The sequence below is a fragment of the Centropristis striata genome, chromosome 3, assembly GCF_030273125.1.
Source record: "Centropristis striata isolate RG_2023a ecotype Rhode Island chromosome 3, C.striata_1.0, whole genome shotgun sequence".
NCBI classification, from domain to species: Eukaryota; Metazoa; Chordata; class Actinopteri; order Perciformes; family Serranidae; genus Centropristis; species Centropristis striata.
In genome coordinates, this window is record NC_081519.1 from 20,466,672 (window position 1) to 20,610,850 (window position 144,179).

General features: G+C 40.9%; 1 protein-coding gene across 3 annotated transcripts; it reads right to left on the bottom strand.

The window, feature by feature from the left end:
• Window positions 1-842: 842 nt before the first annotated feature.
• Window positions 843-114,661, bottom strand: pdzrn3b (PDZ domain containing RING finger 3b). Of its 3 annotated transcripts, XM_059330151.1 has the most exons (10): window positions 113,540-114,661; window positions 106,679-106,765; window positions 104,316-104,423; window positions 9,246-9,499; window positions 6,869-6,953; window positions 4,759-4,857; window positions 4,489-4,551; window positions 3,615-3,716; window positions 3,288-3,404; window positions 843-2,904 (listed from the first exon to the last, which is right to left on the bottom strand). In XM_059330151.1, the coding sequence occupies exons 1-10, from the start codon at window positions 114,251-114,253 to the stop codon at window positions 1,402-1,404; spliced, it is 3,132 nt and encodes a 1,043-aa protein (XP_059186134.1). In that variant the 5' UTR covers window positions 114,254-114,661; the 3' UTR covers window positions 843-1,401. The 3 variants fall into 3 exon arrangements, with proteins under 3 accessions (XP_059186134.1, XP_059186135.1, XP_059186136.1); XM_059330152.1 differs by lacking the exon at window positions 106,679-106,765; XM_059330153.1 differs by lacking the exons at window positions 104,316-104,423; window positions 106,679-106,765; window positions 113,540-114,661 and adding an exon at window positions 23,004-23,214.
• Between the last annotated feature and the right edge of the window lie 29,518 nt (window positions 114,662-144,179).

Sequence of the window (144,179 nt, forward strand, 5' to 3'; positions counted from 1 at the left end):
AATAAATGGTTGCCCATTAAGTTGGAATAATTTTGTTTTCAGACCCAATCCTCTGTTAATTATGGTTTCATTTTCATTGTGATATGTTTGGAAGAGATTGATTAATAACGTTTTGAACAGATATACAATTTATCTGTTAAGAATAAATCACATTGTCAAAATAATTTAATGGAAAGAGGAAAAAAAGATTATATTCCAACTTTATGGGCGACGGTGTATATTGATATGATGTGGAGAATACGTGTAGCTTTTGTAAGCAACCACCTGCTGGTTCTTTTTGAAGACCTTACACAGACGGGTGTGGTAATTCTATCAAAGTTAGTCAATATAGGTGAAAACATCTGCACCGGGTGTTTCTCTTGGGCAAAAATCATTTCAGACTCCCGTAATATACTAATATAACTAATGTCTATATAGGTTATACTTTGTGACATTATGTGCAGGGTTTTCCCTTCTTTTGTGGTCTTATTTCAGTGACCCAACAACTCTTACAAAAGACAAATTCCAACAACATTTGACAGCTCGTCATATATAAAACAATAATTTATTATTTCTCTCATTTTACAAGACATCAAATTGTGTGGCTAACTAAGGATTTGTTAAGCTGTTATTCTGTCCAATACATGAAACCCTAAGAAAGCAAAAGCGACTACAATGTGTGCTTCAACAAACACAGACATTTCAATTTCAATGTGAGAAACATGTTTCTCTAAAGATACGTCCATACACAATGATATCACGTTATGATGATGTCCTCTACATTATGTGACAGACGCTGGTGGTATTTTGTAACTTTGGGAAATCAGCACCATTAGAGAGAAATTTAAAACTAAAAACGTGGATTTGTTACAAAAATTGTATTTTTTTAATTTACAAAAGTCCTTTTGAAAAGGATTATGTGTTCTACCTTGCAGGAAAATAGCATTGTTTCCATAAAAGCATTAAGTATGCATAACAGTAAAATACTGATAGGAGATATATAGTACGAACAAAATAATGTAAAATAGTGTAAATGCTGGCTGTTTATGTATGGCACACGTTCTTTACACACTTTCAAAACCTTCCAAAAAGTCACATATTGTGTTTTTGTTTCCAAAATTATTCAAAAGAGCAAGCACAAAGGTAGAAAAGGTTATTGAAAGAATTTGAAAAAGAGTTTCCAAAATCATCCTCATGTCCCATCCATGTCCAGTCCAACCATCATTATAAAGACCTTCTCTTCACCACAGTGGTGGAAAAAGTTTGTCCCCGAAAGGCTTTCCTTATTTCCTATGTACAAAATGTTGCCACATTGAACGAGGCAGGAATCTCTACCCCAACTGGTAGTGTCCTATGTACAGTCCATTACACTCAGTACAGTCCGTCCTCTGGCTCACCCGCCACCTCAACTCAGAGCAGGACTTAGACTGTGGTCACAGACAGGAGCGAGTTGTAAACCCTTGTGCCGTCTGGTGACTTGGTACCGTGGGTCAGAAGTTCCTGGATGGTCATCCAGTTGTCAAAAATTTTCTTATTCCTCTTTTTCATCATCTTTTTGTGGCTGAGTTCGATGATGTTGGGCTCCTTTTTGTCCTCGGGGCCGGACTGCTCCTTCATACAGTCGGCTCGGCTCTGTTTCATGAACTCGCGGCGCTGCCTCTGCTCTTTGGCGCGGACTGCGTGCTGCTTCCTCTCCTCCTTGCTCCAGTAGCGGCCCATCTTTAGCTCGCTTATGGCGTCATCATCCGTGGTCATGCCGCTGCGCTCCTCGTGAATGCGCAGGGCGCGCTCCCTCAGCAGCTTGTCCCGGACAGGCCGCTTGGTGATGTAGCGTGTGCCGTCGCTGCGGATCTTCACCTTCCACTCCATCTTAGGCTCCAGGTCGTTGGGGCTGATGGGGTCCCGGCACATGCTGACTAGACTCATCTGGCTCTGGGCGTACTCCACGGCAGATTTCTGCTGGATCAGCTGCATGTAGCTCTGGTAGTGCTGGGCATGGGCGGGGATGTGGGCATGCTTGTATGGTGAATGTGGCTGGGAGAAGTTGCGCCCGGACTTACTGGACTCGTTCCTCTCTTTGCTCTCAGCCTGCAGGGCTCCGTCTGTATCCTTGGAGGAGCCTCTGCTCCGGCTTGGGCCACAGACTTCCTGGACGGGGGACAGGAGAGGTTTGAGGACCCTGCCGTTAGCACTGGCCGAGCCGGAAGCCCCAGCTGGATTCTCTGCTCCTCGACGGAGTGAGTTGTCTGGAGACAGCTCCAATGTGAGAGGGGTGCTGCGGCAGCTCTCGCCAGTGTTGTAGGCACTGGAGCTGTCTTTGTCTGATTTCTCTGGCAGCTCTGTGATGTCAGAGAGCTCATGGCGGCGTGCATCGATGCTGGTGTTATAATTGCGGAAGCCGCTGTTGTGGAGCATCCAGGACTCGCGGCACTGCTCCCTCAGCTGCTGCATCTTGTGAGCCCGGACGATATTCAAGCACTCCAGCTCGATGGTGCGCAGCTCCTCGTTGAGCATCTCCAGCTCTTTGTCCACGCCCTCTTGGTCCTGGCCTCCTGCTCCTTGGTAGTACAGACCCTGTGCCCCGCTGTTCCTCATCTGGCACTTGAGCTCCAGGAGTTCTCTGAAGCGCTCGCACTCATCGGCCGGGATGCCCAGAAAGTCGGTGTCGGCGTAGTCCGCAGAGATGAAGGATTCGCTGCTGAAGGGCAGGTCGCTGCTGCCGAGGGTGTCCTGGCTGAAGGTGAGCTTTCTGCAGCTGCTCAGCGTGTTGGAGGCCGTGGTGTGGTCGTCGCCAAGGTTCTCCTGCTCAGAGCTCTCGTCGTTTCGCGTGCTCTCGTCTGTGCGACCGACGCCGCTGTCCTTCTCGTGGTGGTTGGACAACAGTGTGGCTGTATCTGTGGTGCCTCCATCCTCCTCGTGCTTCTTCTGTAAAATCACACAACAGAACCATTAAGAAATAGTGCTGCAAGCGTGTATAAAAATACAAATATTGACAACCTTGAATTACAAAAACCTTATATACCAAACATAAAAACTTGCACAAATATGCTACTTTATGTGTATCTCAGGAAAACCATTTAATATAAAATGCATTGAAAACAACGGCTTTACATAGATTTTGTCACTGAGCCTTTCCATAACTGTCTATGATTCACAAGGAGAAAAAAGCTGTACCAAAAACAACTGAACAGCTGTTACCCAGGGCAGAATTGGCTCAGCCAAAATAAACTATATATGAACATATGTGCAGATTGATTGTGCTAGTTTGCCTCTACATGCTGTGCATGTGTGTGTGTGTGTGTGTCTACCTGCTGCAGCATGCTGGCAGTGAACTGCATGGCCTGATGGTGCTGCTGCTCCAGCATGTCCATGTGGAGGTCATCCAGGAAGTCGTTCCTGTCATCATCCATCCAGCCCTCGTCCAGCTGAGACGCAGTCAGAGAGAAGAGACGCCTCATTAGATCCAAATATTTCACTGCAAAGCTTGACTCTAAGAAGTGAACATCTACTATGAAACATCTGCTGTTGTTTTGCTACTTAAAGAATGCCATATTTGCTTCCAAAAGTTTACCATGAATTGCCTTGTTGTCATTAGCGTTAACTGAGTTCCAACCATAATGACCTATCCTAATTACCTGGATCTCTGGTCTGGCCACCAGCAGAGAGATGTTCTGGTTCCCCTCACTGGTCAGCAGAGCTACAGCATCCTCCCGGTTCTGGATCTCAACACCATTGATCTGAGGGGAGAGAAGGAATATTGCAATACTTTTCAAAACAAAATTGTAGTTTGTAGCTTGTAACTCTTGTGCCACAGTAGGAACATTTTTAAATGTGAGTAAAGTTCAACCTCAGCAGCTCAGTCTATAATAAACTGTGTTTCCAAAACACAGACACAGAACTTAAGGATAAAAATGTTGCCACTGAAACCCATAAAAGAACACAATTTCGACCCCACTGACATTACAGCATAAAAGCATGCCTCTATTATATCAAGCTTTCAACCAGAGCCCTGGTTACAAAACTGTATTTTTTTTTTACTATTTTTAACCAGATTGAGCCATTTCCTCATGTTGCCCTATGAGACAAAAACGTGTTATTTTCCTGGTTTCCACTGGGGTTACCAAAGCTGTAATATGGAGTTCTTGCATCATCAAAACCAGTGCTGTTGCTAATCACTGACACATCCCAGACTTTGAAAAAACATAAAATTGGTTAAAAAAATGTCCAATCAATGTACTTTTTAATAAAAAGTTCAATTTATCCAATGTATTATTTTTCTCCTAAATAATTTAACCAAAGGAAAGACAGTGAAGTTAGAAAATAACATTAATACATGATTTTATGGCATTTTTTTGGACATTAGGGGAACCTTTTCAAGTGAGCGACAGAGGTTTAACTCTAACCACCACTATTAAAGTTCTTAATGTAAGTTAAATATATTTTTGAATATAAAGCAAGCAATTGTGTATGTACATAAAGTGAGTACTGCTGAGATATCAGTGATCTTACCTGAATGATTTTGTCTCCTTCTCTGATTCTGCCGTCCTTTGCAGCGATGCTGTTTGGATCAATCTGCAGAAAAGAAAAGAAAGAGTAAGAGATTAATGTTTCTGCTGAGTTACGTCCACTCACATCACCCTTTCTGTGATTTACCTCTACATTTCTGGACATATTTTTTCCATTTGTGAGTTAAAGTGAACATCATTACTGCTGACAGTCCCAGCAGCCACTATTTACTAACTGTTAAGGTAGATTTAAGAGCCATCCCGTACCACATACCTCACTAATGTAAATCCCAGCTTCATCCTCATCATCAGTCCTGTAACAGATCGTCAGGCCGAGCTTATCTTGGATATTGGCTCGGTACAAATCCACCTCCTGGTGACACACATGCACAAGTTAATATCCCATACATCTGAAATATCAGCTTTTTTTTTTTTTTACCCAAGATTGAATAGAAAACGGTTGTATATATCTGCTTGTGTTTTCCTGGACGGACTGAATATACCGACTACGAAATGGGATCATGGAGCAACATTGATCCATCAATCACTGTAATGAATGTTTCAGCTGGACGCAGGGAAGCCATTGGCTTACTTAGAGGCCTGATGACAGAATGAGAGATGATGCAGTGGACTGCAGACAGGCAGAGTGCCGTTTTTCACTTGTCAACACCTGTAATCTCACAGATACAGATAAAGATACGAGCAGTGCCGTTCTTTGAGGGCAGAGGACGGGCTCTTCCAGGGTTAACCCCCCAAAAACACAGTCACGGCTGAAAACTTAGAACAACTAATCTTCAATGTCTTTGTTTAGTTTCACATTATAACCAAGTGGAAACATCTGAATACTGAAGCCAATGCCTTAACCGTGCATTCGCTTCTAAAGGCCAGCAGCAGGCTACTCCACTAGTTTGATTGTATAGATTCAATGAGAAAATGAGCCTACTTTTACTTTATTTATTACCTCAGTAAACATTTTCATAATGAGTTTATGGTCTCAATCACTAGTTATAAGTCTTCTTTATTACAACATGATGTTCATTTGGTTAATTGTGGTTCTATTTAGACAGACAGACAGTAAAGCAGCGTATGTTTTAGGGGGTGTGGTTAACTTAACACGTTGACAGTGTTTTCGTCTTAGAACACAACAAGACTCAGTTGTATTAAAGAGCCGCTACAACATGCCTGACAAGGAAGCAAAAAAAGTGAAATCTCAAAATTAAGCTGCTGAAAAATATATTTCAATGAATTACGCAGAAACACAAAAGATTTTTAATATGATCTCGCTGTTGTCATTGTTACTTGTTACTTTATACACCAGTTATTAATTAATAACTAAATATTATTAGCATTACCCGCAAAGCCACCCAGGCAGTTTACAAAACAATTTAGATTAAAGATAGCTTTACAAAATATTTATCAAACAATTTATTATATTATAATCACCAGTTGCAGCTTTACAATTGCCTCCAAATAATGTTTTTAGGTGGCTTACAAATAATTTTGTAATCATAAACAAACAGTATGTAAAAGGGTGTAAGGTGTGCAACTATAAACTGTAAATAACATAAATGACATAATTTATCATTATTTAACTGTTTAACACTGTTTAAAGGTTAACTATCCATATTTTTTTAATCAATTAATGGTTATAATAAAGTGTTACTAAGGATATAAATGACAAAATATAGATATGGGGCTTCCACTCGACAGTGAAATCCTATTAGTTCTAATCTATTCTTGTGCGAATTAGAACCATTATTATATATACTTAGCATGTGATGAAACAGCAGAGCATCACTGGATCCTTTGTCAGCCATTCTGTTCTCAGACTGAGTGATTCTGTGAGGACACTCTGCTGTGCATCTGCCCTTAGAACTCCACCTTTCTGGTCTCATAGCTCCTTCACGGATATTATTAATATCAAGCAGTCGGTGGCTGGGGTTTAATGGGAGGGGGCGTCAGGGTCAGCGGAGGTCACAGGAGGAGCACAACAGACGCTTAATCGTGTCCTCATCATGGCCTCATCCTGGCATTGTTAGTGTGCATCATCAGATTCATCACTGCAAACCTATTATCTGTGCCATCTAATTATCCACCGGCAGAAGAAGACTTATTAGGCCCTGTCACTAATAAGTAATGATGTCACCGTTGTGCATCTGCTGGAACAAACCAGCAACTCGATTCCTGTCTGGCCGACATCTCAGTGCGTGTATGTATTGAGAGTGCACCATCAATAACGGGGATATATCAGGAGTTGTGGTCTCTAGAAAGGCTATTGGACTGGAGACACAGAGGCGACCTGGGGTCTGCTTATGTAGCAATGATGCACTGCTGTCTGAATGTTTAGAGCTGAGTGGAGAAGAAGGACGGGAGATGATGTTTACCTCATATTCTAGCTCCTCACGCTCTATGTCCTGCTGGATGACCTCCAGGAAGTCATTGGGGTCAAAGTATGCATGAGGAGGATGCCTGAGGAGGAGAAAGAGAGAGTAAGATAAACTGGAAAAAGAGTTAAACTTAACACATTAGAAAAAAAAGAGAAAAATAAATCCTTTGCTAACACTTTTGTCAATCTGGATTTAATTTCACTCCAGAGTTTGCAAATTAAATTACAAGGGGAGAGGAAGTAATAAGAAGTCAATGTAGAAATCTCTCTTGAATCAGATATATTGAAGCTATATCCGCAGGGTAATCACAAGTTATCATGCCAGGATATTAATTTGACTCAGAATTCAATTAAAAGGAATCACAATCATTCATTAAAGGGCAACTGCTGCAGCCACGGGGTGGAAAATGTCGTCAGACTATCTGAGCTCCAGGGCCTGAGACACACACGCACACACACAGAGAAAAAATGTATGCAATTTGGGTAATATGCAAATACGCAGGGAGTAAACCATGATTTGAATGCGGCTGTGTGCCCCGGAGGAGCTGTCACCCCCAGTAAGTGACAGGGACATTTTCTTTTCAAACTTGGGACACATCCTGTGTGATCGCAGCTGAGTGGTCTGGAGAAGAAGATAAGGTGTAGCTCTCTTAATTAACAGTTAAGGTGAAAAGTCTGACTGTGTCTCTCACAGTGAAGTGACCTTTATAACATTGCTGAGCTGTGACACCACAGAATACCTCTATCTTCTTATTTAAAGTGGATTTTATGCTTTATTAAACTTTTTGTTTCCGCAGCGACAATGCAACGAAAAACAGTGTCAGTTTCAGGTCAATCAGACTCTTGTAGACTTCTCTTTTCCTCGATAGCATATAAAACTTTGAGTGAACTAATGACTGGGCTGATTTAGGCTCATAATCAGATTCAATATTTCTTGCAGTCGCACTAATACTCTGTCCAGCCTGAGGTGGAATTAAGGAGGAATTCAGACTGAAAAAATGCAAAGGGCTGTCTTGCTTCATGTACCAATAACGCTAAGTTTACACTACACAGCTTTCAAAGTTGTCAGATCAATGTACTGTTCTCACTATAAACTCGCTGTCTTGTCATCAGGAGTCTTGAAGTCATTGTGGATTTCACAACACCTGACTGAGTGGCGACAATACACTACAAGATATGTCTCCAGGAAGAATCCCACATGAGTATATTTGCTCTCCAAACAGCATATTTTTTGCCATGCAAACACACAGGAAATGATGTAATATTCTGCAAAAAATGCTGTATTTCAATACACATATTACCATACTATTTAGTATGCATTAAAAAAAGATTAGATATGGCTCAATACATAGTATGTGAAATGCAGTAAGTCAGATCATGTAAAAAAAACAACAGCTGCATTGTGTTTTTAGCCAAAGTTGAGCCAGGTTGAACTGTGGATCCTCTGCATCAGCACCTCCTCAAGGTCACATTCACATGAACGAGGAGGCTGTCTTAGTCATGCAGTGCCGCTGTTTGTCTGAATGCAGCTTTATGCTTCATTCAGCCCCAGTCTGAGTCCAGCAACCCAGGTTAGTCAGATTTAGGCCACTGTGGAGCCAATACATTTTGGTTACTGGGGCAATCATGGATTTCTATTGTGATAAAAAAAACAAGTGCTGTGAGCTACTGATACAGCAGGGCCAGCTCTGGCAACTCGAAATAAAATTCCCTGTCGACTTGTGTATTATGTGTGTGTACATGGGTATGTAAGCATTCAAGAAGAGGCATGAATGCATTTTAAGACTGTGTGTTCATTGTATGCATTGTGTGGACAATAAAGACTATGTTTACAGTATAATCTAGTGGTTCATGCTAAGTCAAGCTTACTTAAGTAGAAGTAGCTTTACAACCAGTAAAAATCCTGCATTCAAGTATCATAATAATACAAAGGTATTAGCATCAATATATACTTAACGTAAGTACTCATTCTGCAAAACGGCTTATTTCAGATTCATAAATGTTATATTCCTAGATTACAAGATGTAATGCATCAATGTGTACATTAATGCTGCAGCTATTAAATGGGGAGATAATTTGAATGACTTTACATCAGTTTAACACATCATAATGTATTGAAATAAATGTGACAGTATTAGTATTATTATTATTTTATTTTTTATTAGTAATCTACATCTGAAAAGTAACTAAAGCTGTCAAAAAATGTAGAGGAGACAAAAGTGAAGTATTTCCCTATTGGGATGTAGTGAAGTGGAAGTGTAAAGTAGCATAAAGTGGAAATACTCAAGTACAAGTACCTCAAGGGCTGGAGTAAATGTACTTAGTTACATTCTACCACTGCTGTCTGGTTCTTCATGAACTGAGTTGGTACTTACTCCTCTGGCAGCAGATACTCCTCCAGCTCCGTCATGGGGGGTGAAGATGGAGACAGGTTTGTGAGTGCCATGATGTGCTGGAGGGTGATGTCGGTCTGGGTGCTGATGTCTGAGACCTGGGTGTCAGCGGCAGGGCTGACCGCTTTGGGATGCGGGGCTCGGCGCAGAACCTGGACCATGATTGGCTCCTTGGCGGTGCGGAAGGCCTCCACTGCCTGGTCGTGGGTGGCCTTGGAGAGGTCCTTGCCATTGACCTGGACGGAGAGAAATGAAGAGAGAAATTAATCAGCAACTTTTCTTCAGGAATTTGAGGAAACAGGAAGGAAAACACAAGGATTCAAAAGGCGTAACTGGTGTTGTGATCTCCGTGACCGAAGAGGATATTCATTATTCCACACTGATGTAATTATTATCTCTGATGATTAAGGCCTCACATGAAGCACTGTGCCCACGCAAACTCAGCAGCGATATTCTGTCGGAGAAATGACTCATTACTGCCTCAGCTTGTTTTACAGGGTCACAGTCAGACCAAGTGGAATAAGACCTTAATTAGGATGAGTCTCTCTTTAATTAATCAAGGTCATTAGCTGAGGCTGCATGGAGGAGCTCTCATTTAGCTAAGTAATTTCTCAGCAGAGGATAAATTTGACCTCCCGTCAGAGACAGTGGAGTGGGTGCCGTGCGTTAACCTGAGATTAATTTGAGCAAAGGCTGCGGCGTGTCGTGCAGAAGAGGCTAATTAAGTTTGGTTGAGCCACTTAAGGCTTCTGTGTGTTGATGGGAGATGAGCGCAGACACTCTGAAGTTCCCGCTCTCAATGCACTGTGTCAGCAGATCCAGTGAGACTTAACATTAAATAAAGACGACCTAAGTCTGCACAGATCCATGCTGTCCAAAATGTCAGGCCGAGCATGGAGATTAAATTTTGATTTTGCTTTGGCCCAAATGCCACATTAAGTTCAGCAAAGCATCAACTGTGGTCACAAAACCCAAAACAAGCATTAACCCGGTGAACTTTACAGTCGTCTGCAGCTGCCTGCATGTATCCTGGGTAGGGCTGGGTATTGTTAGGATTTTAACGATTCCGATTTTGCTCATTGATTCTTTTTCTTAATGGTTCTGTTATTAAGTAACATGATTTAATATTAATCTGTTCATTTTGTTTTATTCACTGCACCATAACTGTTACACTGGACCCAGCCACAGTGCCACAGATTCCAACTTACATCGGGTCCAAAAAGGTAGAAGGGTCGAACTGCAGTCTATCAGCTTTCACGACATTAAATAAAAGACATGCCTACTTAACTAAAAGACACACCCACTTTACAACAATACATGCCTACTTAACTAAAAGAGACACCAAATTTACTACACGGTATGCCCACGTTACTGAAAGGAACACCCACTTTACTACCCTATGACTTGATTACTTCATTAATAAAATAGCCGTCAATTTAAACAACATACAAGGTTAAAGTGCAAAAGAAAATACATTACATCTTGGAGAAAACATACAACTGGGAGAATGATGACTGGTGTTACATGAGTATAGAGATCATTGTGTACTGTGTGAATTGTGTGCAGTAATTGTATGAGAGAGAGACAAACGGTGAAGTTGATGAAAACCTGCAATTCATTACAGATGACCATGTGCTTGCAACTCTCAACACCGAAGTCAGATTTTTAAAATTGGTGTAAAAAGTCGCTGTGTAAAATGTAAAAAAATGCAAAGATCAATTTCAGATCAAATTCAGAATGAGTGGTTATATTTACAAAGAAATTGGTAGTTTCCCAGGTGGAGCATTAGCCAACTTGTCTTTGTACTGAGTTCAAAGTCCAAAGGATTCACGAAAGATTGAATTATTTTTTTTATTAAGTTCGTCACACCGTCCCACCTCATTTAGAATCAGGGTTGTATTAATCTTCTCATTGCCCCGAGAAAACGGTTGCGCCACGTAGTTTAGTCCAGGATGAGAGCCAACCTGTAGTTGTTTAGGAACCGATAAGCCCAACCGAAATTCTTTCCTTTTTTAACAGGTACATGGTTTTTGGCATTTCGTTATCGGTCCTGAATTGAAACCGAGTTTCGGTTCCCAACCTTAATCCTGGGTCAACACACTGGTCCTCTGATCTTATCAAGGTGTACACCAAGCTGCTGTTCCACTTTCAATCACTGCATCATTCACAATTTGTTGGTTTGTGATTCCTGGATGTGTCGACAGCTTTGATAGGATCTCAGCCTGGGGCTCTTCTCATTTCACAGACTCAACCCTCCCTCCTCCTGCCTCTCCAGACCCGAAACCTGATTTCAAGCTTTCTTGCAAGCTTTTTTGCAATCAGTCACTTTCTAGTATGTAGAGTTGCAGGTCACTGGGCGTGTCATAAATCTTTAGCGTCCCTCTCTCACTCCTCATGACATCCAACATACATGTAAGTCCATGTTTGAGGATTAATTTTCTGATAAACATGTGGCTGGCTGGTGCTCCTGCCTCCGGCTATGGTTGTCTCATTCGAATTCATGGCACACTTTGCAGACTTAACTGTGGCAGCAGCAATATTAAATCTCCGGGGAATGAACGCTGTATATATACATAACCTGACTTTGACCCAGACAATGTACAAGCTGCGCACATAGTTCTATAAAGGAGTGCATATAGAAACTAAAGGCAGAGGGCTCGTGTGGAGAAGAAGGACGAAAAACTTAATGCAGAAGTGAGAAGAGGCGATGTGCCCACTAATAACCAGAGCAGATTAATGCTAATCCTGGGCCCGCAGGATAATTGGATCATCTCAGCAGACTTAAACTTCTACTTCTTCTACATCAAAAATTAATAGCTCATCTATTTGCAGTTTGCTCTTAATAATTCGACATTGAGAAAAGTTATCATATCTTAGAATACTAATATGAGAAATCCTACTGAGGAAAAAACACAACAACCTTGAGATTTAAGACCACTGCTCTCTCCTGCAAAGAGAAACTGGCCTTGACTGTGAGCTGAAACAAGCTCAACATAAGAGAAGACATCTAAATTCCTATCTGCTGCTGGTACAAAAAAACACACAGGACCTCACATCCTCAACCATCTTTGTTTCCCACAGCGAGCCGTGATGTTGTACATCAGCTGAGGAATACAAGCGCCTTTGTGCTTTCTCCTCTCTGCATGCAGGCTCCAACAGTCAAACCTGGTTGCCAGGAATCCCGGGGCTACTTGAAGGCAGTGAACCAGAGACAAAGCCTTTAGCCCCCGTCTTGTTGAGCCCGGAGCATTCTGCCTCAGTGCTCTCAATGGTGGTGGCGGGGGGAGTCTCCTCCCAGCTGTGGAGGGGGTCCCACGACCTCCATTCACATCGATCACCTCTGACACAGAGCGGCCCTTTGCAGCACACTGGGAAAAAACACACAACACTCCCCTGACACAATACACAATGCTTCACCACCACTGAGCTCTCTAACTCTGCTGTGTTAACCCTGAGCCTCAACTCTGCCGAACTCTGATGCAGCCAAAGAAACTGTAATCTAAAGCCAGATTTACCTTTGCTAATACCAAACACTCGAGCTGTTGTTCACGTTGACATGATGCAAAGATGAGTGACACGCAGAAATTACTGTGCTGCATCCTCAGGGAGGGGTCTGTTAAATCCATTTTAATGACAAGAGGGCAGCCAGGTCCTACTTAAAGGAATACTAATTAGGTCTAAATCACACGTCTGCTGCATCGGTGTTTGGTGAGGAATTTACACAGCTGTGGCTTTGTTATTCACCGCCTTTTTTCTTTGATCAAAATATCACATTTGACCTCTAAAGCAACAGTGGAATCGGGGACCTGTATCCCTGCACAGGATTTGGTTTGGCAAAGTGGGATTTCGTGAGATATCTATACCAGTCTTCAGCCTTCTGGGTGATAATTAGGGGCAGCTGGGTTGAGCTGTGCCGCGGGCCCCGGCGCCGTATTTTCCGTGGAACACAAATCAAGCTGGATTGAGATGCTGGTGTGGGAATCTATGCGTGTGTGTGTGTGTGTGTGTGTGTGTGTGTGTGTGTATGTGTGTTTGTAATCAGTGATTGCTAACCTGCTGCAGAAGATGCTTATCTGCCAGGAAGCGAGCTCTGTCTCTTTCATTATTATCTGTATTATGGGAGATGAGGTGAGGCTGCCTCAGATTTTCATTTATTCTTTATTCAATCAGGTCGTCTCGATGAAATTGAGCTTCTTATTCATGAGAGCCGTGATATCAAAAAAGTTACAAATACAATAATCAGGCAGAGTTTAAATAAAATTGAATGTTCATCAAGCTTGTCCCCCTTAGTAACTGTTGCTATGCCTGTCTTGCTTTCTGTTATTACGTGCCACATGTGCTGTTTATAATGATGGCAGATTTACATTTTTGGAAACTACAGTCTCTTGATCTTAGACAAAGGTAGTCAAAAGCTGGTTACAAAGATGGATGTATAAAGAAAACTATGTTTAGTGTTGGAGGCTGGCCCCCATTCATTCCTATGAAAGTTGCTCAGTGGCACATAAAGCCAGAAAGTTCAACTTCCATGCATTGAATTACAGGCCTTGCTGAGCCATGAGGAAGTGTTAAGCGAACAGGCAATTATAACTGTACCATTATGACAATAAATGAAATATGAGGAAATAACAAAAGAGATTTGCATGGAAATTTGAATGCAAAACTGTAACAGTGTGCTAAAAAAAATGACGAGGACAAAACTACTATTAACAGCCCTTCATTTGAATCATTATCATACAGAAAAGGCTTTGCAGGATATTCAGTCAATTCACTGACTGTGTTGTGTAACATTAGTCTTTGATACAGCCATTCAATCAGCACCTAATCCTTTAATAAAGAGGAGAAGAACATCATTAAAGAGCCAGTGTTTCTGTTCCTTGAGGAAACGCAGTGAGGTGAACAGAGTGGAAACTCTGCCAGGCAGAGCCGGGCAGAGGGAACCCTGGGAACTTCACTCTATAGACAAGCATTTTAAAGAGTCCTGAGAGCCGGGGCGCTTGCCTCTTCTTTCTGCTTCGATACACTTCTAAGTCGAATTCTTCAAAGTCTGTATTTGGGAACAGAGAGGAGCGCTGACGTGATAGAGAGCATGAAGACTTGAAGGGTTGTTTTCAGGGGGTGCTGTATAATATTTGATTGGCAGTCTGAATGTGGGTCATTCTCCTTGAAAAACACAGTTAATCCCTCCTTTTATTTCACTTTTACCATTTTCATAAGAAAAGAAATAAAATTCAAGCACCAGCCAGTGATTTGCCAGTGTGTGTGTGTGTGTGTGTGTGTGTGGATGCGCACACTTCCAAGTGCGTCTTGAAATTCTTTAAACTGATTGCAAAGAAAGTTCTGTAAGGTGTGAGGCCTGAAAAACACAGCAGTCTTTATTTGCCACAGTGTGCAAGCTTACTGAGGATTACAGAACAAACAGCTGAAAACTTAATGCTGACTGAAAGAGACACCACTGTTTACTGCTAATCTGATTTAACCATGGGACATTGTGTTATCCACACTCGATCAATTAAGAACCAAAATCACTTCCAGTATGCTTTCTGCTTCCTCTCTCTCGTCTCGTGAGCTGAACTGAAGGTGTGAAGTGTGTCTCACGGAGCTGCTGAACTTTCCTTGACTTGGAACATTTTCATTGACTGTTAAGCCCCTTAGCGATCACCTGTTTCATCCATTGTGCTTTTGAATAAGCTCAGAGAAAAATAAATGGATGAGTTTCTCTCTCAGAGGGATTTATTAGTAAAACACAGCAGCAGCAACCTGCTATCATTCGTACAATAACAGTGACTCAGACTCCACACTAATCTGTGAAAACCTGAAAGCAGACAGGACTTCAAAGTTTCATTTTGGAATTTTCAATGCAAACTCTCGAATGAAAATTCAACATACAAAAGGTGCTATGTGTGACATTTGAACACCAACAACATTTGTCTGAGTCATCAGTGTAATGTACTAACGGTTACAACAATTTTCAGCCAGTTTGATACACCAAACCAATGATCAACCGCTCATCAGTGAGCATTTTTGGTGCAGCTCATCTGTGAGAGAAATCATTCTGGCTGTTCAGTTTAAGCAAATGAGTGCACAAGTAGAGTAATAGAAGAGAGGAAAGCAAGAAAACAACTAAATCCAAGAGTGCACACAAAAGAGGCACTTCTCATATTTCTCTTCATCATGTCTGATCATTTCAGTAAGCAAATATATCCACAACGACATAGCAACCAAAAACCAACTGATATATATATATAAGAAATGTATGTAAGAAAACATTTACACAATGAGAATTTTGATAATTAATCATTAATAATGTGGGCATCATGACCTCATGTACAACAGCTAGAACAGTATGATGAGTTCAGGAAATGACACAACTTTGCTGTAATACAACCTTTAAAACCAGGAATAGATAACACACAATATTATGGTAAATCAGAGATGATATATAGTCTCTTAAGGTTACCAAGGCAACAGACTTGTAGCATTTAAAGTCAACCAAAAGGAGGCTGGAGGAGTTTACCTGACCAGAGCACAGCTGGAGCACATCATCCTCTGCCCCATATTAGAACAGTATACTGTTTAATTAAGGGTGGAGTTCATGGTGAATCAGCAAATAGGCTGAAACCCAGGGTTGTGTTGTGCTTCATTAGCACCGTTATCTCACAGCACTACCCCAGACATCACCTCTCTGTCTCCACACACACATACGCGCCCACGCCCACACACACACACACACACACACACACACACACCAATTTCCTGTGAGGAATCACACCGAGATCTATGCTGGGGCTGAGTCTGTTTGTTCAAGTCAGCAAAGTCAAGTTTGCTTGAACAGCAATCAAACAGAGATATGGTCCACTGGAAGGAGGGGAGGAGAGTAAGCACATACAAGAAAAACAACACAAAAAGTCCACAGACGGATCACAGCTCCTTCTGTGCAGGTGAGTCTAAATCCCACTGTTACTGACACATAATGCCTCCTGAATGACTCCTGGTGAACACACTGCTGAGAGTGTCTCCCTTTCACAGGCTGATAATGGGACATCATAATCATCCTTAATCAGTCAAATGTGACTGCTCAGAGGCCACACATGTTTTATTCATCATGGGGGTTTACAACACACAAATAAAGCACTAACAAGGTGCATGTTAATGCTAATTTTATAATCAGCAAGCTCTTAGTCACAGTGACAATCAAGTTAATGCACTGCTGCTCTTGTAAAACAAAAGATAATTGATGCAAATTAGATTGACTGTACGACAGGAAACAAGCCTCGTATTTGAGAAAAATCTGACAAAGACTAATTAAATCGAGGTCACCCGCTATCTCTTGATGCATCTGTACAAAACTGAAATAATCCCACATGACAAACTAACATCTGTGACACCAATATGGATGCAGAGTTGGGCTAAATTAGTTTGCCATCAACAACAAAATCAGATCAGGGTTCCTGCTCTTTAGGAAATACATTTCCAGGACCTTTTCCAGGAGTTCATGATAAAGTGTCTCAACATGTGACAGCTGCACTCACCACTGCTAAATGTACAACAAGTCTGACCTTCTCCACATTTATCCAAGTTACACCTTTGTCCAGTTTTAAATAGCCATATATACATCTGTATGTATAAAGTAGGGTTGACCCAGAATAGTCCAATATTCAAGGTTACGTTCTAAGCTGTCTGATTTAAATGTCAATCTCACAATTGAATTGTTGTGGTGGGGAAGATGTGGCTATAAAACAGCAAATAATTCCTTTCAGGCAATAAGAAGGTAAGGTTAATGTCTGATTTCACTAAATGAAAGAATACAGTTATTGATCAATTGATCAGAGCACCCAAGATAACATAGAAAACACTAGCAGAGTGATGATTTATGATTGATTTTATGTTAAAGAAAACAGATGATGGCCGCAAATGCACTATGAACTCAAATTTGTGCTAGCAGCTAGCTGATATTAGCTGTTTTCAACCAAACATTAGTGTTAGTTTCCTTACAAGACTTGTGTAGCAACGATTGCTGGAACTCCAGTCTCTAAATTTCCAGTTTTCAAGCACAAGCCGTAAACCCTGTGAATGTTATAATCTGTGTCACTAAGTGTTTCTTTGCTTGTTGCTAGAGGCCCTGAGAGTTTTATCATTCAGGTGTTAATAAGGAGCTTTACTTTGCAATATAGGACTCATGGGACTTGATAATGATGATTGACATCCATGAGTATAGTGACAACGAGCCATTTGTTATTATCTGTCCATGACATCCAAATCTAAAAGTGGTGTGGTGGGTGAAATGGACAATCTCCTATCATTCTTATGCGCTACATCAATGGTATGTTTGATTTGCACCAAATAACTGCCGTCTTTCCCACTCTTGTCCGTCTGTATTGTCAGGATGTTGTTATATCTCTGTTGAGACTCTGATCCCTCTTTGTAATTTGCTCTGGACGGACGGTAAGCACACAGGCTCCTGTGAGTGCTCCCCTGTGGCAGCCAGCCACCTGCTCCAGTGTTTAACAGATGTGACGGCACACCAGGGCTGATCTTAGCCGTTATTAAAAACACACAGTGTCAGGCTCCGGTGGCCGGCGCTCCGAGCCGCTGATCCCCTGCTTTGTCTCTGTATGCTGTCGGTGTCAAGCCTCATTACAGGGGCCGGGGCCGAATGGGGCCGAGCTGCATCTTTGCAAGTTTCTGGTAACTGCTTTGATGACAGGAGGGGGGCAGAGGACTGGAGGGATGACGGGCTGTCTTATACAAATATTTCCATCTAATTTCTGTCTGTCTGGTCCAGAAGATGTCACACTGAGACCATCTGGCGCTGTGACAACTTGGCTTCTTGAAATGAGCTTGACATCTTTTGCAGCCTTCAATCAGAAATATGGCTAATTAGGTGGCGGAAATGTTCCAGCGGGCTCATTTGTAATCTGCAGATCTATCGCTTTTTGGTTTCAGATGAGAACAGAGAGTGAAATAGACAGATATACGGAGAGACCATAGAAAGAAAACGGACTTAGCAGTCAAACAATAGTCCAGATCAGTTCAGCATGGATCTAAGCCCTTATAGCCAGCTTGTGCTGAGGCTCTAATTAAGCTCTGGGTCTTGTATGAGCCGCAGCACGGCGCCACAGCCATTACAGAGTGCTTCTGGAGAGATTAAGAGCCCCGGGACTGTCAAACAGAGTTTCCAAGGCTTCTACCTTAAAGTCCCTGACAAAAGCAGCTGAGCTTACATCTCCACATGGCTCTTACCTTTAGCTTTGAAGAAAGGACCGAGGGGTTCACTGCTGTCAGAGGGGTCAAGTTTAAAAGGGAGCGCTGAGCTCACCGCAGCTCAAGCCTTTAATGATCATAACAAAAAGGAGAAAACGCTTATCTAAAACGCCACGTCGGCTGCATTTAATAGACCTTAAAGTTGTTTGATCTCCAGTACGGCTCTATTGACACTCGGTGCTGTAAACACGCATTTTCATGAGTGAAACTCCTTGAAGAAAATAATGTATGCAGATACCGATAACTCATTCTATCCAAACAGACTGCTAAAGTTACCAAGTCAAGTGTTTCTAATCCTGCCAGGATAAAATGCCTTCAGGTAAAAAAAAGCAGTCTGTTGACTTTTATAAAACAGTGTTAAAGCATATTTTTCATGCCTCCGACATGGGAGTTGGAGCTAAGGTGTTTAATGAACTGGAAAGATTTCAAGTGTTCATGGATTATTAAGTCCTCAGAGAGACCAAGGAGAGAGCGGAATGGGCGCCGCGCCAGGCTCACTGAACAAGAGGATCTGTCTGTATTATCAGGAAGGAGAAATAAGACCTCCCAGAATCCCCCCAGAGGTACAAGCTCGGGATGTGCTCACACAGATCTCATTCACCACCACCTACTGTACCATGGAAAGGCATATTTAGTCCTGTGAAAGCCCAGCATCCAAAAAGCTTCATGATGCTCTCATCAAGACCCAGTGCTGATGTATGATGGAACTGAGACTCAAGCTACAGGTCCCTGAGGGTACGTCTGAGTCCAGTCTTGACCATGACCATTACTACAATATCGCCAACTGGTTTAGCTGCCTTGAACATTTTCCTTTCAAAGTGTTTTACATGCACAGCTGAGACCAATCGCTTCAATGCAGTTTATAATGCCTACAGAAAATACCAACCACACAGAACTGCTTTAAAAAGCTTTACGATAACCTGCATGGTGAATTCAGCCATGACCCGCCGGCCATCATTAACCATTGCTAGTAGTTGTACATTATGGATGCACCTTCTAGTTGGACCTATGTAATGATTAGACATACATAATGTGTCAGAGGGCAAGGCTGGCTGTGTCTGCTCTGTAATGAGTGCTGTACTAGATTGATCATTGCAGTATAATTGACCAAAGGCCATGGAAAACTCAATACTTCACATAATTCTCGGTGAATAAACTAACAAAAAAATCCACTTGCATGCTTCTTTTTAAAAAATATTTTTACTGTATATAGTTGCCCCATACATCTTTTTTATAGACCTTCTTTACTTTAGTATAGTAGAGTGTCTTTCCAGTCACAGCTCAACTAAACAACCCCTTAGCTTCCATAAGGTCAGGCAAAAATGTAGAGGATATGTGGTGATTTGCATAAATCTGACAGAAATCATACCATAGTTATTGATATTCAAGTGTGACTTGTCACTGATGGAGACCAAAAAAAGTTATTTTAGTCATGTTTGAACAGATGTAGTTTCCGTTGTGTCTTATGCTAAACAGGAATCTTTTCAGAAAACTAGAAAATGCATCCTTTTAAATGAGGCCCTGAGATTTTGGTACAAGAAGCATTCTGGATTTCATTTGCAGCCCGTTTATAGTCCGAGTACACAGTCCACGTGGAGAGCACACAAGGCATTGGCCAGAAATGAAATCTCAGGAAATCAAGCTATTGTCTGATGAGGATTTAGCTTTTATTAGCATTTTAAAAATGTCAGATATCTGTTTCTTTTTCTCTAAAAGAAAAAATGTCATCTCAAACAACATTTTCCTCTCTCGAGTTGCTAACCACTGTATACAATGACCAGAAACACCAGAAACCCCAAAATATTGCCCCAGAGACTAAACCGTTATAGTGCTGACAGTCTAGATGGGTTGAGCCCTAAAGAAAAGGTTTTACAAGCTGCCACTATTGAAAAACGACCTTGCAAGTTTGAAAGAGTGTATGATTTGGGTGGAGTGACAAATTCCTCCCATGATTCTCCCAACAGCATCACTGCCATTAACCTTTTGAAAATAGAATATCCACTCACAGTGCATCACAAACTCTCTGTGCTATCTCTGCTGTCATGTGGGGGACGGCTGCTTGGCCGGGCTGAGGGCAGCAAAATGACAAATGACTTGTCATGTTAAACGCAGCACACTGACTTTCTCTACAGAGCCTCTGCGGCAGACGGAGTCACTGACAAAAGTAAAGACTGCTGTGAGACAGACACAAGAGGGTGAACGGCCTGCCAATCCATGATAACTGACAGGCCCTGTGACCGAAGAGACAGCAGAACAAAAGAAGTGACAGCCTGCCTCCAAACATCATGTTTTTGCTGTTATTAGTGATCTGTTGGGGGTGGATGACTGCGGGGCTTTCTGACCCCTATATCAGCACCCATAATCCATTTATTATGCCCCTGCACATCAGCCGTCTTTTCTTTCGAGACAAGCAAAAACCTTTTAGTGTTGTTTTTTTTTTGCATGATCAGACCTGATCAAAGCGGAACTATTTGCAAGCACAGTGTCAGACTCCCCCTGTTCTCTTCCCCTGATGGGAGGAAGAATAAATAATGAACCAGATCCACACAGAGCTTCATCCTCACGTTCATTTAAAGCAGCCACAAGCCACACGGCACCCTGTGTAGTAAATGGAGATGTAATTTGGGGTGATTGGAGGATAACACTTGGCTAGGGTCCATTATGGATGAAAAGAATAAGGGGGAAATAACAGATCTGAGCATGGTACAGACAGCAGCCTGTCAGAGTGGTACAGTGGCTGCTGTTAGATGTTCTCACTCATTAGACCGGACTGCCACTTGAATCTAAACACTCCTGAATAAACCAGCCTGAGTGAGACATCTCAATTAAAGTTGACGACGCAGCAAAGCCTTCCAAAGAACAGAGGGTGGCTACATGCTGTAGGTTTTGTTCTGGTGAAACCATGCGCCAGTCACACAGAACAATGATATGCCCACAATTTCACAGTTGAAGGAATATATAACAACCCAGTCAGCTAAGTTTCATTATGACTACAATATCAGACATCTTTCTTTTCATGCTACAATCAAGTGATTTTGAAAAACTGGGTTCATGTTCAGTTCACCTGACGGCAGAGAAGATTCAGACTGAAAGGTTTCATCGCTTTCAAAATTCTGAACATCGTCTGGGGAAATTACAGATTTTTTTTTAATCTGATCATATTCAACACGAGTCCATGGACAGAAAAACTCAATCAGTGTTTACTTATCTTTTGCAAATAAATCCAACATGTTTCAAATGAAAATATCCCAAACCAAGAATGAATTTAGAATTTTAGAACTATTATTATTTTCACCATCCATTTATCTGTCAGTTATTCCACAGTTTGTTCAGTTTTAAGAGTAAAACTAAAGCCTTTTCAAAGAACCCAACCATATTCCTAACCTTGAAAACATAATGATTATAACTGTCAAGACTTTGTACTAAATAGTGCCAGACATATAACAATATATCAACTGACTATGAAAGCTTTTTTTGTTGTTTTTTTATTTACACAATATACATTTAGCTATTTATTTTATTTGTACTTTTGCTTGTATTTTCCTTTCTCACTTATCATTTCTAGAGTTGACTGACAATGTAATTAATTCTATGTATAATAATAAATAATAAATATTCTTTAATAAAGATTTATTTTTATTTTTTTTAGAAAGCAGCTTTGCATAGTCTCATTGGTGCACAATCTGCATAGAAGAGGTCTATTTTTATTCAAGCTCAAAAATTCATTTTAATATTACTTTAATCACAAAAATCCCATGTCAGTGAGGCTCTAGCAGGAACCCTGTTATTAAAAAAAAGAGATTCTATTTTTGTCTGATCAACATTCTAAAATTCAAGATATTTCATTAACACAAAACAAAGACAAGGACTAAATCTTCACATTTGAGAACATGAAAATGCCATTTTTGCTGGATAAATGTCGATTAATCAACTAATCAATTAACTGTTTCAGCACTAAACAGCACGAAAGTAAAAAAAAAAAAAAAAGAAAGATCATGTGCTGTTAATGCTCTTGTGAGAACATTCTCCCTCTGTGTTAATGGTGCATCTATAACACGCCTGCTCTATTTTCTTTGGTGAAAAAAAAATGTGCAAAACAAGCACTGCGGTGTTAAATATAAACTTTGGTGAAAGTCAAACAGGGGTTAAAGCCGGAAAGCTCCGAGTCAGCATTCAGTTGACAATGAGGAGGTGGGCAGTGATCGGCACACACTAGCAGACACATTGAGAGAGCTGTCACCTCTTCATCACCCCCTCCTTTAAGCACCAGCGCGCCACCTCCCGCTGACCCCTGCGGCCAGAGTTCAGGCTGCTCAGCTGCAGGAGCCCCGGCCGCCAACAACTCCACTCCACTGCACTCCCACTCAGCCACTGACCCCGAGACAATACAATACTAAAAACTGTTGCCGAAATAGTCAAAACTACAACAAAACAACCGTAAAACTCTGGGTGAGGTTTGAAGAGGCTTGGTCACAGTACCTGGCAGACTTCATAGAGTAGTTTATATTGTTCCCGAGGCTTCTGCAGGGTACAGAGGCTGCATCCCATGGTGGAGGAGATCACACCATCCAGTCTCCCTGCAGCCACTCACACAGAGTGGAATCTTCTTTTTCTTCTCCTCCTCTCTGAACTCGCTGTCCGCTCACAGCCACACAACCACTTTGGCTGACAGGATTGACTTCCCCCTTTAGCTTGTGGTGGCTGTATCTCTCCGCTCAGCCCCCCCCTCCTCGCCTCACATGCTCCCTCCCTCTCCAATGCTCTGCAGCCTTCTGCTGAGCTTACTGGGCGCTGGGACCAGCTCCACAGCTCCAATATATACACCCCCTCATGTTTATTAAGCAGCCACTCATTGATTATTCATGAGGGGGGCTAACTCATGGATGGGGTTTACCAAAGAGGCTGATCTGAGATGAAGTCTCCTTAATGAATAAGTCATTAGATCTATTGTGAAGAAATGTGATGAGTGACAACACTAATATGTTTCTGATTCTCTCCAGTGGCCCCCAAATCTTGTTTGTTAACTGTTCCAGACTTTTAATCTGAAGAAGTCATTCATCCCTGATATTAGTTAGCCCTCTACTGCAGGGTGTCACCCTACGGCAACAATTATTTTATCTCAATTTTTCTGAAAGGCAGTTATAGAAAATCCATGTTTTACTGTAGATGTGTCATACTTTTACATGACAAATAACTGATCCCATACTGTGCCCTTTTCCATGGACATGGGACACTGAGAGGGTCATGATAAGAAGTTGAATAATTGTTCCATATTGAGACCATTGATTTTAAAATAGTCTCAGGGGTAAGTAATCTTTAATTTTTTTTACTATCAAAACCAGTTTAGATGTGATTTTTTTTTAGTAAAATGGTCAATTGAGTCTTCAGTATTTTTTATTAATTTTTCATTTCAGGCATTCCCTAACTTTTAATATTATCTGGATTATAAAATTCCACCACTGGAAATCTGAAGATTTTGCGATGCCTACCCAAATTATATTTCAGTGCACTTTTGTGTACATTTCTTTTGAAAAAAGTCTAGTCAAGAGACCTCCTACTTCTGCTGGGATAAAAGGTGAAATTGGGTGAGAATGGATTATGTATTATCCATTTCATTCAAAAACAATTTGATGAACACTAAATGGGACAAATGATATTGAATTAATATTATGAAACTGAATAATTTCCACAGCGATATTGTAACAATTTACCAACTACCCACCTTTAAAATGCAATAGAGGGTTAAATATTTGTGACTTATGAATCCAAAGCTGTGCTCTGCAGCTTTGTTAGAGTTTACCCTTTCCGTGTCCCAGTTAAATTAGCACTTGGTGACCTCTGGTATACTAATCCAACGCAAAGAGACACTGAGCATTTTTTCCTCATGTATATCTCTCCAAACCCACAGGCCCAAAGCCCGGGACAACAAATAAACCAGATACATATTTTTGCTGGCCAGACAAGCCCTCACCCAGCGGAGCATCTTATGCATGGTGCCATACCGTACAGTACAGCTCCCTGGGTCCTTCTTGCTACGTAGTGTGCAGACAGTGAGTATGTCTCCATAAGCAAGAGCTGGCATCTGTCCTGCTGTCTCCACTGAACCAAAGATACATGTCCGTTATGGGCAAGAAGGGCAACAAATGCTGTCCCTGGGTACAATTACAATCTGTTGGTTTGTAATGGTCAGAGATCACAAACTTTACAGTTCTGCAGGCAGAAGATGTGATACAGAGTCAATGCAGTCAGAGCAATGTCCTTATTCACCCCTTCATTTGATCCCACTCTCATTGTGAAATACAAAGGATTGGTTCAATTAAGTCCATGTTACTAAGCCTCATACCTGGATAGATTTCATTACAGGAGGGGGGTGGTCATGTGGGAGAGACCCTGACTGCTGCTGATAGTGGTATTTCCTTCTGCCAGATGTGTCCACTGATCCCTATCTATCAGCACTTCCACACTTCCTGCGCTTCTCCAAGACAGACGCAATATTAGCGAGGCTCAAAGGTTTTTCCAGTCAAATGTCAAGCAAATTTTATGTTAATCTTTTCAAATGCCACAGAAAGCATAATGTGAAGCCGGAATGTGGACTAAAACTACATCACAAACGTAAAGCAAAATGAAAGATGTTCTATGATGTCGACTAATTTGGCCATATTTCATACAGCCCAAGGATGAAAACCAAAAAAACTGTGCCATTATCAAAGATCTGAATGAAAATGGGTTCTATGGGTGCCCACAAGTCTCCTATGTATTGGCATGCCTACTTTATGCTAATCCTATACAGTCTGGGGCAGAAAGCATGCAGTTTTTCTCATGCAGGACAAATGTATTATTCCCGCCAATTGTCCTGAATATTCCTGCATACTCGGGTCTGGAATGCATAAATTGGGTGTGACTGGAAAGCTGAGATTCATCCATTGTGGATTCAAAGAGGCCAGTTTTGTTCACGTGTGGTGATATTTCGTCCTCATTTAATTGCAGTGAGAGCATTTTTTGAAACTTGACCTCACTGTATAAAATGATCTGGAGTGACCTATTGGATAATCACAGCCTCATGAAAGTTTACAACAACAACATGGAAATCAGAGCATTCAGATTCAGGTGATAGCTTTTCCTCGGCATACTAACAATACAACAACTGCTCACCATCCAATCATTAAAAAAAGGCAATTTTTGCAGACATCTCCATATCACAGCATCAATTTTTCTCTAGTGTTCCTCAAAGTCTTTGTGTCTTAACGTAGTATTTCAGAGGGATTTTTGACAATTTATTCATGATGTTCTTAGCCCTGTAACTCTAAACTTTCAGCATTTGAATGAAGGTGTCTAACCCAAACAATGTATTTTACAGATTTGTGACTAGAACAACTTGAGACCTAGTCCTGTCCCTGTCCCCCCTAAAAAAAGAGGACAATAGGTCTATGTGGGTCTCTGAGGGTTATATGCACTACCGTAGGTCATTATGGCATAATTGATGTACTGGCAAAGAAACACTCCTGCCTCTAGCAATGGTTTTTTCAATTTATTTGATCAGAATCTCTATTCAGCTTCCCAAATTGCTAATTTACATAAAACACTTGGATGGGAATTCAGCTAATGAGATTTCACTTTTCCATTTAATCTCTAAATTTTTGTTCTGTCCAACAGCTATTAACCAAATGCTGCCTTCCAATAAATTCTCATCTTTTTCCCACAACCATAAACACACAGAATACTGGACTATCTAAAAAAAGAAGAAGGATCCTTGAGGCTGAAGAAGCAATGGTGACAAAGAGTTGCCTCGGGGCAAACTGTGAAGGTATCTGTGTGAATTTAACAATCATTCATAATTACTGCAGGCTCTGCTTGTCTGGGTGCTAGGCTCAAACTTTCATCCAGAGCTGCATGAAAAACTAATTCTACGCTCACATTAGCTGTACTGTTGTGCCTGGGGCTGGGATCAGTGGAGAGTTTTAGCCGGCGCTCTCGCCCGGCTAATCTTTCTTTCACACTGAGATTATCCCATTCACAAAGTCAAAACGGAGACAGCGCTCTGATATGAACAACTGCACGAAAGGTTATGGCAGCTGTTGGCGAAAAAATTTGCGTATTAATGAACAATCAGCAGCAGTAAAATATGGAGCAGAAAAGTCAACTGAGGAGCTGTTCAAGCTGAGTGTCTGTACACAGGCCGCCATTGTGTTCAGAGATTTAATTTGGCTGCTGCTGATTAAATTTCTTGCCGTCACTGGTGACAAAACCTTTCTCCTCCGTTGCTGTGCTGTGGTTTGATCTGTGGGCTCTGCACAGGGACACACACACTTCAGCTTTTATTCATTACTGGTCTAGACGGTGACACAGTGTCGGAGGGCCCTATCTCAGCGGGAGCGAGACCAAACGATAATAATGTCGTGCGGTTTGTTATAATAAACATCAACATTTTTTTTCTTTTATAGAGACAAGAGGTCCCAAGGTTACCGCATCCCCTCCCAATTAGCGATGTGGTGCTTGGATCCCGTGCATTTGATCTATGCTTGGTTGGATCATTCATATTCATGGAGGCTGCCTGGTGTTGTTTCGGCGTCCCACTGGGCCCAGTTTAAGAGTCATGGCTTTAACTAGAGCCACAGTGGGATCAGGTGGCGATCGCTGCAGCGTACGCCTTCCCTGTGTGGTTAAAACTCTCTAACACATCATCCTCCCATCCTCTGAGCTCTTTATGCCCCTTACATACTCATAAAATGAGCAATTTCTCCTAAAAAATATGGCTTCTACAAAACAAATTGTGCAATTACATGGGCTGCAAATGATTATTCTATACTGATACAATACTGTATATAGAAAAGCTGTAAATCCTCACATTTCAGAAGCTGTAATCAGTCTCTGAAATTGAAGATTGACTTAATGTCGTCAACTCTGCATGGACGCCAGCATCAAAGGTGGGCTCAGTTTTAACGCTACAGGGATGGCAGTGAGGATGGTTTCATATGAAAACAAAATAAATTAAAATAGGTTTGTGCTAATTCCACGCAGTTTGGGACAAAACCATGCAGTACAAATGTGTTTCTTTTGCCTATTGCACTGTAATATTTCTGCACACTGATTTGATAAAACAGTGTTGGATTTGAATAAATTGGATAAGACTGGAAAGTTGATACTCTTGTGGATTAAATGAGCCCAATTTTATTCATGTGTGATGATGCTAGTCCCTGTTATAGCATTATATTGCAGTGAAACCATTTTTGAAACCTGATCTCACTGTAGAAAATGACCAACTATAAGCTCTAGGATAATCACAACAACGTGAAACTTTACAGCCACAAACTAGAGACCTAGAGCATTCAGAGGATGGATGGATTTCCTAGGTATATTGACAATGAGGGGGATTGTAAGCAGGTTTGAAAACAGAAGTGCTTGCTATCCAATTGCAGAAAAAATAAGAAGTCTCTAAAATGTTTTGTGATTTTGCTTTTATTTTGGACCATTTCTTTTTAGCACTTCTCACACTTTTTACTGAGAGTTTGTTGAGAAGATCAATCCAATGTTTGAACCATAAAAATGAAGCTGAAGCCAGCAGCAGACTGGCTCGGCTTTCACTAAAGCCAAATTAATATGTGATGTCTCAGTTGGATTTATTTTAAAACTGAAGCATGAACACAACAAATTACCATTTTATTATGTTTTTTCTTCTTCGGTCAAGAAGCTCTGGGATGTAACCCTTGTAAAATACCAAACTGTTGTTTTTTGCTTAAGTTTTTGTACAGATCATTATCAAACTCTAGGCAAGAAAGCAAATTACTGCAGTTACCAAAATGTTGAACTATTTATTATATGATTGTTTGAAAATGCACAGTCTGTGACTTAGGAGTAATTGCATGTACATGACCCTCATTGTCTTCAGTCCATGTGATGGAGTCACTGCAGATCCACTAAAATTAACATAACCTGACCCTAACATTTCATCCTGCCACGGAGCAAAATGCCAAGCCATTTATCTCTACATCGTGGGAAGCGAGATCTCGTGATCAATTTGAAGAAAGACTCAAATAAAAAAAGGTGGACTTAACGGGGTGTGGAAAGTCTGCAGAAGGTGTCAACGTGAAGAAACTGGACACTGATGGCTGATAGTGATAACACAATGAAAAAGTATGATGTCCAGGTCCTCTCACATGACTCTAATGCTCCGTCCAGACGGCAGGATGAGGGGAGAGGAGAGGGAGGAGGGGTAGAAGATGGAGGAACGATAGAGTGGACTAAATTGGCTACATATTGTGAATCCATGAGTAGAATGTCCTAGTGTGGCTTGTCTGTGGAATAAAGTGTCATTGTTCTGTGCGTCAGCACAAGCTGGATTAACGTCACTTCCCTTCATGTTACTTGAGGTCAGAAGAAAAAAACGAGGACTTTCCACTGTCCTGAAATGTTCATACTTTTGTGGGACAAATCCACAAATGCTGAATAACATGAACAGACAAATCCTTGAATTTTCCTTGGGCCATCTGAAATGGGATGCTACCAAGAGCTACTGAATAAGGCCCCATTCAAATAGGCCTCAGTTGTGTTTTTAACTTTCAATAAGCCATCAAGTCTCAAGTTGTAAAGGTAAGAATATCATTGAGAGTAAAGAGTCAACAGCAAGCGTTAGTTAAAAAATATATATTTTTCAGTTTTGTCAACATTATGTGATGGCATGGCAGAGGTCTGCACTCTCCAATGTGCCCTGCATAGTTTTCTTGTAAACAAAGTTTCTATTCACATCCTTTCTCACAAATAATTATGCAAAGCTGATTCCTTTTAATGTTTAGGAAACCTTTACACTGTTGTGTTCTTCCATGCATGTGCTGGCTCAGTGCTGCTACCTGTTGATCAGGAGAATTATTTTAAGCCTTTAAAGGAAGTTAAAATCATAGATCGTATAAAAATAATACACAGTCACCAGTCCAGCTTTGAAGCCTCAAATTTGTCATGTTGGATGTCGTTTTTGGCTGCCACAATGTTGTTGTTTTTGCAACCAGGTAACACAAACACTAGCTAGATAGCTTGGTTAGCAAGAGGCATCTGTTATTCACAATGCTGTGGTAGGGACCTGTTAATGACAAGGTAGCTATTTTACTCTTAATGAGCCCATCATTTACAAAAAGAACATCATGCTGTACTGAAGAGTACTTAAACTAATGATTGAGACCTTAAACTCATTATGAAAATGTTTACTGAGTTTATAAATCAAGTGAGAAGAAGGGCCTTTTTCTCATAGAATTCTATGTAATCTAACTTCTTTTTGCAACCAGCTAGTCATTGGAGATGTTTACTTCTTTTGTGCATAGTTCAACCCCCTCTGTTGATGAAACATCCTTAATGACAACAGTTCCTCACCAAACTTGTGGAAACGCGGACTGGTTTGCTTGATAGCACCAAAGTTGACTTGAACGAAACCACTATAAAAACCAGAGCTAATTTGGAGGAAAAGAGGGGCTGACTTTATTTTGGTCATATATTAGTCCCCCTTCATGGTTTGGTTTGAGCCCTCATATCAGTCCTCTAATCTGTGGAGGATATGAGAGGAGAAGGGAGCTACAATGCTGCCGTGTTACCAGATAGAGATACCAGATGAGTGAACAGGAGTGGCAAGAGGGAGCGAGAGCTAACACAAGGGATGAAAAGAGAAGGTGTGAAGAAGACACACGAGACGGTGAGACACACACAGCCCACAGACGAGGGACCGGGGCAGAGACAGAAACTAAACGTGTGGAGGAGTTTAATGAGTCTCCAGTCCCTCTCAACTGTACCGCTGGGGCCTGAGCGCGCAAGGATCAGTGAGTATGTATGTGGGTGCGAGTGTGTGTGTATCCACCTCTGAAACACTGGGCTGTGCATAATTTATCAGACAGCTGTCAGCTTTGTACTCCTATTTACTCTGAGAGCCAGATCCTGTGCAAACAGGGAGCCCAGCCAGCAGGAGTGACAGCCACCGAAACAGTTTAATTGGAGACTCAAACAACTAATAATGCCATCACTATCACTTCAGTGTAATTACTTTAGTATGAGGGGATGTTAACAAGACTGATGATAATGCTGTGATAATGCTCCATGCATGCACAAACCCAATGTATGCCACTGGATATTTTGGGGATTTACATTTTTGTTAGCAGAAGATGTAAATCTGTAAACTCGGTTTGTTTCTTCTTTTTTTCAAGCTCCCTGAAGCTGTTTTCCATTATCAACAAAAGCCTGACAGTAAAACGCACAGATTTTGACTCTGCTGTATAAAATTGTCTTCATTTTTTGGGGCTTAAAAAACAGCTTCAGGCATTTGTTGAGGTGAGGCCACTGAGGTGGTTTACACAAACATAATAACGGAAAAGCAATTATCAGTTTTTGTGTTTGTTCATCCGACTGAGACCTATGTCCCTCTGCCAACTTGTGGGAACATTATCCACTTTTCAAAAAAAAAAAAAAAAAGAACAATTTGTCTGTTTCTTCAGGTAAAACGCAAACTCACAAAGGAGTACAGAAAACAGCATTCTGGCTTTCAAAATGTGCCAATACTGGTGCCAAGTGGATGCAGGCATTGGTAGGATGAGTTGAAGAGTAAATTAATTGGTCTTGGTGCAGACAGACTCACTCTTGCAGTGATTCTCTAGGTCCCCTGCAACCCACCATCACCCATGAGAGACCTGTATTTAGCTCTATAATAAGGCTAGTGAAATTACCACCTAACCTTTGCTACTATAAAAACGTCTCCACTACCGTGTGATGGCAAGGTATAATAAAATACTATTTACAGCTAATTATCCAAATGCCGTGACATTCCTGCAGAAGGTAGATCATGGCGCTTGTCAACACAGTTATTAAGCGGGATATTAAAAGGAGTTCATATTTCATCCCCTCTCCTGTACCGAGAGCAGGGCTCGATGATGTGACTCCACTCTGAGGCTCCCTGTAGGGCTCTGCCAACTCTGGAGTCCACACGGAGTACCTGTCACCAGCTAATTCCCCAAGCCTTCATCACTCCTGGACGCTCCAGTATGTTGGCAGCCAAAGCCACCAACAAAAGCCTCCAGCTACACTGGTTGCAGGGTGAGGAAGCGTGGACACACTGGTACAGTAAGCAGAGGTGGGTGCAGCAAGTGAAAAGGTTCCGGACTGAGACTGCTCCGTCTGGGGGGACTTGGCATGGGATCGGACGGTCCCTGGTTTAAGTCCCCCGCAAGGACCAAGTACAGAGTATGGACTTACAGACATGGAGGTTCATCTCATGGGCACTGCCAAGGTGCTCTTAAAAAAGCCACCAAACCCCAAACTGCTAACACTTCACCTCTTCTAAGAGGCAATAAGATAACTTGGACAAGAGATGTCACAAATTTTTAGTTGACATTGTGTACGTTTTTAAAAGATCATTTTACATCACTAGAGCAGTATTATGTATAGCTACGGTTCTGCAGGTAGAGATAGGTTTTCATTAATCACAGGGTTGGTGGCTTGATCCCGGGTAACTCCTGCCCAAGTGACTTTTAGCAACCAATGCTTCCAAGGTTTGGTCGAGGCTGGTTATCGTCTAAAAATGATGATACCATCGTCTAAAAATGATGATACCAGTACCAATACCAGTACCCTTAAAGTGAGGCCTTTACATAAATAGTACTTCATTTGGTAGCATATGGAATATGGAAGCATTCAGTTAAAACCCCCACCACTCCTCCGCATCCAAATGATTGTTGTTGTAGCTGCTGTTGTTGTGGGCCGTCATTTTATTCTAGCTCAGAGTACAAAGAGAATTAAATTAACTTTGTACCATTTGACTGGAGAAGTTGATACTTTTGGTATTATTATTACTTGTTATTTATTATTATTGTTATTTATGTTGATAACTTAAAGGTATCGAGTATTGATACCCAGCCCGAGGTGAAAATGTGTGTGAAAGAGTGACTTAGTTCATAAAAGCTAAATAAGTGTTGTACATTACCTTTCCAGGAACTTAACTGAACTGAGTGTTGTGGTTTGGTAGATTAGAGCAGGTGGCAGGGGGATGGCTAAAATAGAGGTAAACCAGGGATGCAGTGGTTATCAAACAATTTGAAACTTTGCCACCTTTCTACCCATTTCATACATCAAAAGAAAAGCAAACGGAGCAATGCCAGAACAGGCTACTATGAAGACAGACAGGGTGTGGCTGAAACAGAGACCAGCCCTGTGGTTCAGAGTCAAACATGTTCTTCACCAAGACCAGGGACACACAGAACAGAGTGATAAAGTGACAAAAACAACCTAACTTAGCTAACACCTAACTTGCCACATGAAGGTGATGTGTTTCCATTTCCCACAGCCACTGAAAGCACTTATTGTACTGCAAAAGCGACATATTATCACCTCCTGAGCAAAGCGACATATTATCACCTCCTGAGCAGAGCTGACATTTAGAGGTTCTCTGTTAAGCTAGAAAGAAACTGGAAATAGAAATAATAGCAGACCCCTTGACAATATCTAGCTGATACAGTAAATTTAGTTCCTGAAGTGGAAACAGGGGAATATATCAACCTGTTTGAGTGGAAGGTTCCAAAGAGTGAGTTATAGCCAAGGGTCCATGTTCAGCCCTCAATCTCATTACATTACAGTGCTCTTTCAAATGAAAAGCACTGAGTGAGAGCTGAGGTCATTGAGAGGTAACTGACGGACACGTTGGTTGACATCACTCAAATGTCTCAATCCCCAGACAGATAGCTGGGTTTAACTGCACAAAGTCAGCTTTGATAAATGACTCCACCAACCCGGAGGGGGAAATGTTATTTTTACACACATTCATGTCTTTAGCACTTCACGGGACTATGATGAAATTGCTAGTGATGCTAACTGGATGTCTTGACCAGTGAGTAAATCTCTTTGCTACATGACCCCCAAGGCCCATTAGTCAGGCCGAGGCAGTGACCTCAGAGGCCCTACGGGCAGTCGGGACCAATTCCCAGCACCTCTGTTGTTTTTGCTGAGCCAGTTAGTAATTAGAAAACGACGACATGTCTGCACCTTTTCAGAACTGTTAAAATATCAGCTTATTATTATTCCAAACATCACTTTGTCTGTATACAGAACTAATACACCGGTCTGACGTAAAAAGCTTTTAGCCATTGAATTTCTTTACTTCTGGGCTTTTTAATTTCCAACTATAGCAAGCCTCCAACATTAAAGTGATATGGTGGTTTAGATGAACACTGTCTCTTTAAGTATTCCAGGATTTTTAAGAGGTGGGAAATGACAGACTGTACCGTGGATATCATCATTAACTAAGAAATCCCACAGGATACCTGGGACAATCTGGTTTGATGGTGACAGCTGACCTTTTGGATTAGACGGACCACAGAATTCATTTTCTCTTCCACTGGCACTTCTGAAAGTCAAAATGTCTTTGAGCAACGCATTCACTGACGTGGTGACTTCAGCTTATCTACCCTTGCTCTTAATGCTTCATCCTTCCCATATAGCTGTGGGCTTGGGGTTTAAAAGATTACATACTGCAAGATTGCGTTGTTCTGATTGAAAGAATCGGGCTGTAAAGCTCAAACTGCAACTGATATGAAATCAAGGAAATGTTTAATTTCTGTTTGGGGGATTAAGTTGAAATATAAAATGTGCTGAAACTTTAATTAATACAATATAAAGGTTCCAGGTTGTAGCAGGTTGGGTTTAAAGATACTGGTATCATATGCAACTAGAAGACCTAAGGAATGATAACTTGTCAGGAAGGGGGCTAAACAACGCTCCAGAAGTCAAGTTAAATTTAGGCGAGGAAAAACAGGCATGGCCATTTTGAAAGGGGGCCCTTGACCTCTGACCTCAAGATATCTAAATGAAAATTAGTTCTAAAGGTTCCCTTTGACAGACAGAGCTCTATTATTAGCTTTGGTATTGAGACAAAAAAGATTTTTTGTGCAAAGAATTAGTTGTTTTTTTGTTTGATTGACAGCACTAAAATAATTCTATAATCGTTGTTGTCATTGTCAAAATAGCTGTTTTTTTTTACTACAAATCTGCAACCAGTAAATAATAATAGTAATCATCACCATAGAAATAGCAGTTTAAATGTGTCAGGATCTTACAATACTGATTATTCTACCAGTCATGAGTAGTCTGTAATGAATCCAATTTGGCCAATAAACTCCTCTCTAATGCTTCCCATGACACATCTGCTCATGACAATACAAACCAGATTTGCCCAAAGTAAATTTAATTATCAACTCCCAGGAAATACAAGCGTGTACAATGTCCCCATTCTCCACTTCTGATCCAATGATTACCCCAAACAGTGGGGCTTTTAACGAAGAAAATGCTAATGCCATTAGCCCGGATGGAAAATTAATTTGTGACATATGTCAATAGATGTGCTGAAATGATTGTGCAAAGTGGTTTTGAGACTGCAAATAGAATCATTTAGTGTGCTGGTGTGGTATTCCGAAAATGTCTTAATGCTATGCAAAGCATGCACAGAGTTGTGAATTAAAATGGAAATATAAACAGCAACTGCAAAAACATGTTCATGCCGTTTTTTCCTTGTTTATTTTCCAAATAAACAAGACTATTAGAGCCTTTACCAAACAACCCAATGGATCATAATGAAGCCATATTTTTTTTAACATGTTTCAGCAAGAAAGACATTATATGCTTCAATTATGGTGAGACACTTGGCTGCCAGGACTACAAAAACATACTAATGTCAATATGAGGCGCTGGTTGAAAACATTTCTGACCCAGCCAGCGGGCTCAGTGTATTTCACATCAAACTGGGAATTGGAAAATGGCTTCAAAAGTGAAGGTTCCTGCTTTGATGCTCTGAGCATCATTAACCCAAATATAATTTCTCGAGAACTGTTTCCACCAACACATCTTCAGAAAGAGTGTGTTTGATTGAAAATAACAAGAACTCCCAGCCCCCCGCATCTCTCCCCCTTTACACCCCATTCCCTTCCAAATGGAATGAGAGAAAAATAGAAGCATGCTTTTAAGGAACCCAAGCCTGTAATTTCCATCTCGTTCCAACTTAATTTGCGCTGAAGTACCCTGCAAATGCTGCCTTTACAGAGCACAATGCTGTGGTGATGCTAAGAGTACCCAGTCCATTAAGAGAGGGAGAGAGGACTATCTTCTCTTTGAGAAGTGCAGGGGAGGAAAGGGGAAAGATACACAAAAGGGCAACAGACAGAAGGGAATGGTGAACGGAGGGAGCAGGGACTGGGGGTGCTAATGCAGAGAAAAGGAGGGAGGGAAGGCTGTAGTTTAATGAGGAGACAGTGGTTTTAGGGGCGAGCAGAGGGGGATGGTTTGATCTTTGACCTCTCAGATCCCTCGGTGCGTGTGACAGGCCTGAGTTCAGACGGCGGATTAAGGTAATCAAGGGTAGTAATGAGAACAGAGCACACATTCATGAGTCCAGGCACTCCCTGAAAGCAACAATTATCCACCTTACTCGCCATTCTCCGCAGTGCATGTCTTTAACTAGACATCATCTTTGCCTTTGGTTTTTTATTTCATGACAGAAGGGGGCCACCGAAGACAGATATAGATGTGTGAAATAATGCCCACGGATAACCCCACTCCATTAATGGAATACCTAGCCTTTGTCCTACTTTCCAAGGACACGTCTTCAGGCTGGTCCAGAAGACTCTTCAATCCAACTTGACAGGAATGAGTTATCGAAAAATTCATATTTAGGGTTCAAAATCACCTGGTTGCCTGAGGCTCAAACACATCAACAAAAATGAACTCAGCAACAATTTTAATAACTCATTCCAGCTCCTGAAATGTAAAGCTGGAACCAATATGAAGAAGCAGACATACAGAGGGCGTTCTCATTTTCATTAACCAAACAAAAGATTAATTGGCTGTAAAAATAACTTGTTATAGACATATTATGCTGATAAATTAATTAGGGAAGCAACTATAACCATTTCATTTTCTTGATTAGTCGGTCAATCATTTGGTCTATACAACATTACAAAACAGTAGAGTTTGGTCAAATTTTTTTTTTTGTCTGGTTTGGTGTACAAGCTGAAATTGGTTTGATTTTAATCAAACCGGCATTTGTCATTCTGCCAAATAAAAAATTAGCCTTCATCAGCAACCTGTGCCCAGGTATATTACTGTTCACCAAAGTATATCTGATATAATTGATATATCTATCACTCAAGAGCGACTGTTGTAAAGTGCGACACCAGTTGGTACATCTAGTACACTGGTCCAGTCATCACATTTCTTGTTTTGTACGAACAACAGTACAAAGCCAAAGATATACAAGTTACTATGATGATAAGGAAAAGTTTGGCATTTTTGGTTGAACAGTTGCTGATTAGTTTTTAGTAAATGACAAATGATTGCCCCTCGAAAAGTAATTATGTTTAGAGAAAAATCCTTTCCATCCAAAGGTGGGGAAATTGATGCTAATATCCACTTCTCAGTCATGTAGAAATGTTGCTTTTATGATTAATAATAATGGAATTCTTTGTGTTAACTTTTTCTCCTGACAAGGTGCAAACATGTATCTCCATTACTCTTGACCATTCACAAGCTTGGATTGCTGAATGTGCCCCTAAAGTTTAGTTAGAGTAAGAGTTAAACACTCAATTACAATGGAACATTTTTGCAAGAATCGTGTGATAAGCTACGTGGACAGGAATGAACTAACCCAGAGTTTGGAAATCCTGAAAACATTGTCTTGGCTCTTAAAACTGGACCAGTGTCTGTTGTTTGGTTTAGTTTGGATTAGGGATTTGCAAGTAAGGATAGAGTATAAAGAAATAAGGTGTCCAAAAAAAATCCAACATAAATAACAATATTACAAAAAGGGAGTAGCTGGACTTTGTAGACCATTTTCAAATCCTTTGACTCAGCAGAGTAGCTAGAAGAGGTATAACAGGCTTTCTGTATCCCAGCAGACACCCTGACAAGGCCAAGAGTGAGGAGGCACCTTAAAAGGCTACGCTCTGTCTGCAACAGACTGGTGGAACATGACTTCATTTTGAGGTCGGCACAATCCCTTCAACCACTTCAAAAATCCTGGCTCCGGTCTTAACACCTACAAAGGGGACGTTTAAGTCCTCATAATGAGGATGCCACATGCCGATATCATCTTTCACAGGCTCCATTTGACCGGCGCTCCTGTTGGATGGAGTCACGTTCAGCGGTGCACATCCCTGCCTTTTTTTAATCACATGTTTTCAATTACTCCAGGAGTGCACAGAACCGACTTGTGCTGTAATTCAATAAGGATACAAAGAGGCAGGTCGAGAGGGTGGGACAGTCGGACATTGTCCTGGGACAGCTGAATGACAGGGGTGAGTTTAGGACCTCAGAGCACACAGTGGTTACTTTGTACCTGTCAGTCAAGCTGTGACATGGACAGCCTGCCGGGGGACTTGGGGGACCCCTTGAGAGGCGGCCGAGGTGAGAGGTCCTCCACCAGCAGGTGACTCCCACCCTGTGGCTTGAAAAAACGTCACATAACAATGCAGGGGCAGAGCAGCTGGCTACTGCAACACAACAGCTAAGTGTGTAAGGATGACACACACGCTGTCAAGAGCTGTCAGGACAACATCATTTTCAACAACAGCAATTAAAGAAGGGCTTTTTTTATGTTGTTACCCCGCATAAAAGAAATAAAAAACACATTGCAATTTGGTTTTCACAAAAAACTGTGAATTTATGTTGTAGCACATCTTTTATTTCCAGAACTTTCCAAGGTGTTATGAGGATTTGGCACAACACTTTTCAAGCCATAATTGGCTGATTTAAAATTCACTGTTTTAAAATCCACGACTGGTAAAAAAAAAAAAAAAAAAAGAGAGAGAGAAAGATGCAGAAATAGACAGATGGTGGCTATTTAAGTCTGATAGTGAGATTTGGACAAAAGGAGTCTATAATCATGCTAGCAGCTGTGGAAGGCTGTACTAAACAACACCGCATGCACGCTAACAATTGCAAATTAGCACTAAGTGCAGTTAAGGCTGATGAAAATGTCATTAGTTTTTCAGGTATTTGGTCATAAACCAAAGTAATGGACACATTTCAATGTTTACATGAGGGTTCATGGCAAGTGGCAACCTCCAGGAAAGTAAAGCCAATGCAGAAGTGCCAAGAGCAGCGGTTCCTCTACTGTCCACTTGAGGCTGGCTCCAGAAGTGAGTCAATGCTCACAGACACCCATATTAAAATGCCTAACTTTACAGCTCACCAAAAACATGAAGATACATTGTCTGGGAACCAGGGCTGTAGTACTCAAGTCCAGTCTCAAGATTATTTTTTGAAGTCTCGCACTAGTCTTGGTCTAAGTCTAGGCAAGTTGTTTCTGACTCCTGATTCAGGATCAGTTGTACAAAACTTTTCCTGATTTGCTGATTTTACGATCATGATTTGTTCGATTATTTTTATGTTAGAAGAACATGTTTCTGTCCATTCTGACTCCCTTATCACTGAGTTAGCATTGGACAGACACTACTGTCTGCTATGGTCTTGAACAGGACTTGATTTTCTCTGGAACTGGGCTCAACTTGCTCTCAGCTGCCTTAGTCATGGCTCAGGCTTGACTTGGACCAGGTCTTGGACTTGACTTGGACTCAATAAAGTTGATCTTGACCTAAAGCGCTGCTAGGAACCATGGATATATGTTCCAAATTTTATGGCAATCCAACTTGTAGTTCTCAAGACATTTCTAAAAACAAAAATAATCTACAAATGTATTTTTATTAATATTAATTACCCCATGCTTTGAAACAAAACATTCAACAATCATATAATGGCTGAATGTCTAGTGAGCATTTTGTTGGTAATTACAGTCCAACTAAAATATGTCGAACATCAATCAAATCAATAGCTCATTGCTGCAGGTGAATACTGCTAAAACATCTTTCCAAATGCACCACTCTGCCAGAAGAAACATTTCCACTGAGGCTCACACTGGGAGCTCTTTCAGCCCCATCTATCTCTGTCAAAGCTTCTCACTACAAAGTACTTCTTCCCCAGTCCACCACTGACTACTTCCTTATCTACCGCTCTCAGCTAATACGCCATTATTCAGACTGCTTCCGAGCCAGTGGACGTCCCCTCAGCCAATGAAAAAAAGATCGATTTTTGCCGCTGAGTGGTAGAGGTAAGGAGGTATTATGTGCCAGTCACGGCTGGATGTGCTGCCAGCTGGAGGGACAGCAGATCACACAGTGAGAGACCTCTGAATAACACTAACAAACCTGAAGATCACAGCTGAATACAAAGCAGAGCTGCAGAGTCTAAGACTGTGATTATTCAGTCACAGAATATAGGCACGAGAACAACATAGTAACACCACAACCCAGACAGCTGATGTACTTATGATGACAATTAAGAACTCAGTGGAGAGCTACAGACAAAAGACCAATATGTGTCTTTTAATGAATTTTCTGTTGGCAGTTTGGACTGTGGCTGATATATACATAACCACCTTTGAAATCTGAAAACTTTGAGATACAGTTACTGCTCAAAGATTTTGAAGACTAAAATGTAAAGTAGTATTTAAGGTAGTAGAGGGGATTCTGTGCTAATATTTTCATATTTAAATGGAAAACGTAATTCCAAAAAGGCTATAAAAAGGTGCGACGTGAAATTTTCTGCCTCTAGGGGTCTCAATCAAAACAATAACAAAACAGAGCAAAGCCTTTAGTTAGCTTCTCCTGGTTAGAATTTTTCAGTCTTCATTGCTGAAGAAGTTTTTAAAGAGCAAAAAAAAAAAAAATCACAATTATCCACATTAGTCTGCTTCTCTCCAAAACAAACAGACCAGATGATAAAAACCAATAAAAACAACGGATAAAGCACTTTAACATTAAAAATCCATGTTTCTCCAAAGCTTTTTGGCACACAGACAGAGGTTGTTTACTCAGCTTGTCTCTCTGATAAAATAGGATCCAGACATCGAATAACAAAAATCTTTCATGTGGTTAAAGGTTCTAGTTATAAATGACTAAAACCTTGAAAGTGTATTGTAAAAATGTGTTTAAAAATTGGATAAAAACTCATTTATGACGACGCTTTGCAGACAACCGCAATGAGACAGACAGAGTGTTCTTGATGAAGAATTTCTTGATTATTTTTTTTATACATTTGAATACAGAAATGTTACATATTAAATGTTTAAGGTTTTGTTGTTTCTAAAGGTTTGAAAGAATTAATCATGGCTAATGATCAGGTTCCGGCTGGTCCTTATCACTACAGTTCCTCTGTCAATGCTAATAAAACACTAATTTTCAGTTTCCATTCAGACATGGTAGGCTGCAGTGCAACAGCAGTCCATTGCCTGATGCTGCCTCACATATAAATGATTCTATTGAGTTCAATGCAGTGTGGTACACAGACTTTAAATGAGGTGATCCAGCACTGGTATCAGACAACTACTCTGTCTGCAGACATCCTGAGTAAAGGTATTGGAAATGGAAAAAAAAAGTTGGATTGGTGCATTCCTTGAGTGTTTCCAGTATAATTGTGTTATTGTCGGGGAGAAGAATCCTCTGACACAGCTTTCAGGACAACGAGAGCTTTGCACTGAAACTAACTTTAATTCTTTAAGTGTAAGCACTTTAAGGCAGAGTGTCTACTTATTCAGTGGCAGAGGAAACTCTGGGGACATCACTGACTTTATATTAGAAAGAAAAAAAGACACTTTAATGAAAACTCAAATGAATAAATGTGCAATTTAAATAAGAATCCAGCAGATTTTGCAGACTGAGGGTTGACAGTGTGACAAGCAACAATATAAGCTTCAACAAAAAGCCCAAATCAAACTAAAGCAAGGCAAAAAAAGAAGAGGAAGATTGGATTTATAACCCCACATTTCTCTTACCTCCTGCCCCCCTCAGGTCCCAGTGGGCTGTCATTAGCCATTTCTGGGTAATATCTCCCCCTGCTATAATTGAAAATCACAGGTTGACATGACATCTCACGAACCTTTCTACTTTGATGCAGGTTTTTCACCTTTGTCTCACCCACACAGAGGCTCCTAATGGGACAAACGGGTAAGCAGGAACCCCAGGTTCGCTTAAAAAGTATCCAAAAAACAGATGAAGAAAGAAGGATTGACACTTGTCTTTCGTTTCTGAGAAACGGAAATTGAGAAACAGATATGTCTATATCTATAGATGCATCTGTAATTACCTTGGGTGTGTGTGTGTGTGTGTGTGTGTGTGGGATGAAGACACTGTCAGGCAGGCAGGCAGCGTCTGACATGACAATAACAATGAAGCTAGTGCACATGCCGGGCAGGACCCCAGTCACCAAGGAAACACAACCTGCTTCTGACCATTGCCATGGCAACCTGAATCCCGAAAGTGTCAAGAGCTCTCTTGAAGAGGCGATGTCCCATTGTTAAAGATTTCTCACTTGAGGCAATCTGTCTTCATCAGAGTGTAAAATGAAAACAAGCCATTTTAGGCAAATATTTGGAGAATGGGATTTTCCATCAAAACGATTAACGATTGCACAAACTTGACTAACCCTCTGAGGCCATACCATCCTTTCAAGCGTGCAATAATTGGAGATAATCTTTTTCAATTAGAGAGAAAAGAATTCAGATGTTGAAATGTGGCTAAATGTGCCAAGAAATGCTAATTCGGGTGTGTTTTCCTCTTAAATTTGGAATAAAAACCAGTGTTCTTTGGGCAGTCAATCAAAGCTCGTCTGCATCAGCGTGCTTGGCCCTGAGCTCCAGCTCTGGTGGCTGTTCAACCAGCTCAGCTACACACAAAGTCATGTTATGCAACCTGAGCCGGGCCGAGAATGTGATTTTCTCCGTCCAGCGCGCTCTAATACTGCTCTTGATGTGTAATGAGTACGAGGGTTCAGGTGAACCGGAGCTTTTGTTCTCTCTCGTGCGCTCGCTTTGGTAATGAGATTATTGGTTCAGATGGGAGTCGGAAAGGCTGAAGGATGGCAGAGCTGCATATATATATATATATAGAGTGTGTATGTGTGTGTGTGTTTGGGGGGGGTTACATGCATGCCTGGGTTGACTGCCCTAAGGGGCTGATCAGCAAGCAACAGGGCAGAGATTAACTCCCGATTACATCACAAATCTGCCCCGAGCTGCTGTCCTCTGCCAATACATGCAGCATTGAGATTTGGATTGTAGAATCCACTGGTGACACACACACACACACACACAAACACACAAACACACGCTCTCTGGCATGAACTTTCACTCACATTCCAGCACCGATGGGGAAACAACAAACAGCTTGCCCATGCAAAACATACATAATAAGTGAAACCCTCAGAGAGAGAGAGAGAGCGGTGAGGCCACGGAGAGTTCAGCTGCCGTCCAGACTAAACAACCCTCAGAGAGCTACGATCACTTGATCTGCTCTCATTCGACAGAGAGGTCATGTCATTTGAGAGGGATGGAAGGAATCATCAACGAGGTCAGAACATTCACAGAAAGCAAGAAAGAAGAAAAGCTTTCTATATTGTGAACCACCTACATTCTCCATAAAAACCAAAGTGTGCCTGCATAGTGAAATCTGTCAATACAGCTGAGCTGATGTCTTGTATATCATCAAACTGCACAACATGTGTCGAGTATTGCAGCAAAAATCCACAGCAGTCTTTCCTTGTGAGGATGTCACAACATATACTGTAAAAAGGTACTATACAGTGTGAGAACATGCTGTAAATTATTCAGTGAGAGATCCAACAGTTTATTTGTACACAAACACAACTGGCTTTCACATTTGTGGCTTCCTGGTGAACAGCAAATCATCTTTTTATTCTCACATACTACCATGGGTGGAATATGAGACATGAAAAAGGCTTTGCCACCTCTCATACATCAGAGCAAGACACACAAACTTCATCAAAGTTTAGCCTCTTTATGTTTTGTTTTGTTTTGTTTCTCTTTGTAGTTTTTTACCCATCTGTCCACGTTTCTGTGTAGCTGTGTGATTATTTTGTGTCTCTTCGTAGCTGTTATGTCACTGTTTTGTTTTTGTCTCTTTGAGGTAATTTTGAGTCTCTTTGTAGTTGCTTTGTGCATCTTTGTAGCCCTCTTTGTCTTTTTGTGGTCATTTTGAGTAACCTTATAGTTGTTTTTTGTCTCTTTGTAGCTGTGTCCTTCTCTTTGTGGTCATTCTGAGTCTCTTAGTAGCTTTGTGTCTCGTAGTAGTAGTTTTCTCTCTTTGTGGTCATTTTGAATGACATTGTAGTTGTTTTCTGTCTCAGTTGTCACTGTTTTTTTTCTCAATGAGGTCATTTTGAGCCACCTTGTAGTTGCGTTATGTCCCTTTTTAGTTTTTTTTGTCAGTTTTTAGTACATTTTAGTCTCTTTGTGGTCATTTTCTGTATTTTTGTGGTTGTTTTGCCCCATTTCATAGTTGTTGTGATGCTTCTTGTGTCACATAGAAGCTGTTTTGCAAACTTTTTCTAGTTGTTTTGGTCTCTTTGTAGTCATTCTATTTTTTTCTTTGTCATTGTTTTGGGTCTCTTTTTATTTGTTACATGTCTCTTTGAGTGATATTTTGTAGGTAAAGACCAGGGGCGACTGGAAACCTTTTTCCTTGCTCCACTTTCAAATACATATTCATCAATCTCATTAAAAGCAGACGAGCAGCCTCAAAAAGAAAAAAGAAAAAATCAAGCAACTTTGTGAGACATCCAGGTTTTTTTCAATAAAAATCACACAAAGCAGTAACAAGACAGTGTTTTACTGAAGGGAAGTGGGATCAAATAAGGGCAGTGAATAGAGCTAATTTATTAAAGAGAGCTGTGAGGGAGATTCTGAAGAGTCATATCGCCACCTACTGGTGATATTTAAAACTCTGGCAGTGAACCCATTCTGAGGGAGCCTGAAAATGTTCAAAGCTTTCTGTTTTGCTTTCATGTAGTGTACATGTAAAACAGAGATACTGTAATGACTTTCACAGATGTTCTGTAAGAAGAAGAAAAATGAAAAAAAAAAGACAAGAGGGGATGGTGAGGCAGGGGAAGGAAGTGGAAGAGAAAAATATAAACAAGTAGGCAGACATGAAGTGAGAGTAAGAGGGGGCGTGTGGCTTTTAAGCAAACTGAGAATTTGTGGAAACAGCTTCAACAAGTGGCTTAATCCAAGAGTGGAGTCCTGTGGGGGAGGAGGGGTGACACACTGGTGTTTACCTGCTAGATTCTACAGCAGGCCATCAATCTCAATGTGGGCCTCGCACCGCCCGCCCCTACTCCTCCTGGCATTTCATCACTCCCTCTGTCCTCCCATCAAGTACCTCTCCAACGTCTGTGTGTGTGTGTGTGTGTTTGGATGTTTCAGGAGCCCAGCTGGTTATGTCGGCAGTGGGAGGGAGAAAAAGTGGGAAAGGAGCTTAGGGAGCCGGAGCCATGGCTCCAGTCTAGCATGACTCAGTCTGGGTGCATCCATGCCCCTGGGGAAAACACACAAAACATGTACCAAAAAACACTGCTTGCCCTCCCCTCCTCACCCTTTGTAATCAGTGTGTTCAGATGCTCACTTTCCCCCCTTTAACAAGCATTTCCATGTCTCTTAGCCCAGCTGCTCAGAGCAGTAATAACAGCAATGACAGGAGGGCGACTGGAAAAGCATTAGTGCAGAGTCTGTTTGGGCTTTCCTGCAAAGAGAGAGCTGGGAGCAAAGATCTGTGCTCGGCTGTGTCTCTGCTCCAGAGGGCTGAAGAATGCAACGCCCAGGAGAGAGTTAGAGAGAGAGTTAGAGAGAGAGAGAGAGAGAGAGAGAGAGAGAGAGAGAGAGAGAGAGAGAGAGAGAGAGAGAGAGAGAGAGAGAGAGAGAGACAGAGCACAAACTGGACGACATCAACGGGGCCGGAGCGTTAACAGCCCCAGGGGGGGATGGCCCACCTGTTCAAACAGCCACAGCTATCCTGAGGAAATGAAAACTTCCATCTCTGCAGAGCTGTGCAGATCCTGCACACCAAATCCCTTTCACTTCCTCGCTGGCTCACTCGCTATCTTCTGTTTCCACAGCTGGCTCCAGGACAGTCTTTCCCTGCCTATCTGCACATCTAGACCCGGCACAGAACCAAAATAAAAATCCCTCAACTCGTTCAGGTGGAAAATTAAAGCCTTAAATGTCAACATTTTCTGCAGTACGTCACATATACCACATGCCTAGAAAAGTTATGCTATGGAGGATAACTTTAAAGTGGGTCACAGTAATTATTCACCAACCCTGTGACACAGAAAGACCCCACTGGAGCTTTAGGTAACTGGTGTTGCAGCAGAGGTCAAAGTCCTGAACAGGGTGCCACGGATGGGTGGCAGTGTATGGGGTTCCCTCAGAGCCTTTATCATGCAGTCAAATAGAAGAGGTTGAAAGGAGACTTTCCATAATGCAACTTCAAAAAATCAAATCAAATATATATTTTTTTGGAAGTAAAATACATTTGTGATTATTACGAATCCAAAATGTTTGTTTGCAAAGTGTTTTGCCAGACACCATGAAATTGGCCAGTCTCCATCTGAGAGACAGCTTGACAACATCCACTGTTGACGGTGGAGACCAAGAGATTGAGCTGAACAGCAAACACAACTTTTGGATTTGCAAAAAACATTAGAAATTCAAAAACAACATTCTTCAATGTGCAAACCAAATTTCAGATTCAGAAGCAACATTTTGGGATTTGCAAACAAAACTTTTGGATTTTCAACCAAAAGGTTTTTTTATCTGCAATAATACATTTTAAATCACAAATGTATTGAACTTGCAATTAACATTGTTTTGATTGCAGTGTCTCTAGCTTTCCTCTCATTTATTCTCTGATTGCAATATGTTAAGTTTTGCTCTCAAACCTCTTGTGTTTGTTTGCATTATAAAGACACATAAATGAACCCCAGAGCAGTGAGGAGGACAGCGACAAACATGAACTGTCCTGACCTTGGCCAGTCATTGCTCAGGTCACCATTCACACCAAGGTGTGGGCTGACTCTCAGGGTCAAGCTGGGTATGACCCCTCTGACCTTAAAGTATCTGTACAGAGAGGAAGTGTAACATTATGCAGGACCAACATCAAAGTATAAATCTCCGATATTTCTAAGAAAAACAACAAGAAATAGTCAAAAAGTAGATTTCTTTTGTGATTTATGAAGTTCTCCTCCCTACAATAAACTTGTACTCAAGGCTGTAAGGAAATAGAGTCATTTACTTTGCTTTTCCACTGGACAAATGGGAATAAAGTTTGTCTTGCACAACTTTACCCTAAAGCAAAAGCAAACGTCTCCCAGACTGTGGATATTAACCTTGAGTCCCTGTCTCTTCCCAGCCGGTCTGAGCCTTATCAGCAGATGCAGACTCCTGGCGTCGGACGGCGCAGACAGAGGTACCTAGAAATAAACACCACCTTAACTGCACCCATCTCCATGGAGATACCCTCAGGGGGGAGGCCAATGAAATACCTGACAATGGGTGAACAGCCCGCCAGCGGGTGCCATCAGCTTTTTTTTACGAGCGACTAATGTACTCCCATGCCTCTGTCGGAGCTGTCCGTTATTACCGCCGTTCACTTCCCAGACAGACTCATCTGATGACTCATGCTATGGAGCAGGAGCAGAAGGAGAAGAAGAGCTGTTGTTCATGTATTCTGTCACCTTCTCGCTCACTAAGAGCCTGAACCTTTGGGTGTCAGAGGGGGAGAGCATGCAAATGATCGCAGCTCTGGCTGGTTCCTGCATGATCTGACAGCAAAGAGACACACACTTTTTTTGCCTCCTGAGCTTCCACCACCAGAAACCTCAAATTACACCTTTCAGACGAGCTATAAATCAGAGCTTGTTGGTTAAATGCTTTTGTGTCAGACATAAAACATAAGCGTGACAGGTGGGGGAAAAGTGAGTCAGATACTAAAACGAAGGGAATGAATGTAACTGCGGTGGGGAGCCATCAAACTCAAAATGCACAACAACCCACTGGTGACATGTTCCTTTCACTAGGGTTTTTTTTGACAAGCTGCTTTGATAAAAGTGAAATGGCAGTGAAGTTGTAAGTGCGTGATGTAGCCACCGGGGGTCGCTCTGCTCCTCCAGTGTTGGGTTTTACAGATTAGGGCAAGGCCAGCTGGACAGGAGTCAAGAATGATCTTCACAGAACTGAGCCTCTACTCAGATACAAAACCCAGACTGTAAGTAAGCAGCTCCAGCAGGTCGACCTGCGCTCTTTTAACAGACAACAGCTCCAGTTACATATAAAATGCATATTTTAGGGAGCATATAAATACTTTATAGAACTGCCACATCTGGCACTAAAACTTGTAAATCCTTTCTCATTTGCGAAAACATCTGCCAAAATATTCCTTTGTCTTTGGATTATTACTGAAGTACGACTACAGGGCCCCTTTGTGGAACAATGGGAGAAGTAAAGCAAAGACAGAACAATACAACGTCAGGCTGCATTGACTTTGTAACAGGCCACACCTGAGAAGAGGGAGAAAAGATGCAAAGCTCCCTACTTAACTCTCTCTGCAGATGTCGGTGACAAATTTGTCTGTTTTATTACAAGAGTCCAAGAGAACAGCAGAGAGCGTGGGAGGTGGAAAAGTAGAAAAATAGAGACAGAGAGAGAGAGAAAAAATCAGTTGGATGTTTAAAGCCCTTTTGCTGGTCCCACAGGGCTCTGCAGGAGAAGCAACGGCGCAAAGCTCATGGTTGACTTGGTCCATCACGGGCGCATTCATACTTTTCCAGCAGGCAGACAGGAAGCACCTGGGTTCAAGGGGCCGTTGAGTGGCTGGAGGGAGGGGGGGGGGGGGGGGGGGGGCTCCGGCCCCACCCAACACATCATCAGCTCTACTTGAACGATCGTGTGCTGGCTACATCGCTCTAAACAGCACTCCCTGCCTGCCTCTGTGTAAACAAACATACCTCCACTGCAGAGGCACAGGGGAGCACGCTCCTTCATTCCGCTTCACCCCTAAGGGGCAGAAAACAGCGAAGAAGAAATAAAAGCGTGCCATAGAACTGTTGCCGCTGCCTCTTTAGACTTAAACCTCCAGCAAATTAAATGGTTTTCCCTCAGCGGGGCTTGATTTTCAAAACTGTAAAGAGCCGCCACTAGAAAGAGGAGGGGAAAAGAGGGTTGTAGGAAGAACATGATGATGGAGCTCTGCGGGGTTTTGGGCGGAGCACAAGTGGCTGGGTGGGAGCCTGGGTGAGCCGGAGCCTGGCGGGCACTGGGTCGCGCTGGTTTGTGTTTTGGTGACTGTGTGGCTGCTCCTGCTGGGCTCAATGGGGGATGAGAGGCTGGCCACAGCAGCCAGAGGCAAGTGGCCCAATGTAAACAGCTCATTCTGGCGGTGAGGCTGAGGAGCTGCTGTAATTACCGCTGGTCATGACAAGATGAATAGAGATTTAGAGAAAGGGAGGAGAAGAAGTAGATGAGGAGGAGGAGGAAGGATGAAAACAAGGGGCATGAATGCCGGAGCAAGAGGTTTTGGGCGGGGGGGAATGGTTCCAGCCCTCACATCGATCTTTATCTATCACAGATTCCCAGGGAAGGAAGAGAACAGGCCCGGGGCAGGGAGAGCAGTTCACACCAGCGCTGCACTCTGAAGCCAAATACTTCTTGTTACATTCTCCGTTCCAGAGGCCCTTGGCAAATCAACCCTAATGCTACAGAGAGCCAGAGCACTGAAAATTAAGTTAGTGGAAATTCATTTTCCTGTTACAATGGGCGAAGATAAAAAAGTTAAATCTGTTCCAAGTTTTGTCTCGTGCTCTGGTTGTATTCCGATGACCTTATGTGCCTTAAAAAAGAGCTTATCGTTGATAGATGCTCAAGTATTCCCCTCGCTAAAATAAGGACAGGAAACTATTCCTTGAAGGAAATGGAACTGTTGAGTGCAATGTCATCAGCGGGACCTATAAAGTACGATGACTTTTGCACTTCCGTTGTTGGTGCTGATGCTTTTCTTCTTGTGCTTCTTTTCATACAACAAAGGCCCCTTCTCAAACCCCACAATGCTAACCAATTAGCGCCTGCTCTTTTTTGCAGCATGCAAATCTTGATCTGAAGTGAAAAACAAGTGAAAACCACTCAGGGGACTATTATTCTTTGAAGGAGCTTCTACAGCCAACGATTACGGGTTACTCTTTAACTCTGAGTTACAACTTCTGTGTGAATGATAAAAGGGCCCTGTTGTCAAACATTTCTCTGAAACCCTTAGAGTTTTAAAGACGGTCACCGTGGGCCACGAGTCGATTTGGAGTTGCACTTTTGTGTTGCAGTTTTCATATAATGGCAAAAATTAAATCTTTCAATTCACCAATTGTTTAGTCCAGAGGTTTGCAAAGTCTGAGACTTCTTGGAGAAAGGTGCTCTCTCACCCCAACTTTAGTGTACCTGCTTAGTTTTGTCAATTCCTGGGATCTTGATCACCTTTTTTAGGCTTTAAGGCTTCAGTGAAAATTACAAGTGAATATTCAGAGCTTCATCCAGGAGAACAAAGCACTTTGAAGTGGTCATTGGAGCTGATTAAAAGCTATGTAGCACACTTTACTTATGGCAGAAGCACAAACATGAAGGAGCTAGAATGATGCTACGTCATCAGCTAATGCTAGCACTGGCTAGCTAGCTTGGGATAATGAATAAAAAGCAGACTGTGTTCAATAAGCTGAAAACACAGTGAGAGGGTAAAAGTCAAACATGAAAACACACAATGGACTGTGGTAGTGACATGTCAATCATAAGGTAGCCCTGCCCTAAAGGATACCCTGCCTTATCTTCTATTCTAAAATAATTTACTAAATAATCATCAGCCTGCATTGAAGAAGACTTGAAACTAGCAATTGAGACAATACACTCATTAGGAGAATGTTTACTGGGGCAAAATCAAGTAGGAAGTAGGTACAATTCCCTACTTACATACAAACAAACTTATTTTGCAACCAGTTAAGTCGCCCTCTGCTGGCCATTTGGCACTTCCGAATTGGCTCCACCTTTCAGGGCTGGAGGTTGCTACCCACCCAAAAGATAGTGATGGTACTTTATCACTATTGTCTGACATTTTCATTAAGAGTCTGAGGGGGACTGGAAAACAGTCCAGAACTCAATCAGGTGATCTAAACTGAACTTGATCAGCATAGTGGCAGGATAGAGGCTATTTTTACCACGTGTATTTCTGTTCCATTAATCCACCACTATATGCGTCTCTATATGTCACACATGCCCTCATGCATAGGTCAGAGGTTGTACCTCCCCCTCCGACAACTACTGTGACTCATCGTCTGATCCCTGCTAGGCCTTTCCTCGAACCCAGCTCTGATTAACAAATTAACAAGCTTGGGAATTTATCCAGGCCTCAGGTAACGATGCTGGACTACAAGACCCGACTGCTGAGGATTAAGTCTCCTTTATATCCAGATTACACAGCACTTAGCCCCCCTGGCGGAAAGAAAAGATGTGGAGGGTGTGCGTTTGTAGGAGTCAGAGAGGGAGGGGCATCAGGTGTGCCCTTGCAGATTAGCGTAAAGCTCCTGGTAATGAAAGAAACGATGACCGGCACTCCCTGCATCGCCTTTGAAGTCTGATCAGACGCAGGAATAAAAGGCATTCCCCCCCAAAAGGAGCCCCCAGAGGATCAGGATCTACACACAGCCTCCCAGAGGTCTGTACTGATAAGGAGGACCAGGATTAGACCCATCCGGCCTCGAGTTTTCTCTGCTTCTCACTTTCGCTTGCCACTCAGCCCTATTCAGTCTTCCTGCCCTTGCACTCCCTAAATGAATTTGATTTTCACATATGGGAACATAAGCCTCGCCAACAGCCAAAGGTGACGAGGGAAATTCTTGTTCTTAACTTTTCTCGCTGTTGATTGAGTGTGCCAGTTCCAGAAGGTCAGTTTCCACTGCTAAGGTTTAGTGGTGCTACTGAAAGTAAAATCAAGAAAGTGCTCGGATGTGTGATACAAAGTTTGGGTTGATCTGCATTTCTTTTTCAGCAAAGCAGACCAAAGCTGGCAAGAAGAGAAGGTCAGGAAAAATCTCCCACTGCATGCTCATACACATTAAATAAGGATTTAAAAGAGAAAAAAACAGCTTTAAGACTCTGTAAAACCCAAGGCTTGCCTACAGAGCAGCCAGGGATGTCACTGATGGACATGTCTGACATTGTACTAACAAGCAGCCTGAGGATTGCACAGCACACATATGCACACTGAACCACATACACAAGTAAAAACACACTGTATAGTGCACAGACACATTATTGTATTTCTATCCTAGTGAGACCACAACTATTTCCCAACACCTACCTGCATACATACATCTGTTTAACTGATTATCCTCATGAATTCCATGATATTAAATATAATTTTTATACCATTCAGCCACAGAATGTCTATGAAAAAGCCACTCAATGTATTTGCACTTGCTTCTCTGTGGTTTAATTTACACTGGAATTGGCAGAGTCCGCCACGGGTACCATTCACACCAGTAACCAGGACATAAAGATTACACCATTGACCTAACCTTGATTTCATGTTTCATCTACCAATTTTCAAACTTACTCTCATGATGTTATCAAGGTTATCTTCGTCTGGATTTGAATATCGGATGTTTCTCACAGAAACCCTGCATTTCAAACTGGGCCTGTGGAGCTTCAAATACGTTGTGTACAAGACATGCCGGGTCTAAGGCAAACTCCTTGAAAGAGTCACAGGGTTCCCCAGAAAAATGGGGGCTATCTTAATTTTTACTATTTCATTCACTATGGAAATGAGCCCAATGTGAGTAAGAGTAATAAGAGTGATGATTCTTATCTTAGTTTTTACTTTCTCCAAAGTTATCTGCTCAACTGACAACTATAGAATTCTGTTTTTAATCATATTCAACAGCCAAAATATATTCAGATGGAAGTCCCTGAAGCGAAATCTAATTAAACTGGAGCCTGTGACCTACTGTTTATCAATTCTGGGGTCCTTGACACAAAAAATGGTTGAGAAACACTGGTCTAAGGAAAGATGCTGTCTAGTTGCATTATGGGAAATGTAAGTGATTTTTGGAGCTTTACCAATCGGGACTAAATGGTCAAAATTGATGCAGAACAGGCAAAGATTTTGTCATTTTCTTTCTTTAATATGTCTCTTGAAACTTCCTGAACAGTGTGGAAGAATAATATTAAACAAAATGTAACAATTTGTGCAACATGTTCTACACAAGGCATTAAACCAACAATCACGACCGGCTACGAGGACAGGAAAGGTCTTCAGATTGGTCAAATTTGTTCAGCGACTAATGGTCCTCATAAAGACAGACAACAACAGACATACACACATTTTTCTCTCTGAGCAACTCCCACCTTATCCAAAGCTGGGTTCAGTTGCTCCATGAAGGGTTTTAAATAGGGTGAAGCATCGTCTGATCAATCCCTGCCCTGGGTAAGAGGAATGTGCCCTTGTGTGTGAGCCGCTCTGGGGGGGGGGGTGTACACAATGTACTAGAAGAGGATTTGTATCCAGCGAACAGGGTTCCCTCCAGCTGTGCTACAGTCCAGCGGGGTTAAATTAAAGGCAAGCTACACAGCTCACTGTGTTGGCACTCTGGTTAAATCTCAGAATCTTAGTCACAATAGCCTGGCTCATTTTCAAATGATAAATGACAGTGACCCCACGTTTATTTCCAAAAGACTTTAACTAGAAATGCTTCACCGACTCCTGAAGCTGGATTTGGCAGTTTGAAGGGTAAAGTGGCATTTGAGCCAGATCTGTCAGTACGCTGCCAGCCAGTTATGACTTGCTGTCATTTCACGTCGATGCCCCCCCTCCTCAGATCTACAGATGCCAAGGCGCTGGCATCATTCGCCCCTGATGAGTCGGAGCTGCTAGCTCCTCATGAGCCGAGCTGTAATCCCTGTTCTTCTGACCCTTTGTGAAAGTCATCAGCTGATCAGCGAATGCCCCTTCTTGGCATCTTCACTTGACTCCAGGCTGATTGAGCGGATTTGGAGAGACAGACAGAGAGAGAGAGAGAGAGAGTAATGGGAGAAAAAACTGATAAAGTGTACAAGGGGTAGATAGAGAGAGGTTGATGAAGAACACATGCTTATTCACAGAGACAACCCGGAGGAGAGAGGAAGGGCTGCCAGCAAGTAAGTCGTTGGTACTGTAGACGAAGCACAATCAAAGCAGCAGATGGCACTGATAGTGTGGAAGTGTTGGGGAGGGGAGAATGTAGAGGGCTAAGACAAGGCTCATTATCACCTCTCTCTGCATCACATGGCACATCAACCCCCCCTTCCATCACAGCCCGTACCTCTCGCTTCTCGCCTGATAACGGTGCATTACTCTCCCAGCACGGCCTCTCCGCTTCCATGGCGAGCAGCACAGAGCTTCGACCCGCTCCGTATCTAGAATACTCTTGCCCACACCAATTAATAAGGAAATTAATCCCTATATTTGAACAGTTCTGAAATTATATACAAGAATGTGAAAGTTCTTTTATCTTGATTTGCTACCTTGAGAATTCATGGTAGATGTCTCAAGGTTGTTGTATTTTATCTCTTCTGTTATCTGAAAATTAATTCACCTTCAGGTTGGGCAAAATGATGTTATATGCCATGCCATGGTAGCAATGTGATTCACCAGTAGAGATTTAGCAATATCGTTTCGACCGCAGGAGCAATTTGGGGCTATTTGATTGCATGAGTCTTGCGCGATTTTGTGAATCGTTCGTGATATCATGAGTCTTGCGCAATCGCTTCGGTCTTGCATGATGACATGAGTTAGTGCGATCACAAGTCTTCTGTGAATGCATGAGTCTTGCATGGGGGGCAGACATGGTGGAAGAGATCAAAGTTGTTTATAGTTGTTTATTTAGCAGGAGTAGGCATCCTGTTCACTGTAAATCTGTTATACTTGAAATTGTTCTCAGGGACCTTAAAGCTTTCATTTTGAAGGAATATTTTAATTTTAATTTTGTTGTCTCATTTGAGGCAGCTGTTTTTGCTTAAATGGAAGTTCCATATAAAAGAAGACATCTATTAATTGTGATAAAGTATGGTTTGGCATTTAAACCATGATAGAAGATTTTGACCATATCGTCCAACCTAATTCACCCAACTGTGTCTGTCTACGCATAGCTCTAACAATTGTACTGCGTGCCTCCTCACAAGGTACAATTTAATTTTACAGCTCAACACTTGCACAATAGGTCCTCTGATTCCATCATGACCTTCTTATCCAGCCCTATTCTGGCCACTTAACACCCCAAAACAGGCCTGGGTTTATCAGTCCTAGAGGGGCCAGGCTGTGCATTTTACCAGCTGCCCACATGATGTTTTATCAGGGCTGCTACAGCTCTTTATAACCTCCTGCTCAACCCATACACTGTACATTCTTAGTGGCAGCCCGGCCAACACCAAACCACATAAACAGCACAACTTTAAAACGTATAGTGCAAATTATGTCTTCTTGACAGCCATGTTTCTCTTGACCTTCCAGCAAAATACTAATTTCAGATCATTTCATTGAGCAAATGTGATCATAACTGTTTATAAATACTGAGGGGTACCTCAAGCTCTGCTCGGTTGTAACCCCTAAATGCAATTGAGGGTAGTTAGCAGCCAAGCGAGGCTGAATGTGATCCCTATCTGAGGTCGTGACTGCGCGGCTGTGTGTAAAGGAGAATATAAGCAAGCCAGCAGAACTATCAACGGTTAAGGATGTGTGGTCTGGCCAAAGTGGATGAAGGTTTGGAAGGGAAATGAGGTTGAATGTGAGACTGCACAACATGCTCCGTTCTTCAATCCCAACGGTCGGGTTGGCTGGCCCTCTTGAGTTCAAATGTTCTATTTAACCGAGGAACCGAAATACACCCTCAACGTGGTCTCTGAGTGACGCAGCTGTTTCTTCTCAAGAAAAGGCTAACTTAATGGGCAAAACAGTGATGATGTCAGCCATCACAGGCAACACAAGTATAGAATATGGTCATGTGGAATGTCCCTGGGTTTGAAATGTGGTGAGATCAGGGGTCATAATGTAGAATATTAACAAGGGCTCTTTGCAGCGCAAGTGGCGTGCTTTTACTTTTGAGCTTGGCACCTTTTTCTGAATGGAAAGACATGTTCTGGTGGAACAGTAATTTCCGCTTCTGCTCTTGAGGTTGTGCATAGACGGCACCATTGGGATTTACCGCTTCGACTGTGATACACCACTACGTCAGCCCTGCATCCTGACCGACCTCGCTACTGTGCTGTGCAAGAACTTTATCTGGAAGTTTGGGAAAGGATGAGTTTGACTTGTGCAATAAACAGAATTGGGGGAAAACTTCATTAATTTCTTTATTTACTTTTCATTTGTCTAAACATCGATTCCCCCTTGCAACTGTTGCAAGTGCCACAAAATCAGACTCTTTCCATTGTTGACTTTGTTCATTGTTAATGATAAGGATGTCTACAACTTCCCCACAATGTCAGAGTAAACACGCTTATCTCTAACAGCCCCCTGTCATCTACCCCTCCTCCGCTCCCTGTTGCTCCCAGGATGTGGCTGAGGTCGGGGAAAGGCAGGTGGGTTATGTAAGCAAGAGTTATGGGTTCGCTGGGAATGTGTGTGTGGGTGTGTGTGCATGTAGGTGCGGATGGAAGTGTGTTTCAGTCTAAGGTTCTTAGTGGTCTTTCTACTACTTCAACCCCCCCTAACCCATCTGTCTTTAACCTTGTAGAGCTTCCTGTCCTGTCCGAACAGATACAGACAGTGTTCCTTTCATGCCAGACAATTTTGTCCAGAGTGACATAAAAGGGCTTTAACAGGAGCTACAGAAAAAAAACTGAAGGAGTCTGAACACACTCCCATTTGAACAACCACAAAAACAACATAATGAATAACTCAGGACTGTAATTATAATATATATTGGGAGTGGCCCACAAATGCCCCAATATTTTAATTTGCCCAAAATTTCAACATTACCCCAAATATTGGTAAAAATAGAAATAAAAAAACCCAACTTGCTATGCTACAACAATCAACAATGCACTGGCTTCTGAAAAAACAATTAGCAACATAATCATAATCAGAGATAAACAAATTGCTATTACAACTGGTTCTACTATTACAGTGTACGGCAGTTCTGCATAGGGTTTGTCCAAATGGTGTTGCCGTACCCCAGCAGGATAGGTACAACCAATGTCAAAAACTACTGTCTCTCTATTAATCAACCCATTTGTGTCCATAACTGAAATATTTAATTTCCTTTAAAAAAATATTCAAAAAGTGAGTTTTTCTTTTTATACTATCTAGCCTGTGGATACATGGGAATACTCTTTTGTCTATGCTGTATATTCAATAATATGTAAGGAAAAAGAAATATTCCTATCTCCAAAGAGTAAATATAGTATGTAAAGTACAAGAAAATGGCTGTATCTCTAAACTACATGGGCCACAACCACTACATGAACCATTTAATAACCATGATGTGAGCATTTTTCAAAATCCTGAATAGTGATAAAACTACTGATCCTATGATCAAAGTAGTCACTATTATAACTTGTAATAACATTCCTTCTATTCTCAATTAAATAGTGAAAATTGAGTGAAAATACATTATTCCCCATTTTTCTTACCCCTGGGGGTCCCCAAACCCTTGTTTGAGAACAACTGACTTAAACCATCAAGCATTTTTTGTTTCAAAAAGTTTTAAAATGGTCAGTTTAGCTGGTTCTGGTGGGAATTTGCCCCAGACCCCCCTGGAGGGTTGGATTGCAGAGGGCCGACATTGAAAATGGTTTCGGCCAATGTTGAACAAGGGATTACAGCCCTGGTACAATGTGAAGACCAATGTGTTGTTTTATTAACTTCTAAACCTTGTTCTCCTCTATCTCTGACTCTGAGGTCACGGTCCCATAGTCAGGATTACAGCCAGTGTCACCCATCTATTTACCTCTGCGCTATTAACCTGTGATAATCACATGCTCCCGACTGGAAGTTAGTCTTTAGCACTAGCTTAAGGATTATGCAAAGGAGTAAGTCAATACAGGTTAAGTCTCTATTATCGCACAGCCAATACTCGCCTCCTGGCGCTAAATTGCCACCAGTAAATGGCTCCTTTTGTGGCGTGTGCACAATAGAAAAAGGAGGAGAGATAGCATCGGCTTGTGCCTGTAATCAGCGGCCAGGTTTTGACTGACGTGCGGCATTATTAGCATGACACAGGCTAAGGAATGGGAGCTCCCAGATTACAATTTACACGCTATCTTCTAACGCCGCTCAAGTCAAGAGCCTGTCACAACAACAGGTACCCTGGGGATCTCTCTCACACACACACACACACACACACACACACACACACACACACACACACACACACACACACACACACACACACACACACACACCACACACACCACACACACCACACACACCACACACAGGAAAGAGATGTCAGGAAGGAGGTGGACAGGATAGAGAGCCTGAAATTGTGACACTTTACTTACATGGCAGCTCACAAAAGGCTTTTTTAGGACAGGAAATCTTTCTTACCTGCAGAGGAAAAAAAAGACAAAGATGGATGTTGAATGAATGTTAAATGTATTTCTTTAACGCAGAGTGTTCATGTCACTTATCGGCCAGTTGCTTTGGGTTCATTCTCGTCTCCCTCAGGAGACGGAGAGGGCGACTGGATGTCCTTATTTGGCCACGTGGGCGCTCCTCTAGACGGCCTCTGCTTAATAACACAGCCTGGTCTCAGCTGGCTGGGCTGATGGGCATAATTCCTCTCTCTCCACAGTTAACTCTTATCATCAACCAGCCTATACACACAGACACCACAGACCAATGTACAGGAGTCACACGAGTAAAGTTGATGTACTACAGGTACTATTGCAACTGTTACAAGTATTGCTTGCCGGTAAAACTACTGCTTTTATTATTAATTTTGTTAAGTGTTACAACAACACTATACATTTCTTGGTTAGAGTGTTTAAATGCTACAGCATACCATTTAAAGATGCACTTGGTGATATTTTTTATTTAACAGATTGATTAAATGAGGCTACTGCAGACCTGCCCAGCTGATGAACACAGAGGAGCATTTAGTAGTTAAAGAGCCAGAAATTCCCCAAGAACTTTGTGGAGACGAAAGACAGAGCTAAATGAAGAGAGAATTGTGGAGCTGGATTTAGAGGACCAACATCATGACTTCAAATGAATGCTACCGTTGTTCAATAGCTGTGTAGATAGGCAACATATTGTCATGAAGGTGTTTGTATGATTTACTACCAAAACTTTTGCATTCATATATTCGTATCTATGAAATGTCACATGTACCGAGCACTGCTTTTAACACGTTTCTGACATGTGACGACCACTGTTGTAGACTATGTCATGATTGCTGTTTTAAACAAATTATTCATTTCAAAACAGATATTTCCATGTTAGGGAAAAAAGAACAGGGTTAGGGTTAAAAAACACTTTTTCTGGGTCACTACTGAACACTGGCCCAACACCCCTTTTTTCCACTTGTCAGGGGACTTGAATGGCTTTTATCATTACACTACTTCGTCACTAGTCAAAATTTCGTGGGACACCAAAATTCCAGTGCATTAATTTATATGCAAAATCATGTGAATCATTGATGAGGAATTATCTGCTAACATGTTTTCTGTACCAAATTGATAAGGAAATAACAGGTCTGTTCTGTGTTAACTGCCCCAGTTGCCAACAGAAACTTGTTTACGACACAATTTCTTCCTTTTATTATAATCCTTGTAAAGGAACAATTTTATTATGTTGTTGAATCACTATTGGAACATAAAATAACTTTTTGGTCATTTTTTGCATAAGGATGGTTGGTTGGTTCAATGTGTTCATTCCTTTTATAGCTATTTTTATAATGTTTGAAATGTTTTTAAAAAAGCAGGTTATGTTTTCAGTTTGGTTTGTTTGTCAGCAAGATGACGGAACAACTCGATTTCCAAGGAACTTGGTAGAATGATGTAGCATGAGCCATAGAAGTAGATCGAAATCACAGGGGTGATACCCAAATTATTTTACATTCATTAACACTGTGAAATCATTTGGCCTTGGCAGAGGTCTGTGCTCTCTGAGTGCCCTTCTACTTCTCGTATTTAATTACACTTCTTTTTGTTCCTTCAGTCTTTGACTGTTGTACAGTTTGTTGTATAAAATCGGTTTTGTTAATTAAGATGTACTACCGCTTTCAGAAACAATAAAAAAGGTACTGTGAGAAATAAAAGCTCTGAAAAGTAACAGCATGGTTCCACTACAACAGGCACCAATTCATTAGAGAGACAGCGAGAGGGGCTGGGCTTCCTCTTAATTCCCTGTCTAATTACTCGTCCCCGGCTCTACCCAGGTCAAAGACCCTGCAGGTCCCACTCTAATCCGTCTCCTCGGCCCACTTCAAAGGACTCTGATTACAGGGAGGAGAAGAATGAAGCGAGAGAGAGAGAAAGAGAGACAGAGAGAGAGAGACAGAGGAGGGCAGGACGGATAGACAGAGGGATGAAAGGAAGGAAGGATGGAAGGTGGACGGAGCCAGAATGGAAACATATCTTGTCTGCCTTGTGAGGTCCGCTGAGCTCCCAGCTGATGCGTCTTCGCTGGCTTAGCTCGGCCCCGGAAGGCACGAGAAGCCATGTGGGACTCAAATCTGCTGCATTCTAGAGTACGAGGCGCACGCGAGCGCACACTCACAGCTCTTTTTCCATTGTCATATAAACGGCAGGCTGATTCTCAGTGCGGCTATAAAACCAAGTAGACAAATGTAGCATAATAGCGGTACTGTTCTGTGAACATCTGTGTATGTTTTCCAGTCTTCCATTGAGACTGTCTAAACTCTCTGCCATCTATTACATGATTTGAGGAGCCAAAGCTTTCAGAGGAGAGATAAGGAGCGGCTGTTAGAGTGCATCAGGGAGAGGGAGCCAACATTTTCCACAACTACTTTTAAAAAGTATATCCAGTACAATGTGTCTATTTTCAATCTATGTTGAGGTCAAATAATTATCACTTTACTCGACTTTACTCACTTTACTCGACTCAAAAAACAAGCTGCCAATAATGTGTTAATGACAGGATCTACTTATTCGTTTGGTGCTTTTCTTGGTGAACAGTATCATGTCTGCTCCTTGGATTGTCTCTTGTCTTTTCCATCTTCGGGCATGGTGACAATCACCGCTGTTGCTGCTTCATATTTTATTTACTGCCATTCCAAACAAACCAATTGTGCTCCAGCTGAAACTATAAAATTCATCACTTCCAGTGTGCCTGAGGTTTTTTTTTCTTCTTCTGGGAAACATCATCCAAGGTGTTCATAAAAGCAAATGAAAACAGCTTTTGTACAAATTGAATCACTATTGTGTTAGATCCATCAAAAAGAATAAGAAGCCAAATGTATTTGTTGGAAAACGTTGTGGATAATTAGTTAAAAATGACAACTTTTCAAAGCTAAAAACACAGAGCTGAAATGATTGAGTAGTAAGTGAATCCCACTTGGGCACCATATTTCACCTCAACAATGCTCTAAGTACTGTAATATATACAGTTTTTCGCCCACTTCTGGAGCGTCTGGAGGCTGGAGAACATAGCCAAAGTTATAAAGTATAATTTCAAAGCAGGGAGAAAACAGATGAGGGAAGTGAGGGAGAGCAGAGGAGGGAGTGAGAGGAGTAGGAGGACAGACTTAAGAGGCCTGAGGCTGACTGTCTTTCTCCCTCTCTCTCTCTGTCTCTCCTTCTCCATGGCGTGGACGATCGGTGGCTGGAATGAGGCTGGCCGCTGGCTAGACTTGTCTGTCCACAGGTTTAAATTTAGGCTGGATCAGACGGCCGGATCCCTCGCCAGCCAGCCGGCGAGTCACTTGTGGAAGCCTTCGCTGACCACATTATCATTTCTCCTCACCTCTCAGAGAAGGACGCGGCCACCCAACTTTAAACTTGACTTGATGCATTCAAAAGTCTCTGGATTTAAGGAGACTATTCATAATGGAGGCAGTGGTGGATTGAAGTGAAAAGTATTCCCTAAACTTTTGCTACAAGACTGAATAAGGCTGATAAATGTATTTTAGGACATTTGTGATGTGTAAAGGGCACCTATTATGCTTTGTCCTTTTTTTACAATGTTGGAAATTCATATTGAACATGGCCAAAGTGTTGAATAATGGAGTAAATGTAAGTTAAAGTAATCCATGAGAGAAAAAAACTCAGTTTCTGACTTCTGATTTCTGACAGTTCTGAATGTTTCCAATAGTTTTTTCTTCTCTCGACTAATGTAACTTTGTGCCGGGTTTCTATATACGGTCATCTGCATGCATGATACATGTAGTTGCTAACGCTAAAGAAACCTGTAATCTTGGTTGGTGATGTTGTTAATTTCTCCCAAATTTCAGATTGCTATAAATATATATATATATAAATATAAATCCTGCTAGAACATGTTATGTAGTGTTTAATTTCTACGCTTTTATTAGAGCTTTTTACAGCAGAAAGTCCTGCTACTACTATCCATTACAGTCATTCCACTGCTAGTTGTAGCTATATGCTAACATCAGAAAAACCTGTAATCTTTGCAATTGATGTTAATTTATCCCACAATTATTGGGTTTAATTCTGTCTGGAACATGTTAGTTTATATATTATTTGGTTTAGAAGCTTCTATTGGTGATTTTTCAGAGCAGAAAGTGCTGATATACTCATTTATCCAGTCATTCATCCGGCTGCAATAACGGCAATACAGAAACAGCGAGACTCCGATGACGTGGAAACGCTGTCCAATCAGAGCAGATTGGACTTAAAGAGACAGGCACAACAATGGAGCGTCTCAGACAGAGGGCGGAGCAGCATGAGAAAAACTGTATTTTTTGAACATTAAAGTATGTAAACATGTTCTAGTAGAAACCATAAAATACAAGTATGAACTTGAAAATGAGCATAATATGTCCCCTTTAACTCTCGTGTCTCATTTTGAGGAACTGTGGTTTGAAACTGCAAGCATACTTCCCACCTACAAATCAAAATCTTAACATACTGTATACATTATACTCTTAAGTTCTAGACCACCAACTAAATTTCCACTGTATATATAAACAGACAGAGGGTGGTTTCATTGCCAGTTTTTTCTTTGCATTCACTCTGACAGCACAGAAAAATGAGAGAGAAAAAAAACAACAGAGAGCACTGACAATGAACAACTGTCCATCTGATTCTGCAGTGTGCAAACAGCAGTTCAATCAGAGGGAATGATAATAGCGAGATGTCTTATCAGAAGCTTCTGATGTGGAAAGTCTGACCAGCATTCAAATCAGCAAATAAGGCATAATTGCGGACGGGCTCATTCAGGTCTTTGAGGTACACATCTTTTTCCATCAAAGAATACGGGGCTGGAGAGTATCTGTTTACAAGCTATTACTCACTTCCCCCCTCTCGCTGGCTTGTTGTCCACATTATGCTATCTTTTCTCTAATTGCGTCTTATTATGCTGGAGCGATAAGGGAACGATGAAACACGGACACCGCCTCTCATGTAAACATTTGGATGTGATTTTAGGTCGCGCTATCTTAGCTGTTCTCGGTGTCTAATGTGTCTGAGTGTGTGTGGGTGGAGGTGATGGTGGGAGGGGGGTGTAAACCTCCGACGGGAGACGAGCCGCGACCTTCTCGACAACAACTGAAGAGAACAGACAGCGTGGAGTCTCTGCAGCTGTTTCTCCGCGGCCGCAGAGGGGAGCTTTTAATTGAATGTGAATGCAAGTTGCAAAGGCTTTTAATTTGGCCCTGGCTGGAGAGACACACACCAGGCAGGGAGGGAGGGAGACAGCCCCTGCCTCATCCCCACTATCACATCCCGCCTCACCTCGCTCCCCCTCCTCTTTCTCAGCCCCACACATCACACGCCTCTAATTACTAGCCATGGGAAAGCTGGGAAAACAACAACATTTTACAACAACAACGAGACATTGTGATGTGCAAAGATCAAGCTGTAACATCCGCTGAGTCCGGAATTAAATTAGGGAGCACAGACAAAAAAAAAATGCAGAGACAGGGGGGAAGGAAAAAAGCAAAAAAAAGAGAGGAGGCTCAGCTGTATGCTTGCGTAATGAGCAGAGGGACGGACACGTGATGGCTCCAGTACGGGGCGGTGTAGGGGGGGCGTGTGGTCAGTGTATGTCGGCTACATTACAAGGCATGTCTATCCATTCAAACAGCTGTAATTGTGTGATAACTCAAACGACCAGGTGGTGACGTGGAACAACTGAGAAAGCCTCAGCCCTATACCTCAGTCGAAAACATCACATGACAAAGAGACAGAAATACAAGCGTAGGTTAATTTTTTGATTCAGTAACTCAAGTGCGATCGCCACATGGGTTTCATTTGTGCTCTGCTGTAGGTAAGAAGAAGGACAAAGTTAATAGCCTGAGATAACTAACTTCCATCAGCGACTTCAATTCTGGATTTAATGTCCTTGTGGGAAGGGTGCTTCCTTGAAGGGCTCTGCTGACTCGCGTGCACTTGTATTAATGCAGAGCAACAGCCAGTTCTGTTTGCTTTCTTCCTAAAATATGGGACTGTTTAATGTCACTGATGAGCCCAGTTTGTTGTTGTAGCACCCCCTCCTCCCCCCTTTTCCCCTGCGTATGTGCGTACACACACATAACCACACAAACACAAGCAGACAGGCGGGAGGGGGGGAATGTGAGCCTTGTGTACCCATCCATGAAAAGCACACATACTCAGCGCTGCTCCACACCGCTGGGCCCTGAGACAGAGCACCTTTTCAACAGACAGCACTAACTCATGGGTTTGCAGTTAAACTGCCTCGGGCCATGGCAGTGGTGTGAGGGCCAAAGGCATGTAAACACCAGACGACAATGAGCAGACTGACCAGAGTGCACGCTTCTGTCATTCAAAGCCTCTTTACAACCCTGTTCCCACAAGCCGCAGAGCTGTGCTGGAAAACAATGCGCTTACTTTGCATCACTCACATTCTGTCAAGTTAGGCTCACTCGGGCTGAGCTGAGGGGATAGTGAACTGGAGGAAGTAAAGAAGGAAAAAAAACCCTGTGCATGAACTCAGTGGAATGCTGTCCTGCTCAACAAAGACAAGCCTTTGAGAAGTTTGGGGTTTTTCAGTGTCAGAAAAAGAGTGAAACTTTTAGAGTTCGACTGATATTATCGGCCGATATTGGCCTATCACAGATTTATCGGTATGTGTACATATTTTACAGAACATATAATGTAGATAATAAATGGTGTCATATAGTCATTTATTGTATTTTTATTTAAATGGTCAGCAATTATTGGATATTGAACATACAGTATAGATGTTTATTGATCTTTTTATTTTATTATTTATTTTTGTTTTTTATTTAATCTTTATATAAATGTTCAGCCATTGACTGGCATTGAACATATAGCAGTCTTTATTTTATTTATTTATTTATTATTTATTTAAAATTCAAATTGACTGATACTGAACATACACAGATATTTTTTAGCTATCTTTTTAAATATTTTTTGTATTATTCAAAATGGTCATCAAATAATGGCTCCTAAACATACACAAAGATGGTATCGGAGATGTTATTTCTAGAATTGGTTTATCTGAGGTATAATAATGTTAAAATGTCTTTAGTAAAGTTATTTGTTGAAGTAAGTAGCCTTCATACCTTTGTATTGTCAAATTAGTTCAAAATCAGTCCACAGTTCACATAGAAAAGGTCTATTTTCATTCCAGCTCAACAGTTCACTATATTGGCTGCCATCTTGGTAATTCATCTTTGTCCTCTAAAATTTGTATCGGTCTCAAAAATCCTAAATCGTTCAGGCTCTGGAAACTTAACTCTACAACTTATCTCTAAAACAAGATGCATCGGTCGGCTACAGAGAGAAAATATCATCTTAAAAAGCCTCATGAGGCATTTGTTTGGACCTTTTTCAAATTACATCTGGAGATGTTTAAGTGTCATTAAAATATGTGCTGGCTGAACGGGTTGGGCTCAAATTACAGCCCTGAAATGTCTGGAGAAACATGCGAGTCTAGCATCTATCCTCATCTCCACTATTTCAACACTTCCACCACTCTCTCCTCACTGCGAGCCGTCGCACACAGCTTTATCAGTCAAACCTTTACGCTCCGGTAGTGTGAAAACTGGTTTAATGGGGGTTGGAGGAGCAGATAAAGGCCTTGTTTCCTTGTAAATTTATGAAGACGAGAGCAGAGGTGGAGAGAAGGAGCGCGAGGGGGAAAAAGAAAGAGGTAGTGATGGTGGATGGAAATGGTCGGGAGCCTCAGTTGTGTGTGAGTGTCTGTGTGCGTCCCTTGCCAAGAAAAACAAGGCCGGAGAGACGCTGGGATCTGATTTCAACATGGAGGCATGGCAGGAAACTGGTTCCTCTGAGTGGGGTGTGTGTGTGTGTGTGTGTGTGTGTGTGTGTGTTGCTAAACTTCATGTCCTCCTAAAGAAAAGAGAAGGAGATTTAGAGACGGAACAGCCGTTCTCTTCGCTCACCACCCCATAATGGCTGATGTACAGTCACTATTTATTTCAACTCGTAGCGCACGTCATCAGCGCTGCTCCTGCCAGTAACACTTTCACAGCGATCACAGAGTCGCGGCACGAGTCGATGCAGATCCCTGTGCCACCGAGAGGTCAGCTCAGTTCAGATCCTTGTATCTGCATCTGGATCACAACAACTGGAGAGCCGGAGGGATAGCACTCAGCACATGTGCAGAGAATTAGCACTGGCTACGCAGCATTCGGAGGCTTAGAAACCCTTTGTTTCTTAGCCTCCATGTAACACACTACTGCGCTTTCTGTGTACAACAGTCTTGATCTTATTTGTCACTGGCTTTGTTTTTACTTCCAGTGCACTCCATGGTAGCAGAAAGCTCCTGGCGCTTCACCACGGGGGCCCGGGTTCAACTACAAGTGGTACAAGAGGGAAAAAGGAAGTGGAGATGATGGAAAATGAAGACTGAGAGTCTCGGAGGGTGTGAGGTATGGTGGGGCTTCTCCAGAAATGAAGAAAGTTTTGTGTGAGGGAGGATGAGAGAGGCCTGAGTCAGAGGCATTTCCCACATAAACAAAGCAAGTAGACTGTTGCTTTTGTTATTGTTGCACCATATTTCATATGAACTTTACACGAGTTCCTAGCATTGTTTCGAAACTAAATTTTGTTTTGATATTAGAACCATTGACATACCTGAGTTTTATTACTAATACAAAAACAATATTTTTTCATACCTTACTTTAAGAACTATGAGTCCATTTCTCTACTAAACTATTTTGGTCTTTTAACATGAAAAGTCAAGCTCGAAGACTATATGTTTTCTAAACACAAGAGGTCATATAACAACTTTGACGAAAGAAAATTAGAGGCAAACGGATAAATCACAGGGGCCATAAATCTTGAATGTTCATATAAAAAATAGGATCATTATCCGACAGTCAAATAGGATTATGGGTATCAGCCAGTAGCCTATGGGTCAAGCTGTGAAGACAGCTGATCAAATAGTTCCTGATTTAAATCCAGATTTTGCTTGAGCAAAAAGTAAACAGCCCTACAGCCCAGCCTATTCACAGAGGTGCCATAGATTCTCGTTTATAAAAATTAATCACTCAACACAATAATTGTTAGCACTGAGCACGGACACAAACTGGCTACCAAAGAAAATACAGTATAAGTTTACTGTAAGTAGAATTCAGGCAGTAGAGTTGCTACAGATCCTTATTTCTCTCACTTAAGAGATACATCACTCAATTCAGCAAATGTTAGCATGGATCAATGGAGGCTGGAATCAATACAAATCATTTCCTTATTATGAAAAACCGAAAATGACTGGTGGAATTCTGATTTAAGATGAGACACATTTAGCTGCACTTTGTTTATTTGTGTGTGTATATTTCTCTTAAGTTCACCAAAAGTTATTATTAGATCACCCATTTAGTATTTTATAAGCCCAGTAATTGGCCATTATCAGATGTTATCAGGCTCATACATACGGGTCAGAAGGGTTGTGCTCCACCTACTAGTAGGTGCAGAAGGCTGTTATCGGACTAGTAAACAGCCAGCCAGAGATTGGTTAGATTTCAATTTTGGGTCTGTTAGGAATAATATACATTGGAAAAAGATAATGGTTTGGATAAAATATAATACATCAACGAATGTACGCTTGTCTGGGCACTTTTTTTGTATTACTATTCTAGTTTCACGGATAATTACTACTGGCACTAGAGGTCGTGCCTAACAATAAACATTTATATAGCAATCAATTTAGTGGACTGATTATGGCTTTCTGGGCCTACTAGTAGGTGGAGCCGGTCCTTCTGACCCATATATATGGGGTTGATAACAACTAATCAACAACAACATAATATTTCAGAATGAAAAATATAATTGTTTTAATGTAGGTAATCAACCGGAGAAGTTCCATGGTGAGATCTATTAGTTAAAGAGTTGTACCCTTTTCACCTAGTGTCTCCCCTTAAATAAATAAAAACATATAATAAAAAGAAAACTAATCTAATCAAAGCAAGCCTTCAATAGATTTTTGGTACTAGTAATGGAAAATTCCCAGATAGATACCCAGATCTGTTTCCATGTTTCATTCAGTATAGAGGTTTGATACGCAGCCAGTTAGCATGTAAGCATGGAGCAATGGATATCAAAGACAGAGACAATACTAGCTTCTGTGTTCTTATCACTTAACAAGTTGGAAATTTTCCCCAACACTATGTGCTTCAGACCGCAAGAGAAGACACTTCTGAGAAAAGAAACATTGTTGCACTCAAGTCAATTTTTGGGCTCAGTGTGCTGGAAGACCTTGAGGGCACCGAGGGCAAAAACAAACAGTGGGGGGGGCAGCAAACACAAACAGAGCCATGTTGCTTTTAGCTAAAGCCTAACATCAGGTACCTCTGCCCCCTGGGAGCCCACTCCCACCCTGACCTATACCCCGCCCCTCCTCCCCCATCTCTCCTCCATTCTGGACAACGCCGAGGTGGAAGTAATGACACCACATGTGACCAATCAAGCTGATAAAGAGCAGGGTCTGCTGTGGGCCGAAGCACAGCTGTGGGTGCAGCTGTGCACGGTTGTCAGGCCAGCTTGCTCACTCAGATAGAGGGAGAAAGAGAGGAAGAAAAGAGAGCTTGGAAGGGAGAAGAAACAGCCGTACTGTCCTAAAATAATCTGCGATCAAAGCACTTTAAACCTAATAAAGACTTTGTCACAGTATTTCTAAATTCTTCTTTTCTACTCTGTCCTTTTGCCTCACCCTCTCTCTCCCTTTTACCCACTCTCTCTGCCTCTCCTCCTCTCTTGTGCAGGGACAGGGCCTGCTCAACGCATTAGCAAGATATCCTGTTCTGACAGCAGCTTTAGACCAAATCCAGCCATCATGAAGAGTTATGCCATCGTAGCGAGCTGCGGATTTGGGAGATATTATACGAATCTAAACTCGAGGGACCTGGAGGGGGGGGGAGAATGAGAAAAACCGCTCTTGTAAAAACAGCAACAATGACGGAAAACTGGAGGAGCGGCAAATTTGGAGGCGTCGCGTACGACGTGCTGACTAGGTTTGCATGCATTCGAATCATTTGATCTTAATCTGATTAAAGATTGAGGCAACAATTCTCTGAATAATGCATACGTTTGTGGAAAATATGCATGTGATGTGCACTGCAACAATGTCTTACAAAGTCAACTTTTTCATATTCAGTCCCTTCTCACAGAATTTTACTTTGAAAAACTCTGTGAAAAGGGTCAGATTATTCCCTTATGCCCAATGCAGTGCCACACAATTCAAGGATTTTCTAGCACCGAGGGATCCTCCTGACACAACTCAGAGGAAGCCAGATGACTTAATATTAAAAAAATGTCACTAGAACCTGTTATAAGAAAGATATTACATTTTACAACTCAATCCAAGCTGAAATGATGCAAGTTTTTTTCTTGCGGTGTGCTCACATCTTTCCCTGCCCTTGAAAACTGAAAGTAGCACAGGCTTGCTTACTTTTCCTCCTCTGTTTATTTTCCTCTTGCCTTTGTCCATCACTCCCCCCCCCCCCCCCCCCCCCCCGCTTCCTCTTCCCTGCTGCAGAGTTCAGCCATCTTATGAACAATCTGACCAAATTAAGATAGAGCTGCAGTAGGCCGACACAGCAGCATGTTGCCAGACATTTTAGATAAAGTTATGTGATGTTTCCTGAGGCGAAGTAAAAGAACAGAAATAAATCTGTAATGTCTTGCATTACTTTACTGGGGCAACCATGTCATTTCCTGGCTGATACATTGTACGTAAAATCTAATAAGATGAATAATTTTTTTGACAGACGCGCTGTAAATTTTAAAGGGTAGTTTGTATTTTTTTAAGTGAGGTAGTTGTAGATGGCAGTCAGCATACCCCCAGTTTGGAGAGGCAGGCTAGAGAACTGTCATGGAGGCTGAGCAATGTACTGTAGTGGATGGGGCAGAAGCTAAATGTATTGGTGGGGAACCATTATAACCATCTATGCTCTCTTCAAACCCACCAGACTCCTTTGACAAAAACAGTAATTTTACACATTGATCAGTTGGTTTGTTTGTGTTATCGCGTGACTTTTGGTTTTTAAAGGGGATTTTTTTTTTCAATTTCATATTTTCCCATGTTCAACAATTTTTTAAATTGGTCCATTATTCAGAGACAGCATTGCAGCCAGCTCCCGTTGAAAAAAACAAGCTACAGTAATTGCAATGTCTACTTGTTATCATAAGTATCTGAAAAAACATTACAAAAGATGGAGAAGCTAATACTGAGCAACACTTTGCACAGATTTCAGATTTGGATATGACTGCTACACTGCACTGCATCTATTTGTACCAGAATGACTCCCACCAGCCAAAAGGGGGAATAAATGGTATTCCACACATCATTTTCCTTAAGAAAAAGGCTCTTCCAAGAGACCTGTTGCAGACAGAGTGGAGGTAAGCGAACTGTTCATTTGCTTAAAGTACTGTCTTGATTTTGTTGCCATCAATACAAATAAAACCATGGCATGTTGTCCCCATTTGGCCCTTAGACACAAAGAGATATGAAAATAGGGTCAAAGTTAAAAAAAATACTAGCCCTGTTTCGACTAGGGGGAAAAGTGGCCACCGGGAAAGTCTCAGGACACATCCTCTCAAAAGTCCGCTCCATTACAAGTTAGCCCCCAGAGGGATTTAGAGACCCCAAAGGTGACGTATGGTTTCCGCCGTCGCTAACTGTGCAAAATGTCAGCTGCATGGGTAACTATGCACAGCTTCTCTGCTGATCATTAACATAGTGATTGTGAATTAATGGCATAGCTAACTGTGCACAGAGTGTCCGGTGCTTGTTGTAAACAAACAGAGATCGCTAAGTGAAGACCTCATATAGCAGCAGCACATACACACTGTACTGCTACACAGCTAACTGTAGCTAACTGTAGCTAACTGACGCTTACGGCGGCTCTTCTGAACAAGCTGGCCTCCGGCTCGTTAAGAAGAGTAAGAAAGAGTCGCTGGATTTGTCTCCAGTCGCTTTATTGAAAAATAGTTGCTAAGGGGGTCTGAAAAGTCGCTAAATTCAGCAAGAAAGTCCCGTAGTTGGGAACACTGCTCCGCCGGCTTTTACAAATGGCGTGTGTTGTTGTTGTGTAGAGTACTACGTCACATCCGGCTTAGCGATCTATCCGATCAGTAACCAGGCTTTTTTCAGAGAAAAAAAGGCCCTGCTCTTCGGCAGGGACGAAAAAAGTCCAGACAAAAGCCGGCTCTGGACTGCTCGTATTCAAATTAGGGCCGTTTCGGCAAGTGAGACCCACTTCATTCCGGGTGTTGCCCGGTACTGGAAACAGCCCTACTGAAACACCCCTTTAAAGGATTCACCAAAGATGCACAATAAAACAAACTAACTAACAGATAGAGGCAATGAGACCATCAACCTTCAAGGTTGACCATCAAGGTAAAAATACTGTTTTTGTCAAAGCAGTCTAGTGGCTTTTCAACAGGGCAAAGATAACGGCTTCAGCTCCCCATTTTTTAGGTGTTTAAAATACTTTTTGCTGCGGCCCCTGTCCACAGCAGTGCATTGCTGAACTTCCGTGTCCGTACTTGTGCTTGCTTCTCCAAACTGGGGGCGTACCGACTCCCATCTACTGTAGGTAATGCACTGACAATGGATAAGTACCTCATACAACCCCACTTCAATAGATCCAACCTATCCCTTTAAAAGGCCTTTCTTTCCCGCCATAAAAAGTGTGTATTTTTTCGAAGGTGCAGTGTAAATTTTTCAGTGTCCTAGTTTCCAAAAAAATTAGAGAGTAATTATGTTCTGCATCTTCAAGGCAATTACAGTGATTGTCATGTCGGTGCTTTAATCTAAGTAAGGTCATTATGAGTGTAAACACAACCTGATTAAAAACACCTCGCTTTCTGCTGCATCTTTAATTTTCCTTGGGTGTATAAATAATTAGATTTATTCAGATTACCTTCAGATTTTTTGACAACATGGCAAGTGGTGACAACCAACATCTCTGCTGCAATTACAAACTCGCTCTTGTTAAAGGGAATAAAAAGGACCATTTGTTGTTGTTTTATTAAATATGAATGTCTGTATTTTGCAGCTACTTTAGAACATGTAAACAATTTAAACGAGATGCCAGCTAAATTTAATTAATCATGATAATGACAGCAAAGTGGGGATGTGGATGTAATCAGTTAAGATACCGTCTTCCTTCTTTTTCCTGAGGCTTTGTGGCCCTTCTTTAAGATGGAAAACTGTGTTCCAGCCTTCTGTTCAGTGTGTGCAAATGCCATTCTAACTGCTCCTGATTGACCCAGTACCATCCGAATCCGAGCTTAGGGTGCACTAAATGTTGCATACAGAAATTGGATTCATGTCCAAAGTTTTTTTTTTTTCTTTTTTACGTCTCTCCCAAAGGAGCTGACACAGCTTCAGACCAATCACACAACAGGCACTCTGTTGTACGCTTGGCGAGCTCCTGGCCACCACTGGGCCTCACTGGATGAATGTGGACCTTTAAGAAGTAAACCACATACACACTTAGATACACACAAGCAGGCATGAAGGTAGTTGGAAAACAGTGTGCACTAAAAAAGAGGCAACTACAACTTTTCATAATTAAAACCCCATGTCACATGCAGGATGTTTGGATGTGAGGCGCACGCCGCTCATGACGATCGCATAAACAAACAACACAACCTGAGCAGCGACGGGAGCAGCAGCCACACACAGCGTCTTTCGTCGTAGGACAATGTGGACTAGGAAATACTTTTTTCGACAAGGGCCCTCTCTCACTTTCAGCCTTGCAGGCTTCCAAGGTGTAGGGATACAAATGACCTAATCCAGGATAAACATATAGCTGGGCGGTAGAGGAGAAGGTTTATATGTCTGTGCTATGGAGTGAACAGCATGCCAGTGTTTTAGCAGGCAAACTACTCAGAATACCTCCTGGTTGCGTCCCGTGCAAATGGAATACAGACATCTAAAAGTGCCGGCTATTAATAAGGACTGTTTATGAGCCGTCTCACTGCCTCTTGGATATATATGTGTTTTTTTATGCACTCAGCACTAGTTTATGCAGGTGGTTATCAGTGTAAATCCACATGAAGGCATGTGCAGGCTGGAGATGAAGTTACACGGCCGTGTGCTCATCAATGCTATTAGTTTCCACCAACGTTGATTGCTTTGACACTTCATGGCATCCAAGCGTGGCGATAAAACAGATCGGTTTCGCTCATGCCAAATTAAAGGCTGATATACAGCTCCTCTTTCGAGGCGAGGTATCAGTGCCAGTGTGAGAGCGTGCGAATCAGCCGCAGACTTGTAATTTCAGGATCCAAGGAAGATAACTGACGTCTGAAAATGACAAAAACACACCCAGGGTCTGATCAAGTGCTCTGCTGTAACATGCAAGACTGATCATGGAGGAGCAGGGTATACTGAGAATAGTAGTGGCACCTGTTAGTGGGTGGGCACTGTCCCGCCAAGGCCTGCACCAAAAACAGAACAGCGCCCAGACGTCACTCTAATGTGATGCATAAATGTCATGTTCCTGTCAGGTTTTAAAGCAAGAGTACTTTATTTAACTTTTAAAAGATCAGAAACGTCCAATTAGTCATAAAATGACATTCAGGAGTTTTGTTGCTGCAGTCCTACTGTACTTGGTCTCGTCTGATCAGTAGCTCACACTGGCTAATGTTAGCGAACTCTGTGCTGATACTGCTGTGCGATTGTCTGAGTCAGTTTACTGATTTTTCTCGAGTTGTGCTTGTGTTACACTATATTTTTTTCAATCCATTATCTCAAAATTGTCATTTTTTGGCCTTTGTTAAACAAAATAAGCTTGCTTTAAGAGATTCCAAAAATGCAGTTCTTGTTTTTTAGGAAAGTTAACCAACAACTGGGGCAAACATTAAGCTGCACAAATTGTTATATTTATTTATATTTTTATAAGGGATGCACAATTTGGAAAAAATATCTAATTGTGATTTTTTTTGTCAATATAATTCATAATAAATAATGAAATATACATAAAATAAAGAGTAAAGAGTTTATTTATTACAGAAAAAAGTTTCCTAGTTTGAACATTAGACAATCTTCTACTGCAGTAAACTCAATGCAGGCCTTGAAGGATTTGGAAATCATTTCATTCTGTTTTTAATAAACATTTCACATAGCATTTGGAATCAGACTCGTAGCACCTGCCACCTTGCTTTTTAATCAAAAAAGACATGGTTATTTCACTTTTTATATTATAGCTTTATTATTGCCTTAGCCTTATGTGTGTGGGTGTAATGTGTGGGTGTAGAATGATCAGAATTGATTGACAGTGCCACCTCCCTGGCAACACAAGCAAACCACTGATCAAGTGTAATCAGTTACTAATTCTTATATTGTTAAATTCGGATTGGTAGGCAGAAAACGGCGACACCACCTATTTCCCATAATGCCCTGCACACTTTAAACCAGTAAGAAATGCACAAAGGAACAAAAATACAGAATTCTCTTATATAAGAGGACCAACATTGTTTTGACAGAAATTTGTAATTAAATGTCCAAGACCAACAATTTTAGTATAGGTCCTCATATACACCATAAAAACAGTTCCTTGACAACAAAAGAACCAAAGCAGCGAGCAGAAACTGAATGTGAGCTTATAGTGACTCGATGTTTTCTTTGTAGTTATGAGCATAATCTGAAGGGACAGTTTCAAAAACACTTAAAGAGATTTAGGTCATTATTAAAGCCACTAAACATCGCTCTCCTTGATCTGACTGATGATGTGTAACTCCAACAATGTGACCACACAGGGCAGGGAGATATTAATGATGTCTGTAAATACACCTCTCCCTAGTCCAACCCTACACACACACACACACACACGTCATCTGCTTCTTCACTCAGGCCTGAGTCAGACCAGGGAGATGAGCTCAGCTCCAGCTGGATGCTGAGGCAAGCTTTAAGTCAGTCAGCCACTCCCCCGGCCCAGAACAGCTCAGCACGGACTGCGCTGCCAACTTTAACATGGCCGCCTGCTACAGAACCTAAATCAGAGCTGCTCTAAATCAGCAACACTCCTGAGAAGATGCAATATTTCATTTTGTTGTCTCCAACCAGATTGGCGGAGGAGGGGGGAAACAGAGGCTGTATACATATTCTGCTAATGAAATTAGAATCTGTGTGGACGTGAAAACCGCTACAGTACATGGACCTCGGCGAGCTGCCTGCGCTCTGACTGGGTCGGCTTTGAGCAGATTTATGGCCTCCGGTGGGGGAACAGGGGGGATTTTTGGTCCAGCCTTAAATCATGGCCCAAACTACGAGGAGCTAATTAGGAGAGCAGCAGTATAGGGACAGTGTGGTTTTCAGTGGGTTCCACTACCACTGAGCATTGTGCTCCATATACACAAAGCCTCTCTTTACCTTACACGGTGGCTAGCAGCAGTGTAAAGCGTGCTAAAATCCATCCTGGGTTATGTTTGGAACTTGAGTGCTGAGTCACCTCCAAGTCCGATTTTCTGGTGGTTGTGAAGTAGCCATCTGGGCAGCTTTCAGTAGGCAGAGCACTACCCCGAGAGCTCAGAGCTACTAGCTGTTCATGGTTTTGACAAATGTGTAATGTGCTCTGGGACTCATCCCTGCATAATATTAAATGGCAATGGGCCTCCTCTTAGCTCTGCTATTTTACTGAGTGAAACTGTTTTTATCTGCAGTGCGGCAGATCTCACAGAATATTAAAAAAAAAGTTCAAATCCACTGATTTTCTGAGGGTAGAAATCTGTCAATCAATTACACTTCAGTCTGCTTTTTTTTTAACAATCGAAGAGGAAAAATGGGAGAAATGATAACAAGCCAAAATAAAAGATATTGATTGCATCTTAAGCACACTCTCCCGCTCTTAAGAACACTCATCAGTCTGTCCCCACCAAACCCAGGCCCACACCCGACACTAACTACCCAGCATGTGTTGGTAATTTGCAGGCAGTTGATGTTGATTAGCCGGGTTATGACACCCTGCGACCTCGGCTGTAGCCAAGTACATAGACACACATTCTCCAATTAGCCCTTTGGCGTTTGGCTATCAGGCTTTACGGGGCCATAAGAGGGACTTATGTGAAAAGTCTGCAGGGCTTAAGTTAGACCCCTCAAACACACACACACACACACACGCACACGCACACACATTTACATAATAGTTTCACACATGCATGCATAGAAGCAGTTATACTGTTATATATTCAGTTATTTACATTGACAGTGAGTGCATCTGAGCAGCTGCTCTGCTTTAGCTTCAAAATGAACTCACGGCTAATGATGTGTAAAGCATAATGTGCTCTTTTGTTCATTACAAGTTTCACAACTCCCCACTGAACTGCTGTTATCCCCTATATAAAGCAAATATGAAGGCATAAGAGCAAAATTGTTCTTGGATAACTTTGTTTTTGGAGGCATACTGTTGCTGGGAGTGTGAAGTAATTCAATCTGTCAGTTGGAATAGTGGTGTGAAAAAACAAGAGCACAAAGCTCGCACCACCTGATAACACTGCTTCTTAAATTCACCAGCCTAGTGGCAAGTACACTCCATTATGTATGTGTATGTATATATATATATATATATATATATATATATATATATATATATATAAATAATGGAGTGTATGTTATGTATGTAATCTTACAAAATATGACCGTTCTATTGAACAGTGTGAAATGGACAGAGTTATAAACATGTCGTAACTGCACCCTGACCCCCTCCCTAAGTGGACTTTGTCGCTCTTTATTTTAAGTTAGCTGTATTCCTCCTTCACCCTGGTCATAATTACCATGACAAATAGAATTCGCTGCCAAACAATATCATATGAACTGTACCTTCTAACATATATAAGTATATGTATATATGTATGTTTTATTATTGTATTATGTAGATGCATGGGTTTCTGAATGGGCCCAAAAATTGCAAAATGGCCAAAAAGAGACACAGAAGTAGTTATTTGGTGTATAACTAAATTATTATGTCTTGGTTTTGCTACCACCTAACAATTGCAAAGATACATAAAACAACCACATAAAACAGAGACATAAAATGATGGGAAAAATACACAAAATGACAACAGAGACACACAAAACAACCACAAAAAGACACAAAACAACAACAAAAATGACCACAGGGTGATGAAATGCCCACAAAAATACACAAATGACCAAAAAAGGCAAACAGTGACTACAAAGAGAAGACACAAATTAATCTGAAACCTTGAAATTGTTTATAATGGCTACAAAGAGATGCAAAACAAGACCCCCCAAAAAGGTTATACCACCACAAGTCTGTATGTCTTTCTCCTCAGGGGGAGGGTTTGCATGCCTGTGCCCAGGGGCCCATTGTCTTATTATACACCCATGGGGTTTTGTACAAATTATAGTACATTGCATTACAGTGCAGTGGACTAGCACAGTTTATATACTCTGTCCTCCATCCCAGCCATGTGGCGAGTGTGCTTGTAATCTGAAGTGTTTGTAAGAGCATGTTTTTCTGATGCATGTTCACTGTCTCCTCTGCCACAATGTTTTAAGACTTTTGTTCTGGTTGGCCAGAGATAATCTAACAGCAGTAAATCTTGTTGTGATATCTGATCAAGCATAGCAAAAGCAGTGCATATGTGATAGCAGATATTAGCTAGCAAAAAACACAGAGCTCAGATCAGATTGGCGAGTCTAACCCCACAGAGCAGAGACTAGCAGCAGTTTCCTCACCTTGATTCACTCCTTTAAAATGAGTCCATTAACGTGACAAGAGGTAATATTGTAACAACAGAGCTCAATGCTTTCTTGGCCTGTGTGGTGGACGAGTGACAGATTTAGTGCTGTTCTTGGATCCTATGGGGCTGAAATGGCTTAATAAAGTGAAGCTGACATTTTGAGTACAAAAGTGGAAGCCTGAAGTTGAGAGGTTGGAGCGGGGACGCCAGGACTGTTTCCTATCCGATCGGAGTGCGCGTGAGTGCGCAGATTGGCTGAAAAACCACCACAACCAGATCTACAGCAGTACAAGCACTAACTGTCAGGACCCTCTTGTACTGGAAGGGGACAACCTTGGCAACCACTACCGAGTTCTCAAGTCAGCTTCCTGTGTGGGAAGCCTGGAGCAACCAGAGAGACCAAAATGAAAGTTGAGATAGTCCACAGGAGCCACCTCAACCATTTTGGGACCAATCACATCATTGATGATCAAATTAATCCCATATTCTATGGTAAACCTAAATGTAAATTAAGCCCGAAACCCAAAGCTTTAGTCCTAAAATAGAATCCTGCAGAAGTGGGAAGCGGCCAAATGACTTCACTTCACAAAACTCTCTGACTCCAAAGGTCTAAAGCTCAAGCTGGCTCTCACAAAGATGAAAACCCAAGAACACACACGGACTCAAACCACACACACACACACAGAAGATTTAATTCCTTACAGTTACAGACTCAAACACAAACAGAGAATAATACAGAGCCAGTCCTGTGGGTTTTCTTGGCTCACCAACAAGCTAGACCAGTTCTTTGAGTGTGTGTGTGTACCCCTCACCCCTACCCTGCTCTGCCTTGTCCCACCCCTCCCCTCCCTCCCAGACATGCTCTGATGGAGAGATAAGTTGAAGGTCATCCTGAGAGAACAGAGGCTCTGCTCAGGAATGTGTGGAATAACACTCTCTTGTTCTGTGGACAAAAATCATATCAGAGGCTGGTATGGTGTCATATGGGCCTATGTCATCACTGCCTTGAATTTGCGCCGGGGACGGTGACTTGATTTGGGAGAATATGGAGGGTGACATGCACAGTCAGCAGCTTGTAACAACCCCAATTATCTTTGATTATTCTCTTTTTATTATGTGAATAATTCTAAAAAAAAATGAGGTGAGATTAGACTAAATTTCAGATGAAATTACCACACTGGCAAAGCATCAATCCAGAACTGAAATAATTCTAAAGCTGTGTCTTGTGTGCAGCTGTTTATGCAACCAAAGCAGTTGTTATGGTGTGAAAATGCTCCAAAAAGCAATGAGAGGCAAAGTATTAAATGAGACTGGATTGAAAAATGGGACGTAGTTCTGAAAACAGATCTCTTTAAAGAATCTTGTTAAAAATTATATTCCTTTTAGTTTATGCCAACGTGTTTTTTTTTTGATAAAAGTAATTCCAGACAGTGATATCACACGAACTTAACACTGACATCAAACTGATGAAATATGAACGCTTATCTAGTTTGAAAACTGATGTTTGGATAGGCAACAGAACAGGACTGTTTTATCCCACAACATCCATTAGTCTCAGGCTCGTTACTCAAAACGATAAAGAGATCCGACTGACACATCAAGGATATGGATATAGTGGTAACTGAGATCTCTATTGGCAGTGTTAGTCTTGCTCTACACATACACATTAATAATGTGTTTGCGACATGCGAGCCTCCCAGCTGCTCCCATCCAGAGCTGTGAAGGCTGGATGAGTCAGCCAGTGAGCTGGAAGAAAATTAATATGGCTGCAGATCTGTCACAAAGCATGAGAGTAACCTTGCCAAGCTCACTGCTGACATATTAAGATCCAATATTCACCATAATGCACAGCATGAACATCATAGAATATCAAGGGAAGTATAGAAGGCTTCAGGCGTAGGAGGTATACATGATATATACTGTATGCATCTACAATGTTTCAATTAGCAGGGATGGTCCTTTGTTTTCAGCACACCAATGTTTGATTTAGAAGAATAAGAAGGGTTTTTCCATTCATGCCTGTATGCCTGTAGTGCAGCTTAAAGGAACACTGTGGAGTTTTTACCACTAGGGGCATGATAAATCAATGCTCTGATGAGGGAGGACCAGTTTTGTTTGGATCTCATGCTGATCTAGCACAACCATATATGCTGAAACAAGCATGCAGGTACACATCCTGGTACAAGTATGCCTTAAACAGGAAGAACAAGCTATGCTAGCTCATATCTGATTCCAGAATTAGACTAAAGGACATCAACCCTATAATGGCCTGACCTGACAGACATGGAACATTACAAACAGGATCATGGATGTGACAATTGCTTGTTTTATCCCTCGGGCTGGGTATCAGTACATGAAACCTTTGAGGGAATATACTTAAATAACCCAGTACCAAGTAGTATCAAAACTTCTCCAGTCAAACAATATCTTCATTTGATACAATTGGTACCCAGATGTAGAAAAAATGACTATTTGGATGGCTTCCCTCGTAGCCCATCAAACATTCTTTGATTTAATGGGACATGTAATTGGCCCACTACCACAGCAGCTCTAACTGGTGTGGTGAAGTTGAGTGCAATGTATTTGAAGCAGTTGGCAGTTCAGCGTGTAATGTATTTGTGTAAAAATAATTTGGATGGGGAGAAGTTGTGGTGGCATTTTATGCAACTGAATGCTTCCATTCACATTCAGATGGATATGGGATGAAGTGGGAAAGAAGGTATCAAGTTCAAAACTCCATTGGTATATTCATTACTTAAAGTGTACTGGCATTAGTACTGGTATCATATTTTTTAAACCCAGCCTTATTTATCTTGGTAAATGTGTAAAAGTGGAAGACAACTGATTCACCACCCTGGATCGCTTACAATGTCCTATCCCCTTCTTTAACCTTCTATGACAAAGAAAAATAATGCAGTCGATGCTGCAATGAAACAGTTAAGTCAGAGCCTAGCACCTCCTTTCCAATCACCCATATACTTTATGTCACACAAGGCATGAAAGGCGATAAGATATGATAAGTCATGTCTCTAGTCGAGACTAGAATTTAAGACTGCATGATAACCCAATCTGACACAGTGACCATCTTGACAGGCAAAACCATGATGTAGTCTGACTGCAGCATTGGCTCAGCTGGAAACATCTCATTAGCTACTAGCACGCCAACTCTCCCATGTAATGGTAAAGAGCGTGTACTTCTAAGATTTATTGACTGTCGAGGAGACTATATGACATCCCTCAGTTTAACACTATATGACTGATTGACAGCTGGTAGCTCACACACAACAAATAAAGCAAAGTGCCAACACAAAACAGGGTAGGCAAAGATTGCTAGACTAAACATGGATGTAAAAAATGCAGGGATAAAATTATGACAAAAATAATTTATAAGGAAGGAAATGCTTCTTGTCTCAGCATGGGGTGAGACCTTGATTTGACTCTTGCATATAGTTGAGGTTAGGCATTGACCTTTAATGGTTATAGGGGTGTTACGATTCTCTAAATCCATGTTTCGATTTGATTCAATTTCAATTTTTTAGCACTGTCTGCCATGATATTGTTAGAAAATTGAGTCTCGATAAGATCAACTGGCTTGCTGATCCACGTTTTGCTTGATAGACGAAAACTCATTTCGATTGGTTTTCAATTTAGAACAGAAATCGTGACACCCTAAAATGCTTATGGTCAGGATTGGTTGTTGGGCAGTGAGTATTCAGATTTGACCAGGGTCCAGGGTGACCATTTCAAGAAGACCGCTTCTTCTGTGGTCCAATACACTGAATATGAGTGCCAATGGAAATTTGGTTTTCCTTGGCTTCATGCAAATTAGGGTGGATATGGAGGGTGGATATGGATGGATGGATGGATGGATGGATGGATGGATGGATGGATGGATGGATGGTGTTTCATATCATGACATTTGGATTCTGGTGCAGACCTAACTGGTCTCCCCTGCTGATAGAGACCACTGGGCCTTCGCTTTACTTTGGTGGTCCCTGTGCTGCCAGCCCTTTTACCACACTCACAATGGACCACACATCCAGCTCAAAGGAGAAAACACTGGGGCTGAAAGTGAGCAGTGGGTCAAAAACTGGACCAAACTGGATGTGCTTAGATAAGCAGAACCGGAGAGATCTGCCCCTTAGAGCAATACAGCAGACAGAGAGCAGCAGCCTCCAGGAGCAGCAGCTTTTGAATTAACCAGCAGGAGAAGGGAGATCCTGTTTTAATTCCACTCCCCTCTTTGTCTCCCTCATATTTTCTTTTGCCAATATGATTGTGTAGCCTTTATTCTGTGCTCCAGATGGGAAGCTGGACAGAAATGTTTTCTCAAGCCTTCTCTACAATAACCAGATATACACCATTCCCTCTTTTGTCCCTTCTTGTTTTACAGTATACAAAGCGCCTTTCTGTATCTCCACAAAACTTTTGTACAGACTTGACAAGCTAGTGATGTCACACTAGCTAATCAGTGTACAACTTTTGCATTTACAACAATCCTTCACAGTAGAAAAGTTGCACCTCAAATAACCAGTTCCTGTTCTTCCTGACAAACGGCCAAAAGCTTGTTGTCAGATCTCACTTTGTATTTCCTCCTCAAAAACATCAGCATTCTTTAAGCGTGTTAACAAAGAAGAACATGTTAAAAAAAACTTGCCTTTAGCATCTACAAAAAGCTCAACAAGCTTTTTCAGTTTGTGAAAAATATACACTGGAAGTTAGTTTGTACCAATCGCGATCAGATTGATAGAAAATTGAAGAGATGATCAACAATTAAAGGTTTGATTATTTCAAAGCTCGGTCGGATTAAATTATTGGCAACCTGGAATAAACACAATAGGACAATGTGAAAATTGAAACGTTTGCCCAACCCTACCAAAAGTATTGGTATACCAGTGTGCAAGGAGTGCAAAGAAACTTGAAGCACTTCAGTAACATTATCACTGGAGAGAACTCCCATTTGATACAAGACTCATTTCTAAAAAAAACTGTGTCCAATCTCCCATACTGAGCATGTTGTTCTTTCTCTAAACTAACAAATCCTATGAACCACGGGCTTCTTTATAATTTCAAAATGATGCATTCCTCCTCACATTATTTCCATACTGTGCTACCTGGGGTTAAGACATGGACAAATGAGTAATTAAGCTCGACAAGCCAAGATTTTGGTGCCAAGATTTTGGCACCAAGACTTGGCACTGAAGCAGAAACGTGATTTTATATACACAGTTGATTTATGGCCAAATGGTGTGGGTTATAAATGTCATGTGAGAAAAAGAGAGGCAAAGACAAAGCATTTTTGTCCTTTTTTGACTCCTCGCTCCGAGTTCTGTCCTCTTGAGCTTCGGGTCTTCTTGATCACATTCTCCTGACATGTCCCCTCCCTCATTCTTTTCTCAGGGCCCTGGGCTTCTCCTTTAAGGCATGCTTGTTTACGATTTACAGATTAGGCTCTGGAATGAACAGCAACAAAGGCAAGATATTTCTGCAGAGGTTTAAAAAGCTTTGTTGTACGAACAAGCTAATTGACTAAAGTGAATCATGTGTTTGTGGGCGAGCGTTCCTCCTCTGGTTCCAGCTGGATGAATCTTGTTCTTGTGATGAGGGGAGTGCAGTCTTTACACTCAGAGTTGACTTTTCCTCTCTGTGTAGGGGGTTGGACAAACAGCTCAGTGAGCTGTGAAAGCCCATGTTACGGTTTCCTCAGGAGACACGACAACAAGGGGAGCAGGTTGACTCTACAGCCAGGTGATGGTTGAAGATTAGCGTAATCCCTGTTTAAGTGATGTAAATGATATGCAGCGGAGCGGTGTTTCTCCCCAAATGAACCTTCTCTTTGGCACTTGAACCTCTCTCATGGAAGTTGGTTTTTCATTACCACAATATGTAAAACAGTGAACTTTATGGAGAGTGCGGAGGTGCTAGCCCACAGACGCATGCTGGGAAAAATCAAACTGCACTGCACTTCATGACCAGGGTGTACTTTTTAACTTGTCTGTCAAGTTACTACTTAATGGCCTTGGTTTGGTTTTACTGTGTAATTCTGAATGATTCATAAGACCAGCTTGGATGTACGATTACAATGACGCTATTCAACGACGGACCCTCCAATGGGATGACACTCACTTTTCCCCGAAGTCCAGACTTAATATTTAGCTCCAAGCATTCCACATTTGGACACACCGACTAGAAATGAAGCATCAAAACCACTGAGTTGCATTTTTTCCTCGGAGAGTCATACTTGATTAATCAGAGGTTGGGGTGGGGGGAGAACAAATGTGTGCTCAAGATGAGGAGAGAACCATCTGAGAAAACAGTGAAAGAGACACTGAAGGTTGAGAGAGAGAGAGAGAAAGAGGCTTTCAAAGTCAGGAGCAGCTACTTGTCATTTCAGCGATGGCACAGAATCCTCTTGGAAAAGGCAAACCAGGAGAGTAATTTCACCGCCCCTCACCGCTGAGTGAGTGGAGTCTCCAGTCTGGCCCCCTAGAGTTTCTGCATCATGTAATTTAATTCATGGGCCGCGAAACACAGCCAAGTGAGGCTCAAACAGAACGAAGACACATAACCACAGCAGCCATTTGTGAATGACGGTGATTTTTGTGTTTTTACTGCCAGACAAATGAGAGCAAAAACATCTGAGAAAACATTTCCAGTGATTCTAATAGCAAACTTAATCCCCCTTCTTGTCTGTAAACACAGAGTCCTAGAATATGCCATACCGGTACCAGTGGTGACCATTTTATAGCCCTTGACCTCATAGTGTTGGCGTGCTCTTCTCAACACAAAAAGGTAAAGATTTGTTTTTCTAATCCTGCAGAGCCCTGTTTTAGCTATTCTTAGATATGTTATGGTTACATAAATGGATGTTACATTTACAGGAGGACAGAAAAAGAACTAAAGTCAAGTCAGCTGTCAAGATAAACTACTTACAGCCATTGTGAAGGAGGCAGCACATGATCTAGTTGAATAATTGATAGACATGGGTATCTACTTCTCCAGTCAAATGACACCTGCATTAAATTATTTTTGTACATAGATCTAGAAAAAGAAGACTATTTGTATCAATGTCAGTATCAGTTTGCTCACAGCCAATAGCAAGCATACTTTGATTTAATGTGATGTAGCAGCTACAATCCATCAAGGTATTCTTAGAAACACGTTTGTGAGATTTCTCACTAAAAGTTATGCACCAAAACTCCTTTGTTAATCTAAGGAAAAGGGAAAGGGTTGGAGTAATAAACTATTTCCATTCATGAAATGAAGAGCAGTCTCCGAGTTTCCTGGTAGAAAACTGGGACCTATGTGGAATTTATACTACGGTAATGATAAAAATTTCAAAGGAAAGCTATGAACCCATAATGTATATGTTGTGCTGAAGTTGAGTGCGTTCATGAGTATTTCATGGAGTTGACTGTTCAATGTGCAAAGATGCCACCAAATGGCTCAAAAATATCAAATGACGTGGACAAAAAATGATATAAATAAGTAGAGTGGAAACCACCAGTAGTGATCATGGATAGAGTGATTAATGGCTTGGATCAAACAAATAATTTGCTTGTAGTATTCTAGTAGTCTATTTACTGTGTTCATTTTTCATGTGTTCATATGACAACATATGGAAAAAGCACTTACAAATCTATGGTTACATTGCTCACTTTGTCTGGTGGTAAACCTGAGGCTGCTGAGCTGCCTTTAGTGAAAGACGCTTTCTCCTCAAAGCTTCTGACAAACTGCAAAAACTGAGCCAACCAGATGCAGAAGCAAAACTTTCCTGTTTGGTGCCCACCTCCCTCCAAGCCGCCAGTGCCTGGAGATCTCCCCAAAGGATGAACGGGGATTTCTGGGAGCCGGCGGCTCCAAGGGAGGGGGACGCTGTTAATCTGCACTGGCAATGTTTGCAACAATCCCAGCGGCTTGTCATAGAGACAGTTCAGTAAGGATGCGCATGGGGAAAACACCTGACGATGAAGCCACCTTCATCAACTGGATTGGTAATGTGAGGAGCTCTGGGGGATAGAAGCGGTTCCACTGTGCTCTACAGATATCACTATCACTTTCAGGGTACTGGTATTGGTGCTGGTATTGTAATTCCCAACCCTAAGCATTTGAATCACACTGCAAAGCATCAGGGTAGCACCATGTGTTCTCAATGGATCTGAATGCTTCGATCCTGCCCCCATCCCCCCATTCTAACCCCATCCCTCATTCCTTGTTCAGTGCTGTACACTCAAAGGAATTTAACTTCTGTCACTGCAATGTGTCAGAGTGAAGTGAGAAGTCGAGGGCAGTCTGCAAGGTAAGCCACGGGGGGGAAGTGCAAAAGCCTTGGCCCCCATGTATGAAGCTGTGCTCAAGTCCCTGGCGAGCACCCAGCCTGACATCTGATTACCCCCAGCCTGGTTAGAGGCTTCTGTGAGTCGAGTCAGAGGAAGGTCATAGATGAAAGAAACGTTTGATCAGCGCCCTGTCTGCCTGCCCCTAATGTACACGCTTACATAAATATTGACTAGATTTGGAGGGCCATGTAAATTGTTCAGTGGTAGAAAAGCAGCAAGATAGCTACACGAGTCCTCCAGGCTTTGAACATGTTTGAAAGTGTTGACTTTCGCCACTTGATGAATCACTCACTTCAAAGAAATCCTGTGATAATGAACTGTGTTTGCTCACTTGAATGGATGTGTAACATACATGCTGATGTCCACAGTTTTAATGCAGCTGTGGGCGACATGAGTCCACTCTTTCAACACTTGCAAATGGAAAGTGATGGATGAGAAAGGCATTTGTCTCGACACATTTTGAAGGAGCCTTCAAATGGCTGGCTCAAGTAAAGATTTGTGTATTTGTCTAAAAACCTGCCTGACAAATGATGTTGTGTAAACAAACTGAGCGGATAAAGTTGGGCCTGTGAGCAGCCTGTTGGAATGTTCTGCCCGGGAAGAGCTTAGGCAGACAGCGATAGTGAGGGGAAAAAAACATCCATTGTCGCTCACATTTAGCAACTCTGTGAGCTGAGTCTTTCAACAAAAGGTCGCAAAGCGCAGCACATTTGGTTCAGATCAGTAAGGTCATGACCCACACAGGGTTTATTTGGACCTTTGCACCAAAATAATCACAGGCCTCTGACTCTGCTGTGACAGACATTAACAGTCTGGAACCACTTCTCTTTCTAAACCCCGACCTGAAATGTGAACTTTGGGGCTAGTCAATGCCATGAACATTTCCTAATTATTGTTTGAATTATGTGATCTGTGGAAGTGGAAATGTTTCTTGCAGGAGGCAAAATGCTTTTCTGGGGGCAGCAGAATATGTCAGTATTATGCGGTTGTGGTTTGTCTGCACGAGTGAGTCGACTACTTGGAGATAAGGGACTGGGAGGAGATCCAGAAGAGACAGAGTAGCATTCATTTCCCCCAACCTACACCTTTATGTACAGAAAACAGCCTGCCATGTGGTTCTTATTTTCACAGCAAGTTTAACACCCAGTGATAAAAATATTATTGCAACCATCAAATCTAGTAGTTTTTTTAAAAGTAAAATAACATAGCATCCAAAAAAGAATTAGTGTACATGTTATTCTGGTTATACACACTTAGGAGAGTTTGTCCTGGCAGGTAATCCCAGCAGCATTGCTCACATGTTGTTTAACCTCCTGAAAAGCATGTCTTCTGTATAAAAATAAAATTAAATCACCAAAATTACAGTATTTATCAAAGACATAAACTATAAAAACAGGGATTATCATCAGATTTTCCTCAAAAGGGTTCATGCATGTCAAACACTTTCACTAGAAAAAGTACCCAAAATGAAGCTTGAAATTGTGAAATCTCATCCATGTCTCTTTTAGAATTTGTCAATTATAAACCATTTGCACTAATCATATTTTGTAAACCATGATTCAACTGGGACCAACAATCGCGTGACAAAAATTAAGTGTAATTTGGACTGAACAGCAGGTTGTTTACACAGAGCAAAGGGGAGAGGACAAGACAGGTTGGTAGTGGAGGTTGTGAAAATGCAAATCGTTCAGTATGTATGGAATGTGGAGCCCCGATTTTTTTTTAACCCTAACCCAATATTGGTAACACTTGTGGGCACTGTTGTATATATACAATCAATTTTATTTTATTTTATTATATACATATATTTGTCTTTTTTTTTTTTTATGAAAAAAAATTGCATTTTTCCCCCTTTTTATTATTTATGGCACTATAGCTGCATTACACTGCACAAAGGACATTTTAGAGTTCTCCCTTCTAGCCATGACAGTGCTTTTTCCATAGAGGCACAGGACTTATGTTTTGCAGTGAAAAATGAGGCCACAGTGAGTAAAATGTGACAGTAGAAAAGCAAAAGCCGCCCTGAAACTGCTTGGGGTTCAAAGGGTTAAGGCTGGTGTCTATGTGCAGACGGAGCAGCAGCAGTTCTGTACAAACTCTCCAAAAATCAGATAAAGGTCTTGTCTTGATGTGCCATGGGACAGCTGGGAGAGGGCTTACATTTCTTTGGCTCCAATTCAAGGAATTTGAGTCTTGCCACACATGCACACCCTTTACCTGAGATACCTTGTTTAAATCTTCAACTCCAGGGTAAGACAGCAGCTATGCAGCAAACACTGCATCTTTTCCAGGCACTCCAGGCTCCCTGTCAGACGTGAAGAAATGCTTTTATTCCTTCTACTAATAAAAAATCACAGATAGACCGAGGGTTGTGTTTTTTTCTAAGCCATAAGCCCAAAAATAAAGGGCCTTGTGTAAGATCCGGTGTGTGTGGAAGCCAAGCCCTGGCAGTCAGCATGCCTTTGCTGAGAGACAGCAGCTGCTGGCCTGATATAGCATGGCTACAGAGCAGAGAGGCCACAGTGTTAAAACCAGCCTTGTTCATTCCCAGTCGCTGCCTCTCCCTCTCTGAGAAAGATAGAAATTCCGGGATAAAAATTAAAGAATGAAGTCAAAGGGATTTCAAAGCTAAATTGCCCGATGCCGTTTTCCCCCTTTTCTAGGCCAAATTCTGCTTTATCTACATCAGTCCTGCTTCAGGTGGCTGGATTCCTGAGCTCTCACATTTTCCATGTTGTGTTCTTGTTCTGTTATCGCCAAGAGTGCGTGTCCTGGCAGAATAAGGCTGGATGATGCCATACGATACGAAAACAAAAGAGAAATAGATATCTGGTGTTAATCTAGTTCAAATCTGAGAGACGGTGGTGACCTTGTGGTTGGCAAAGCTAGACAGAGGGGAAGTCAAGAGCTCAAGAAAGGTTAGGGGGGCCGGGGTTTAACGGTTCTCAAACCGAGACCGGTAAAGGTGACACAATGTCCATGAATCTCGTGTTGCAGTTCTGCCTCACGAGTTGCTGCCTCTTAAATGCAGCGTTATATGTTTCAGAGACCTGACTGATAGTCAGCTACCACTGAGCTAACATTGGGATTTGAAAGACCCCACCCCCTGTCCAAACCAACACTGGAGCTGGGTTTGCAAAGGAATTAATTTGGTGCTTAAAAAGTAACAATTCTGATTGATCACTGGTGCACAGATTGGTTTCATAGGTGTAACTGAAGGTGGACACTAGGGCTGTCTGTCTTTCCCAAAATGAAGTCAAATCAAATCCAAAGTAAAAGAGAGTTCTTTAGAACTAATTCAAACTTTTCACAAACGCACTTTTACATCCTACCTTGGGTTTTGTGGCTATATGGTTTCATCAGTTTGGATCACTAGTGCAGACAAAATTGTCTATCATGATGTTTCACCATGGACATCGCCAAAGGTCAAGTCAATAGACATTGCCCAACTCTGATCTGTAACCTTGGGATCAAACTGTTAACTGGAAGCCTTTGTCAATGTTTTTTTTTTTTTAAAGAAGCCAAATTGTGGCAGAAATATTGAGGTCTGAACCATGCATTTGAAGAATCTTTACAGGTGGGTTAACTCTGACCCTAACCTAAACATTCAAAGAAAAAAGGCACTATGCAGAATAATAAGTTAAAAAATAATGAATGAAATACTCTGAGCCAATCAACACAACCATACCCAGTCTCCTTTTGGTCCATACAGTGCCTAAACTATCTGTGTGCCATGTACATGTTTGCATTCCAGTTGAATCTGACAAAACTCTTTTTAGCCTGAGCTGACTCTACTGACTTTCACCGGTGCACGTATTAACCCAAACACGTCAGCACTCTGCAGGAGAAAGGCTCCCTGCTTTACCCGGCAATAATTTTCCATCTTCTCTCTTGGCACTCGCAGCCTCCTTCCATTTATTTTCAGGGTAAACCGTCGCAGAAGAGGGAGTGTGGAAACTGTAGTGACAAAAGGCTAAATTTCCTTGTATTTAAACGTAGGCTCAAGGCAGCTGGGCTTATGGTGTTAAGAAAGAGCCTACAATAGACTAACAAAGGCCTATTGTCCAGCCCAGATAGGCATGACGTTAGAGACATTAGACGTTAAATTGCACTTCTTTTTCTTTCCCTGGACAGCTCCCGACTTTCTGCTTTGAGACTACTGTTTTCATAAGATGGCAAAGAGGAAAAATATTCTCTTTCAAGAAAGCCGGGAACTCTTACTCCAGGGGATATCCTTTACCACCTGCACATATCAATCACACATTTGGCCTAGCGCTCCGCTGGAATACGGAGGGAGGAAGGGGGAAATCTCTTTGGATCTAACTCCAAGATGCACACAAAATGGCTGCCACTGTGCGTCCACTAGCATACCTCTCTGATTAAATGCTACATATTCTTGCTGAGGTTCTAATCAAAGCACCCCTCTGTTAGCAGGGAGTAAAAGTAGCTTTATTGACACCTTGGCGTTGACCTTGGCACGGGGCTCTGTGCTCTCAGCAGGTGGTCCTGGGGTTCTCCTGCGTCCGCCACATATTTTCTCTGCCTTAGCACTATCATATGTCATAATCTACACAAATTTGTGGACACAACCTATTCAACCCCAGGTACAAGGTGTACCATTCTGAGGAGAGGACAAAACGCTCTGCCGATCAGACTGAATGGGAGAGACAAGTTACATAACACATGCTTGTGATAAAACTACTTCATAGGACTGCCAGCTCAGGCTGAAATACAGAAAATGAGATATTCACAGGTGGGCTCTGAACAGTGTGATTTAAAATTATAGTAGCTTCTACCATGCTATGTGCACCAATAGTGATTATTTTCATTGTCGATTAATCTGTTGATTATTTTCTTGATTAAATGACTAGTTGTGTGTGTTTCCCAAAGCCCAAGAGGCCATTCAATTTCTCAGACAAATTCACATTAAAGAAGCTGGACCAACCATGTCATGATATCTTGTCGGAAGATACATTTTAGTAGGAAGGACTGGCATGGCCATTTCAAACGGTCTTGACTTTTGACCTCAAAATATCCATGCATTGCATAAATTGAGTATGACTGGAAAACTGAAATTTCAATGAGATTCAATTAACTCAATTGTATTCATTTGTGATGATGTTAGTCGCCATAGTAGCATTTCATTGTAGTGAAGGCATTTTCTGAAACTTGACTTGACTGTATAAAAAGAGCTGCTGTGCCCTCTAGGATAATCACAGCCTCATGAAACTTTACAACCACAAACTAGAGATCCAGAGTGTTCAGAGGATGGATGGATTTCCTAGGTATATCAAAAATGTGGAGGTTTCTCAGCTGTTTCCGGGATAGCCATACAGATGACAAATGTTTTTGACGCGGAATCACAGCATGGATTTATCTATGGTGTTCCTTGGGTCTTGGTGTCAAGATGTGGTATTTTGGAGGATTTTTTGACAATTCTTTATAAATTCTTAAGTGGTCAAACATGCCAACATTTCACTATTGATGACTAGAACAACTTGACACAGTGCTGAGCTGCCTCTCAAATCATCGTTCCCAGCTTTCACCTGGGATACTTCTGTGTGGCATCTGCTGTTGACCTGCTATCTTTCCTATAATGACCCCCTTGCCCCCTCCCAAAAAATGACAAAAAACAGTCTATGTTGGTCACTGAGGGTTAATAGGACTGCCAGCTCATGCTGAATTTCATAAAATCAGATATTCAAAGGTGGGCTCTGAACAGTGTGATTCAAAATTATAGGGGCTTCTTTCATGCCCTGTCCACCAATATTCAGTAAAGCAAAAAGCTATGACTCTTTTCTTAGTATTCAGTAATCCAGACCATGTGGCATATATCACTTCATATATGCAGGTGGAATTCGAGGACAGAGAAATGTGCACTTGCAGTGAGAGCACCTGTATATACTCAGAGAAAGGGAGTATTCGGAGGGAGCACTCTTCACTTCCCACTATAGAATAACTCATCCTCTGAGGGGAGAGAAAAAATAAGACATGAGCTGGGATGTCTGAGGGAGGCGCCTGCAGAACATCTCTCTCTCTCTCTTTCTCCCTATTCCTGATAGCTGAAAAGCTTGCTCAATGAGCCTGCGACGGCCATTCCTCCAGGCTGTTTGTCAAAAGGAAAGAGGAAGTCTTGAATGAGACAGAGGGGTAACACTTGAAAGGGAACATCGCTCTCAGGGGAACAAGAGAAAGGCCAGGGCAAAGCGGCGTAACAGAGACGGAGAACCACGCTGATGAACAGTGTTTTCTATTTGCACACATTTGCATGAGAAAAGGCAAGCGCAGCGGCCACCAGTTCCACTGGCTGGCTGGTGAGTGTAGGGGAGCTCTAAACCTCCTCTAGAGAGGCTTGAGAGAATGGGAAGCACATTTAGAGCGGGACATGTCGCCAGGATTAGTCAGCAGAGTGAAGAAAACATTTTGATAACAGACACCGGGGTCTTAGCTGTGGCCCATCACTGCCAGTTAAACCATATCGGCCTGCGGTACCAAACACTACCAAACACTACCAGCATCAAACACCAAGGTGAAAAAGAGAACTTTACACCGCAGGACTACGGTACATAAATATGTCTTGTTAAGGCACATGTGCAACAGTTCTTTTAAGAAAATGTGTGTTGATGTATTCCAATTAGCTCACATATTACTGAACATCTGTCATGTACAGGAGGGACAATTATGTACGGTGATGTCAAGCCTGTGTGTTTTGCATCTGTTAAGCCCTAATAGAGCCTTACAGAATGAAACCTAACATCTGCTGGCAGCTGTACCAGCCGTGGCTGCAGTGCTGCACAGTGTACAAACTGATTCAGAGCAGCTTCAGACTTGTGAAGTTTAGACTGGCACCTCAGATGTGAAGGAGTGACTCATTTTTGGAAAAGGCATGGTGCTGAAACTACTTTTTAAAGCACACATGAGGACTACAAGGGCACTCTGAGAAAGTAGACGTCTGCAAAGTCAAAATGCCCTTTCTCGCAATGTTTACAAAAAATATTTGTGTATCTGCTCTGTGATTTGGCTCTGCTCCAAAATGTAAATGGTTCTTCTTTGGCCTTTTCTCAACCTTCAACCAAGGCTTTATGAAAACCGGGCCAGTAGTTTTTCTGTAAACCTGCAGACAAACACACAAACAAACAAACAGAAAACACCTCAAGGTAACATAAAATACTGCTAGTCTGGGATTGGATGGACTTTTCCTCACTGCAAGTTAGGCTGCGTTCACTACAGATCAGGCTTGTGTGAGACAGGCGAGTTGAGTGACAGTGGCTCATTCGTGTGACGTCGTATTGTTAACTTTAATCCTCCGAAGTAGCACAAATAGTCTTTTTTATTTCACAACAAGACAAGAAAAGATGGATGGACAGTGAGCTGGAGCTTGGAGCAGGAAACACGCAAGTGAGGGAAATTTGCTTGTTTTGGACAGAACCATTTTTACACCTTCTTGTACCAAAGTTGTTTTCACCCCCCTTGACCAATAATTGGCAGCCACAGCATGATGTCATAGTTTTTTGGCATCCCCGACTGCTCCAACCACCACAGAACACAGTACTCCCACTCAAATGAATGGGACTTGCATTTTCGGCAATGGTAGATGGTTCTGGTAGAAAAACCACCCACACCTCCACCTACAGAGTCCATCCAAATATATTTCTGATAACATCTGCTGTAATCAATATGAGATATAATGTCTAGATTTGATCTGAAATGCCCACTCATGACCAAAAACTCACTGAGACTGATTTGCATTAGGTTGAGATTGAGTATACTAGACTGCTGAATGGACCGTATAGCTCGCCACGCCACATTCATCATTAGCCGTCATCGCCTGCTCTACAGTGACGGTAGCACCCTCTCGCCTCGCTGGGAATGTAAAGTACCTGAATGCTACAGAACAGCTAGCGTTAGTGCTAAAATCATTACCTCTGATCACCGAATTACTTTTTATTACGCTTTTGCTTTGGTCTTCCACCTTCCTAATCTCTAAGGAACAATTAAGTTTGATGATTTTAGAAGTACAAATCATACAGTGCTTCAGAATGGAATATAGTTTGACCTTAACGGCAGGCAGAGTCAGGAAACTGACAAAAGAGGCTAAAAAACTCCCCTCTGCTTCATTGGTGATGTCACTCTGTAAAAAAGAGTCAAGCCTACTGTTTATGATGAACATCAATTTGAGATTAAAGTCATACAGAGCTGTGGGAAAAAGAAATGGAGTCCACTTCATCACCTCACTGGAGCTACAACTGCAATAGTTCCATATGAGATGAAGACAAGCGTACTCGGGCATGATGATTGATGAGGAAAATCTATAGCCTATAATCTGCTGAGGGAGTCATGTTGGATCATACAATGCTTCACAACCCATGTTTAAATCACTGTCAGCCTATAGCCATTTCCATAGAGACAAATACACGTATCACAGTGTCTGTCGCCAACTAATGAGAGATGGAATCTGTGTAATAAAACAGGAAAGTCCCTCTGTGTACCATTGTGACGTTGGCACTGGTCCTAAAACAGACTCACGAGAATCCAGTTGTCGGCAACTGCCTTTCTAAAAAAAAAAAAATCTTTAGATTGTAACAACAAAAACTCTACAAACAAAACTGCATGCAAAACATCTTGTGATATATTCTTAAGTGACTGCTGAGGCTTGGCAGCTTGTTTCTACACTTAATTGATTTCCCCACATGGAGCTTTCCCTCAATCACCAGTCCCCCATTTAGTTTTTATGTTTGCCATAATGCCCGTATCTATCAGCTCTAAGTGGGATAAACTACCTCTATATAGGCCTGATGTTAAGCACTCTTAGTTTATTTGACAAAACCCCCTCATGGCGAAGTATTTTACTGTCTCGAGTCATTTCTGCTGACGCTCTCAAAAGCCCCGACAGAGATGGGAGTAAGAAAAGGATTCCTGGCTCCTCTGCAGCAGGAACCCAGCACAAAGATTTACAACTTGTTAAATGAAGGAGCACAGAGTTTTAAACTGTGGTCTACACAATGGAGGATATATCTGGTGAAAGCTGTCAACGCCTTCATTAAGCTGGTGGTTCTTAAGGACCGTGTTTTCTATTTCTGTTTTGTTCCCTTGTGAGATTCTGCACTGTGATCATCTCAAATATTGAGAAAGCTACATTGACGTGCTGTGCTATTTTTGGTGCATTTGAACAGGAGACTGACATGAGAACAGAGTGCAGCACTGATACATATATTAAACTTTGCCTCACATTGGGCTTCTTGGCGGATTGGTGTCATTTTGGCAGACAGATTTTGGTACTGGATATATCCATTTTTAAAATACACATAGAAATGGTATAGGGAACTGAAAACTTAAATATTTCATGTCTAAATTCACATGGGGACATGACAAACAAAATCTTTGTTCAAACTGTATATATAGATGGAAAACTTGTCTCCTCTTCCTCCCACTGTACTAAAAAGAAGCCAAGATCGCAAATACAGGCTTGTGCTGGTGGCGCCATTTAGAGCCAGAGTCTGTGCAGTTGATTGGCCGGTGTATCAAGGTCCCGCCCATACACTCCACCAACCAATCACGAGTCAGTCAATGATGATGACATCAATGGCAATGGCATTTAATGGCATCAAATTACTGCCTAAAACTCAACTTATCATAAAAATGAACACTATCAGCAGTGTGTTTTAGTTTGGCTCATGTCCCTTCCACTAAGGCGGGGTGCGATTAATGACCTATACTGCAGCCAGCCACCAGGGGGTGATTTAGATGCTTTGGCTTCACTTTCGAGGGGAGCTGTTGTCTATCAGCATCCATATATACACAATCTATAACACCAATAGAAAGTCAATGCAAAAATGCAAGTTACCACTGGGCGACACAAATACAACTGAAAAGATTCAACTTGGGCAAAAAGTTCTTTTGATACTTTGTTATGAAAGTGTTGAGATTCTCCTTATTTAATCCTTTTTTATGTGAAAGATATCTGTATTATGCAAAGAAAGTGAAGTCATAGAACTACATGGTAAGTTCTAAACAAATGTCTTTGTAAGCAGATTGTAGCAATCAGTTGTACTTTATGAGTGTGTTTGGTCTGAACACATGTTAACTGACAAAACAATCTCACCTCAAGGTCCATTTAGGAGCTGTTCTGAAGCTTTTAAAGCTGGCCAACATTATAGCCAACATGGAAAAGAAGAGTTTAAAGTGCTTTAAAAAGTTGAGGTGACATCATTTTGCTAAATGCGGTTTCCAAGCTCAAGAATTACGTAAGCAACAACAACCTGTGGCTTGACTGGGTTACTGTATGTATATACATACATACATACATATATATATATATATATATATATATATATATATATATATATTGATGTCAGGAAATGTCATTTAAATCTTAAATTGGTCAGAGGAAACTGTAAATGACCGTCTTTACTATGATTGTCTTTCTGTCAATCTATTTATCTCAAAATGCTTCAAACTTATTGTCTTGGGAATTCAACCAGATGGAAACACACTTGTGTCAAGTGTGCTGAGAGAGAGAGAGAGAGAGAGAGAGAGAGAGAGAGAGAGAGAGAGAGAGAGAGAGAGAGAGAGAGAGAGAGAGAGAGAGAGAGAGAGAGAGAGAGAGAGAGAGAGAGAGGCAGTGGGCGGTGATTAACATGCTGCAGTCAGGATGCATTTCAGAGGGGCACTGGGAGGAAACGACGGGCCATTACAGCACAACTAAGGGTCTGTTAATCAGCCTATTAGGGTTTAATTGAGGGTAGTTAATTAGGAGTCGGTGGGCAGTCTGTGCTTGAGGGTCAGGCTAACATGAGAAGCAGCTGGCAGAGCAACCTGAGACGATTGTTACTGATCCATTTGCACAAGAGCAGTGATTGATTGGCAGGAAAATTAGCCTTAATTACACCTGTCCATTTCTGCTCCCTTTAAACCTTTTAGGAGCCATAAATTAACCCACAAGCTCCAATGAACAAGGAGCCGGGGCGAGACTGTGTTGGAGCAGAGCAAACACATTTACAGTAGGCCCAGACTGTATGTCTCCACAAAAATCATCAAGTGCCGGCCTCCCTTTCAAGACACAAGTGTGTGTTAAAGGGACGGAGACAAAAGCAGCCTTCTGGCAGCAACGAGGCATAAGCTCACCTCACACCATCTCTAGACTGAGACGACTCCACATCTTAAAAATGTTTTACCCCCTCCCCATATAGAGCAGTGGAAAACAAAGGTGTGCTTGTCCTCACTTCTTAAAACCAGCTCTGCATAGGGCAGCGGCTACCACCAGAAGCTGATTATGGACTCTTTAAAGTTAGATTTGATTTAATGTCCTGCTCCTGCCTCAGCTGGACCACGGGGCACAGGAATGTGGCTCAATGCTAGGATTGGCCTGCTTAGCCTGGGGTGGATTCATCCTGTCTAAGGGCCAGACAGGAGAAACAGAGCGGTGCCACATTCAGCTTGCCCATCTGGGGAATAAACACACTGCCTGCACAGGGGACAAAATCCAATAAAGAGCCTGACAAAGGCCTGCTTCTTGCCTAAGAATGCCAAACAACATGTGATCCCCCTTAGGGAAATAACTTCTATGTCTGTTCCTCATAGCCCTCCGGGTCAGAAATAACGCCTGGGTAACTTTTGGCACATGTCCTGCTTTGGGATGCCATGTGCTGTGACAATTTATTAGTGACAGCGGACACATTTTAGCTGTAATCTGACAGCTTTTCTCCAGGAGGACTGGTGACATGCTAAAGACTAGGAGCATGGGGGAAAAAAATGCTAAAGTATTACAATTATTTGTTTGTTTTTTAATGTCTGGATCGATATAATGTAAAGTCAATTGCTATAATTTAGTCTATCAACTAAGGAGGGGCTGAGCGAATCAATGCACTATGCAAAGCTCCACAATGATATAAAATGATACCCTTTTTAAATAGTTACAAAATGAGAAAAGGAATAGTAGTGGTCAATGTTGCTGTACATTTTATTTACCACTTTTCTGTTACATCATCAACAAAAATCAGTGGTCTCATTAACTATACAATTTCCTTCAGAGCTTACACACACTCAAAGTATAAATTACACTTAGATCAAAGTTGTACAACGTGCCATAAAATACAAAGAGAACATTACTGAATCACGCTATAATGAAACTAAGCTTTTCTCATCAGTCTTCCAGGGATCTGAATAATATCTGGAGTGTCTAACGGAAAAAGTGACGCAGCTAATTTGCAACGCTTTGCTTCCAATTTCTCCCAAAATTGTTGATGTATAACTTTGCTTTACATGGCGGCCCTGACACCAAAAAGGGATAAAGGCTCATTGACATGCATACCTCTGAGCCACCTCCAACACAGCTCACTTCACATTTCTGTCAGTCACTGCTAAGTGCTATCTGGCTGCGTTTTGAGCCGTGTCTGGCCTGGTGACTTGACACTTAAGTAACTGTGGGGAGGTTTGAGGTGTTTAGTGGCTCACTGTGGGTAGCCTCGCAACTCATACGACTAGTGACAAGTAAGAAAGTGCAGATGCCTTTTAGGGGTGTCACAGTTCCATATTTTAAATATGGATGTAAAATTACCTGTGGCAGCTTAGGATAAAATTCATTATTTTTGCTCACTTTTTCATCATTTTTTTTTTGGTTCAATACAAACAATCCAGCTCAACAAAATACAATGAGCCCAATATAAAAATATATCAGAATAAAAAAAGAACTAACTAACTTAAAGTTTTTCTTTTTTTTTCTTCTTCTTTTTTCAGAATTTACTTGCCACCACACAGCACAATCACAACAGTCAACATCCAGCAAAAAAAACCCCAAAAAAACACAAAAACCATCAACATCAAATGGGATAAACTCATTTCTTCCTCAAGTTTTAAACACCTACAATGGAGTTAATTTGAGCCAAAGGGCCAAAAGCTCATCGATTCTTTGATAATTAGTATAAGCTGTAGCAATATGGTCATGGGAATAGGTTGTGTCAAACACAATAAAGGTGATCTGCGTGTAGTGAGTTACAAAGTATCAGGATGAAGGCTCAGTTTTATACACATATATATACATAATACATACTAAGAGCAGTCTATTTTGCATTTCAGACATGCTTGATTGTGACCCCTGGCATTTTTCCACCACAATCCTCCTACTTCTTGAGCTAATCACACAAAAACACATAATGCATCTCAAACAGGTTAAATGAACAGCCAGCTAATCTAACTTGCATCATGCATTACAAAACTGTGCCAGCACGAACATGCCTGCTATTTTATACCTTGTTGGATCGAATGAAAAGGTTCAATCTCTTGAATTTTAGCCTTTTCACTTAAAATTATATCTGGTGTTCCCTTTAATACAAACATTGTTTTAGCAGGGTCACATTCCTTGAAACACACGCAGCCTCGTCCTCCATATTAGAAGTGGCTTCTCCCAATGTCAGTTTATTTTAAAGTAGTTGTTGCTGTTCGCCCTCTGCGACCTAAGAATGTTTGCTGAGGATTTACAAGGCGACATTTACAACAGCAGCCCAGGCGTCTCCATTCTCTTCCTATTTTCACACTCAGAAGCCCACACAGAACACATCCCCTTCACTCTGAGAGCTCAGACACGGTCATTCTGGGATTGTGACATTGGCTTAGTCATGTTGCACAAGCAAAGAGGCTTGGGGAAAGTGGAAGGTCATTTTTGTAAGGAGAAAAACTCAGAAACGAGGAGTTTCAGCATTGCTTCATGTGAAGTGAAATGGTAAATATGTTAAGATTTTCTAAAAAGTACACAATCAATCAGTTATCTGAAAAGCAGAGCCCCTCAGAACTTATTCATGAAATCCTGGCCAACTCCTGACCAGAGTGCTAAGATTTTTCAGCTTGCGGAGGGGCGAGCGAAAGCAAACACAGCTCGAGGTTTTTATGAGAAAAATGTCCGGTCGAACAAGGAGGCATTCATGTGCTGATTCATACCAGCCTGTAGCTCAGTTAGAGGACAGCCATCTGCTATCACACTCCCCCGCTAAGAGCCTGTTATAGAAGGACGAGCCGTGGATCATCATGTACATGTTACATCCATATAGACTTACTGGAACTAACACCTCTGCTGCAGGAAGAGAAAGCAGCTCCACGGCTGTGGTTCTTCTGCCTCCTCAGGTGAACGCGCTTTTCACTGCTCCATGTAATATGATTGTTCTTTTACAGAGCGGTTGATCCTCACAGCGGGGTGATGCTATGCCTTGTGAATGGCTGTCAAAATTATTGCCTCTGAAGGCTTGTAAGCCAGATTTCATGTGCTATAGAAAAACATTCCCTTTCCACTGTAATGGAAAACGAGGGCAGTGATGCTAAAAATGAAACATTAGCAGTTTGTGAATTTCATCTTTAAAGCTGCACTCATCAATATTTTTACATTGAAAGTGGATCCAATGACTGTGTGACTGAATGAAGTCGCTCGTAGTGATGAACCCCCGAGAGTTATCACCCAACTCTGCAGTTTACTTCAGCTCAATGGAGCGTTTTGGCCTCTTTTAGCTCATGGTTTTGGTTTTCCCAACTGTGCTCTCGTCAACTTTGTTTCACCAAAAACACATTTGAATAACCCACTGATTCCTACCTGCCAAACCTCAACAAGCAACCAACTAACAGTCAACAAATAATAAACATAGTGGCCCATCTAGCAAGCTAGTCAATCAAAATTGAGGTAAAAAAAAGAGTGAATAGTGAAGTTAAATTTATCATCTGGTCAGAAACCCAAGTTTCCAAAAAAATATCAGTAAGTGCAGCAGCTTTAAGATAAGGAAAACTATAAACTGGTGTTGGGCAAATGGACGAATATATTGACTTGTTTATTTTTGACCAAACCAGAGTTGATGGAACAGTTGAAGTTTTATTTAGTTTCTGTCCAGTTTCAATAAATTTCGTTTTACAGTGAAAACGGCAACTAAGTTCCCCTTAGTTAGGTAAAAGAGTGAAACTTGAATTCAGAAGGTTGTATTTCTCTCTTAAATAAGGAAAAGACTAAAAAACAAAGCTTGTGAAATTTCTCAGCTGAAGCTACAAAGGCATCATCACACCAGCATGTGCATATCGGCTATCAACGGCTGTTGGACTGACGGTGGCCAATTGGACCATATCGCCCAATCCCAAGAGCTGAATGAAGCAGGATGTTTTAGATTCCACATCAAGCATTCTGACTTTTACTCTTACAACTAGCACCCAAGAAAATACTCCATTAATTGTTTCTTTGATGAATTGATTATCAAAAAAGTGCTGAATTCTCTTCTGAAGTTCAGTCGTCAAGTAAATATCTCACACATATTGCTGCTCCAGCTTCTCAGGACTTGCTCTTTTTTATCACGGTGACCTGAATATCCATGGTTTATGGACTGTAAGTCTGACAAAAGCTAATTTATAAAGCAACAATAGGTCTTCAAAAGCAACTCAAAGACATCACCTTAGGTTCCAGGAACTTTAGGCCAGAGTGGATGATAAAATGATTTCTTAGCTTCCTTCAGCATTACAATAGAAAGCCTCACATCTTGTTTGATTTTCACAAATTGTAGCCATTCTAAAAGCACCTATGGTTTTATAAGTACTTTGAAAATATCCTCCCTGCAATGATCATCAAACTTGTTCTAAGACTATTTCCATAGATATGTCTGAAAGCCACTGATGCCATACAGCTTTGCCTGAAGAAGTGTTGCCTCATCACACTGAGAGGTGTGATGAGAAACCAGATTCAAGGGCTTAACGCTTCTCTAACGCGCTGCACCCCACACAGGATGCTAAATAGGTCGGAGTTACGAGCTGTTGGTTTCAACCCACAAGTTCAAAACATGAACATGAAACTGCCTTTGGGCGTTTGGGATTAAATTCCTTTGATTCACCGCTGCAAACCAAAGTTCACAGACCCAACAATCACCCGAGGTTAAAGATGCAACCCACACAATTGCAAACATGTCGTTATGACGTTGCATTTCTTATTGTGGCCTGAAAAACCATGACATGGAACTTTTTGCTTTAACCAGCTAACAAAGAGGGAGTCTTGGAAATATGAACCACCTCCACTATCGGGTTTCCCATCTGATGAAAAGCACCAATGTGGAACAACAACTCTGAACTGTCTATACATTTCAATTTTCAATGGGTGAATGATTTATTTTGTTGCTTTTTGTCTACTAATCCCTCACCTCTTGAAAAGAAAAGGTCACTTAATAGGGTGCTTTGCTACCTCCTAAGGCTCTCCACGTACTTTCTGCTCATGTGTTCTTCCTATTGGAGAGATTTCGTGACTTCTCCCACAATACCTCAAAAACAAGACACAAGTGCAGCAATATCCTAAAGCAAAATCTGTACTCTCTTTTTTTATAAAAGCCAATAAAGGGTGAATGGCTATCTCAACACGAAATCCTACACAAGATATCTTCTCAAGTAACCATATACTGCAACATCTGGCCCATTAACATGATTCCCCAACCTTCACACACGCCCAGGCAAACACATGTACACAAGCTCGTAAAAACAGACACTGCAGATGCCTGCAAAGATACTTTAGTTCCACTCATACACGTCCATGTGACATATGAGCTAATCTCTCTTTGCTCATCAGCTTGTGGCCCACTTAGAGTCTCCTGTTGGCCTCAAGTCGCATCGAGTCGTCATCGAAACCTTCCGTTCGTTGTCAAGTTGCAGAGAGCTTTGAGACACTTGATAGCGTTTCTGGAAGAGACTATAACTGATTACCAAATGTAATCCTGTTTCCAAAAAGTTGAAACGCTGTATAAAATGCATCAAATTCAAAAGTTCATCAGTTTGAACCTAAAACATATGGTCTTTCTAGGGTTTTCAATTGAATATAGTCACAAAGGATTAGCATTCTGTTTCGTTTTCATTTTAGACAACGTCCTAACTTTTTTGGAATCCAAACTGAGTTTGCAGCTTCGAAGCTTCATTACGCTGACATTCAAATTCTAAATCAACATTTCAATGCTGCACAGTTCATTCTGCCTCAGTGAGTTCAGTTCTGTCTCCCGTGAACCAACACATAAGTCTGAAAATCTAAATTTAATACTGTGATTATTTCCAAAATTGACAACATGTTTGAACATATCAAAATATTCTGCCTTCTTAGCCTTTAAAAATAAATTATTTTCCCTGCCGTGAAAAAAGCTGACGAGTTACATTCATTAAAAACTATTTATTGAATGCAATGTTTAATCATTCAAATTTAATGGATTTGTTTGAGGATTTTTTAATTTGTGTTTTTGGGGTGCTGACATCATGAAATATGACAAGACATTCAGGGCTTCGAAAACCTCATTAAAAGCTTCAAACGTATGAAAAATCCAACAACAACATTTGGTAAATAACATGTCACATCTTAGTTATGGTGTTACCAAACTCACAGCCACAACATTCGAGAGCCATAGCGTGAGGCTTGTGCCAGAGGACTTGTGGCGTTTTTGTATTTACCACACAAATGACAGGATAGAGTGATCAACGCAGTCCAGATGTCTGAGTCTTCTTTTCTTGTAAACACTTTCCACAAACATCTCTGTGAGCAACGTGCCGGTCAAAATGCTCCGGGGCAATTTCACTGAGGTTTGACAATAAAGCCTGCGACAAACCATATTTGTCATCTTGCGGCGCGCGGTAATACACACTTGTAATTTACATAAACATCTCCGTTGAATGCAGCCATTGTGTAAGACTCTGCTTGACAACTGTTCTATAAAAGCAACCTTTGTGATGTTGAGTTTTTCAACGCATCCCTCAAGTTGACCTCAGGGTGAGCTGGCCTTTCCACACGAGATTCTGTTTAAAGGAGAGAGGAGGATGCTACACGGCAGCTCTGTCATGAGGGATTTGTCAGCTAGGAAGCAAACACAGGGCTCTTTCTCACTCAGTAAAACCAAAGACAGACAGCCTCGCCTCAGGTTTATCGCTCTATCTGCAGTGATGCGCCACTTAACAAAGCCTTCGCCTGAGTGTCGATTGGTAGAAGTATATGTTGAAACGTTTACTGTCTGCAGGATTTACTTTCTTCAGCCGAAATAAAAGCCTAAAATATAAATGTTCATTCGATGTGTCACTTTTGCTGCTTGCAGCCGGTGTTTTATTTTCAAAAGTCACAGGAACATAAATATTGAGTGCTTTCTCCCTGTCGTCATCTTTATAGGGCAGACAGCAGCTGTCACATAATCCAACTTCCCCATCTACAGTACATCAACCTCCATATGAAACACTACAGCGTAGGTCACATACCTCTATTATTCTGTCGTGGATTTGAAGGCCTCCTTCTTGGTCCGCCGGACCTTCCTCGATGATCTTGGATACAAAGATCCCTTCATTGGAAGTGCTGTCATTGTCGTCCTGTAGAATAAATTGCAGTTATGGATTGGACAGTAATGAAACCACAGTGCTCTGATTGTTAAGGAGAATAGTGGCATTCACATTTTTGACAAGATCCTTCAAATTTAGTGCTGACATCTAAACAAAAGAAAGTGTTCAATAAATAACCCAATAAAACTTGGGATGATACTTTTCAAACTGTGGAAACATTGTGCAGATTGCTCACATCAGCTGAATACGTTTGAGTCTGAGTTTCTAATGCTAAAGGTTTAGTTCACCCAAATGCAACCGTGACTCCAAAGAAGTTGGGACACTATGTAAGGCATCAAATACGTAACGAAGCATAAGATAGCATAAAAATCATCGCATTCTGTTCAGTTTTTTGCATTGAGGATTTGAGTTATCCAACTCTGAAACTTCTTCTGACACCCCAATAAAATGGAGGTGAACTAAATTAAATTTATACAGCTCAAAAAAATTGAAAAATGCTGAGTGAATAGCAGTGAATAGTCCTTGCAGAGATAATTTACCAACTTATTCCACAGAATTAACCTTCAGTAGTTTTGATACAGGAAACAGCAAATCAGAGGAAGATATCTCAAAATCTGGGAACATAAAACCAAAAATATGTGGAAGGCTGTAGATAACAGTAAAGGTGAATGAAAAAAATATTGTAATTTGGATAAGCCAACCCTTTAACCCTAGCCTTGAGTGTGGACTTGATGGTTAATTTCAGAGTTTTCCCAGTAGTGTTATAAAAAAAGAATGGTATCAAGTTTTAATTATGATAATGTTCAACCAAAAAAACTCTTCTGTTCCCATCTCTTTAAAGGTCATGGTAACTAATAATTACAAGAATTGTGTCATACTTAATACCATGACACTGTGAATCTGTGATATTTTTGAAGAGACTTATTGTACTGTGAAAATCTCATACTGTTGCAACCCCTTTTTTACAGGCTAAAGAAGGGCATGTGGCCTAGTGGGCATGTTGTATGAACACATAGTAGTCTACATCTAATACAGTAGAGTCAAAGTTAAGACTGCTAACATCTCCCTTAGCACTCTCTTTAAAACCACATGAAATGCATTCAACGCTCCTGCTGAGCTCTGCAACACAACTGCAATTTAATGGGATACTTAAAGAAACCTCAGAAGTCACAGCGCTAACTCTAATTAATTATTTCTGCTCTGCTTCCGCTTTCATAGACATCATGTACAGTGTTAACGCAGCAATGCTTTGCCATTTATTTTTGACAAGCTTACTTTGCCTTACAACTAACCCTATCTTCACAGTTGTAGACAAACTAGCCCTTCTGGAGACCACAAAACCTGGCAGCTGATTGCTCTTACCAAGCCATGCCAGAATAACAGCCACATGAAGCACATGTGTCAAAGGCTATGGGGATATTAGCTATTTCCATTTTAATGAATAGCTTCTTACAAAGACTGCTGATTTGAGGCTAGCAGGGAAAGCCAAGTATTATCTCTGCTCTCTTATGGTTGGGTTTGATACATGGTTCTGTCACAAGAGCGAGACAGGTTGCAAATCTACAAGACCGTGGACTCCGGTGAAAAAAATACAGCTTTTTATGTGTAGATCTTTTTATAGTTCCTGGCTATAAAAAGTTTTACTATGATAATCTATGTCGCTACAGAAAAGTGCGTCACTGTAGCAGTGGAAAAAAACAGCTCTGAAACACTTGAGTACAGTCTCGGTGAAACAGATACGGGGTACGCCATTTCAATAGGATCTCCGCTGCAGAAAAAAGCTCCATGTATGGAAGATAAAGTTGTAACCACTGTTGAGACATTTTCAACCCCTCACTCAGCAGAGCGTGTGGCATCATTAATGACTTTCTGAGCCTCGAGGCAGAAAACATAGTGGCTGTGAAAAGGTTCGGGCTGGGATAAAAGACCCTTTCCTCTCCTCTGTGTTTACCTCACCACCAAAATCCCCTCAATTAGAGACAAAACAACTGCGGTGAAGCCATAATCCCAGATTTAACTCTCATAAAAGTAATTATAGTTTTTTTAATCTGTAATGCCAAATCCACTAAACCAGACCAATATATAAACACAATAAAACTTGATAGATGCGGTCCATCCATCCACAGACTAGAGAACACATGCATGACTGTCTAAGCTGTGTCAATCAGTACAGAGAAAGCCTGTGGTGCTTCAAGTATGTGCGATTCATTCCTGGGTTGCCATATGACACTTGGCTGATCACCGGGGGGAGATGAAACCTCTAACATGCTCAGCTTTCAACCTACCGCGCATGGCCTTCCTCCTATGATGTTAAAACCCAGAGATCCGCCCTCACGAAGAAGGATAACCGTCACGCTTTTAGTCTCACCCTCCTACAGACAGACAGAGACAGAGAGACACGTGAACAAAGAGAGGCAGGAGGTTATAATAATCCATAATTAACTTCAGGTGAGCGACAGAATGATTCAACTGGGTACTTAAAGAGGAAGAACAATGCAGACAAAAAACAACCAACAAGTTATGAGAAGAGAATAGAGGTGCTTAAATCCAGGTTTATGGGTCAAATAACCCATATGTTATGGGTCAGGGCTGAACAATTTTTTTTTTTTTATTTAAAAAATTTCAGTTTGAAATAGTGCAACTTTTGATTCCCAAGAGCTAAATTATGTTACATAGTTAACAGCATCTTCTGAGGTGTAAGAAAAAAGAAAAAAAAGTTTTACTCACAGCAGGCATGTTGCTGGCATACTCGACTAAGCTCTAGCTAAATGGTGTTCATTGTGTTGAAACAAAAAAAGAGATCAAACTTGCTATTGATTGTTCCATAGTTAATACGCTCTCTGCATGCCTGTGCTATTAACGTTAAGCCAAAGATGGTTTCATCAAAAGATAACATCACTCACACCACAAAAAGTGGGGAGTCTGGCTCAAAATAAACATTCTAGCTAGGTAGCTAACGGGTAATGTTAGCACTGTAGTTGTCGAGTTTAATGCTGGGGGACAGACTTGAACTTTTCAGTATCTCATCTTATCACCCAAAAATATCTAAATATCTAACTTCCACAACTCAGGGCTATGAAACAGTTAAGTCTGTGTAGTTAACGTTAGCTTAAGCAGCTACAGTGCTGAGCTGTCATTTGTATCATTAGGGATGGTTAGACGAATTTTGACGCTAGGGAGGTAAAGTTCCTCTGCTTTCGGTGGACCACCATAGGACTTCATTTTGAGAAAAAATAATGTACGCCAATTAGCAGTGAAAGACTTTCTTTTTGTTCTGGTAATTTTGAAATTCAAGAGAGTTTGTTGTAAAACTGCTGAAGTATAAGCAAATAAAATGCATTTAAAATACATAAATAGAAAAAACGACACAACCAAAAATCATATAAGTGGCATCATAACTTTCTCTGTCACTGAAGCTATGATGCCATGTGTTTTGTACTGATACCACCTGTTTCAAATGTTCAAATGTATCAGACCACTGAATGACCGTTATCAGCGGTAATCACCCCATAAGAGCGGGCAAGGGGCCTGCTCCACCTGCTGGTAGGTCAGTAGGCCGTTATCAGTCTATTTAATAGGCAGCTATATTAACACGTGGTGGGCTGGTTTTGAAGAAAGATCTCTGGAAGGACCTCAACGACAAGAAACTATTAATTTATCTGGTTCAACTAACAAAATACATTTGTGATTACGCTTGGCACAAAGCAACTTGTTTTAAACTGTAGGCCTGAGAAGAAAGAACAGAAATGACCGGTTCAAACAGCCAACAGCCCTTCCCTATCACAAACTGTTGTCCTATGTAAATGAATACACTCCGGGACCTCTTACTCAGTGGCAACATGACATGAAAACCTCTGGGAAACTCCCAGAGTCAGCTCCTAATCTGTTTTTTCCAAGCCGGACTTAGAGGGGAGTTATGAGGTAACATAATTTCAGCTGCCACTCCAGTATGCTGCGACATAGTGAGACTAAATATAAAGCTTGGCATGTACAGTGTCCTGACTGCCGTATATTCTAAAAAGACCATCATGTGCATGTCAGGCCATTCAGGAATGTGCGCTCCTGCAGCGTGTCACGGCAGCATTAGCGACACATTCTTCCACATTAAAGTGACTACAGCCGTTTCTGTCAACAAGAAGACAGTTGGGTATCAACTGAAGACTGAGTTGGCAAATGAAAGCAAAAAAAGAGTAGAGGGTATTTTTATCAGTTACAAGCCTCCAAACAAATTGGATGGAATTTAAAGGTGTTTTTACATTTTGTCCGTGAGAGCTATTAAAGTGAAGTCAGAGTAATTAAGGAGTGTTTTTTCCACATCTGTGAACACTCTTAGGAAAGCTCTAATCCCTAAGAAATGAAGTGAATCTCTTCAGGAGGTTGTGTTTTTACTCAAACAAAAAGGTGATAAAAAATAACATATCCTTACCAACAAAAACGTGATCACACTGACATCACTCGGGGGAAACACATGGAAGCTATGTCAAGTAAACAAAAGTTTAACATTAACTTTAATGGGGAAAGAGAAACAGGGCAGTCTGTTGCTGAAGAAAGAGCAAACTGGCAGGGAAATGCTGCTAACTGGTGACTTGGCACGCTCACAGCGAGCCTTCACCTCAGCACCAGTCACACTTTCCGAGTCTGTCCTGCATCAAACTGTTTCCCCTCCGTCTGCCTCTTAACATGGTGTATCTAATTATAGTGTAAGTACTGTAATGTAGAACGAAAAAGGAAAATATTTATTCACAAACTATTGGCCTGTGATTATGAAGCAAAATCTCAATGGCCTGGTAATGGGTATTTTAGATTGTGGAGGATGTTGTATAGTCGATATCAAATCAATTAGAGAATTACTATTAAAAGGATGAGTATTATTAGCTTAAAGATTATTATTATTATTATTATTTTATAATATCTATAGCTTCTCAGTAGTGTTGCTCATGTATTAAAATCCCCAAATCCCATGTTTTTTTTGTGTCAAAAGACTTTTTCAAGCCTTCCTGAAAACTTTTTTGGCTGGCAGTCAGTATGCTTCTTGTTTGGAGAAAATGCTTGGAGGCCAAGAAACTGCTGTGCACCATTTTAACTTGGATTCAATACAAAAAGCCACAATATATCACAAACTAACAGATCAAGGTATCATTGGACCAACAACTCAACAACCGTGCTCTTTGAGGTGGCTTTGATGCAAGCAATTTGTACTGCTGTGGATGGAGGGTGCAGCAAAACACATTTTAGCCACCTAAAAAGATCTATATCAGTTTAAGTGTACACTATATTAAGAATATGTTCACCCCTTTACCTTGCTGTTACACAGCCTTTCACAGCAGGGAACTTTAGCCATTATCTTTGCCTTCTTCAAAGCCTCCAGACTCCATTGACAAAAACAACAATTTTGCCTCACAGAACATGGAAGTGGCCAGTCTAATGTCATCGCCTATTCGTTGGTTTAGTTTGTTTCTGTTATTGTATGACTTGTGGATCTGAACTAATGCTGCTTCCACAGCAATAAATTCGGTGTTGTTTTTTCAAAACTTAGCACTGCTCAGCTATAGTGGGAACACTGATACATCACTACTTTTTCCCAAGGCTGCGTGACAATTTCCATTTCAAAAACGTGTAAAAGAACGTCCATAGAGTTGCCCTTTCGAGGAAGCAGCAGCCTAATCAGTGTCTTTCTTTGAAGGGTTTCTTCAAAATAAAATTGCCAGAACTCACATTTTCAGTTACTCTGGAAAGCTTTTATTGACACGATTTTTGTTTTATGGAATTGGTACCCATGTGTTAGAGATAACTAATGGCCTACATTATTCTGTTAAATGATCTCACAGATTCATGCTTTAAAATCAGTTTGAGCCCATAATTACCCAAATCAAATTCAATGAAGGCTCAATCTGTTTGATGTCTCGTGATTTTGATAGACACTTTTTATCGCATCAAGTAGCGCTAACACTGTCATCCACAGCAGCTGAAGAGGAGCTCGGTTCAAAACATCTGAGGCTGAATGGAAAGTGTGACAGCCATTCTAGCAGCCCCTGAAGTGAACCAGAGGGAGATGTGAGCCTTTTTTGTTTTTGCTTTGTTTTATTACTCTGGCTGGCTCGCTGAAGAAGTTTAAAAAGTGTGAGGACTATTATTGGAAACTCAAGTCAGTTATTCCACACAGCCAGGTCAGCCTGATCTCCCTCACAGTCCCTGCCTGGATATTAAAAGAAGACATTAAAATCCTCCATCTGGCTCAGGAAGCCTAAGCCGAGGAGCGACGGGGACGCAAAGACAAACTAAAGTAGGTTACCCGTTATGACGCGCCTATATTCCCTCTCTGACAGTCATTCGAGGAAAAAATATGTCACAACAAATCTGCATCAGACACTTCTCAGCGTGGAAATTTTGGATTTGTGGCTAGTAACGGATACACTCAATTTAGTCTTTCCAGGTTCACAGCATTGTGAATCTTGGCTTCAAGGGAACAGGGCCACCATAAATGTCATTACCTGAGCTTTTCCTGCTTTGACAAGTCAAATATCCCCTGTGAGAGGGCTTTAATAGGCAATAAATGTCACCAAATCTGATAACAATTGATCAATGACATCACAAATAGGAAGTTAGGCTCAGAGAGAGTTTCAGTGGCAGTCTGCGAGTCGCCCGCCTCCCACAGCTAATCCCACTTGTTATGCTCTGTTTCATATTGCCATGTGTGTACTGAGGCTCTCCCACCCAACAATCCTGCTCTCTGCTTGAATGGACCCAATGAATGAGCGTTTCCAACAAACCACATCATCCAAAAAAAAAAGTAGTTTCTTCTCCACCCGACCTGCTCTTTCTCTTATGTGAATGATTTCCAGAACATTTCCCGCGTCTTTCATGTGTGTTCAAGGCGTTTCAGAACAAGGGACCTTATTGCTTCTGTTAACATTAGCAGAATTAATACACTGAACGTATACGTCTCAGCAGTAGGACTGAAATTACGCTGTCAAATGAACTTTGATAACCAGCTGTGCTACAGGCCCAGCAAGCTTCTGTATACCAGCACGAGCGATTTCACCATTTCACTGCATCAGTGCTTTTGATGCGCAATTTACCAGTCTACCGGAACACATTCTGGCTGGGAACTGAGCCCATAACGAAGAAATGAAACCACCGAGAAAAACAGACGAAGACAGAGGAGCGAAGTCTTTGAAAGGTGTCACTTAAACACAGTGTGCAGTTGTGTGATAAATTGAAACTTCAGTGACAAATATAGGAAGTTAAGAGGTGTAAAATTAAATGAGGACAAAATCCAAGAAAGGTTCCCATTTATCCTCATTACTTTATGCAACAGTGTGTCCCCAATCAAAAGCTCCTCCTCTTGTTCCAGGACAGATTTTATAACTAAGCCTGATTACAGCGGGACCACTCCCCTCTGCTGATCACAGCAGCAGTGCAACCACCATACGCTAATTCAATTCATTAACTGACTTATGAACTCCTGCATCCTTTATGATGTTGATAATTGGTCATTACAAGAGGCATTAGGTTTCTAAATTTGACCCATAAAACACCCTTACCCCAGGGCTCCTGGCCTGGTTCCTCAATACAAGTCTCACACAGTTATATAACTATAACTATATATACACACACACATCATTAACCAATGACAATTCTACATCTTTGATCTGGAGCCCAATCAATACTGGATTTTTAGAACAAAAAATGCCGAATTTAGGGAGTGATATTCTTGTACACATGCAATGTTACCATTACACTCCTTATTTTCTTATTTTAAACAATTTTTTATGTTCTAAAATGCAAATGTTACTTTTTGTTAGTGTTGTAGTGTTGTTAGTGTAACTTTCAGAACATGGTGGCTTATCTTGATTATTGCCACTGTTGTTCTGGTTTATCCCCAGTTCTGAATGACATGATAGTGTTAACAGCACTGAGTGTTGCTTGTTGCATCTCATTCTGTGCTGCCTGCCATGGGATTGTACAACCCCATTCCAAAACTTTTGAGATGTTGTTGGAAACATAAATAAAACAGAATGTGATAATTGAGTAATCCTCAATTGGAAAGACTGTACAAAGACAGAATATTTTATGTTCAAACTGATAAGCTTTTGTTTTTGTAAATATGCACTCTGAATACTGAATTTGATGCATTCTGTTTTTGCAGTCAGGGTTGTAAGTGGGAGCGAGTTTTGCTGGGCAAACTGTGAAAACAATTTCTAAATTAAACAATCATCTTTTCATGCATTATATACTGTATTTAAAAAAAAGTTTTCATATCTGCATGTATCAGATAACATTAACACCAATACTGATATCAGTGATAAGCCAGTATCGACCAATAAAATCCGCCAACCAGTGTATCAGTCGGACTCTACTTTTAGCAATGTAGGTGGAAGGGACTACAGTCAAATCTGCCTCATCATCACAGCATGCAATATCAACAAAACATTGTTTTTTAAAAGACTATCAGCTCCACCAATGTTGACACTGACATTCACCATCTTCCATAAAACTCATACAACTTTGGGTTCCAGTTACTCTGCTCCATCCATGACTCTAATCCGTTATGATTGTCTCGGGAAAAGGGCGAACATCCATTGACAGCAAGCCTCCAAACAAGCATGCTGAGAGGAGGCAATATAACTGGAACCTGGCTCTTGTTGTGTACAGAACTGCAGTAAATATTTGGCCCTCCCCCCATTGACTGCCAGCTGGCCAGAGGCACAGCTGACATCCATGTCTCAAAGCAGACAGTGAGTGAAGAAACAAACTTCTGAGCACTGTAGGGACTCCTGAAAACTTGGTTCCAAGCAGAACAATAAGAGAAATCCTCCCAAAAAAGTTCTATTTTCTTCTGGGGTGTTGTTAAATAAATATCATGGAGTTACAGCAAACTGAGATAGTGAGTCCCAGAGAGCAAGCAAACAAGTATTGACCCTGTAGCATACATCATTATATCAAAGATGGGTCAAAAATGCACTGGATTTGTCTACACGATCAGAACTGAGTACTGAGTACCTGAATTTTTTTCTGTTTTCTTTCTATTTTGTGCATTTTAAACTACTAGAATGCAGGTTTTCCCTCAGTGACAGGGAGAAACTAACTGCAGACAAGAAGAAAAAAGGTGCCTGTGCTCCCTGAAAGTGAAAAAGTGTGCTTACCTTGCAGGAAAAAGCCACAGTTTTGGTGAGGGAGTCGATCCTCTCGCTGTACTCGGTGAATTTCTTCTGATATTTCAGAGCTGTCATCTGCAGCTCGCTGTGCACGGCGGAAAGTTGTGCCAGGAGTGACTTCTCCCTCTTGTTGGCTTTAATAGTCTGCTTCTTGAACTCTCTATCCAGGCTGATAATCTTGCAGTGCAGAGCGCTGTTGTGAGCCTTCAGGGCTCTCAGGCAGCAGTGGCTGTTTAATTTCTGCTCTTTATGAGTGAGCATCAACCCGCAGCCGCTCTCGCATATCCCCACCGCTCTGTAGTCGCACGTCTCCCGCATATGAGCATCCATGTCCCCGAGGTTGAGCACCTCGTTGCATCCTTTATTCCTGCACTTCGCCGGGGAGTAGTCGCACATCTCGGCGTGCTCGGCCAGATGCTGCAGCTTCACCACCGCATCGCAGCCCCTCGCGTGGTTGTCACATTTGATCTCCAGCTTCAGGATGAGGTTTTTCAGAGGCAGGACGTGGTTCAGCTCTTTGGTGGAGATCCGCTGACATTTGACGGGGCAGCTGCTCTGCTGGACGACCCAGGGCAGCACGCAGCCCGAGCAGAAGACGTGACCGCACGGAGTCGTCAGCGGGTCCTCCAGGACTTTATTGCACAAGTTGCATTTGAAATCCGGGTCCACGGTCCCCTTAAAGCGGTCCAGCTCGAATCCCATGGTTTTCAAAGTCCAAATCCAAACTTGTTGACTCCCCACCCCCGCAGAACTGAGTCGGAGCAGTGGGGCGTTTTAGCTGGTCATTGGTGGAGCGCTCACAGACCGACTACAAGCTCTCCTCTCTGTCTAAACTCTACTAATTGACCGAGACTTTTGGTGCGTTCAGGTACGCCTCGTACGGCTTTACTTTAAAGTTTGAAAAGTTTTCAAAACCTAAATTATCATTGCTTTTCTTAACTTTTAAGGTCGAAACAACTTTGTAGAAATGCTAAATTAAAAAACAACAACATCTGGATATAATTAGTTATTGTTAAAAGCTGTGATCCCGTAAAGTTAGACACCATAGTCTAAATATAAATGTAAAGCTACAGTAGCAGTCTATTCTACAATATGCCAAAAATATTATTCCCTATTGAAAACTCTACAGACATGATCTGTCCCAAAAAATACCGAATCAAACTCTCTCACTCGCTGTTAACGTCACCTAAATCGGTAAAAGTGATTATTCAGACCGTCAGTGAAGGCAACATTTCTAGGGGCAAAAGTGTGGAGGAGTTTTCAACCGTAACTACTCTATTACCTGCGCATTTGAGGTTGAGACTTTGGCATATTTTTCTTTTTAATTTCAGATATGGAATGTAAGTACATTAAGTACATTTACTCAGGTACTGTACTTAAGGAAGATTTTTAAATACTTGTACTTTACAAGTAGTAGTAGGAGTATTTCCACTTTTCACTTTTATATTGTTTTTTTTCCTCCACTTTGTTTATTTGATGACTAACATTACTTGTTACTTTGCATTTGTAGACTAAAAACATGCAAACAATTTAAAACAACTAATGTATTATGATATATCATACTTAATAATAATTCTAAAGCTGCCAGTGCCTGCATATATGAAAATAAACCTTTGCTAGCTGCAACACTAAAGTGAAAACACCTAAAATATCAATAATTATGGACCAGAAATATAATATATATGATTTTGAAACCGGCTAATTTGCATGCTGAGAACTTTTATTTTGGGTGCACTAAGTATATTTTTATACTAATACTTGTGTACTTTAATTTAAGGGTTTGAATGCAGGACTTATTCTTGCAACAGTGTGTTATTGCTCCATTTACTTAAGTTAATAATCTGAATAGACATATAGACATACATACTTTATTAATCCACAGGGGGAAATTATATAGGTAGCTTAGTTTACCATATAACTAAACACACTATGGTTGTTATTTCTTGGTTCAAAACATGAACATTTTTAGAGAAGTGTGAGAGAATATTCACTTGACCTATAGGAGGCCTGTATTTGTTTTCATCCAGAGCCTGGTATTTGGATGCAGCCTATGCAGTGTGTAGAGGTAACCGTATAATTTGATGATGCAAATAAAACCTAACATGGAGCCCTCTAACTACATTATCCACCTAATTATTTTTAAGCAAATAATTAATGACAAATTACACTACGTAAATATAAGACAAGGTGACATGACAGTTAGATATTTACAACATGGAGGGTGAGAGTTCATGCATGCAACACTTGTTAAAACAAGCATTTTGGAAAGACACTACCAGTGCAACCACAAGCAAGACTTTCAAGTTGCAACACACTTTGGAGGAGATCAGGTAAAATTTGGAGGAAAAAAACAGCCAGGATCACAATGTGAAATGAAAATTTCTTGTGAGTCTTGTTTGAACACACCTCTCGCCACACTGCTTGTGTAAAGAAAGCATGGTTTTACACGGTTTTATCACTCTGACAATTGAGTGCATTTTCAATCGCAGCAGGGGAGGCCCTATAGTGCTGAATGCATTTGAATTGTAAATTAAACTGCAGTGGGCTCACTTGGATGTGCTCAGTAAGAAAAAGAATAGCCTCGGCCGCTCAGGCAGCCTCGGCTGGTTCTGACCCTGCCTTGATTAGATACCCATTCCTACCGGTTGCCTCCTCTTTTCGGAAATCCAGTTTTATGCAATGCCATGCTCAATAGAACCTTTCCATATGTGCATTATCCAGAACTAAAAACAAGGGCTTATCAAAGACTTCATGGACAAAGTGTGACAGAGAGAGTCTGAGCTTCCAGGTAATCCTACACTGATGTTATGGGTTGTCTTAGATGGAGTGGAAGAAAAACTCCCTGTGCAGTCACGTCAAAGGTCTTTGTACTGTGTATATACAGTCTGTTTCACACTCACTGTGCGATTACATACTTTTCATAGCAAGCAATCTTTAGATCATGGCTTGATTTTTTTTTTTTTACAACCTTTGGAGAGATAAGAGATGTTTAAACATGTGAAAAAATGAACAGATGAGAAATGAAAGAGAGGGCTTGTGTTTTACTTTAACACCTGTTTCTTCAGCCAGTTTTCACAAAGTAATTGGACTTATTTCATGCTGATGCACATCAGCTGTACATGGTCATACATTATTTCACAGTTCAGAGCTTAAGGCTGATATCAAATCTTTTGTTCAGGGTGCCTTGGAAGTATTATTCTAGGAATCTTGTGTTCAGTGCTGTAGAATCAAACCAGCAGCCCACCAGCTACAACCAGCCTCTCGACCTCTGGGCCAACCTGCCGCCTGTGATTTATTATTTCAATCCAGGAACAAACAACCTGCCTGTCTGTGTATGGCTGTTTACTGTGAGAGTGCCTCAGTCGGAGAAATGTTTGCTCTCAAAATGGAGTGAGAATAAATAAGCAGTTGTTTTTTTATAGAGCGTGTCGGAGTCAGAGCAAGCATGAAGCAATAAGAGACTGAAGCTTTTGGATTTTTACGGTACAGTATGTTGGAGGAACTGATATGCTATCTCCTGGACTGGTCTGGTTAGGAATGTTTTCCATGAGGCTGGGTGAAGTGGCAGCAGAGGGGGCTTAGATGAGTCCATATTGGGTCCAGCCCAAAAGACAGACAACGTCCCAGTAGAGATAAGAATTAATCCCAGTCCTCCAACCTAAACTGTGAGTGAAGGCTCAGGACAGACCGGACTGAAATGCTCCCCCCAGATCTGCAGGTCAAAATAGCATGTGAAGATAACTTCCATGTAAGAATCCAAGCTTACAGTTTGTTTGTTTTTGTTTCTTTTTGCTGTATGGCACGAGCTGATTATAATTTAAAAGAATAGTTAGACAATTTTGTAACCATCCTTATTTTTAGTTTGTATAAAGTTGTTAGAAAGTGCTGGTCTTGGAGTTTTGCTGATGGTTTTCAACAGATTAAACAAACAAGATGCAATCGATGATGGACTACTAAACGGGTCTACCGGACACAGGGCCAGGGGCCCAAAGTGTCAGCCCCCCCACCCCACGGCCTTCACCAAGCAAATGTCACTCAAAGAGACAGTAGCAGGACCAGGAGGAGACTTAAAATGACCACAAAGAAACATAAAATGACTATAAAAAGAAACTACAAAGATACGGCAGCTGCAGAGAGACTCACAACTACTTTGAAAGGGGCAAAACAACCACAAGGAGACACAGAACAACTTCAAAGATACTAGTATCTTACTACCAAGTGACACAAAATAAGTACAAAAGGGGTAAAACAACCAAAAATAACTACAAAAGACCAAAAAAACTACAAGACACAAAATGAGTACTGAGAGAGATGACATTTTTTGTTTGTTTTGCAACTACAAAGACACTCTCATTGACTAAAAAGTGACACAAAACAACTACAGAGAGACACAAAGATATTCAAAATAACTACTAAAAGGGCAAAACAACCATAGACAAAAAAAATAACTACAAAAGACCAAAATCACAACAAAGTGATAAAAACAACTACAAAGACACAAAAATGATTAAGAGAAACAAACTGACTACGAAGAGACCAAAAAACTTCAAGAGATATAAAACAGCTGCAAGAGACACATAGAGACCCACACTGACTATGAATAGAGGAAAAACTACAAAACTACCACAAATAGACAGAAAACAACAACAAAGAGTCACAAAATAACAACATAAAGAGGCAAAACGGTCTGTGTGTCTGAGGTGGTGGGGTCTTTTGCATGTCTGTGCCCAGGGGCCCTTTGTCTCAAAATTCACCCATGGATGTAATGTGTTAATAAGTGAGCTGTAGAGGTGCTGGTAGGCGCTTTGTTACCTCCAGACAGAGCCAGACTAGCTGTCTTCTCCTGCGCCCAGTCCTTATTCTAAGCTCAGCTATTAGCCTGCTGGCTGTCTCTTCATATTTAGCATACAAACATGATGATCGATGTAAATCTTCTCGTCTAACTCTCAACATGACAGCCAGCACGCCAATTTTCTCAAACTCTCTGAGTATTTTTTTAAAAGAAAATAAGCAAACCCTTGTTTTCTTATAAAACTAATTATCCATCCCATAACAGATGCACAAATAGTGAACAAAGCAGTGCACACTTTGAGTGACATGAACAGAGTGGTCCTGGGTTTCAACCCTCTTACTTGAAGCCTTTGTTGTAAGGCAACAGAGAGATCGAGTTTTCAGCATGTCTGATGAGGGTGTTTTGTATACGGCTTTGGAGTTGGGCCATTTAGTAATCATCACCACTCTTCTTTAGATATGTTAGAGACATGAGGGCCATGTGGGAAGCTGCAAAGATGAGTTATTGCTCTTTGGGATGTCTTTTCATGTTGCACTGAAACATGATGTACTTACAAAAGGCACACACTATCCATCTCGCTGTGGTTTCCCATGCGCCTGTAACTCCCTTGGGAGTCAGTAATATTGTCAAAACTGAGTCTTGCTCCCAAATGATTTATACGGCAATAGTATGGTTTGTTTTTCTTGCAAACATCAGTGACTTATTGTGCCTTTCATGGTGGAATTGGAGTTTTGTGGCTCCAGCGCCTTGAGTGAATGAGTAACTTTAAAGGCTGTTAGGAATGATCTCAGGGTGACCTTCTGGACAGGTTGGGCTCGTGGCTGGGAACCAACAGGGCTACACTGGCAGATGGTGTGAACCAAACAACCGCTCTGACCCTGTCACTCTGTTATGACAGAGAACAGCAGCTCAACCGTCACAACATCCTCACAGGCACGAACGTGTGTGATCGGTAATGATGGCACAACACAGGTGACAGTAGCAGGCTTGTTGAAATTAAAAAAAATCTCTTAATAGTACACAGACATGACACTTGAACATGTTGTGCCAAAGAAGCGCAGCTGTTAATCAAGTCCAGAAAAACAAAAGTAGATCCTCAGTAGAGATAGTGATGTGAAAATATTTGCTAAAAAGATCTTAATCACAAACTGCTATGAGTACATAATGAAAAGCCAATAAATATTTTGTTTGGTTTCTCACAGTAGACTGTTCTGGATTCTCACAGGGAGGTTAGAAACAGGATGTGGGTCAGTGGAACCCGGATTTACCCAACAGCAAAACTGCACAAGTAGAGAAAATCCCCATTTTATATGAACTAAGTCAAAGTCTCAGAACAAAATCTGACCTAAATCTGCAGTCACACACAGTAGCTAATTAAATCGTCATGGCAGAGACATGCAGGCTGTATACAGACACTGTGCCATTTAATCCCAACACTGTGGCTGAACTGCCCTTCTGGACCAAAGAAAAAATAATAATTATCATTATTAGCTGTTTTATTGGTGTTGCCACAACTGCTGCTGCGGCTATTATTAAAAATAATTATTGTGAGAATGTCTGCCCTCTACACCTTTCTGTCTTGGTTTGTGCATGAATGAACATGTAAGCCCCTTTTTATGATGTCGACACTGTTTTGGTAGGCTTTCTTTGCATGTCTGCCTGAGAATAATTTATGACTGCTCAATACTTGTAAATTGTATTAGTAAAGTGATGTAACCATGTACCAAAAGACTTTCCCAAGATATCAAAAAACAACCGACCAACCAAGAACAAAAAGAAAAGTAAATTAGTGACTGCAAGGAGGAACTGCAGCAACTTGCTTATTTTGTATGAGTGTATAAAGATTTGGGGTAATTGTTGATTGATGTCTATTAGAAAAGAAACTGTAGCTTTTTTTGAATGAAACTACATTAAAGGTGCAATGTGTAAGACAGAATGTTTTTGTTTTGTTTTGTTTTTAGCATTTAAAAACACAAATGTTTATCAGTTTGAAAATTAATCTCCTAAAGCCCACCTGTCTGGTTAGGTTTAGGGGCAGGAGAAGGGTGAGGCTTAGACCAAATAGAAGCTTAAAGCAGAAGAACTGCAAGGCCAAAATGCATGCATGGTGATTCATTTGAAAGGTCACCTCTTCTAGGTTTGGCAATTGTGTTGGTTTAGCATCTGGCTAAAACACAACTACATCTGTTTTAAAAACAAATTAAATTTTTTTTGGTCTAACCCTACCACTACCTCTACTCCTTCCCACTGTTGGGCAGGTGGATTTTAAGGTTAAATTAATTGTCTTTGTTCATTTTCATATGATAATATGATTATATGATTATTGTATTCTGTTTTTATTTAGGTTTAAGACACTGTTCCAACTTTTGTGTTGCAAATATCTACTTAAACTAGCATGCTAACCAGCTATTCCTGTGTCCAGTCTGCCAAACTAGAGGACAAACTACACAGCTACACTGTTAGCAGTAGCTTCAAGAGTTAGCAGAGTTAAACCTACGTAAAACAAAAGTTAAGACCTACACCAATGGATTTTGATGTCTCTTTGTCTAATGGACAGGTCCCTAAAGAGTCACTCCTACATGATAACCTATTTCAAGTTGGGTGCAGACAGACATGGCTATTCTTCTGTATGTGGTAATAATATTCTACTGTATACATTTCAGTAGATGTGCAATGGGCCACATTAATGGATAAACAGTAAAATTTAGTAGCATAAACAGCAGTGATCTGGCCTACAACCAAAATATTTGTCTCCCTGATGAAAGCTTATTCATTTCATAGTTCCATAAATCTATAACAACGTACTGTATATACAAGGATCATGTAAATCCCAATATACTTGACCTCTTAAAATCATGCACTGCCCCCACTTGCAAGAGAGGCATGCACACAGAGCCATAAATGAAGTGGGTCACTGCTGCTGTGTAGATAACACAATAGCCCCAACACAGAACATACACATTTCTGTATACATTATGAGTCATTTCTTTTTTTGCCGAATGAGTATTAACATAAGCTGCGGTAATTCTGTTAACCTTAACTTACTAATGTGAAAATGACATCTTCTTTTGAATACAATTCCAAAACACGCAGTTGTATAAATAATTTTGTTTTTTAAAGATTTAAAAGAAATCAATAACCAAAAAATATAAGTGCACTCCAAGATTGCTACCTCAGCCAGGCATGGCCTATCTCTCAGTGTTAACCTCCTGACTTGAGGAGGCGTCACATGCATTTTCATGTTGGGAACTAATTTTTCAGTTTATTCTGAGATCACATGACTGCAGCACAAATGGCCCTTCTTGCAATGTTAAAGAAAGTCAATTTAAAAGAAAGTTATCCTGATCCTGAAGGGTTCTTCTTAAGGCCATGCTACAGTCTTCCACCACGTTTCATGAAAACAAAGCCAATAGTTTTTCTGTAATCCTGCTGACAGACACACAGACAAACCGAGCTGAAAACATGACCTCCTTGGCAGAGGTAATAATTTCCACCATGCATGTAAAATGCTTGCCTACCAGTGAACAATGCTGAAAAAAACTGGCTCATGAGTAAAAATGATTGCTGACCATGATATGCAGAATCACACTTCATATTCACAAGTAATGCTAATGTGTAATTATGTGTTTCTGGGTGAATATACCTGAAACTACCAGCAGTGTTATCAGCTGTACAGTAGATCTTGTATAAAGCCTTCAGCATTTTTTCAGATGGGCCAACATAATGCATTAGTTACAGAGGTTTCCAAAGCACAAGTGTGTAATATTAGGAACAGATGAGTCCCTCTGCAGGGGGGAGGAAGGGAGGAAGGCACTTGAGACTCTACAACAAAAAAAGTTCCTTTGTGGAGCGGCCTGTGAAGCACTGCTGATTTTCTGGAAGCTCTGTTCCCACCGGGTCCATAAATAACATTCAAAGTATCCTTGGCACATCTTATCTTATGGCTTATTATGGAAAAAGAAAAAATGCTCATATAAAGACTTTAAAAGATTAATCACATGGAGTGTAATGGATATGATTTCATATTCATACAAAGAACATTTAATGTTTTAATTTTACCATTTGAATATATTTCATTTGAACTATGCAGGGCCTAAGGATTGCAATCTTGGTATATGGATTTTTTGTCCCGATCTTGCCTTTAATACCACCATCAAGTCAACATTTCTACTCCACCACCTCTAAAACTGAATCTACTGTGATTTTTTATTGTCTATGGAGTATAATACTCTACTGTTACAACAAACTACAAGTCCTAATATTTGATTCTGCTGAATAAATTGATGCTCCCCAGAAAATAACTACTTTCCACCATGGACACTCAATGAGCTTTCCTACTTGTGTACTACTTCTGTACAGGCTGGACATGTGGATACTGTATGGTCACTCAGCCTTTCTGACCATTTTTACATTCATAACTTGTGTTACTGCAACAAAAAAATCCACTGTAGCCTCAAAGCATTTACCTAGACTGTCATTATTTAAAAAATACACCTGTATAAGTGTTGAAGAAATTCAAAAAAGGTTAGTTTTCACTTATTTTTAGCCTAAAGTGACCGTATTTGGATGAGAGGGGAGCTAAATTATCAGCTGGTGCTAGCTCTTTTAGTAAAACTGAACTTAAAACACACTGTAAAAGGGTCAAAGTTTTAAAATGAAAGTACAAAAAACATCATGCTGTATTTAAGAAGACTTGAAACTAGTGATTGCGACCATAAACTCATCAAGAAAATGTTTAAGAGTAAATAGTCAGAATTCTCAGAACTATCAATCGTCCACACCAAATACGACCTTATTCTTGTTTTAGGCAATTTTAATCTTTAATCTCTTTTACGTTGGATTTTATGAACATGCTGCATTGTATGAATTTTAACCAACACATTAACCAACCAACTCACAACAGAGGTCAAACTTTAGATCTTGTCATAACATATGGACTATCTGCAAGTGTGACCTCTGTTGTAGATGTAGGGATATCTGAAACTGCAGCAAAGCAGAAAGAAATTGGAGAAAGAACAAACTGATACTGAAATTGAAACTATGAAATATTGCATGAACAATTGTCAATCTATAACAGGGAAGTTAAACACGCAAGACAAGCGCACTTTTCAAAATTGATATCCGACAACAACAATAACCCCAAATTCCTTTTTTCAGCCATTGAGCGTTTGACCAATCCTGTTTTTATGAAGCCGAGCACTTTGTCTACAAACAGTTGTGAGGAATTGGCAGTCACAAACAAAATAGATACGATTAGATTAGATCTAGGTCAGTTTCAGTCTTTGAATAAAAACTCCCAAGATCATTTGCTTTTGGAAACACTGGAGACCTTTGTCCTGGTTGATGCTGAAATGCTTGGTAAGGTTTTATCCCAGTTAAAAACCTTAACATGTGTTTTGGATCCGATTCCCACGGCCTTTTTTAAAAACAGTTCTTAGTATTTTAGAAGAACTGTTGCTCACAATTTTCAATTATTCTTTTCAGAGGGGTACCTTTCCCACTAGCCTAAAGGCCGCCATAGCTAAGCCTCTGCTGAAGAGAAACAATCTAGATTCCTCAGCCATTAGTAAGTACAGACCAGTATCGAACTTGCCATTTTTAAGCAAAATTTTAGAGAATCTTGTTTAATCAGTTAAATGATTTTTTTAAAATTCAAATCATATTTTTGAAAAGCTTGAATCTGGTTTTAGGGCAAATCACAGCACTGAGACAGCTCTAGTAAAGGTGGTAAATGATCTGAGATGCAATATGGACATGAAAAAACCCAGCATCTTAGTGTTACTCGATTTAACTGCAGCCTTCAATACAGTTCATCATTCAATTCTTTTAGGTAGACTCAATAATTTGTTTGGCATCACTGGTACTGTTTTTAACTAGGTCAAATCCAACCTTAATGACAGAGATTTTTTTAAGGTGACTGTTCATCCAGTATTTTTAAAATGAATTGTGGTGTTCTCCAAGGTTCAATTTTAGGGCCTACTCTTTTTAACGTTTACATGCTGCCACTTGGGGACGTCATCAGGAGACACGGCATTCATTTCCATAGCTATGCTGATGACACACAGCTTTACATTGCCGCGTCTCCTTTTGACTCAGGGCCAATAGATTTCCCTTTTTTAACTGTATTTTAGACATAAAACTATGGATGGCAGATCATTTTTTACAGCTCAACCAGGACAAAACCAAAGTTTCAATTATCGGTACTGAAGCAGAGAGAGAGACACTATAAAACTCCAAGCACTGAATTTTAACCCTTGTCAACAAGTTAAAAACCTGGGAGTTATCAGTGATTGTGATCTTAGCTGTGAGCCCCATATTAAAAATATTACCAATTACTGCCTTTTATCATCTTAAGAACATTGCCAAAGTACGACTGGTTGCTTGTTTCTATGGTTTAATATTATTATTATTATTATTATTATTTTCTCCTTTTTTATGTGAAGCACTTTGTGTTACATTTCTCTTGTATGAGAGGTGCTATACAAATAAAGTCTGATTGATTGATTGATTGATTGATTGATTGATTGATTGATTGATTGATTGATTGATTGATTGATTGATTGATTGAATAAATCAAGAAAGTAGGGTCATTTTCTCATAGACTTCTGTGCAGTCTGACTGCAGTCAATGGCCCCCTGCTGGCCATTAGAAAGAATGCAGGTTTTAAATACACTTCCGTATTGTCTTTACTTTACAGACCTAGAGGTACCTGATTGGTTTTAACTTTGCAAAACTTTTCCAGAGCCTAGATAAGCTATTTCTATGTGAATGTCTTCATCACAATTTAAAGTGAGCGAGGGGTTACAAAAATGTCCAAGCTTGGACTTGGCCCCATTTTCGATGTCTATAAGTCTGTAATGATCATTTTCATAGGAGAATTATCACCGGAATCTGCTAAATGCAACAGGCAAAAAAATGTTGATTAAATAATTGATTTTTACGTGCATGCATTTTCTGAAGCTGTTTTGTGCTCACCTTTCAGTGAACAATCTAAGGTTTTGGAGAGGATGTTCTCACACCTGAAGCAGGGTGACAGCACGCCTGGAGTTGCAGATAAAAACTGCCTTGCTGAAAGCTTGTTGATAATGAGAACAGCAACCATGAGCCAGAAAGCTGTGACTACAGTGTTGACAGGTCATCCAACCGGCATAGTTCACACTTCCTCATGCATGGTTGTTGTGAGCATGAGCATGATTTGACCATGATTCCTGAGACTTTTGAGAACAGAATCTCTATTGATGCTTTGATACACCAGCATCAAAAAAACAACAAATTAAACTAATAACAGTCACAGGAAACTTCATGTTGACTTATATTTTACAACATATCTTTTTTCAAAATGCTAACAGCAGTCTAAAGGGTAAAAACTTGAACTGGAATTCTGATCAGTTACTTCATCTGAACCAGTGACGGATTCATCCCTGTAGAAAGTGAAGCCAGATTAAATCTCAAGTGAAACAGAGGGTCTGAAGATGCAGGAGAAAGTCACATTCGTCGCACTAGCACACCACCAAGTCTCTGGGCTAGGTGTTCAGTGGCCTCTCTGTGTCACATCGTATGTGGATGATAGTCAATGAACATGACAGAAAATCCCCTCTGTATAGCAGTTGGAGTCGGCGGGATAGGACACAGACGATTTTCTGTTTTAGCTCTAGCATGCATTTTTAATGCATCTTCAGCAAACATAGACAATTCTGAATATAGTTACAGAGCACTGTCAACATTCTTCTGCTTTTATTATACAAGTCTGCTAGCAGCTCATTAGATTACTTATATTTGAATATGGTAATGTAATACTGTATACACTAATGTAATAGGACCAATGCTGAATATAAACCCTGACTGCAAGCTTCTGTTATTATATCTTAAGTATGAAATCTATCTCAGCTGCAAAAGGCATTTATTTCTGACTTTACATTACAGGGCTGTTCTGGCTTGAGTTCACTTCACATTTGTCCTATCTCCCTGGTGTACAATGCAATAATGTTTAAATAGGTCAGCTCAAGATTAATATTTGGATACTCATAAATCTAGTGTGGAGTGGTTTTTCAGAGCTAAAGGAAAATAGGTATCTACAGGAGATGTTCAAGCTGTCTACAGATACAGAGCATTTTTGCGAAAGAGTAACAAAGTGTGTGTTTTTGTTTAAAATAAATAATTTGCTTAGTGGTTCTGATGGTGACAGTGCTTACCACTGCTAGCTTGTTAAATGAGTTATCATCTAGTGTGTGACACAGCAGTTGTTTTACACAGTTTAATCAAGAGACATATTTGTATCATGGACACTTGACTACAAACTGGATATTCTTTACTATGCTATAATGCTTTAGCAATGTGCTTTCCTTTCACTGTGACAATAGTGTGGCTGAAGCATTAAATTGTTGAATTCTACTAATTTATTGGCTGGCAGGCTTAGCTAGCTAGCTTGCTAATTCCACTATCTGTAATGCCGCACTGGTTACACAAAATGAGCAGAACAAAGTTGTCACTCATCTGCTAATAGCAATGTGCTTTCCCTTCACAGTGACAAGACTTTGTTAAGATAAATTGTCTAATCTTCATTTACAATTCATGTAGCAGCTGGCAAATTAGCTAGCTAGCTTGCCGTGTTCACAGTAAATGGTAGTTACTTTGAAAAAACAGGGTTTAGGTTAAAAAAACTACTTCAGTACATAAAGTTATACTGATACGTCAGTGATGTAGAACATGACAGAACTCGTATCTACGTCTAATTTACAGGTTAACTCAAAACAGTGACTTTTGTTTTCACACCTGACATGAACAACGGTCTCCGAGGTCAAAGTCTGGGATTTGTCATCCTATTCAACCACCCCGTCCTCCCACCATAGATGGAAATTTGTACTCTTTATATCTATATGCTTCGAATTTCTATTAATAGGAGTACATTAAAGAGCCTGGGTGTCATCCTGGACAGCACTCTTTCATTTGAATCTCATATCAACAATATCACTCGATCAGCCTATTTCCACCTGCGTAACATCAACCGTGTCTTACACCTCACAGCTTCCTTGTTAATTCCCTGGTTACCTCCCGTATAGATTTCTGCAATTCCCTTCTTTCTGGTCTACCTCTCAAGCTTCTCCATAAACTCCAACTGGTCCAGAAGTCAGCTGCCGGGATCATCACCAGCACCCCCTCCATAAATCACATCACTCCTGTCCTTCAACAACTGCACTGGCTACCTGTTAAGTACCGCATTGATTTCAAGATACTTCTTACTTTCAAAGCTCTTCATCACCTCGCACCTCCGAACCTTTCTGATGTCCTTCACGCCTACACACCCTCCAGGACCCTCCGATCCTCCTCCTCCATGCTCCTCACTACTCCTCCTGCCCGCCTCTCTTCAATGGGGTCCAGAGCTTTTAGCCATGCAGCCCCCCGTCTGTGGAACTCTCTCCCACAAACCATCCACGACATTACCTCTCTCCACCTTCAAATCACAGCTCAAGACTCACTTGTTTTTTCTGCCTTTTCTGTTTGACCGTTTGCCATCCTCATTTTTGCTCTGTTTGTTGTTTTTATGTAGTTGTTCTTTTTTATGTAGCTGATTGTGTTTTGTTTTTATCTAGTGTTATTATCTAGTGTTTTTTCTTGTGTATTGGTGTATTAATCCATGTTTCGATAGGTCATATTGTTTTTTATTAATCCCTGTTCAATGACCATGATCATTTTTGGAGAAATTCTGAGATTATAATGGGTGTGTATTGCACGGAATGTTCGTGTCAGTGTGTGTGATGTCATCGCTCAGAGTGTAGAGGGAGAGATAAAACTGTCAAAAAATAAATTTGAAAACTGCGCTCCAGGCCGCAAATCCCACTCTACAGAAATAATTTATACATAGAAACATAGGAAAATTTGTCTTCTCACTCACAATCCTCTGGTAAAGCTGTCAGAGTTATAGTTTGGGCGTAGGATGCACAGATGCGCCACCAACACGCACCAACAGCCCCATTGGCTCCCATATTAAAAACGTAGGAACATTTCTGTAAAAAAGCATATTTGACAATTTTTCAGATCACTCTTACAAAGCTATTTCTTAATTTTTCTTCACAAAAAACATATGTAGTTGTTCAGGAAGAACTCAGGACACTCAAAGTGAAGTCGGATCAATGATAGGTATTATGGTTTTGCCAAAAATGCTTTTTGTTCGAGGCCAGAAATTCCAGTCTGTCCACCTCTGGCTGCTGTCACTGTTCCGGAACATTTGACAGCTGCAGTTAATTCTGTTGATTGCTCTGCTCTGATTGCCTTTGATACTTTGATGTGATTACAGATTTACAGATACAGATATACGCACACACGCGCGCACACACACACACACACACACACACACACACACACACAGGTAACTTTATGTGATTTTAGTTACACACACACACAAATGCGCGCTTACGTGCGCACACTCCTCCAGATACACATGTTTCACACACACACACATTTTAAGGTTAAAGGGCATAGGTTGCTGTATAAATAAATACTTGAAAAGGAATGCTTGTTGTAGATGTGCTCCTTGTAGTATCATAACATTACTAGTATTAATTGTTTGAAATCTCTAAAGAATCTCATCATAGTGTAAACATACTGGCAGTAGCCCCCTAGACCTTTCAGAATTTCCCCAGAGGAAATTTTCTAGTTATTATTATTATTATTACATTGAGTAAGTCTGGTGTGTAGTATGGGGGCGTACTGCATGACTTTACATATCAACAATAGTAAATTATTCCATGTATGTGTATTATTCTATTAAAGTATATGTTTTCCTGATTCCTAATTAATAATTAGGTGTATAGAAGCAAGCAGAAGGATCACACTGTCCATAGAAAAGAAAGCACGACTACAGTTACTTCTTCACAGAATAATTAAAGCCATTCATCCGGATATCACTTCTCTCCCCTGGGAGTTTCTCAGGACCATTTAAGTGGACTTAAATCAGAAACATACACTATGTGACAAATACTGGGTTCACAAAGCAGGAATAATGGGCTGACATTGTGTCATTATTGTGTATATGATCAAGGACAAAAACAAACAGCTTGATTGGAACAGTCAAACCAGTTATTCCAGCAGCACACCATGGCAAGAGGGGTTCACTGAGGGATAACTCAATATACACGGAAACAAGGCAATGGCCTGTGTAAGTAACATTAGGAGCTAATCGGAAACAAGCCCCTTCTAATTAGCCATTACCAAAATAACAGACTGAGGTCATAGTTATTGCTTTCCCTTATGGAGAACGCTGCCCTGGATTTGACTCAATTGGAATGGTTGGAGAAATGAAGTATTTTTAGACTGAATTTTAAATACAGAACTTCATCTGAAACAGACACCCTCATAATCAAGTGATTGTCATCACTGATGTTATTTATTGTTATGTGAGTGAATACAGATTAAACAGTACACCGATGTTAATTATTGTACTTTGATTTATTGTTTTTTTTCTCTGTCTTTGGCTCAGCGCTGCCGTGTGACTTAAGAGATTACTTGTCAGGTAATTAAAATGTTGAGGAATTACAATTTTCTGTTGATGAAGTTGTTTACAGGCGCTCAAAACCTATTCATGCAATCAGCTAAAGTTAGGCTCAGTGATAATGCTGAGAAACATTTTTAAAAATTATAATACCAGCACCCTTAATGTGATACCCATACCAATAGGAGGTTCTTCATTTGATACCTTTTTTCTCTCTCTAATTCATTCGACATCATGTCAATGGCAGCATTTAATTGTCTTTACTGCCGTGATTGGGCAACACCTTAAAGGTATTGTGTTTTGCAATACCCAGCCCTACTCAGTGGGGAAAAGGTGATAATGTGAACACTTCCATTTACCCGTGTGTAGCAATGACAGTTGTAGGACTGTTTTCATGAATATTTGAATTACAGAAAAATATTGGAAACCAAATTGTCAGGCACTTTAAATGTAGTTTATGCCTGTTATGGCATGCTGGCTTTAAGTGCTGATAGTACATTATTTTATTGTTTATTCTAAAGCACAATAGCTGCTGTCATAAACAACAGGGCTGCCAACCTACGCAAAAGAGCACTTCTTTCAGAAAGATCTACGATACAGCTGCAGCATATGTAAAAACATATAAACAATCATAGGTGATAATGAATTAGTACTTTATATTATTTTATTTTATTTTTAATTCATTAATCTTCTAAAGATAAGACGTAGAATCACATGATTGCTATACTTCCCTCACTGTCCTACTTTAGATGCCTGAGAGGCAAATACCTCATCTCCATTCGGTCCAAAGGAGTCTTTGCCTGCCAATGCTGCTGTTGCTCTACCTGCCCAGATCAGATGGGAATGGAGATAACGTCTCTGCTTATTCTTTGGAGCGGTGTGAAAACAAACACACCTCCACTCCACAGCTGAAGACAACCTTCCTGTAAACACTGTCCAAAAAAAAAAGAAGCCCACTCTCTTTTATTTGGCTATTTTAGATGCTGGTTGTTCTGCTGTGGATCACGGTGCAAGATAAATCTCACAAAGGGAACAGTGTGTGGGCTGGGCCCAAAATAACACGCAGTAGCTTTGGTTTAAAAATACTGTGTACAAAAAAATATGTTAATTCTTTGTAGAAAACACAAGTATCCTATTTAGCATTCCAGTTTCTGACCTACTTGTTACACACAAATGAGCAAGGCTTGAATAACTTCAGTATTTTGTAGAAGAATATGAAATTATTAACCTTGAGGCTGTCCTGCTTTGTGTCTCTGAACACACTGTGCGTCTCTTTTTGCTGCTGTAATGACATAATGCAGAGTAAATGTGTGGTGTGGACTAAATATTGATAAGCAAAGTGCTTTACAAACAGTGAAATGACAAATAAAAGCTAGTGAAATAACAATTCTACACATGAATGGGAAAGCAGAGTTGTGGGAAAACAAACTGGGACAGATTAAATAAAGGAGAATAAAATGGGTCAAGCAAATAACACAGTAAAACAAGAATATGAGTATGCCTAATTCAGAATACGCCTCCCTTCTGAGCAGCTAGAGCCTTTAACATGGTGATAATTGGACTAATTCATGGTCACCACAGTTTTGTGATGAACCTTTGAGCTAAATTGGGCTAAATTTACTAGTGGTCAGTACAGTGTGAAAATCATTAAAGAAAAGGACTAATTAGATTTAAAAAGGAAAAAACATGTCTTGAAAATTCCCATTATAAAAATGGCATGTACTTTACATTACAGTGAATAATCCTGCAATTCAATCAACTGTGTGAAAGAAATGTTGTTTTCTAGCGCCTTAAACGTCAATCTATTTGTATGAGAATCTATGTCAATGCATTATAAGTATATTAATAGTCTGCATTGTATAACCTCGGCACAATAATGCACTTTGATTTAAAAAAAGACTGCAGACTTGATGTTGACAATACATGCACTGAAAGTCATCATAGTTATTTTTATCCTGAAGTAAAATTAATGGAAACCAGCTGCTGCCTGTAATGGCAGAAAAGGCATCTCAAAATCTAAAATTGTATATCATGCATTAAAAATGTATGATATGGTCTGTTACGTCTCAGAGGGTTAAACAAGGACAACACCTAATATTTGTTGAGTGTTTCCTCTAGGTTTATTGCTTTGGTTTGGTAGAGGGAGAATGGGGTGGTAGAGGAAGGTTGAGGGGTTGGTCTAACACAATTAAACAATTATTCTATCACCCATACCACACCGTATCCTGTTGTCAGTTACCGCTCCAAATATTTATCAGTTACTTACAAACTTCACATGAAAAGAGCTAGCTAGCAAACACAGGCATTAGCGTATATAGAGTGCAATTCTATTCACATGCAAAAGTGATTATAGATGTTAGACAGGTTTTTTTAAACAGAGAGGGCAGCAAAACACTTTCACTTTCACAAACACTTTTTCAGCCTGTAATTTAGTTATTATTTGACATAATGCAGACATAGCCTTTCAATATTGCAACTCAACCACATTTTTTTCTGAATCAGTGTCCTTGTTACTCTCAATAATCCACAGACCTTGAATTTACAGTGACACTGTTTTGGAAAGAAAGGAGTATTGCAGAGTTAAGTTATTGTTTATTGTTTTCCCTACATTACATAAGCTAATCAATGTCATTCTTTGTTACTTACCATACCCACCATGCGACAAAAGGAGAAGGCAGCAAACCATTCCCTGCAGTTATACACTGAGGGACCTAATAAGTGATGTCACTGGGGTTAACCAAGTATAGGGGGGAGGCTGTAAAGAGTAACTGATGTATGTTGTTTGCCATAGGTATGGGCACAGGTATATGTTGTAGCCTAAATTAAAATGTTTCTATGCAATAGCAGCAAATATTTGCTTTGTCATACCTGTTTGTCAGGAGAGTTACTGGGGTTACCTGTATGATTGGTACAGCCTGGACCTAGTTTGATTTCAGCTGAAGGGAGAGTCTATTTAAGCAATAGCTTTTAGCATCATTTTTGGTTATACGTGCAGCATGGTGTCAGTTTTTTTGTTAATATCAATTGTGTGGACAAAGATTCAAGAGTTGGCCTCCTACCGTTGTCTTCACCACTCCAGTATCTGAGACCCTGACAAATAAAAGCCCAAACCAATCTTTTTTTGTTGTAATTTGGGTGAACCGACCCTTTAAGAGCAAACAAATAACACAAACAGAAGTGCTGTTAATTAAAGTTTGTGTTTGACGGGAAAGAATAAATTGAGGAGGGGTCCACCTTATCTATGAAATCAGGTTGAATGCTCTGGTCCTTCTGAACATCATTAGTTACTTTGAGAATGGCAGCTCCAGTACTGGGATGATGTGTGCAGCACTGAATCAATAACACACTATTCATCACACTTCATTATATATATGACACCTTTTGGACACGCTTCAGTGATTTTGTTTTCCAAATGAAAATTATGAGCATGTAATGAGCTTGATAATGATCATTCAGGGAAGCAATCTACTCTTAAGGAGTCTCAGTAGTTTGGACTTTTTTTGCATTTTGTGCACTTGAAATTAAAGTTCCGAATGACTTCCTTTTGTTTTAATCAAAGTTCTGTTATCGACACATTCATATTCATGATCTTGTGGCGTTAGTTTATACCTGAGAGGTGTTTTTATCTGTACGTTGAGATTATATGCTAATGCTTAGATGATCAGTGTCTCAGAGATACTGATTGTTTAGAAGTTGCTGTTGGTTGGCATTTGCCCTTCAGGTGGTGTGTTGACACTGCTGCAGGTCCAAATCAGTGATCTTCAAGGAACACTCAATAAGCTGTTGTGTTGTAATCCTTTCAAGCTATATATAATAAAGCTCTGAGGCTGCATACACAGTCCTCACACCAGATGGGGCTTAAATGGCTCGCATATCCTGCCACTTTTATCTGGACATTCTCCAGCATAGCTTTAAGTTAGCCCATGATGTCATGCTTCTCAGTGTTGTGGCCAGACGAGTGCTTTGTTGTACAAAACTATGTCAATATCGTTGCTCGTGGGAACACAGTGAAACCACAAAAGAGGTATAATTTTGACATAAAACAAGTTTTTACAAAGTAGAACAGCCTCCCATTCCAACTTACAAATCTAATTCAATTCATTGACTTTGTTCTTCAAATGGTGAAGCAGAGAACTGCTTGCTGTGCTCAAAAATCAGAACATCTGTGGTAAATTTTACTTTTGTGGCCGATATAATATGGAGCAAATTCCTACAATTAAATCATCATGACTGAGAAGTGTAATGGTTGATGGTGACATGTATGACTGGGCAACAGGGCCTACAGCTAACAGCTGTACAGCTAAAATAAGATTAAAAAACTAAGGAGAAAAGGTGAATTCTGCTTTTTTTTTCATAATCATAATGGTTTACTTATAATGTCAGGACTACTCTCTCTGTTTAAACAGTTGTATTAACTCGTCCAAATCTCAAATGCCCAGAGAAATCATCGATTCTTGATTTATTTTTGACAAATACTCACAAATCTTCTGATCTTGGTATTTTAGCAAATCATTTAAGTAAGTGGCCATTGTGCCATTGCCTCAGTCAGAAGAGCTAAGCTCCAAAAATCAAGACCTAGAATTATTCTTAAAAGAGATTTGAAACATTTCTACCAACAAGCTTTTATACATGATCTCTGGGACTTTGAGTGGAATAGGATCTCTCTCATGAATTTAATGGAACTGGCCTGGAATTTCTTTTATGATGCCTTCACCCAAATAATTAATAGACAGGCTCCGTTCCGTAAATTCGGAGTGAAAGGTCGGGATAACCCTTGGTTTGCCCCTCAGTTGTCCAGTCTCCTAAAGGGAAGGGATGTTGCCTGGGCTAGGGCGAGAAATTCTAAATCACAGGCTGACTGGCTGATTTTTACACAACTGCGAAATAGCTGTACCTCTCTTATTAAAAAGGCCAAATCTGTTTTTTACTTATCCAAGACATCAAGTAATCTTAATGATCCCAAAAAGTTTTGGAAGACTGTAAAATCTTCATATGGCACAGTAACTTCAAATGACTTGCCACCCCATATTTTGAAAGATTCATGTATTTAAACGGATAAATCAGCAATTCTGAATTGTTTTAATGAACATTTTATTTCTTCTGGTAAATGGAGTGCACTTATATAGCGCTTTTATCCAAAGCTCTTTACACTACACACTACGTTCATTCACCCGTTCACACACACATCCATACTGGTGGCTGAGCCTACCAGGGCACACTGGTGCCACCTGCCACCATTGGGAAATCATTCACACATCGGGAGCAATTTGGGGTTCAGTATCTTGCTCAAGGATACTTAGACATGTAGGCTGCCTTGGTCGGGGATCGAACCACCAACCTTCCGATCAGTATGTGACTACTCTATCAACTGAGCCACAGACGACCCTTCTGGTTCATTATTTAATTCATCACAGTCATGTCCATACCCAAATCAGCCGTTCAAGCAGCATGCCCATTCTTCTCTACCATCCAATAGTCCTGTTGATCAGCCATTTAATTTTATCCCTCTGAATGCTTTAAAGCAACTGGATCCTTCCAAATCTGCTGGTTCTGATATGATAAACCCATATTTCCTCAGGATTGCTGCAGATTTTATTGCACTTACTCCTATTTTTAATCTAACTCTCTCCAATAATGAGATCCCTATTATTTGGAAATCTGCCTTTGTTTTTCCTTTGCTGAAAGGAGCCGACCCCACTGTTCTTAATAATTATGGGCCAATCTCTAAATTATGTGTATTAGTAAAAATTTTAGAGAAACTGATGAGTGCACAACTGAGAGTTTTTAGAAACCGTATTTTATCGTAACATCAATCAGGTTTTAGAAAATGGCACAGTACATCATGTGCAGCTTTAAAAGTGGTGAATGATTTTATCCAGGCATTGGATTGCAAAAAATATTGTGCAGCCCTTTTTATTGATTTATCGAAGGCTTTTGATACAGTAGACCATAAAGTCTTGGCAAACAAACTTTTTAAAATTGGTCTTTCTGAACATGCTGTTGGTTGGTTCTCCAATTATTTATTGTTGAAAACACAATCTGTCCAGGTTTCTGGCTCTTCCTCTGCCTTCTTCCCTGTGTCAAAAGGTGTGCCCCAGGGCTCAATCCTGGGTTCTCTTTTGTTCTTGCTGTACATTAACAATGTTTATGATAATGGATCAAATGCCTCATTTAATTTCTATGCAGATGATACAGTCATTTATTGTTTATCCCCTCCCCTAGTTCAGACCCTTCAATACCTGCTTTCGATGTGGTTCAATCCCATAGCTGAACTCAGATTCGTATTCAATGCGGAGAAATCAAAACTTATGATCTTTTCAAATGGTAAAGACTTGACATCCAATTTGCCAAAGATAATTACAGTACAAGTTGATGTTTAGGGATCACTATTGATCAGAAGCTGTCTTTTAAACCCCATATTGAAAGCCTTGTGACGAAACTGAAACTAGAATTTGGATTCTTGTTCAGAAACAAATCTTGTTTCTCCTATCGATCAAAGAAATATATGATTTCTGCAACTTTCTTGCCTCTGGACTACGGTGATCTGCTTTCTATGAATGCAACTAATCAGAGCCTTAAGAAGCTGGACTGTGTTTATCATTGTGCTCTGCGTTTCATAACTGGCTTGGGAAATCTTACACATCATTATACTCTGTATGCCACGGCTGAAATGCCATCTTTGTATGTTCGCAGGCAGTCTCATTGGTTAGTTTTTATCTATAAATGTATTCTTGGGCTGCTTCCCTCTTACCTGTGTGCATACATGTGTCGAAACCAAACTAAACATGGTCTACGCTCGCAAATCATTGTACAGATGCTGGTGCCAAGAGTGAGAACTGAATTAGGTAAGAAAGCTTTTAGTTACACCGCCCCTTTATCATGGAACAATTCGCGAAAGGAATCGAAATTGTCTGAGTTGATCACAATCGGTGAGTTTAAATCAATTCTAAAGGATAAAGAAATAATTTCCCTTGGTCGGTGTGACTGCTCCTTATAAGTTTCTACTGAGGCTCCTTCAGTGTCGTTGTGATGGCTGTATTTGTATTTATTTGTATTTAATTGTTTATGATCACTGTGTTTAAATGTTGTAACTTGTCTCTTTTTATGCTGCTTTCTTGGCCCAGATTTTTTTTAACCTCAACGAGACTTTTACCTGGTTAAATAAAGAATATATATATATATGTATCCAGTTCTAAAGAGTCTATGGTGATGTCACTGGGCTTATTATCACTTATTGTGATAGTGACAGAGATTAAAACCCACTGCAATAAGGACTCACCTTAGTGGCACGCTGTTTCTTATTCCCTTTGCATTCCAACAGCCTGACCACTTTTTCCTTTCAGAGGCTAGTTTGAGGTCAGCGCCTAACAATTAATGTTAATATAGCCACTCATTTAATAGACCGATAACGGCCTTCTGAACCTACTAAAAGGTGGAGCAGGTTCCTTCAAACCCATACCTGTAGCTGTGGTTACATTACATTTTGATGCAAAATTTTAAAAAGTCGCATTAAAGAAAGTTTTAATTATTGACGTTTCCATCAACTGGTTTTAATCGAATAAACTAAGCTGCATTAATGTACTTTGGTCAGAAGATGGCAGAGTAATGTATTGCTGTAGGCTAATCCTACAGTAACCAGTAGTAGAACAAGAGATTATGCTAGAAAGAAAACAGTAGAAGAAGAAGAGATTGAGCAACAGAAAAATAAATAATTTAAATGGGGGGGGGGGGGGGGGGGGGGCTAATCAGACAACTTTGAGAAAATATGTCTTCAGGAATTAGATTTAAATGGGAAACTTTTATGTCAGAGTGAAAACAGCTGATTAGTCATGAGTTAAATCATTGCTACGTAAGAACCTATTTGCAAAAGGCGTTTCCATCTCCCGTTTAGCACATTAACTATTTTTTGAAAAAAAAAAAAACCACCTCAAGCGAGCATAATAACTTTTACGCGCATTTTCAGATTTTTTTTTCAGAACTTTCGTGTTGATGGAAACATGGCATATGAGGCTTTTAACCACTAAAGTGCCCATTCAACTCCAAGACGGGTGAATGTCGTCACAAAGCATGGCCGTAGACTCCAAAGGTGGGAGACCAACAGGCTTTGATTGTGAATGTGACGCCTGCTGACCTACAGAGGTTTATAGGCAACCAGCTTCAATAAATCGTTTCAACAATAAGTACCACATTCAAAAAACACAGCAAGGAATCAACTCTGCCCTCACAAGACACTGATAACAAGGAAATGTTTTTGTACAGCAGCCACATCGGAATACAACTGTCCATTTGGAGCAGAGTGTGTTTACATGCTCAAAGCAACATATCCACAGAGCTACTACTTTATCTTTTTACAACTGTCTCACAAGACCGGTTTTTAGAAGAGCGATATCAAATCTCTGGAATATCCCTTTAAGCTCATATTGTTGCCCTCAGTACTAGAAACAAGGTGATCACAAAACCAAGTCAAGATAGTAAATGAAATCAAGTTGCACAAATAAGAAATATAAAGTCTAATATGTTGAAAAAATTCCATATTTTTTAGAGTGCAAAACTCATGGGGTTAAAAGTTAAAAACCTCATCCTACAAAGAAATTGAGCCAAGAAAAGCAAGCACTCCCTCACTAAATAACAGACCCACCAAAGCAAATCTAATATAACTCATCACATACTGCGGGTATGATTATTCCACCATAATTTCTTCAGTGTTGATATTATTCAAATAAACATTTTCCCCTCTTTGATACTAAAACATCATCATCAGATCGTTTAAATAAACCATTTTGCCCGAGTGTGTCAATAATAATAGATGAGCTGACAAAAATATAGAGAAGAGACATCTGTTTATGATAGAGTCACATTTTGTAAGCAAACAAAGTAAGATATCATGTGATGTTTGAGTTATCGATGCCAGAACCAAGAGATGATCATTTTTCCAGTGATTTCAGACTTGTGGCTTTCACTGATTCACTGCAGGGAGAGTTCAGCCTGGCTCAGGACACAAGCTCTATTAAAGGCACTCATTATATGATATAAATTCATGTAAGCCTGACTTAAAGACATTCATCTCCCTGTAGGATGTGCAAGCAGGTCTAAAATACCTGCTGGATGCAAATCAGTGTTTTCTCACAACAGAGGGGATTTACTGTGTGGAATCCTAATTAGGTCATTAAGAATATTTACACGTATCCAGGGACACATGAGATTTTATTAATAGTAAATTAGTGTTTGTTGAACAGGCCTGGAAAAAATAGATGCAAATTATAAAAAAGTGATACCTTATTAGACCATAACACAGCTTATTGTAACTGGCTGTCTGCCTCAAATAAATTCCTTTCAACAATCCCAGGCATTATAAAGGGGACATATTTCAAATTTTCTGGTTTATACTTGGATTTGGGTTCCTACAAGAACATGTTTTAATGCTTTAATGTTGGAATAACAATTGTATCATACTGTCTGTCCTTATGTATTCATCCTCTGTCTGAAACACTCTCAGTCAGTCTTTCCACCTCTTCCACTCAGGCATCTCTGCAGCTGGGTCATGACTGTAATGGTGCAGTAGCAAAACCTTTTTACCTATATATATAGTATTGTTGTGACATCACAATGTTACAGAAGTCCTGACAGCTTGTATACATGTGCAATATAGACTTTTCTGCCCTTCTGGGCTTTCAATCAAAACCATAACAAAAGATTCCTCCCAGCTAGAATTCCTTCAGTGTTCATGGTTTGAGAATCTTTTACTGGGTGTGGAATTATCCACAGAGATCTCCTCCAAAACAAATGGACTTGCTGATTAAAACCCGTAAAAACACTGAATAAAGCAGTTTCACCCAAAAAAAAAAAAAAAAATCTGTGTTGCTACAACACTGTTCAGCACGTCTGCAAAGGGGGCTACTAGCTGAGCTGCTGCTAACGTTTCTTCAGCTTGTTTCTCAGATCATTTAATATCCAGATGTCTGATGACTAAAATCTGCCTTGTGCAAAAAAGCATGTTGTAAAATGTAGCCTAAAATTAGACAAAAAGTCAATTTATGACAACTTTTGGGGATATAATAAAAAAAAAACATTGACAGGCCACAGACACGTAGTGTGTTCTTGATTAAAATTATGATCTTTTTTTAGGTTCAAACATTATTGAAAACATTTGGGATAATTAAGTAAACAACTCCACAAAATAAACAACATTTTAAAGAGACTGTATACACAACATCAAAAATGGTAAATGGACTGCACTTATATGGTGCTTTTCTCGTCTTAATGCCCACTGAAATCACTTTAACACTACAGGTAGCGCTCATTCATCCATTCACACACACATTCTTACCGTGTGTTCAGACCGGACGCGTAGCGAATTTTCGTGTCGCGTTACTCGCGCGAGTTGATTCGCGCGAGAATTTAATTTAACTCGCGTCACTCGCGCGAGTAAATAACTCGCGAATTTTCGCCCAAGAGACTATTTAGCACCAAATAATTCCCTCCATTTCATTCTGTCATCAACCATGACAAGCATAGCGTCCCTGTACCTGCTCTGGAAGTCCGAGATACGTCGGAAAACACGCCGTCGTGTCTGGGTGAGTGACATCATCCGGAGGCGCACTCAGCACGGAGAGAGGACCGCAGAGTACTTCCACCTTTTTCCTGTCCCTCCTGCCGACCCACTCCTCCTTCCTGCCTCTTTTCTCCTCTCTCTCATGTATGTATCTGGGACACTGTCGTCCAGAATCTCAACGCTGATAGGCTGTCCCGACACAGCGTCACGCGAATATTTCGCCAAAGTTGAATTTATTGAACTCACGCGAATTGGCGTTGTTTCATTCGCGCCGCGACAATCGCGGCATTCGCGTCGCGCGAAACCCGCGATTCGCGCCGCTGGCAAAAATTTGCGTCTATTCGCGTGTTTGCATTGACTTTGTATGTAATCTTGTCGCGCGAAATATTCGCTACGCGTCCGGTCTGAACGCACCGTTACACTGGTGACCGAGCTACCCTACATGGTGCCAGCTGCTGCCATCCGTAATTCATTCAAACCGATGAACGCAGCATCAGGAGCATAGACTGTATATAAATAATGGATGTAGTCACCGTGACGTTACCTGTTGGTTTGTGGACTGCCCGTTGGAAGCCTCCAGTTCAGCGTTACACTCGTCACAATCTTGTGTCGCCATCTTGTTTCCGATACGGGAAGCAGACCATATTTGGACTGTGGAGGAGCGAGAGGGATCTGATCACTGACTACACGCCTCTCTACACCTCAACCTGACTGAGTGAGCTGCTAATTCATGTTAGCATTTACTGGAGCATTAACTGGGATGTTAGTTTTGGCTAGCAAAAAACAAAAACAAAATGTATGTTACTGACCTCAGAAAACTGAACAGCGACTCCTTGGAGTGTCTGTTAGTCCAACCAAACACTGAACAAGACATTTTTACTGAACAAAACGTTCAAATAAACACATCAAAATAATGAGACCAAACTGGAAAATGTCCCTTTTTATATCTTTATAACGTTATATATAACTCTCTCCTGATGAAAGCCTGCCTTGTTAGTGACCTGTCAATCAAAGGTAGCCATGCCCCAAGTCAAACAATTGTTTATCTTCCATTTTCTTTTAAATTGGGCCAGTATTTACACTATTAACATGAAGTTGTCTTGAAGAACATTTTTTTTACTAGCGATTGAGACCATAATGTTGTCCTAAACATTTTTTTTTTACATTTTTTTTGCAGCCAAAATTAGCACCCCCTGCTGGAATTTTCGGTAGAATGCAGCTTAAGACACTTCCTGGTTTGCCTCCTTGCTCAGACCCGGAGTTTGCCATGGTCAGGGATAGACCCCACACAGCTCTTGTTCACAATCCCAACTCGTCACATACATCTGATTACGGGTGGCCTTTGGTATCACTTTTTGATGCACTGTGTACTTACAAGCACTAACATGCATAGGCAGCTAAACCGGCTATCACAACAAAAAACAGAGAAGGTCGGACTTCGCGACACACAGAGGGAGCAACTTAAATCTCTCATCAGGATGCCAGATCTCCAGTAAATCTTTACATAGCAAACAATTGTTTACTGTTGTATTAATGTTCTAATTGTCACATACAGCAACTTTAATGCGGAAACGTCACATACTTTCCTTCCTGCTTTATGATAAAAAAACATGACTTACTTTTTACAATATGGGACCTTTAAATATCACCATCATTTTCACATGTCAGTAAAACCATACAAAACAGAGCAATTAACTGCACAGTTTCCCAGTCACACATCAATTCTCAAAGCGAGCAGTGAAGAGAAGAGGAGAAGCGTACTGTTCTTCAACATAGATGCTGCCCTGCAATTAGTGTTTGAGATTTGGCAGCAGCATGTGCCCCCTCCCACCCCCCCCTCCCCGGTTCCTTCTTTAATCTGCTCGTGCACGCTGAAACCACTTCAGCATTAAACCGCAGAGGAAAGACGTGGAGTCCTCGCGGTCAAACCCTCATCGTTAACCTTCTGGATCTGCACCAGCAACAACTGAATGCTGCCTCAACTGTCCACTGTTGCTTAGCGATGGACAATCATCTCCACAAAACAGACACACAAACCAATTGCAGTTGGTCCCACATTTAAGCTGGACTGACTGTGTTTCTCTGAAGAAAACCAGCAAAGGTTTTTGAATGAGCTGGTTAAAGAGCTAATGAATGAATAAAAGTGTGATATTGAGTGCAAGAGTTGAAAAGGGCAAACATTTGTAACCATTTTAGAGCTGCTGCTGATGGAGTGCTGCAGTGTGCACACACTGCATAAGATAAGAGGCTATTAAGACTTTCCAAAAAGTGATTTGTCAATTACGGATTTGCAGAAATTACTTGTTTGTGTTTGTGTAGCTTCACCAGCAGTGTGTGGAGTGTCTCTCAGATGTACCCAGGGTTAACCAGACTGGTGAAAGCACCAAACCTCCGGCCCAAGAGTTTGTAAACTATCCCAACCACATGTGTGGAGCTGGGCATCTGCTGCTGAAATGTAGGCCCCTGTCATGTGCTAAGCCCCAGGGTGATAGCATAATTAAAAGGGCCCTGATGAACACATGACATCGGTTCAAAATATGGTCCACAAATCCACTAGAAAAATATACCAAACGGATGAAGAACAGTGTTTTCTTGCTTTGCGTGTCATGTGTGAGCTCCTCGCTGAAGGAGCAGGCAGTGAGCGGTACAGGATACGGGGCTCCCAGGGACCTCTGCTGCAGGACATATGTCTTCCATTACAGTTCATTTTCAAACATTTCTTCAGGACTTGTGGCTTCACAGTCTGCTTGAGAAGGAGGATTAGGCCCTCCTGAAATTGATTTATTTCTGCGCCCTAACTGTTTATTAAATATAATTGACCATCAAAGTTGTCACAGAGAGGAGGGGGGAAAAGGGAGCTGCTACATGTACCGCAAAAAGGGGAGATTTCTTTTGAAAAGCTATTTATCTAAAGAATGTCTTAGTTAGAGGCTGGACTGGGAGGCAGAAAATAGGTCATATTTCAACCACTAATACTACCACACTTGGTGGCTGCAGGATTAATTAGAGCCAAAGTCATAATAAATGTGATAAGTTGTCTCGAGTGAAATAGTAGGCTTATACAGCACTCGGAAAATGAGCTCCCTAAAATAACTCTCCCTAAATATTCAATATGAAAATTCCAAGTATCTCACATTATGGTAAAACCAATTTATATTCAAGTTGATGAGAATTAAATAGATTTACACTCTCATGAACATTTTTATTAGATATAGGGCTTCCAAACCTGTCTCTTTGTGTGAATGTGACTGTTTTACTTAACAATGGCAGCAGCACAGATCCTGCCTGCCTGACTGACATCAACCATATCAGCACTCAGAGCATGTCACAGCCTTGGTGGTCTGATCGCTATTATCTGTGTCTTAAACAGACATATGTCTGGTGTCTGTTAAATGCCACGCAGATGCCAGACACACTACAAAAAGGCCAAATTGTCTTTTTTCCCCTTAACCGTGTTGTAAGCTGACAGTTTGAAGGCAATCCCGTTTTCATGTCTCAGTGGAAAACCGATAAAAGCCATAAAACAATTAATGCTTATTATGTTCCTATCATATCACAGATTGCTATCTGTTTTCCCCCTTCCCAATGTTTGAGTGACAAAATACTTAATCACTATTATTAACTAAATAGAGCTTCTGGTCGAGTGCCAATTGAAATGGAGGATGAGTGCAAGAAAGGACAAAAACATGTCATTTAACATTAATGCCACTGTCAAAATGTTGGTGTATGTTTTTTGTTGTTGTTTTTTTCCAAAGAAGTCGTATGTGTTTTGTTAGCATTAAAACAAAAAAAGCCT

Bases quoted from the DNA above. Each gene is read 5' to 3' on its own strand.
- pdzrn3b (XM_059330151.1), bottom strand. From the start codon at position 114,253: ATGGGATTCGAGCTGGACCGCTTTAAGGGGACCGTGGACCCGGATTTC. The intron at 4,858-6,868 runs GTAAACATCATC...GTGTGTCACCAG, and splicing joins GTGAGGAGCTAGAATATGAG to GAGGTGGATTTGTACCGAGC. The intron at 3,717-4,488 runs GTAAGATCACTG...CTCTCCCCTCAG, and splicing joins AAGGAGACAAAATCATTCAG to ATCAATGGTGTTGAGATCCA.